Source organism: Callospermophilus lateralis, chromosome 1 (assembly GCF_048772815.1).
Source record: "Callospermophilus lateralis isolate mCalLat2 chromosome 1, mCalLat2.hap1, whole genome shotgun sequence".
Classification (NCBI taxonomy): Eukaryota; Metazoa; Chordata; class Mammalia; order Rodentia; family Sciuridae; genus Callospermophilus; species Callospermophilus lateralis.
The window spans coordinates 222,500,986-222,637,559 of NC_135305.1; the positions used below are offsets into that span (position 1 = coordinate 222,500,986).

Genomic DNA, 136,574 nt, shown 5'->3' on the forward strand with positions numbered 1-136,574 from the left:
CCGGGGCCTGTGACAGTCCGCCCCCTGGCTGCCTGCGGTGGCCTCGACCTGGCCCCAGGTCTCCGTCTCTCCCCTCCGCGTCGGTCTGCCCTGGGGAGCTCCCGTGGCCATGTTCGCCCAGCGCTTGGGTGAGGGCACCTGCAGTGGGGGAGAAGCAGGTGACATGTGGCTTCTGGACTCCGCCACCTCTGTCACCCGTTCGTGACTCCAGGGGACACCGTGCCCTTGGGTGAGTCGCTTCCTCCTCCCTCCGGTGGGAACCCACGGGAGGAAGGCCAGGCCTTGGCCACCCGGCCTTAATGGGGACAGACGGCACCTCTCCCTCCACGAGGACAACCGCGGTTCCCGTTTTTAAAAACAGCTGTTGACTCTCTGCTGGCCTCAGGGAAGGGACTCACCAGCACCCGAGCTGGCTGCAGTGGCCACGCGGTCATTCCAGAGCCTCTGGAGGCTGAGGTGGGAGGATGGGCAATTCAGCCTCAGCGACTCAGTGAGACCCTGTCTTAAGATACCCAGGGCTGGGAAGTGGCTCAGGGTGCCGCAGCCCCGTCCAGCAGCCCCACGGGGACAGAGCGCAGCACAAGGAGGCTCCCGGAGCGCGCGGTCAGTGGGCCTCGGGCAGCAGGGGCTGGGAGGAAGTGTGCGTCCCCTGCACCCAAAAGACACCCTCCATGCTTTGAAGCGAGGCCAGTGGACAGAAGGTCCCCAACCAGAAGCTCCCTGGAGAGCTCGCTGGCCGGCAGGACACAGGGGCCAGTGTCCAGGAGCCAACTGGCCGGCAGGCTGTGCAGCGGGCTGTGTGGGGCAGGTGGCTGAGGGGTGGGCGCAGGCCTGTCACCCGCAGGCCCAGGCCCAGGCCCTCCCCCATGTCTTTGGGGGAGATTGGGTCTTTGTCTCTCAGCTTCTGTTTCCGGCGGGCTTCCCTCCTGCCCTGGCCGCCTGGGCCCTGCCGTCCTCCGGCCCCTGCCTCCCGGGGCCACAGGTGCCACTGCAGACCTCTGCTGCAGGGGACTTCGCCTTCATCTTGCCGTCGAACCAACCAAAATGCTCCACGAGCGACAGCCGAGGTGCGGTCAGTGCGCAGGAGGCGGCCTCAGCCAGAAAAATGAGGGACAGCCTGTCAGTCGAGCACCACAGGGGACCTGGAGGTGACATAATCCAGGGACAGAAAGACCAACAGGACACAGGACACGTTCCTGCTCTTTTGTGTCGCTGAAAAGTGGTGACCAAGAAAAGAGAAGAGCAGGTGTCACCAGAGGGGAGGACAGGGGTGGCGGGGAGCGCACGCCTCAGCAGGACTCTGTCTCAGAAAAGAGAAAGGACGAGGCGTAGCTCAGCGCTGGACCCGGGTTCAATGCCCAGCCCCAGAGAACGACTGCGCCCGCACGGCCACCGGCGCTGGGAGTGTCTTTATTCGGTGGCAGGCAGCCCCCCCAAGGGACCGCTGCAGTGTCTGCCCTGCTCCAGGCACAGGGACCTGGGTGAGGGGCACGGATACTCGTTGAAATGTCATTCAGCTCCAGGTCTGTGCTTTTCCACGCCTCAGCCCCCGGGCGGACCCTGCCCTCATTTGCATTTATAAATAAAGCTTTATTGGCACCCGGCCCTGCCCTCGCTGTGCAGGTAGCTTTCTGTAGCTGCTTTCCAGCTGCATCTGCCCGAGTGGAGGAATCTTGGCAGAAGCCACATGGTTTGCAAAACCAAAGAATTAACTATGGGCTGGGGCGGGGCTCCGTGGTGGCGCTTGCAGAGCAGGCTCCGGGCCCTGGTCCAGCCCTGAGCTGCAAAAACCAGAAGAGCAACACATGGGGTTCTCAGCCTTCCTGGGCAGGTCTTGCTGGCAAAGGCCTTAGTACAGTGGACCCACACTTTCTGTTTTTTTTTCTTTGGGGGGTACCAGGGATTGGACTCAGGGGCACTTGGCCACTGAGCCCCATCCCCAGCTCTATTCTATATTTATTTAGAGACAGGGTCTCACTGAGTTGTTTAGGGCCTCAATTTTGCTGAGGCTGGCTTTAAACTCATGAGCCTCCTGCCTCAGCCTTCCAGGCCCCTGGGATAACTGGCTTGTACCACGTGCCCAGCCCTTTTATATATTTTATTAGAGACAGGGTCTCGGTGAATTCCTTAGGGCCTCACTAAGTTGCTGAGGCTGGGTTTGAACTCGTGATCCTCCTGCCTCAGCCTCCTGAGTGGCTGGGATCACTTGCCCCTGCGCCTTGCTTGGAGCCACCCTTTCAGAACAGGATCACAGGCCACGGGTGATTCTTGAATAGCTGGAGGAGGGACATGGAACTGTGGACTGGATTTTCAATGTTATTTCATTTTGATTAATTCAAACTAAAAGTTGAGCCAGGTGCAGTGGCCACACCTCCGTCCCAGCGGCTGCAGAGGCTGAGGCAGGAGGATCCGGAGTTCAAAGCCAGCCTCACCAATTTGGCGAGGCCTTGAGCTCACGGCTGCCACTATTGTGACTGTGTCTGCGGGACGGTCTCGTGACGCCCGGTCAATGCCACCTGTCATTTTTCCGTTTCCTCAGCCCTTTGGCCCTGGTGCAAATCTGGTCATGCAATGAGGGTGCACCCGTGCGCATGGGGACAGAGGGGCAGGGAGGGGTGTGACTCTCGGTGGCCACTGCCTGCCTCAAGCCAGGAGGGGAGGCCACACCCAGGGGCCCCCTCCAGATGACCCATGCCCCTCCTCTCTCCTGTGTGTTCTCACCCCAAGGGGCTCACACGCAGCAAGGCTCCTGCCTTCTCCCTCCTCCTCCTCCTCTCCCTCCTCCTCTCAGGGACCCTCCTGGAGCGCTGCCAGGCGATGAGCAACTCCCGCGTGACGTGGGTGTGGCGGGGCGGGCAGGGAGGCCACAGGGACTCTGATCCCCTCTCTTGGGCAATGCTGAGCCTCTTCCCTGAGGCCGCCCGCTCCTCCTACACCAGGGCTGTTCCAGGAGGTCTGGCCTCTGTTCTGGGGGTGGCCTCCAGATGACAGGAGGGAGGATGAGGGAGGACCCGCCCTGCCCTCCCACAGCCACTGGATTTATTGAGCACCTGCTGCATGCCAGGTGCTGGGGACACAACAGACATCACAAGTGGCAAAGCACTCCCCGCCCCACCCCCTGGAACCCATGCTCCAGCCGGGAAGGTGCTGACGGTGGCATTCACACAGGAGGGGGCAGGTCCACCCCGGGGCCATGCGAGGGACAGCCCAGCAGCTGGGCGCACTGGAACCCTGTCATCCCAGCAGCTTGGGTGGCCGAGGCAAGAGGACCGCAAGTTGGAGGCCAGCATGCTTCCTGGGAGTCAGCCACTGCTGTCAGCCCGCCCCACTTCCCGGGCCTGTCCCCCGCTCCGTGTCCAGCCACCGCCTCATCCAGGAGATGGCTTCATGGCTGGTGGGTCCAAGGGGCACAGCGAGCCCCCTCACCAGGGAAAGGAGGCCGGAGGCCCTGCTGGCTGCAGGGGTGGTCCCCCTGGGCGTGGGGCAGCTGCATCCCCAGGTCCCTAGGCAGGAGGTGCCCGGCTCCAGGGCAGGAGCCCCACCGCGGGAGCCGCCCCAGCAGCGGAAAAGCATCTCCCAGGGTTCAGCGGGCGGAAGTTCAAGTCCAGGTGTCCAGGGGATTGAGGCCTCTGGCCTTGGCTTGTCCGGAGCTTTCCTGCCTCTCCTCCTCTCCTTCCGGCCGGCATCTCCTTCTCCTGTAAGGACACCGTCTGATGCACAGGGCCCGCGGAAGGGGCCTCACTTGAACTTGGTCAGCTCGGGAAAGACCCTGCTTCTGAAAAGGGTCACCTTCCGAGGTCCTGGATGAGCCTCAGGGGAATGCAGTCAGCCCACCCGCTTCCCAGGATGCAGGCCCCGCAGGGCGCGGCTCTGGCCCAGAAAGGGGGGGGGAGGGAGGGAGGAGCGCCAGGCCGGGGTCCGGGGTCTCCAGCGCCACCCCCGGGCAGCTTGCCTGTCCACCCCAGCAGGTGGCCCGAGAGGGCTGCAAGGTGGGTGGGCAGTGGAGGGACCCTGAGCAAATCCCAGGAGGCGGAGGGAAGAGGGAGAGTCACACAGTCACCTGGAAGCCATCGCCCCTGGCCTCAGGGGTCCGTCAAGAGGGTGCTTCTGTCCCCGGTGGTGGCAGGGCCGGTGTCCCTGCAGAAGTGGGTCCGTCCCGGGCTGCAGTGACCTCTGTGCAAAGTTCTGGTTCTTGTGGGGACTTTGGTGACAGTTCTCCCCAAGCGCTGGTGACTGAAGGCCTCCGGGCTTTCTTTCTTTCTGCTTCGCGCCTGGCCTGGTGGAGGCCGGCACTGTCTTCCCACGCCTGTCACAGTCTGTGCTGAGCCTTTGCCCCGAGAAGCCGGGTTCTGTGCCCGCAGCCCCAGGGACGTCCCACACCGTCCCCTGGCTTCGTACTTGTCTGTTTCTTCCATCGTTTTGCAGCTGGGCTGGACCCAGCCCTCACCGTGCTAGGCGAGGCTCACCTCGGAGCCAGTCCCAGCACACACACCCTTGTTTTGTTGTTTGTGTTTTGAGCCAGGGTCTCCTGAGCTGCCCGACAGGCCTGCTGCTTGGGATTCTCCCGCTTCTGCCTCCCTGGTAGCTGGGGTGACAGGCGCGGCCGCTGGGTCCCACCGCTTCGATGCGTTTGGGGAGGACGAAGGGCACCGCTCAAAGGGCCCACGACGGCGGCCACTCCAAGCCAGGGTGGGGACCTGCCCAGGCAGCGCCGCTCTCCCAGGTCCTGGCCCAGCTCTCCCTGCGGGCCTCTGAGGCCGCTTCTCTCCTGGGGCAGTTCCTCGTCTGTACCCTGAGGACGGATGCCGGGGCTATGTCAGGCTCCTGCCAGCTCCAAGGTCGGGGTCGATGTGCAATCCCACGGAAATCTGCCAGAGAATGGGGAGCCTTGGGAGCCCCGGGGAGACGTGAGCGTGCAGGAGAAGCCCAGGTGTGAGGGCAGGTCCACGGGTGCAGGCTCACACGGGGGAGGGCGGCCGTGCACTGGCCTCACCTGCCATCCCAGTCACTGGGGAGGCTGAGGCAGGAGGATCTCCTGTTTGAGGCCAGCCTCAGCAACTTAGCAAGACCTTGTCCCAAAACAATAAGAAAAAAAGGGACTGGGGGTGGCTCCGTGGCAGAGCACTTGCCCAGCCCGTGTGAGCCTCTGGGTTCCATCCCCAGCACCAAGGAGAAAAGAAAGGAAAAAAGAGGATCCGGAAGGAAGGAACGCTTTACACCTGATTAGACTTATTTATGGGGCGGGGGGCGGGCTAGGGGTTTAACCCAGGGCATTTACCCTGAGCCACACCCCCAGCCCTCTGCCCTTTTTATTTCATGGCGGGATCTTGCTAAGTTGTGGGCCCTCACTGAGTAGCTGAGGCTGGCCTGCAGCTTTCGGTCCTCCTTTCTCAGCCTCCTGAGTTGCTGGGATTGTGACTGAATTTAACTTTCACAAGAAATTCACGCACGGACACCCGCTGAGAGCTTACTTTGCGCATGGAATCCTTTCAGACGCACAGCCTCTTGATCTTTCCTTCGCTGAGAGAAAGAGCCCCATTGTTCACAGGCAAAGTTCTGAGGCTAAGTGCCCAACCCAATTAAAACCACACTGACCATTTATTGAGCCCCCACTGTATACTAGGCACTGTGCTGAGGACCCATTGGATCCTCCAGAAACGTGGTGGGTGGGGGACTGTTTGCAACCCTATTTAACAGCTGGGGATGCCAGGTCTTGGAGAGGGGCCTCCAGGCCATGGCTGTGATGCTGACCCAGAGCTGCCCCGACAGCCACACTCTAGCTGAAGTCAGGCAAGGTAACATGGGAGGGGCCGTGATGTTCAGCACAGAGTGCCTGCTGTGTGACTTGAGGCAAGATATTTGACCTCTCTGTGCCTCATCTTCCTCCTTCCCCAAATGGGTGTTTTATGTACAAGCCATCCTGAGCCACATCAAGTGACCCAGGGCTCATGCTCTATAAAGTTTATTATTGATCTAAATCAGGGGTCAGCAAACTTTGTAAGAGAGCCAGTTAGTAAACATTTGCAGTTTTTTTTTTTTTTTTGGTTGTTGTTTTATTTTCCAGTGATGAGTTGGAAACAGGACCCTTGTGCGCTAGGAGGGCGCTAACCACGGAGCTCACCGGCCCAACATTTGCCGCTTTGCAGGCCCCAAGGCAAGTGCTCGGCCCAGCGTGCGTGCAGCAGCGGAGGCAGATAACAGAGGAGTGACTGCGCCTTAGTGCCCTGTGCCAATAAAACTTCATGTGTGGGCACTGGGATTTGAATCCTATATACCTTGCGCATGTCATGAACTATCACTCTCCTTTTGACTACCCCCCCACCAGTTAATAACGCCATCCTCAGCTCCCACGCAGTGGCCACGCCTGTCAGCCCTGCGGCTCTGGAGGCCGAGGCAGGAGGATTGCAAGTTCCAGAGCAGCCTGGGAACTTAGAGACCTTGTCTTCTCAGAGTGAGGAACACAAGGGGCCAGGGGCGCAGCTCTGGGGTGCAGCACCCCTGGGTGAAACCCCAGCACCCCACAAAAATCCATCAAGGGAGTGACGACCTTGACTTTAATTGTGCTGACTGACCCTACCTGCTGTCCGTGTGACCCGGTGACTGTCCCCTCATGATCGTGCACTGCTGGCACAGAGGGGACGTGCATGTGCCTGACTAGAGGACATCTCACTCCGTATTCTCTTACCATTCTGTGCCTCTCTCTCCCCCGTTTCATTCTTGCCGTGCTGGGGATGGACGCAGGGCCTTGCCTGAGCCAGGCGAGCGCTGACCTCTGCGCCACCCCAGTCACTGCCAGGCATAACTATTACAGAAACTCCTGGTCACAGAGGGAGGTCACAGCATGTTCCCTGAGCCCCTGCCTCTGAACATTAGTGTCTGGCATCTAGGGACATCAACCCAAGGTCTCCCACCACCCTGTTGAGCTGAGTCTCTTGAGACCCAAGGGTGCCCATTGACACCTGTGCCCTGGGCTGCCCGCTCTTGGACACCCTGCAGGCTAAGAACGGCTTTTCCACTTTGTTTATTTCCTTCCTTGGTGGGCGCTGGGTCTCAGGCGTGCTAGGCGAGCACCAACCGGTCTTGGTTGTGTGTGTGTGTGTGTGTGTGTGAGAGTGGTGCTGGGGATGCAGCCCAGGGCCTTGTGCATGTGAGGCAAGCACTCTGCCAACTGAGCTATGTCCCCAGCCCCGCCGGCTTGGCTTTTAAGAGTCTAAAACTATAGAAAAATTATTTCATAATTTTGTCACGGGAAAAGCCTATAAAATTCACATTTTGTTTATTTGTTACTTTCTATTTTCTGGTGCTGAGGATGGTGCCCAGGGCCTCGCCTCGTGCTGCACCCCTGAGCCACACGCCAGCCCCAGAGGCAGACTTCCGTAGGCGCAGGGTCACCACCACTTTCTCAGGCGCTGTTTGAAGGAGGAGGGCCCAGCCAGGTCGTCTGGACCGGCAGTAGTCACGGCAGGCACCCACCACCCTGAAGAAAGTCCTCCAGGCCGCGCGTGCTGCCCGCCTGTCGTCCCAGCCACCTGGGAGGCTGGAGCAGAAGGATCCCAAGGTGGAGGCCAGCCTGGGCCCCCTAGAGACCCTGTCCCAGAACAGAAAAATAAGCACAATGTGGGCATGTGGCTCAGCGCTGCAGCCCAGGTTCAATCCCCACACCAAAAAGAAAGAGAAAGTGTACCCTGCCCACCTTTGTCCTCCCCCCTCCCAGCCTGCAGGGTCCCCACTTCCCACCCAGGAGGGACCGACGGACGGACGGCGGCGCTGGCGCCCTCTAGAGGACGCCGCGAGCAAGCGCGCCTGCGCCCCGGCCCCGCCCAGCCCTCGCCCCGCCGCCGGCCCGGCCCGGCCCGCACCCCGGGCTCTCCAGCCGCCGACCCGCAACCAGCTAGAGCCAGGGGTCCGCCGCCTTCCCACCGCCGCCCCGCAGACGCCCCCGGCCGCGCTCCGCAGCGGAGCTCCTGCCCAGCTCGCCGCGCCCGGCCGGCGCCACCGCGCAAGACGCGACCCCGACCCCGACGGCCGCGGGCACCTCGGGCCCGCGCCCTTCCCAGGAAGGAGGCCTCGCGCCCGGGGCGGAGGGGCCCAGGCGCCCGCTGCGCCCAGAGTGGGTCTCACCCTCTGTAAATGGTGGGAAAGGGTTCTAAAGGACATGGTGACACGGAGACCCTGGGAACTTCCCCTCTCGGCGCCCACCGTCCGCGGGGCACCGCCGCGAGCCTTGGCTTCTGTCCGAGCCCAAATCCAGGGCTCTGGGCGCCCCTGGGTCGTGCATCCTCGCGTTCAGCCGCCAGGGTCAGAGAGTTTCACCCTGGGTTTCTTGCCATTGCTCCCTAAGAGCAGGAGGCCCGGGACGGCTCGCGACCTTCCCTCGGTCAAGCATCCCAAGTCGTGGAGAGGATGAAGGTCCACGGGAAGAGGCCCAGGGTTCGGTGCCAACACGATGCCATTTCATACTAGGAACATGCGCACCCTCAGGTTTGGGTCTCCAAGGGGGACCAGGGACCCACCCCCAACTGATATGAGGAATTATTATATGTACTATCTGGGCTTTTATGAGAAAAAAATGCCCAACTTTACTCCAGTGTCAAAGGAGGGAATCATGGTGCAGAACAAAAGGGGAAAACAGCCCAAGTGGTGTGGTGACCACATCCGTGACCCCAGCTCCTCAGGAGGTCGAGGCAGGAGGATGACAAGTTCAAGGCCAGCCTCAGTGATTCAGGGAGACCAGTCTGGCAGAGGGCTGGGGTGAGGCTCAGTGGTAGAAGAGGCCCTGGGCTCCATCTCCTGTGTGTGTGTGTGTGTGTGTGTGTGTGTGCGCGCGCGCACGAGCGCGTGCGCATGTGTGGTGGGGACCAAAGCCCAGAGGGCTGAGATGAGTTTTTCAAGACCCCATGTTGCTGGACATGGTGGTGCACACCTGTCATCCCAGCAACCTGTGAGGCTGAGGCAGGAGCATCATAACTTCAAGGCCAGCTTCAGCAACTTAGTGAGATCCTGTCTCAAAATAAAAAATAAAAAGGGGCTGGGCTGGGCACAGGGGTGGGGGTGGGGTGGGGGGCACGCCAGTAATCTCAATGACTCGGGAGGCTGAGGCAGGAGGATCTCAAGTTCAAAGCCAGCCTCAGCATCTTAGTGAGGCCCTAAGCAATTCACCGAGACCCTGTCTCTAATAAAATATTAAAAAGGACTGGTGATGTTGCCCAGTGGTTAGCGCCCCTGGACTGATCATCAGTGTCAAATGACAACAAAACCCGCTTTTAGCAAATGCCCCGCAGGACATATGGCAATCCCGTCTACAAGTGAGAACATCCATAAAGTGAGGGTCATCAGGGGACACCGACCTTCAGAACGAGACCTGCACACACCCAGCTGATCTTGCTGAGGCTGGGAAATTGTTAATTACCCCTCTTAAAAAAAAAAAAAAAAAAAAAAAAGCCATTGCTCTGTCTTGAAACCTTGAGTTTGGAACTTTGATCAGAGTAATTTCAACATCTCATCCAAACCCCTTTTTTTTTTTTTTTTCATCTGATCTGGAGACCTTCTACCAGCCGACTCTGAGGCCAGTGGCAGGAGCCCCCAGGCATCCACCTGCAGGAAGCGGAAAGCAGAGGGCGTGGCGGGCCGCTGGCAGGGAGCCCGGGCTGCCTGCTCCAGAGGGCGCTGCTCTCTGGGTGCTGAATGTTCTGGAATTAGGTGGTGGTGAGAGTCGCCCAACCCAGACACTCAGAGGGTGGATTTGAAGTTAGGTGTGCTCCAGCTCAGGACAAATAAATCAAGGGACAATGCCATCTATTTAAGTCCTTGCTAAATAATAGTCCTTTTAAGTAATTAAAGGAGGGCAAGACAGTGGAGAGAGCACCTGCTTCCGCCCTTCCTCCCTCAGCCCCTTCCATCTTCCCGCCCCTTCTCCCATGAAGCTTTCAGATAGCATCTTCCCCGCCCACCCCCAGGGACACAGAGCCCGTCACACAGTCCTGGAGGACCCTGGGGACCTGGTGCCTCAGCTCAGGCTGTTCCCTGTGTGCCCGCCCCGCCCCAGCACCTGCACCCCGGGACGCACAGAGGCAGACAGGGCGCTTTGGTTGAGTGAAATAAGGGGCAAATGTCCGTACCCCCAGGACGGGGTCGGCCTGGTGCTGAGCCGACCCTCCAAGGGCGTGAAGGCCAGCAGGTGGGGGGGCAGCTCAGTGCCCGGGGAGAGCCAGGTTGGCCCACTGCTGGGGGCGGGGAAGCTGCGCCTTGTGCGCTTGATGCCACTCGGGTGGACATGCAGCACAATGGATGGGACCCTTATCGTAGGTTCCCACAAAACGTCTGGTTTGATGTTTGATGCGAAGCCTTTGTGTCCACAGGCAAATGGGAAGTTCAGACCGAAAGCTGGCGCGTTCTCCTCTGTGTGAATAGTGAGGTGAGAGTCGTTGGCATTTCCCAGGGTCATCAACAGCTGGAGAATCCCACCGTGTGTTGTAACACTGGGACTGTTCCTCTTCCTGTGTGTTCTAACCCCTGTGGACAGGACATCTCTAAAGCTGGATCTGCAGTATCAGCCCTCCTCCATCGCTCTCTGGAGTCTAGACCAGGGACTGGCACGCTATGGCCCACCACCTGTTTATGTAAATAAAGTTTTATTGTCACCGGGCCATGTACATTTGGCTAGTGTTTTCTTTCCCTTTTTTTTTTTTTGGTGGGGGGTTACTGGGTATTGAACTCAGGGGCACTTGAGCACTGAGCCACACCCCCAGCCCTATTTTGTATTTTATTTAGAGACAGAGTCTCACTGAATAGCTTAGCACCTCGCCATAGCTGAGGCTGGCTTTGAACTCGCCATCCTCCTGCCTCAGCCTCCCGAGCCGCTGGGATGACAGGCGTGCGCCCTGGTGAGTGTTTTCTATGGTGGCTTTCCCGGTATGACCATGGAGTTGAGCAGTTGCAAAGCAGACTACAGGGCCAGGGAGTGGACTATTTACAGTCTGAAACTTTTAAGAGAAATCTGCTGACCCTTGATCTAGAAAACACAGGAGACCAACCACACACAAGACCACCACCACCACCACGGGTGCGGCCCTGTTTACGGTACTGCCCACTCCCAGGGCGAGAGGGCTCCTGCCTCGGCCCACTTCACGCTGTGAACTTGGTGTCACTGCACCCAAAGGTGAGAAGATACACAGCAGCTTACCGTCACCCACCCAAGTGTGCCATGAGGGGGCTCCAGGCTCCCTTCCAGGCCCCTGCAGGAAAGAGAACCTTGCAAGAACGAGGCACATGACTACTTAATTTCCTATTGCAAATAAAAGCTATGCTTACACTATTTTTAAAAATTTAGATTATCAATATTTATTTATTTATTTATGGCACTGAGAATCGAACCCAGTGCCTCCCATATGCCAGGCAAGTGTGCTACTGCTGAGCTACAGCCCAGCCCACTAGTTTTGTTAACATTTATTTTTTAGTTGTAGGTGGACACAATACCTTTTATTTTATTCTTATGTGGTGCTGAGGATCCAACCCAGTGCCTCACACATACTAGGCACACGCTCTGCCACTGAGCCCCAGCCCCAGCCCATGCTTACACTACTGTAGCTTGTTACACATACACTGGCATAATTTTTAAAAAATATATGTACTCAGCCCAAGCGTGGAGGTAAAAATCTATCATTCCAGTACCCTGGAGGCTAAGGCAGGAGGATCACAAGTTTGAGGCCAATCTCAGCAACTTAGTGAGGCCCTGTTTCAAAATACATAAAAAGTGTCGGGGTGTGGTCCAGTGGTAGAGCACCCCTGGTTTCACTCCCAGGCGCAACAAAAACTGAGGCGAGACTCACAAAACAAAATTCACCACTTTACAGTGCACCACACGGCCTCCCTTAGTCCATGAACAGCGTTTTTTGTTTTTTTGTTTTTTTTTTAAATATATTTTATTTTTTAGTTCTCGGCGAACACAACATCTTTGTTTGTAGGTGGTGCTGAGGATCAAACCCGGGCCGCACACACACCAGGCGAGTGCGCTACCGCTTGAGCCACATCCCCAGCCCCATGAACAGCGTTTTGACTTCCAGATCCGTTTCAAAATACGGCATCTCCCCCAAAAGAAGACCCGGCACCCAGGAAGGAGTCACCCAGTCCTCCTCCCGGCTCCTGCAGCCGGAATCCAGTCTGTCTCCTGTGACCTGCTCTGTAGGTGCCACAGAACAGTCGTGACCAATGGCCGTCTGGGACAGGCTCCTGGTGCTAACCAGACCTTGGGAGGCCACCTGTGCTGCAGCAAGTGCCAGTGTTTCCCCTCTGTCTCCAGCTGAATAACGTCCACCGTACAGGGGGGCCGCGGTGTTCACCCGCTCCTCCGTCCCTGGAGTCTGGGACGGTGCTGGGGACAGAGCCCTGGGCTTCCTGGGGACCAGGTACCCTACCACTGGGTGGCACCCAGCCTGCTGCTGAGGCCAGCAGCTTCCACAGGGCGGCGGGGAACAGAGCAGCTGCTCTGTTCAGCCAGGTGGGCCTCCCTGTCCCCAGTTCTCTCCCGGCAGCTTGGGGTGGAGCTGCTGGACCGTAGGTAACTTGGCGGCCAGCTTCTGGGGAGCCCCTGAACTGCTCCCCTCAGCAGCTGCACGTCCACCAGCAGGTGTGGGCCTTACCTTTGTTAGGACCTGTTTCCTCTCAGGTCCTCTGAGCTAGAGCGGAAGATCAGCAGCACACGGCAGGCTGCTGAGGCTGCGCTGCAGGCTGTGGGAGAAGCTGGGCAGCTCCGCCTGGGACGGACGGGGTCTTTAATCCGGGCTGGATTTAGGATGAGAACACCGGCACCTACAGGGTGCGGCTCTAAGCCCAGGTGTGTCTGCCCCACGCCTTCACACTGCACAGGGCCCACACAGCCTCCTTTGCTGGCTCAGAGACCTGCTCACAGTGCACATGGCGGTCAGAACCAGAGACGCCAAGATGGGCGAGTGCTGGCCCTGCAAGGGGCCAGGGGCAGCTCCAGGGGCAACAGTCGAGGCAGAACTACGAGGAGCTCAGGCCGAAGAAAACAGGTCACCGAATCTCCACCCCTGACCTTCAAAATGCTTAGTTTTCCTTTTAAAAACTTGTTTGAGCCGGTGGCGCACACCTGTAACCCAGCAGCTCGGGAGGCTGAGGCAGGAGGATCTCAAGTTCAAAGCCAGCCTCAGCAAAAGCCAGGCACTGAACAACTCAGTGAGACCGTCTCTATCTACAATAGAAAATAGGGCTGGGGATGTGGCTCAGTGGTCGAGTGCCACAGTACCTTTATTTTATTTCCTAATTTTTTTAGTGTGGTGCTGAGAATTGAACCCCGTGCATCACATGTGCTAGGCAAGCGCTCCACCACTGACCCCCAGCCCTAGCCCTGGCCCCTAAGCTTCTACACACAGTTTCTTTTTCTTTTTTTTTTTTGCCTGATTGTTTTTGATGTCCATGGAGCTCTATGAGATTTGGTGACATATGTAGATTCGCATGACCACCACAACATGCCCAGCTCCATGGGGCAATCAGCTTACTGCACACCTCACCCAGCCCTACCCTGGACCCCGACAACCGCTTCTCCATCCACGTAATGTTGTTATTAACAGAATGTCCCATAAATGGCCTGTACCACATGTGGCATTTGGAGACTGCCTTCAGCCTATGACAGCCTTCACAAGTCATCAGCGTGTCGTGCCTATCAATCATGTGTCCCTTTTTACCACTAAGTAATATTCCACTTTTTATCCACTAGATTTCTTAAAAACCCACTCAATCCACAACTTCTCCATTCTCTGGCTGAGGTTCATTCAAGGCTGTTCCTGGTTTTGGTCCTAGTACAAATAAAGCTTTCAGGAACGTTGGTGTTTGGGTGTCTGTGTGAGCCTGACTTCGGTGCTCTTGGGTCAACACCAGGAGTGGAGCCGCCGTGCTGTCCGGCAGGTGTGTGTTTCCATGGTGCCCAGCGCTTCATGCTCCCCAGCATTGTGTGAGTCCACGTTGCTCACACTCCCAGTTGGCCTGGCACTGTCTCTATTTTAGCTGTTCTAGCTTTTTATTTTGGGGTGGTTCCCACCCCCGCCCCACCCTTCTGGGTGGTTTTGTTTCCGAGCAGGACCTCCCTGGGTCACGCAGGCCGGCTTCCAATCCCAGCCCTGGGAGATCCCGCCTCAGGCCCGGGCCCTTGGCCACAGGTGCCCCGCGCCTGCCCCGGCCCTGGCGATGGCTCAGGTTTGCATTTCCCTCATAACAAATGAGGCCAGGCCATCTTCATCTAGTAAAGATGGTGTCCCAGCAAGATCTCTGCAACGCAGGCTTTGAAGTCCCTTTTACGTTGTTTTCCTTGTGAGGCTGGGGATGGAGCCCAGCTCCCGGGGCTGCACTGGAACCCAGCGGTTTCCCGGGTTGGCACTGAGGACATTTCCATGGGCGTCTCCTGTTTGCACCCAGCTGGACGTGAACTTCCTGGTCCCACCATATTCAAGCTGAGACCCACTCGTCCTCGGGCAGGGTCCTCTGTTCTTTCAGTTAGATCCATTGCGCAGGTGAGAGATAAAGTGAGGTGTGTCTCCAGATAGGAGCAAGGTACTCTGGTGACATTAATTCTACTTGGTGCCTAAACAAGATACGTGTCACCTTGGATTCAGTCTATCAGGAAAGCTATCAGAAATTTATTTCCTGGGAGGAGCCATTCAGGAGCTGCCCAAGTCCCTGGAACAGGGAAAAGATGTAACTCAGAACAAAGTTATTGGAACGCGTGACACATAGAAAGTCCTGCGGCTCCAGAAGGTCACAGCAAACTGTGCAGAGTGCTGAGTGGTGACGCTGGGCAAGGGTGTGGTGTCCTGTGCCCCAGCATCATTGCTCCTGGCTGATAGTAAGTGCCAGGGATCAGGTGACGAGGACAAAGACACTGTCCACTCCTCCCAGGCACCTGCAGAGCCAGCACCTGCAGGAGCCGTGGAGGAAGAGGAGACGGATGCAAGGCCTTCCTTGTCCTCCAAGGTTCAGTAGCAGTGGACAAGACAGGTGCAGGGCCACGAGTCAGAATTCAACAGTAGCCACATGCCAACCCGAAGCTGGGAGTGTCCAGAGCTCCAGGGGGCAGGGACTGGCAACCCCTGGGGGCCGAGTGACTATGAGCAAAGGCGGCCTGTAGCAGGGCCTCGGTCAGGCACCGGGCAGGCTGTCTTTGTTCTCCTGAAGAACTCACGTGCTGACCTGCAGCAAGGGCGAGTCCCCAAATGCATGCCGCACACTCTCCCGTAGGAGGAGAACAGGTGACGGCTGCCACGGCCCCCAGAGGACCCCAGAACCACCAGGCTGAGCCAAGGAAGCCAAGGCAGCGGCCTGTGATCCCAGCGACTCCCGAGGCCTGGGCAGGAGGGTTGAAAGATGGAGCAACTAGTGAGAACCGTCTCAAAACAAAACACAATGAAACGTGCTGGGCCTGTGGCTAAATCCCAAACCCAGATCAAAAATAATAAAAAGTCTATGAATTGTCGAGACGCCCTCCAACAGGGAAGGACTCACTGTCCACATGGAAGGGACATTCAACAGCCTTGAATGAACCTCAACCAGTGAATGAATAAATTGTGGATTGAATGGATTTTTAAGAAATTGAGTGGATAAAGAGTGGAATATTACTTAGTGGTAAAAAGGGACACATGATTGATAGGCACGACACACTGATGACTTGTGAAGCTGTCACAGGCTGAAGGACACTGGGAAGATTTACACCACAGAAAAGAGCAGATGCTGAAAAGTCAGCCGCCTCCCCTCTGTCTCCCTTATTTTATTTTTGCCTCCATGGGGACAGACCCCAGGGTCTCCTGTGCACTGAGCAAGTGCTCTACCCCTCCCTGGGCCACACACCAGCCCCAGATGGAGGCAGAGGGGAGAACTAGCAGCAAGATGAATGGTTTCGTGGGTGGACACAGCTGTAAAGGCTCGGTGGCGGGGACATTCAGGATGGTGCGCTTACTGGATGTAAGTTACAGCTCAATAAAAAAGATCACACAGAGCCAGAGGTAGAATAAACAAACAGGGCGGACGGGAGGCAGACAGGAAGAGGGTTGGGAAGGCCGGGCTTCAGTGGAGGCTGGAGGAGCTCTCACCTGGCGGGGCAGAGGACCAAGGGTGTTTATTTGTGGGTGTCTGATGTATCTTTTTTTTCTTCTTTGCTTTTTCTTTTTCTGGCCATGCTAGGAATGGAACCCAGGGCCTGGCACATGCTAGGCAAGTAGGCAAGTGCCCCACTCCTGAGCTAATCCTCAACTCATATTAGTTTTTTTGTTGTTGTTGTTGTTTTCTTTTGTACTAGAGATTGAACCAGGGGTGCTTGTACAAAAAGGGCCACTTTCTCTACATTTTTGTCTCTCATTTTGAGACAGTGTCTTACTAAGTTGCTTAGGGCATCACTAGGTTGCTAAGGCTGGCCTCAAACTTGAGATCCTCCTGCCTCAGCCTCCAGAGTCTCCTGCTGTGCACCTTTTTTTTTTTTTTAACACTGTGTCTCTGCTGTCCAGCACAGTACTGGGTCCATAAAGGGCACCACAAACTGATAAAAGAATAACTACAGGGCTGCTGGACTGACAATGGGCAGGGCTGAGTCGGGGACCACAAGAAACTGAGCTGGACCACGGAGGAAGGCATACACCAAATCCTTCTTTCTGCATGTCTTCTCCCGCGATTCCCAGAGTGCGCCTTCTGTGACCTGCGCATGGATGCTCAGAGGTGCAACGAAAGGTATTTTAAGTGACTGGCCTTTATTGTGTGCCATGTGCTCTTTCCTTTTTCTCTTTTGGTGCTCACTTCGTCTTACACAGTTACAAGTTCACGTAAACAGTAAGATGGTCCTTAGAAAAGTCAACAGGGCTGAGGATGGGCTCAGCATGTGCAAGGCTCCGGGTTCCATCCTCAGCCCTGCAAAAAAAAAAAATCATACAGAGCCACCCTCCAATCTGGCGGTCCCATTTCTAAGTCTGTACCCAAAGAAGTGCAGGGGCCCAGGGAGATCTGTGCAAGTTCACAGCAGTTGTGACTTAAACAGCCAAAGACACGGAGACAACTCGAGTGTCCACCCAAGATAAATGTACCATCCACACAAAGGAAGAGTAGCATCCCCCAGAAGGAAGGAAGCCCTGCTACGACGTGGCTGGCCCTTGAGGCCATCATGCTACTAAGCCAGACACCAAAGGACACATGCTGCAGAACCCACTCACAAGTGACCTGAGAGTCCTCAGCTCCAGAGACAGGGCGTATTCGGTGGGTGCCAGAGGATGGGAGGGGAGGGGAGTCGGTGTTTAACGGGGACAGAGCTTCAGTTTGACAAGATGAGAAAGCTCTGGCGACAGATGGGGGGACCACTGCACAAAACTGAAAATGCACCCAAGGCCCCTGAACTGCGTGAACATCCTTTAAGAAGGTTAAAACAGAACTCCATGTTGCACGTATTTTGCAATTTAAATGTCTCAACATGCACACGGTAACTCCCCACGATTTTGTCGGTTAAAAACATGACTTTTTAGGTATTCTAAAGTCACTTCATCTCATGAAAGAATGTCGTGGTGTGTGTACACACTTGGTGACAAGAGTCCACCGAAGCTGGACAGGTCGCCCACTAGACTCAGGATTGCTGTCTCACTCGGGGACCCGGACGTCCTCCAGCCCGGCGCTCAGCAGCGTCCGCTCAGCACACCCGACGCCGCGTCCCTTCCGCCCCACGCCCCACGCCCCACGCCCCAGGAGCACGCGCGCCAGCGCCGTAGGAGTGCGCACGCTCCGGAAAACCGCCTCGAGTCGGTCTCGGGCTCGGGCTGCTGCGCACGCGCCGCGGCCGGGGGCGGGGCCCGCGGCGCTCGCTCTCGCGAGAGGCCGGCGCGCGAGCTCGTGGCCTTCCCCTCTCCTCCCTCGGCCTCCCGGGTCCCGCTGCAGCGTCAGCCTCGCCGGGACCTCGGTGGCGGTGGGCCCCTCGCCTCAGCCCCATCACCCTAGTCGCCCCTTGCCCGGGTCCACCGCGCCCCCTGCCCTACCGCCCGGCGCCGGCCTAGGCCGCGGCCGCAGCCCCCGACTCGCGTCGGCGCCGCCCGCTCGCGGCCCGCCCCCTATGGGCCCCGGCTGAGGCGCCGCCGCCGGCCCGCGGAGCCCCGATGCTGGCCCGGAGGAAGCCGGTGCTGCCGGCCCTCACCATCAACCCTGCCATCGCCGAGGGCCCGTCCCCAACCAGCGAGGGCGCCTCCGAGTGAGTGGCGGGGTTCGGCCGGCGACGCGGGGACAGGCGGGGGTGGGGTCCCCGGGAGGAGAGCGCGGGGCGGGGGTCCCCGGGAGCAGAGGTCAGGGAGAGGGAGTCCCCTGCTGCAGAGGTCAGGGAGGGGGTCCCCGGGAGGAAGGGTGGTGGTAGGGTTTGCAGGGAGGGGGTCCCCTGCTGGACAGGCCAGAGAGGGGGTCTGCTGGAGGAGAGGCCAGGGTGGGGGTCTCAGGGAGAGGAGATGGGGGGGTCCTCTGCTGGAGAGGCCAGGGAGGGGGTCCCATAGGAGAGTGCTGTGTGGGATTCCTGTGAAGAGAGCAGGAGGTGGGGGTTCCTGGGAGGAGGGGATGGGGTGGGGGTCCCTGATGAATTACTGAGCTTATGGCAAGGGGTGGCCCTTATGGGAAGAGACATGGTGAGAGACCCTTATTACTAAAAAATAGGAGCACCTAATATCTAGGTGGTCCCTAGATAATAAAATGAGGATGAAAGCATTCCTGAGAACAGAAGCGGGTAGCAGTGAACTGGGCTGAGGTTTCTCAAGACAATCAGGGTGATGGAGTTGCCCCAGTGACAGGACCAGGTTAGGGGTCCTGAGGTCCCTGTGGGGAAAGGTAGTGGGACGACCCAAGGGGTGAAGTCATAGTAAAAGATGGTCCCTCAGAAGTCTGGATGAGGGGGGTCTCAGGAATTGGGGAAGGGCTCCTGAGACCAAGAACATAATGAAAAAGTCCTGCTCGTTGGGGTGGGGGAGGCCCCTGAAGCTGGGGAGAGTGCTTAGGATGCCCTCAGGAAGGAAAGAGGCTGGGGAGCCAAGAATGGGGGGCATTCAGAGGCAGGGATGAGACCCCAGAAAGCAGGTTCTGGAGCAAACAGATTAGGACAGCCTCTGGAGGCCGGGTGGGGAGGTAAGAAGGCCTTAGGCCCTGGAGGGTGACAGGTTTTCAGGGCTGCAGAGAAGCCAGGGGAAGGGGATGGCAGGGATGCCTTCAGGGGTGATGGGGGTACTTCATCTACTCTACAGCAAAATAGTGTCCTGTGAGGAGGAGATGGGCTTGGTGTGTGGGGGCACACACTTGGAAGGTCGTGCCACAGTGACCTCTTCATTCCTGTTCTCTACGATGGGCAGGGTGTCCCCATGAGGACGGAGGGGACGAGTGTATGTTGTGTTTCCTGGTCTTGCCACTCAGCCTGGACAAGGGTGGGGATTCCATGCACATGTGTGTTAGCTAACACCGTCACAGCCAGGCATGAGGACATTTAAAAATCCACCCCTTATCCTTCTCTTCCTGCGTATTCTCTTTCACGTTTTCTGGAGTTCATCCTTTGAAGGATTGATTCCCCAGTGGAGGACGCCGGCCTCGGGTTCTAGACACATCTTGCACTTACATATACACATACCCCAACTGAGTTCCCATTACATTTAAGGAGACTACTGAGTGGCTTCAGGGTGCATTATAGATGTCCCAGGCCTTCAGAAGTCTGGCCCAGAGCTGCTTCTTCAGCCACAGCGAGAAAGCATGCTCATTGGTTGGTGTTCTCTCCTTGCTCTCTCTCTGCAATGAGTCAGTATCTTGCCGTTTCGTCTTTGGGTCATTGTTCAACAGGTGCCCAATAAGTTTGTGCTTAGGCTCCTGGTTCGGGCTTTGGGGCTCCTTGCATGATGTGACCTTATGTATTTACCCACTGGAGCCTGTTCCTCCGGCCTGGCACTCCATGAGCCCTTCCTCCTGATTCTTCTTTTTTTTTTTAGGGCGGGGGGGGGGGGTCAGCTACTGCAGATTGGACTCGGGGGCACTCAACCATTAAGCCACATCCCTAGTCCTATTTTGTATTTTATTTCGAGACAGGATCACACTGAGTTGCTTTGCACCTTGCCTTGCTGAGGCTGACTTTGAACTAACAGTCCTCCTGCCTCAGCCTCTTGAGCTGCTGGGGTTACAGGCGTGCTCCACTGCATCTGGCTCCTGATTCTTTTGTTTTTAGTGGTACTGGGGATGGAACCAACCAAATGGTGGTTTATCTATATCCCTAGCCTTTTTACTTTTTAATTTTGAGACAGGGTCTCGCTAAGTTGCCTAGGCTGGCCTCAAGATTGTCATCCTCCTGCCTCAGCCTCCCAAGTCATTGGAATTATTGGTGTGTGCCTCCGCACCTAGCCCACCTACCTGGTTTTGATGAGAATAAAGTGAAGTATCTATGGCCCTAGGAAGAGTGCCTGCCCTGCCTTCCTGTAGGCCTTTGCAGTACCAGCTCAGGCATCATCACCAAGCCAGCAGGTCACCTGTATTCTGATCTGTGTGTCCTTGGCTCATGCTTCTTAGAGACAGAAACTGGGCACGGTGGCACATGCCTATAATTCTAGTGCCTTAGGAGGCTGAGGCAGGAGGATTGTAAGTTTGAGGCCATCCACAGCAATTTATCAAGATCTTATATGAAATAAAATCAAAAAATGGCTGAGTAGAGCACTCTTGGTGCAATATCTAGTACTACAAAAGTATTTTTTAAAAAGTTATAGGTAGGGGCTGGGGCTACAGCTCAGTGGCAGAGCACTTGCCTAGCATGTGTGAGGCACTGGGTTCGATCCTCAGTGCCACATAAAAATAAATAAAATAAAGGCATATTTTCCATCTATAACTACAAAAAAAATTAAAAAATAAATAAATAAAAAGTTATAGGTAAATAATTATGGGACTTCAGGATAGAAGGTTCCTGGTAGAGCATCCAGTCTCCCCTTGTCTGCTGCTGGAACCCCCTCAAGGGCTGTGGACCTTGACTTAACACATTCTTGAGTGGGTGGCTGTGCACTGCTGAATATGGCCAGTCTCCATAAGACCTTCACTTAGAGCTGCCCCGTCTGATCCAGTTCCCCCTGGCTGCAGCCAGCCCTGGCAGTGACACATCCAAGTTGTCCAGGAGAGCTGTAAGTGTGATGTGCACCTTCTAGATTTCAAACTTAATGCAAAAGAAGTAAATACTCAGTAATGTTCATATGTTGATTACACATTGAAAATGATGCTTTTGGTGGGTTAAATATCGTACTAAAAGCAGTTTCACCTGTTCCCATTTAAAACACATATCCTAAACATTTTTATTTTCGTTTTTTGCTGTGCTGGGGATGGAACCCAGAGCTGTGCACATACTAGGCCAGCACTTTACCACTGAGCTATACTCTCTGCCCTAGGAAATGTTTAAATTGCGAACGCGACTTCCTCCTGCTCTGTTGGACAGTGTTGGGGTCTTATTATCATTGAACTAAAGTAACTACCTGTTACAGGAAGATGTGTTTTACTCCAGGATCAGGTTGAAAGTCAAGGTGTTCCTAAAAATAGCTCGTCAAAATTTCCTTTGAAAATTGCTTGTGCCCAGTAAAGTACAGTAGACAGTTGGTGTAGGAGTGCTGAGTTTAGGGCCACAAGTGTCCATGCGACACAGGAGGTCTGCAGTAACGGAGGGGGTGCTGGTTGCACAGCATGCCCTGGGGTTGTCTGCACCCCTCCCCCTTCTCCTCAAGTGCTGGTCTTTAATTCTTGAAAATTAAAATAACACAAGGGCTGGGTACAGTGATTCATACCTGTCATCCCATCAGGAGACTGGGGGTGTTCAGCTCAAGGTCAGCCTGGGCACCTTAGTGAGGCTGTCTCAAAGGTGCAGCCTCTGCCTTCCACCCCTTGGTGCTAGTCCTTTGTTCCTGGCAAAGACCAGTGTCCTGACCCCCAGTTCCTTCATTTTCTGTTGTGGTCTAGAGACCTCCTGGGTCCCTTGAGCTGCAGCTTGTCCCCAAGTTTTCCTAAAATTTGCAAGTAGGGGTCTGGCCTTCAGTTCCAATCATGCATTTATGGTGGGGGTGCATACATGTCTCATTGCTGGATGGTGATCCCTGAGGTCTGGCATTAGGCCCTTGTCCCTTTGATTTCCTCTGGTCTGGCACATGGCTGCTTGTGATCTTGGCTAGGTGGAGTCATCTTGCCACCTTTCAACATGCCCCCTGCTGATCTGTGCCCTTGAACTCCACAGGGCAAACCTGGTGGACCTGCAGAAGAAGCTGGAGGAGCTGGAGCTGGATGAGCAGCAAAAGAAGCGGTTAGAGGCCTTCCTGACTCAGAAGGCCAAGGTTGGTGAGCTCAAGGACGACGACTTTGAAAGGATCTCAGAGCTGGGAGCTGGCAATGGCGGGGTGGTCACTAAGGTCCAGCACAGGCCATCGGGCCTCATCATGGCCAGAAAGGTGAGCAGGTAGCAGCAGTGGGAATAGAACCCCAGGAAATGAGAGAGGTTGGAGAGGCAGTGGGACCTTTGCTGTCCAGCTGCCCCCTCCAGGGACCCTGAGTGCAAGGAAGCCCCCTTGTAGTTGGAATTCAGCAATGCTCCTGCTGCCTGGGACCCTCCCAGGTTGGCTGACCTCTGCCTTCAGGGAGGTTTTAAGTTCAGGTTCTGGGGTTAGGGGAGTGGCTCAGTGGTAGAGCATTTGTCTAGCATGTGCCAGAGCCTGGGTTCCAGCCCCAGTGCCAAAAAATAAGAGAAAGAAATCAGTTTCCTGGAAGCTTTCTGGTTTGTGCATAGCTGGGTCCAGAAGTGTGGCAAGCAGAGTTTTCAGGAATATTAGTGTATTGGTCAGAGGTTTCAGAGAAACAGAATTAATAGTGTGTGCATGCACGTGTGTATATGTAGAAATTTACTTTATTTTTGAGATGCAAAGGAGGGGACCCAGGGCCTTGCACATGCTAGATAAGCACTCCACTCCACTGCTGGGCCACACCCTAGCCTGAGAGGGGTTTTGTTTTAAGGACTTGTTTAACATGGTCGTGGGCATTTTAGTCTGAGATGTGCAAAGCAGACCAGCACCCTGGAGGCCAGGGGAGAGTAGAGGTTCCAGCTGGAGTGTGAAGGCTGGCTGAGGCCAACTTCCCTCTTACCAGGGCACCTCAGTGTTCCCCCCTGAGACCTTCAGCTGATTGAATGTGGCCCACCATCTCAGAGGGTCACCTGGTTTACCTAAGAACCTACAAGTTTATCTGCTCCCCACATCTGAAAAAGACCTTCCCAGTCATGTCAAGACTGGTGTTTGACCAAAATGTGGGTTCCCAGGCCAAGGGACACATAAAGTTGAGCATCGCCCCCTCTTGTGGGATTCTGTCCACTCTGGTGTGACAGTACCTGCCCACCTGCTCATCCTGGCTCTGGTGCTGCAACACAGCCTCTCTGGAGTCCCCGGGAGGTGAAAGGAGTTGAGACCAAGGCATGACCACTTGGAGATAGGAGCTCCTAACTAGGGACTCTGTGTGGACAGACTTCTGCTTCTCCAGAGTGTGTGTTCCCATGGAGAGAACCCACTCTTCTGGAAAGCCTGTCATCCTACAGTCACTGCCCCTTCCTGAGTGTGGGCCTCCGCATCCCTGTGCCTTTCCTGGTCTCTGTGGGAATTTAGCTCTGAGGCTCGTTCTTTCTTCACATATATAGGTTTTTTTTTTTTTAATGAGAGAGGGAGAGAGAATTTTAATATTTATTTTTTAGTTTTCGGCGGACACAACATCTTTGTTTGTATGTGGTGCTGAGGATCGAACCCGGGCGGCAAGCATGCCAGGCGAGCGTGCTACCGCTTGAGCCACATCCCCAGCCCCACATATATAGTTTTTAATTGGTTACTTATTAATTGAATTGGGAATTGAACCTAGGGGCACACTTTACCACTGAGCCACATCTCACAGCCCTTTTTACTTTTTATGTTGAGACAGGTCTTACTAAGTTGCTCAGGGCCTCACTAAGTTCCTGGGGCTGACTTTGAACTTACAATTCTTCTGCCTCAGCCTCCTAAGTTGCTGGAATTATAGGTGTGTGCCACCACACCCGGCTCTTTCTTCTTGCTTCTAAAGCACCTCCCTGCACCCCTCAAATCCACAGCTGAGGATTTGCTATTTCTGTTTCCTTTCTGCTGGCAGACTTTTCAATGTCAGAGCAGGGCCTGGGGTTATGGCTCAGCAGTAGAGCGCTCACCTAGTATGTGTGAGGCCCTGGGTTTGATCCTCAGCATCACATAAAAATAAAAGATAAATAAAGATAGATAGATAGAAAGATAGAAAGAATAAAGGTGTTGTGTCCAACTACAACAAAGAAATAAATATTTAAAAAACATCAGAGCAGCCCTGGCAATCTGGGGCCTACCTTCCCCACAGCACTAATGTGAGGACAGTGTGCTTGTCCCAGTACAAGTACAAGGGAGCAAGGGCTCTCGGGCCAGTCAAGGACTCTTCTGTGTGTCCCTCTCGTGCCAGGTAGTAAATGGGAGCCCAGGACCTTCCCATCTACGTGCGGCACTGCAGCTGAAGGGCACAGATTGAACGGGAGCCAGCACCCCACAGGTCTCCCAGTGCAGACCCCCAAAGGTGCAGGGCAGCCTTGGGGCTGGCGAGCCCACTCTGCAGCCAGTGTCCCCTGGTCTGTTTGATTCTCAGCCAATGCAATATGCCAGAAAAGCAGCCAGGCCCAATCTGGAAGGCCCAGTAAAGCCACCCTCTGGGTTTTTACAATCCTGCTTGTTTGTCACCTTCATAAGTGTGAGCAGACACTGGTCATCTGCTCACTGCCACATCCTTCCAGAGAATAACGAGCGTCCTTGAATTCTGGGGTAATCCAGTGGCCTCCTGTGAAGGGCAAGGTGAAAATGCTGCATCCCGGAGACCCAAAGCCAGAGCTGCTCTCTGCAGGCCAGGTCACGCAGAAAAGAAGCAGCAGAGGGGCAGCGTAGGCATTAGCTTTGGGGAAAGACCTGGGTCATAGCTCTGGTCCTCAAGGTCACAGGGAGCATGCCCTATACACTCCCTGGGTTGGGGACACTGTCAGCCTCTCTCTGCCCCTGGACCCAGCACCTTGTGCTTCTTCCTGCCTGGGTGCCCTCCCACAGGCAGCTGTTCCCCAGCTCTTCCTTTTGGTGGCTCCTAAACTCAATTTCCTTTGGGCCTCAGCCCAGTGTCACCTTGCTGCCATTCCCTGAGCGTATTGACCGCGCGCCAGGCCTCCTGACTGCATTTCCAGCCTGGCATCTCGTGCTCCCCCGAGCAGGGGCCTCTTGGTCTTTCTTCTGATTGCTGGCATCCACAGCGACTCCGCAAGTGTGCGCTGAGCTGATAGCTGCTGTTCTCAGATGTGCACACCTGGTCTCGCCTTAGCAGATGAGAGGACTCGTCTCCGACTCGTCTCCCAGGTCTGAGGTTCTGAGTGGCCAGGACACTGACTCTGATTGCAGCTCCTGCCTGGGCTGTGGGTGACAGCTCCCTGGGGGTAGGTAGTTGGGGTGCTCCTGGCATCTTACGTTTTTTTCTGCATCTCTTGGGAAGATCCCAATCTTTCTGCCTTTGGAAATATTGTCGACAGTTTCCGCTTGTTGACAGGAACTTCAGCGAAGGGGATGGTAGACTCCCCAGGCCTCGGTGTCGTGTCCCAGCCTGAAAGAAGAAGGGACTCAAAATGTGCCCACCCCTGTCTGAGGGGACAGGTGCAGTGACCACCCCCTCTTGGACTTGTTGCTGGGTCGGAGTCCCAGGGGCCCAGGGTGGTTGAGGGGAGCTTCTTTTAACAGCTCCTACTTTCCCCAAGTGGAAAGTGTTTGCTCTGTCAAGTCCTTTTTTTTAACAGCTTGATGGAGGGGTAATTCACAGACTGTATAGAGGCACCTTTTTAAAAAGATATATATCATTTAATGACTTCTTTTTTAATACATTCAGCATTGCACATTTATGACTACAATTTGAGAATGTCTTTATTGCTTTAAAAAGGTACCTGTTCCCATGAGCAAGCATGCCTCCCCTCCCAGCCCCATACCCATGTAAACCCTCCTCCCCAGGATTAACCGTCTCTCCAGGAAATCCATAGTTGTTTTTCTGCATGTTCATTGTAAAAACAGCTTGGTTGTGAAGTAATTCAGGCACCATACAACTCACCCATTTAAAGTATACAGTTGGCTGGAACACAGCATACTCACAGAGTTGTTTAGCTCTCACTGCATTTAATTCAAGAACATTCTCACAACCCCACAAAGAAATCCTGTACGGTTAAGCCAACATGTCCCGGCCCTGCCCCCATGAGTTCACATCCTGTTTCTAGACTTGCCTATCCTAGACCTGTCCTGTCACTGGGTCACCCACTCTGGCCCTGTGTGTCTGGTTCTTCGTGAGCATGAGTCCTTGAGGTCCGTCTGTACTGCAGCTGTGTCATCTCACTCCTGCTCATGGCCAAGTGACACTCCAGAACATGGAGGAAGCGTGCTTTGTTTCAGTGAACACGGGGGCAGTTCCCCCTCTGGCTGCCGTGAAGACTGCGGTGCACATCCTGGTCCCAGCTGTGTGTGGGCAATCGCTTCTCCTCTTGGGAAGACTCCTCAGAGTGGGGTTGCAGGATCCTCAGTTGATTCTGAATGCTGTGGTGCACTCCAGGGCCAAGGGACCAGTCATCCCCCCCACCCCCACCCCCGCATTTCTGGACACCCCTAGGTAATCCGCTGTCAACTCTTTGCAGCTGATCCACCTGGAGATCAAGCCAGCCATCCGGAACCAGATCATCCGCGAGCTTCAGGTCCTGCACGAGTGCAACTCCCCGTACATTGTGGGCTTCTACGGCGCCTTCTACAGCGACGGGGAGATCAGCATCTGCATGGAGCACATGGTGAGCACCCGGCCAGGAACCACAGGGGGAGGGTGTCTCCCTGCCGGGGCCTCAGAGCCCCTGTCCTCAGAGACAGCAGCTCAGCAGCTTCAGAGGGTTCCTTGGGTGTCACCAGGGCCTACTTGTGTGTGTCCTGTTTCTCAGTGGCACCCTCTTCTCAGGTCTGTTTCCATGGAGGGTGGGGAAGTCGTCCCTGGTCAGCCTAGAGAGAATCCCCTGTCTCTGCCTGGGGCACCGTGTTTCCAGTGTGCTGGACCTGTGTGGTCGTTGTCTGGTCCTGTGGGGGACACACAAGTTGCTCCTGTGAGCTGCCCCATCTAGAGTACAGCTGTGTGCGGTGTGCCAGTGAGCACCACGGGGTGAGATCCACAGTGCAGTTGCTGGGCTCAGGGGAGCGTGGAGAACCGAGCTGCTGCTGGAAAGGGCGCTCCTGCCCACAACCCAGCCAGAGCCGGGGTCCCAGTCCTGCTGGGGCCTAGGCACCTGAACCACCACGGTTGGGCTCAGTGTGGCCCCTTGTTCGAATACTGTGGTTTGGAAACTTAGAAATGGGTGGGATCAAGGGTGACAAAAGCAGAAGTGATGAGAACTGCAGAGCCTGGGGAGTGGCCCCCATCCTGGCTACAGGTGCCAGACTGCCTGCTGCAGGGCTCCCCGTGCAGAACTAGGGTGCACTGGTTGTCTGATGTCCCCTTGGCTGAGCCTTGCAAGCACACCATCCCCTGCGACAATTTTGTAACTAAGGCAGGAAATGAATTTGAGCAAGAGTCCCACTAAGTCGTGGGGTCCAAGCAAATCCACTCATGTGGGAGCCCCTTCCCCACCTGGGAGGAGCGAGTCTGTCTTGCAAAGCCCAGGTGCAGGAAGGCCAGAGGGCAGAGGGAGGAGAAAGCGCCCGGGACCTGCCTCCTCCCCTTCTTCCCTAGTTGGGGTGTGGTTCCAGAGGCTCCTGCTTACCCTCTGGGAAGGAAGGTGCTTCATCTCCTATCCCCCACTCTGATGGGTGCTTAGCACGTGGTCCCAGTGCGGCCAGCACTGTAGCCAGGCACCAGGTAGCCCCTGCTCAGGAGGGAGCCACGAGCCCTCTTCTGCTTTGAGGACCTGCCCTTTGCTTCCATGGCAGGCCGACTCGCTGGAGTAGGAGATGGAGTGTTCAGCACATGCGCGGCAGCCTGGGGTGGCCGACACACCCACACCTCAGATGAAAGGCAGGGCACAGTGCACACGCCTATAATCCAGAGACTTGGAGGCTGAGGATTTCAAGTTCAAGGCCACTCTCAGCAATTTTACAAGACCCTTAGCAACTTCTGGAGACCCCTACCTTAAAAAGAAAATTTAAAGGGCTGGGACTGTATCTCAGTGATAGAGCACCCCTGGGTTCAATCCCTGGCACCAGAAAGAGGCAGGGCAAAGGATGTGGAATTTTTTTTCTTTTCTTTTCTTTTTTTTTTTTTTTTTTTTTTGGTACCAGGGATTGAATCCAGGGACCCTTAACCACTGAGACACATCCCTGACCCTTTTTTGTATTTTATTTAAAGTCAGGGTCTCAGTTCCTTAGGGCCTCGCTTAGTTGATGAGGCTGGCTTTGAACTCATGATCCTCTTGCCTCAGCTTCCTAAGTCACTAGAGTATAGATCTTCTTTTATTCTTTTATTTTATTCATTTTTATATGGTGCCGAGGATGGAACCCAGTGCCTTGTACATACTAGGCGAGCGCTCTACCACTGAGCCACGACCACAACCTAGAGTGTAGATCTGAAGTGGGAGTGAGCCTATGTGGGGGTCCTGGGGCTGCCGTGGCTGAGCACATTGGTCTGGGACATTCACTCTACTCTCACGCAAAACTTTGGACAAGACTGGCAGCTCTGCATGGGCACTCAGGGGAGGGAGGGGTCCCTGCTGGGTGAGCATTAACAAGCTCGTCCTGGACAGCACCCTCCTTGCCCTGCAGCATGGTCCTGTTCTTCATCCTCTTCATTTCTCAGTGTATACAGTTGCATGACAGTCTACCTGGTTACTACCTGGCTTAGTGTGTTTTCAGTTGCTATAACAAAATGCCATGGCGGGTAGTTTATACAGGAAAGAGGTTTATTGGGTCATAGTTCTAAAGGTGGGGAAGTCTGAGAGCACAGCCAGCGTCTGCACATGCACAGTCATAACTGGGGGAGGTGAAGCTGAGCAGGTGTGCTAGGAGGCACAGAGGGCTGCTTGCTTTCTGATAACCGCTGTCCTAGAAGCTACCCACCCCCAGGGGAGTCTACCCCCGCCACATACCCAGAGAAGCATCCATCTCTCCTCATGAAGGTGGAGCCTGTGACCCTGAAAGTGCTCAGACAGTGCTGGTATGGGGGTGCTGAGTTTCCACACAGGGCTTGGAGGGCCACACCACACCCAGGCCACAGTAGCGTCCCTGGGTTGTTGGAGTGTCCCTGATCTAAAGGGAGGTCTCAGCCTCTCTCCCAACAAACTTATGTGCAGACGGCTTGTTTGCAGTCTGGTAGAGTCTGGCTTTCAAGAAAAGACTCCTAGTTATATGGGTCATGTCATTGTGACCATGATGTATTTTATCTAACTAATGATAACGTGCTGATATGCACATTAGTAACTGTAAGGATGACCACTGTCGCCATGTGAGCTTTCTGTTGTGGAACTCAGGCTGGAGAGAAGAGGCTTATTCTGGCTCACTATTGCTTTGGGCCTGTGGTGATAGCAGGCCATGGTGGGAGTGCCTGGCAGGGAAGACCACTGGCCGAGAAGCAAGAGACGGAAAGAGGAGGGACTGAGTCCCAGTGGCCTAACCTCCCAGCAGATCCACCTTGTAAAAGCTCCAGCACCTCCCAACAGTGCCAAGCTGGGGATGGAGCCTTAACCCTGGGCCTTCAGGAGACACCTCAGCTCCACACCATGGCGAGCTGTGAGCCGCACAGCTCTGGTGCACATGGCCCAGCTCACCCGTCGCTCCTGTTGGTCCTGGGACTTGGGATCAGCGGGGCTGGCTGCTTCTCTGCAGCCTGAACCGATTGAAAAGCTCAGGACAGAACCCAGCGAGCAGTGGGGCCAGGGGCCAGAGAGGGCGGCCGTAGTGTGCTGACCACACAGAGGTACCCCAGCATTCTTGGGGTCTGGTCAACTCTGTGACCAGGCGTCCCAGGCGCAGCAGTGAGGAGCCTACAGCCCTGGATCCAGAGGCACCACGCAGCTCCGTGGTGGGGAATGAAGCCGCACGAGCACAGTCCACGTGTGTGGGGCTGTAAGGACACGCCAGAGGGAGCCTGTTTGTTTCAACTCTATTTCCCATTACGTGTTGGTGTGTGCGTGAATGCATGGAAAGATCCAGAAGAGGGCTGGGGCTGGGCTCAGCGTAGAGCGCTTGCCTAGTACGTTCAAGGTCCTGGGTTTGATTCTCCGCACCACATAAAAATAAATAAAATAAAACTATTATGTCCAACTAAAAAATAAATTAAAAAAGAAAAAGAAAAGAAAGATCCAGAAGAGTATGTCACACTTTGGGGCCAGAAGGTGGAACTGCTGGGGCTCAGAGGGTGATCACTGTCTGCCTTTTTTTTTTTTTTTTTTTTTTTTTTTGTACTTGGGACTAACCAGAGGTGCTCCACCACTAAGCTTCATTCCAGCCCTTTTTAAAAAAGTCTTATTTTGAGATAGAGTCTCACTAAGTTGCCAAGGCTGGCCTTGAGCCTGTGATCCTGTTACCTTGGCCTCTCAAATCCGAGATTATAGACATGCAGCACCACACCTAGCATTACATCTGAATTTTCTAATAAGAAAATGTATTCATGTATTACTTGCTCAATAGCAACACATTTTCAGGAACATTTAAAACACACATGCAAAAAAAGTGTCTAGTCATGCTGAGTGAGATCAGTGTCACAGAGACCTAGGCGCCGTGTTTTCCCCACCACATCCTGTCCCATGCCTCAGGCAGACCACTTATGCTGGCAGGCTGTGCACTCCCCAGCTGCAGGCTGGGGGCTCCCTGGCACTGATTCTGCCTTTTCCCCTGCCCCACCCCCGCCCCCGGCTGTGGACCATGTCTGGGGACCTTTTGGTTGTGACCGGGGTTCTCCTGGCATGGAGTGGGTGAGGCCAGGATGCTGCTTAGCACCTGCAGTGCCCAGGACACCCACTACAATTTGATTGGCCCCAATGTCCTCAGTGGGAAATATGCAGGCAGCCACCACCCCTCTCTGCCCTGCAGGTGGAGGGGTTTTGTGTGCACTGGGGAGATTCCTGGCCTGGTGTTGGACCCCACTAGCCCCCCCCCCCCCCGGCTCCTCCCAGCAGACGCTCTCCATTTCTTCGTCCTGCATTTATTGCAGCTCTGAGGAGTTTGAATGAAAAGAGGTGGCACTGGCCACACCTGTCATCCCAGCTGCTCAGGAGCTGAGGCAGGAGAATGACAGTTCACAGGCAGCCTCAGCACCTTGTGAGACCCTGTCTCAAAATTTTAAAAATGAAAAGAGCTGTTACTAGGGATTTTTTTTTTTAAGTTGTAGATGGATGCAATACCTTTATTTTATTTTTTCATTTTCATGTGGTGCTGGGGATCCAGCCCAGTGCATCATGCGTGCTAGGGAAGTACTCTGCCACCGAGCCACAGCCCTGGCTTTATTATCTGTTTTTGCTTTTCTAGTTTTTTTAAAGTCAGTTGATACAAACAAGAGCAAGGCACAGTGGTCATGCCCATGGCCCCAGCTGCTCCCAGAGGCTGAGGCAAGAGAGTCACAAGTTTGAGGCCAGCTTTAGCAAGTTAAATGAGACCTTGTCTCAAAATAAGATTTTTAAAAAGGGCTGGGGATGCAGCTCAGTGGTGGCTCTAAATCCTCAGGACCAAAGAGGGGAGGCGGGAATAGGGCAAGAAGAACATGTGTACTCCTTCCTGCGCCACTTGACTGGTCGTCCTGCTCACTGGCGCACCTGGTCCTAGCTCTCAAGGCGGGGGCCACACCTGTACTTCTACCCACATGACCGGCACCTTTGCCCAGAGCTCCTCAATTGTCACCTGTGGGTCCTGGAAGCTTCAGAGCACATAGGGTTTTGTAGTGTTCTACAGCACAGTGGGGCAGACGGGGGCCCCAGCACCCCTGAGGCTGCTGCTTCTCCTCTTGCCCTCAAATGAAGGGAAGCATGTCCTGGCGACCAAGCCATCTTTGGGGTCCTGCAAAACAGGTTGGCAAGAACTCTGCCCCTAGACTTCCTGTTTCAGTTTCCTCTGTGTCCAACCCAGAGTAGACTCCTGGCAGGGTTCTGGCCCGCAGTAAGCATTGGCAGTGTCACTACCTGGTGCCCAGGGCTGGCCTGGTAGCGTGGCCCAGACTCCTCTCCCTCCCCAGGCACCTGGGGCAGACCCTGGGTCTCCGGTTTTGTTCCTGGGCACCTTGTGAAGGACACATAATCTTTGTTTCCTCGTCTGTCCATTGGACTTGGGGCCAGACCCAGACATGGTGGGAGACTAACCAGTATTGGTTATCTGCAGGTCTTTTGCAGGGTGCCTGGCACAATGACGAATGGGTGACGGGAGAATAGAGGAGGAGTTCAGATGTCCCTGTCCCCTAGCTGGCCTTCCGAGCACCTCTCCTGCCGGCCAGGGCCCATAGGCATTAGCTGCCCTTCCTCACCTTCCCTAGAGGGAGCAGGGAGCAGCCTGCACAGGTGCTGGCAATGGAAGCACTTGGGTTTCTATGGGAATGCCAGGGTGGGGCTGTGGACCCCCAGCCAGCCTGCCCTTCCTCCTTTTTCCTGCCTGTGACACCACACCTGGCGTGCTGGCTAGGACAGGGGCCCAAGAAGCTGGTTTGTGGCTTGTGTGTGCCAATGTGGTAGCTGCTCAAGTTCCACTCCCAATGACTGCCCAGGCTGCACAGACAGCCTTGTGAGCTCCTAGGGACTGTCTCTGTCCCCAGTCAGGGTTTTGGTGGAAACTAGAGTAGAGCGCCTACCATGGTGACCTCAGGAAAGTGGCATCTCAGCAGCAGGCCCTGTGGGCCACTGGAAAGCTGCGTGGGGCATACACCAGTGCCCTGGGATGTTCCTCCTCACTTCCTGATGTAGATGTGGCCCTGCAGCCTCTAAGGCCACAGCTGAAGGAGTCCCTGCCCTTTGCTGGACGCCGTGCTTGGCCCTGGCCTGGTGCCTTCCTGCAGTAGAAGGAGCCCTCACTACCCGGCTGGCTCTTGAGAGCTGTTTCTCACGCAGGACGGGGGCTCCCTGGACCAGGTGTTGAAGGAGGCCAAGAGGATCCCCGAGGAGATCTTGGGGAAGGTCAGCATTGCGGTGAGTCTCACCACGGACCCCAGCGCGTCCCTCCCAGCTGAGGCACTCTTTCCTATGCCAGCCCCTTCCTCATGTCCAGGGTCCAGGAGCTGCTCAAAGCCGTGGGGGTGCTTGTGGGGCCCTGCAGAGAGTTGCTAATTCTGTCTCCACTGGCTGTGGGACTTCTGAGCAAGTTTCTGAGGGTCCTTGGATCCCCATCCGCTGGGTGAAGGTAGCAGGTCCCTTCTAGCTTTTAAGATTTTCTGTCATTGTCCTTGTCCCTACCCCTACATCTCAGGCCTAGCCGAGGTCTCAGTTGAACAACTATGAGCAGAATGGCCACCATCCTCCCTCCATCTTATGGCAGGCAGATGCCACTGGCTGGGGTCTCAGGTTGCGTTGGTCAGGGTGGTTGAAGGGGGAGCCTGGGGCTGATATAAACCTCTGACCCCATTCTCCCCTCACTGTTCAAAAATGCTCTGGGCAGCTGAGGGACAGGGCAGGTGTCCCGGCCCCAGCCCCAGCCCCACAGTTGGCAGAACCTGGGGATTTAGATCCTGCCGCTCTGTGACTCCACAGAACGTGGCTCCCAGAGCCTGCGTCTGAGCCCACGAAATGACCGGACGTGCACTGCCCACTCGGGTGGAGGGCTGATGGGATGCTGGGGCCTGGGCTCAGCGTTCCAGAAACAGCTGTTGTCGGCACCATCGTCGACCACTTGCCCCTGAGGAATTTGCCATCCAGGCGCCCCTTGGCAAAACAGCCCAGTGCACCCCTAATCTGTTCAGTTCTGCTGGAACCTTAACCTGTTCCTTAGCATACCCCCGAGCCTGAGCACCCGGGAGATGCTGTGGGGCTGGTGGGGCTGAGCTTGGTGCTAGGACCCAGGCTGCCTCTGCCTCTGTGCGCCAGCCCCTCCTCTTTCAAGTGGAGGGGGGACCAATGCGCCCCTCACAGGCTGTGTGGGAACCAGACAGTTTGCACAGGCCCCCTACCACTGGAGGCCAGCCTCCCTGTTGGCCTCTGTTGTCTCTAAACCTGAGAAGGTCAACACCACCTAGACAGGGTCGCCATGGCCTATTCCAGACACTGGCTACTTAGATGTGGCTGGGGCCAGGGCAGCGGGGCTGCCCCTGTCCTGCTCACCCAGTCCATGGCCCTTGCAGGTTCTCCGGGGCCTGGCATACCTTCGAGAAAAGCATCAGATCATGCACCGAGGTAAGGAGGCTCGTGCCGTCCCCAGAGCCTGGTGGGCCACCGCAGTGCCCAATGGCCCCTCACTCCTGGCTGGCCCTGTCCTCAGATGTGAAACCCTCCAACATCCTGGTCAACTCCAGAGGGGAGATCAAGCTGTGCGACTTCGGGGTGAGCGGGCAGCTCATCGATTCCATGGCCAACTCCTTCGTGGGAACGCGGTCCTACATGTCTGTAAGTCCCTCCAGGCCTCCCCTGTCCCACCCAGACCCACAGGGAGCCCACGGGTCCCCCTAATCTGTTTTCCACGTCTGGCTTTCCTCTGCGGCCGAGTCCTGTCACCCTCCCTTTCCCAAGCAGCTCTTCCTCCTGGAGACCTGCCTGTGTCCTGCCTGTGTTGCCACCATCCAGCCCAGGGCACTTCCTCCTTTCTGAACTGAGATCAGACTTTCTTGGTGCCTTCAGAGATACCTGGGTACCCCGGAACCTGCAGGGGGCCTGGGATCTGAGAAGCCAGTCTCACCCTGCACAGAGGGGAGGGATCAGCCTCTGCCAGAAGCTCCCAGTGCTGTGGTCTTCTGGGGGCCTCAGTCCCCAGACCTCGAGCACACCACTGTAGGCATGTAGGGATGTGGCTCTGCCATCTTCCCACTGCTCTGGTCCCTAGCTGGGGAAGCGGGCTGGGTCCGCAGCGGTCCCTGGACTGCAGGTGCTGGCCCTCCGCACACTCCTCCCTCCCGTCTCTCTGGCAGCCAGAGCGATTGCAAGGCACACACTATTCGGTGCAGTCGGACATCTGGAGCATGGGCCTGTCCTTGGTGGAGCTGTCCATCGGGAGGTACCCCATTCCCCCACCCGATGCCAAGGAGCTGGAGGCCATCTTCGGCAGGCCCGTGGGCAACGGTGCAGAAGGAGAGCCCCACAGCACCTCACCCCGGCCGAGACCCCCTGGGCGCCCCATCAGCGGTATGGCCTGAGTCTGAGACTCCTGGCGGGTAGTGTGACCCATGCAGGCAATGCTGTGCCCGGGATGGCAGCTGCCGCTCTCTGGCTCCCTCAGCACCACCTGTCCCCCTGGATCGTCCAGCTAGTCAGCAGTCCTCTCATGGTCCTGGGGTTTCTGGGGACGAGCTGGAAACAGCAAGCGCCCCAGACCTGGTGTGCCCGGGGTGTCGCAGCTGTTGCTAGCAGCTGGCCAGGTCGCTGGATGGGTTCTCCAGCATTTTATCAGGGAAACGTAAACTGTGCGCTTGAGTGGCAGGAATTGCCCCTGGGCACCTACTACTTAGGGCCATCCCGGAGCTCTAAACCTAAGACCTTGACTCAGAACATCCTTAGGACTATTGGATTGACCACCAGGGCCCTGGAGGATGCGGGGAACCCTTCCTGAGGACGCTTCGCTCACTCTGGGGGAGAGTGTAGGGGAGGGTCCCGGACAGGAAGCAGAGCCCCAGAGCAGTTTCTGAACCCCTGGGGTTTTGTCTTTCCCAAGTAAGGGTGAGCCCTGAGGGCCTGCGGTAGCACAGCCGCTCTGCTGAAGCAGGACCTCCACACCCTGCCACACCACAGGCAGGTGCCCAGCTCAGGGCTTTAGCACCTCAGTGTCCTGCTGCCCTTAGTTCCAGGGCATTCCATCACCTGAACAGGAATCCCTGTCCCCAGGAGCAACCCCCATCCCATCCCCAGCCCCTGCACCCATAGATCCATGTCCTGTCACTGGGTCACACACTGTGTCTTCTGTGTCTGGTTCTCAATGAGCACGAGGTCCTCAGGTACCTCCATACTCATTTTGAGGGCTCAGTAATATTCCATTCTGAGGGTGGGCTGCTCTGGGTTTAGCCACCCCATGGCTGGACATGTGGGGAGGTGACAGCATCACCCACAAGCCCCGTTCCTACTCCGTGTGCTGCTGCAGACAGACCACATGGGTGTCTTGGTCTCATTCCAGGGGAGAGTTCCCAGGTCTTTGTCCTCAGGCCTGGCCCTGCCCCTCTCAGCCCCACTAGATGGCAGCCACCTGCCTGCCAGCACCTCCCCCAGCCCGTGCCTGGCCTCCGTGCCCATTTCAGAACAGGCAGGAGGCGAAAGTCCAGCTGCTGAGCCCAGACCTGGCCAGCTGGGTCTCGGACAGGGGTCAGCCACCCCCTGCCAGCTTCCTGTTCCAAGTGGCATCTGGGGCCTGCCTCTGTCACCACCAGGGCTCCGTGCAAGGTCATGCTGCTGTCCTTACTGTGGGCCCCCTCCCCCGCCGCCCAGCCTGCAGCTCAGGAGCAGGGCTAGGGCTGTGGCTGTGGCACCTCCCAAGGCACTGCCAAACGTGGCTCTTCCAAAGCACTCGTGTTTGTTGTGGCTTTTTTGTTTGAGTTCATGGGGGACTCAGGAGAGCAGTCTCTTCCCAAGGAGCAAGCTCAGGAGCCAGAGGCCAGGCCCTGGCCACTGCCACCTTCCCAGAGTTTTGTTGCTACCATAAGCTAGTGGCTGTGATGGCGCCCAGTGTGCTCAGCGCCCCCAGACCTTCACTTGCACAGGGGCAGAGTCATCTGCCAGTCTCACTCACTTCTGTCCCCCACTGTGTAGGTCACGGGATGGACAGCCGGCCAGCCATGGCCATCTTCGAGCTGCTGGACTACATTGTGAATGAGGTGCGTGAGGAGGTCTCTGGTGCTGGTTCCTCCTAGGGACTCTGCCCATGTGCTGCCCAAGCAAGGGGGCCGCCCTGGGACACTCCTTTTAGTGGATGGTTGTCTGGTCTGCAAGCCACTGCCACCTCTCCTCTCGGACCGCACAGGTTCTCCCCTTCCCTACGGGGTCTTGTTTCCTTAAGGAAGACGAACCCAGAATCCCCGTTGCAACCCCCTCCATGTATCCAGAGATGCCCCAGTCTGCCCGTGCTGGGCCCAGAGCCAGGCTGCGCCTCAGGCCCTGCCCCCCAGCATGTCCTAGTCCTAGTTTGAGCATTGTGGAGTCAAGTACTTTAATCCCCTTCCCTGCCACCCTGGTCTGGGGAGGATGCTCGGCTCTAGAGGGATGGGCTGACTCTGCAACAGGGCTCTGGGGAATGGGCCATTTTTTTCCCTTCCAGCTCTTTCTGGGTCTTTGGTGGCTCCTCCCAGATGCCCCAAAAGCAGATAGTGTGGCTATGTCCTGCGCAGATGAGCCGGTGACCTCAGGGCTGGTAATCAGGAGGGACACAGCCTGGACCCTGGAACTACCCTGTTGACCAGGTCCTCGGGTCCACTAGAGCCAGGGAAACGACAGAGTGGCCAGTCTCCTGCAGGATTAGGCTTGTCCCTTGGTTAGGTGGTGAAATGACAGGATGGGGTGACCCTGGTGACGTGGCTTTCCCTGCCATTGGCAGGGGTCCCCAGGTGCTGTGAGCACGTCAAACACCCTGAGCATCAAGGTGCCCCCCTATCTGGGGTCATTCTCAGGGCCAGACCTTCAGACTCCCCACAGTGCTTGCACACAAACCTGGGCAGCAGCTGGCCCGTGCAGTGCTGACCAGGGAGGCAGCAGCCCAGGCTTGGATCCTGGAGGAATGGCGTGGTCCCTGGGATGATAAGCCTGCCCTGCTCTGCCCCGTCGTGCCCAGTCAGTGCGTTGTGCAGTGGGAAGAGGGGAGGGTGTTTTCTGCTTGCAGCAAGGGCCAGGAGAGGTCAGGTGGGGGGCCCAAGGCCACATGTGCTGACCTGACCTCTATCTCCCCACAGCCACCTCCCAAGCTACCCAGTGGCGTGTTCAGCCCACACTTCCAGGAGTTCGTGCATAAATGGTGAGGACTGGCATGGCCGTGCGCAGCGGGGCAGGAGGGGCCCTGACCCACATCGGCTCACTCGAGCTCTTCCTGCTCTCGTCCCACTGATGCCCAGCCTGTCCCTCGAGAATCCTGAGCAGTCAGTGGCAGGATTTGGCAGGCATTTGAAACCCCCAGGAGAGCCAGAGGCCCTTTCCGGGATGTGGCTCCCACCTGCCCTCCCCGCTTGCCCCCCAAATTGTGTATGAACCTGGACTGGGCCCTTGGTCTATCCGCAGCTGCCACCTGCTGTCCACTGGCAGGAGGGAGGAGTGCCTGCCCAGCAGATCTCTCCTGGGGTCTCCTACTTGGATTCTCCTGCCCATCAAGGAACCAGCAGTGTTCGTGCTGGGGCCTCATGCAGCACCCTGGTGCCCTGGAGGCAACCTCCTGTGGATGTCACCCATCAGATGTGCCCTGGTGGCCCTTTGTGTCTGAGAACCAACCTGCAGCCCTGAGCTGCTTTGAGCTGCTGTCCTCAGGCTGTTCTGTTTTTTTTAAAGGAAAAACTTCCATTTTGACCCTGGGCCTCCGAGCTTGGCGTTTTTATTAGAGATCTACCTGTAGGGGATGAGGAGGTTGAGGGAAGAGGGTGGCCAGTTCAAGGCCAAGCTCGGTAACTTAGCAAACCCCGTCTCCAATAATAACCAGAGCTGGGGATGTGGTAGAAAGATACACATCTATGGCTGCTGCCAGGCTGTGCCCAGGCAGGAGGGGCTCCCGCCCCTTTCCCCTTGCCTCCCCTTCAGGCCCTTGTCCTACTCTCTCCTGGGGGTGTCTTGCTCTGGAGACCGGAGGCAGTGATGGAGCCCTGTGTCTGTCTGGGCAGGAGCCAGGTGGCTGGGCAGCACTGAACCAGAATCCCAGGCTCCTGCATGGGTCTCCTCATGGGCTGGGGTGACACAGGCAGCCTCACCACAGTCCAAAACACTGGGCCCCCAAGCCACCAACTGACTGCCCTATCTTGTGCCTGTCCCCAGCCTCATTAAGAACCCAGCAGAACGAGCAGATCTGAAGATGCTCATGGTGAGTGGTGCCCTGGGACCCTGGGCTGGGTGTGGAGAGGGTGCACGTGGGGCCCTGCTGTGAGAGAGCAGGAGGAGTCCAAGCTGGCTGGGCTGCAGGGCTGGGAGAGCAGAGGGTGTTTCTCCAGAAGGATGGCGCCAAGGTTCCTGGGCAGTGCCCGCTTCAGGCACTGGGTGGCTATGGGCCGGCCCCTTAGTCCTGAGCAGCTCCCAGCTCCTGTGGCCTGGCGAGGTGACTGCCTTTGTCATACACCCTGAGTGAGTCCCACTCAGCGCCTGGGTGCTCTGTCGCTCTGGGTGGTGTCCCCTTGAGGCTCGGGATGTGCTCTTGGTGTGCTCAGATGCTCCGCCCTGGCCAGACTCCCCCAAGCAGGCCAGGGTTTCTGCACCCTGGAGGTGACTGCAGGTGTCCTTGAAGCTCACACTTCTTGCTACACCCGGCTATTGGCCAGAGCTCGCCTCCCCAGCAGGTGGGAAGAGGGAGACAGCCACCTGGGGCCCAGCCAGCATGTTCTCCTGGGCAGGCAGGCCCAACACGAGCCCTCCCAGCCGCATCCGCCGCCCAGGGTCAGGATGTCCCCAGCACAAGTCAGCAGGCCTCATCAGGTCTGAGCTGCTGTCCATCCTAGATAGCCGCTGCTTCATGTGCCCCAAGAAAGAGCTTTGCGTTAGAGACACAGACTTTGATTCTCAATCTCCCAAGTCCACGGTGGAGATGTCAGTACAGGGCATTTTGAAAACGCAAGCCGTGCCCTTTGCCTGTGGCGCCAGTAGGCCCCATGGGTCAGGCTGCACAGCCTGCCATTTCCTCGCTGTGCCCTCCTTGGCCCTGCAGTGCTTCACCTCAGGACTCTTGGATGCCCTTGTGCCAACTGGCTGCCCCCTGCCCAGGAGGCCCACTTCAGTGCCTCCTCCAGGATGGCCCCCATTGGTTGTGGGGATAGCTGAGTTTTGAGACCCTTGGCTGTGGTAGGAGCACAAGGCCTGGGTGGGAAGGGGTCGTCTCCGGCTGCTTCTCTAGAGGGCCCTGCACCCACGCAGATCTTAAGTGCATGACAGAAGCGACACCTGTGCAGGGTGGTGGAGCAGGGCACCAGGTGTCTGAACACCTTCTTGAAAGTCACCCAGGGCTCTGGGGCAAGGCTTGGTGGTCAGCACTTGCTGCACACGGGAGGCCCTGGCTCAGCCCGGGCACGGGTAGGAGCCTGCTCACCGCTTCTGTGCCAGCCAATTGGACGTGCCAGTCCAGTTGTGCTCTTGACTCAATCAGGGGCATGTATCCCAAATGACACCCTCTGGTGACCCTGAAGCCCCTCCTGCCACAGCTCCTCAGCAGTGCACCTCGTCCCTGAGCCACATTTCGGGGCTCCAGAGCTTTGTGGCCAGTGACTGTCTTATTGGACATTCTTTGAGTTGGGAACCGTGCAGAGAGCTCCCTTAGCAGATGGGGCTATTCCTGGTCAGATGTCCTTGGCTGGGGTGGTCCTGTCTTGGGGGTTGCCCAGTAGAGGCCAGGGACACCTACCCCCCCCACCCCCCGTGCCCAGCTGAAGGGAGCGCAGGCTGTGGGGCTGGTGTTCCCGCCCTGCCCCAGCTGCAGCGTCACTTCTGTGTCATTTCCGCATTACTTCCGCTCTCTGCACTTGGGTCCCCTCTGAAGCCGAGTATGTGGTCCTGGGTGGCCATTGGCACTCCCTGGGTCGGCGGCCACCGTGCCCAGCCCTCAGCTCCTCTCCCTTGCAGGGCCATGCCTTCATCAAGCGCTCAGAGGCGGAAGAGGTGGACTTCGCCGGCTGGCTGTGCAGGACCCTGCGGCTGAACCAGCCCAGCACGCCCACGCGCACCGCTGTGTGACGGCCACCCGGGCTCCCGCGTCTGGCCGCCTGCCTGCCCCATTTGTGCCCGCCCTCTGGCCCCTCCTGCCCCGGGAACATTTGTGTCCTCATGTCCCCTGGGTTGCTGCCTGGCCTGGGAGGGACACTGCTCCTGTCACCGTCTAGGAACCTGCTTACTTAGTTTAAAAACAAAACAGGGAGAGGAAAAGCAAACGCTGCCCACTGCACCTCCTTGCTGCGCGGGTCTTCTCCATGTTGGTCTCTCCCGTGGAGGCCGGCGAGGATCAGGGCCGCTGACCTCCAGGGCTGAAGCCCCAGTGCCCAGGCCCCGCCTCAGCATCTCACCTGGAAAGCCGGGGACCAGGGGTCGGGGGCTGAGGGCCTGCAGCGGGACCACTTCCTTGCCTCCCCCTCTGGCTGCTCTGCCCCTCGTCATGCAGCCTGGACAGGAGGCAGCCCTGCCTCCTGCCCAGCGCACCATGGAGGCCTGCCTCTCCAGGCTCCAGGGAGCACACTCCCTCCCCGGGGCTGAGCTGAAACAGCTCTGCAGAGAGGAAGTGCTGGTCTCCACGCTCTGTGTGGTTGAAACCCCAGCAGATGCAGCAGATAAAGCCTGTGTCCCTGCACTTGCAACAGGCCCCACAGATGTGGTGGCTGTCACCGGTGCCCGCCCCGCGAATCACAAGCCAGTGCCCAGGCATGTCACTCTCCCGAGGGCCGCCAGCTGCTCAGCCCCAGTTGGTGACCAGCAAAGCGGATGAGGTCCTGTCCCAGTTCCCGTGTCGTCCTTCATTCCTGTTGGGCCCTCCTCTGTGGTCCCTGCATGGCCTGAGCCTCAGCTGTCCTACCTTCAAGGCTGCGTAACCTCAGCCCACTCACCCAGGGAAGCCGCATCTGGGCTGCTTGCAAGGCCTCCCTCTGGCCTCTGAAGCAGCTGTGGCCCAGAGCAGCCCCTCCATGCTCCTGAGCACAGCGCACAGGCCGCACTTCTCTGGGGGCACTCGAGGAGATGGGCCGCGGGCCCTGTGCTACTGCAGAGGGCAGGAGCTCGTGGTCCTCAGGGAGCCATCCAGAGCACCATCCTTTTCTTGGGAGACTTTTTAGTCCTGTATTGGGTTTTTTTTTTCTGCAGACACCAAAGAGGACATGAGCTGGTGCCTCATTCAAACAGCGTTGCCGGTTTCTGCCCAAACCCTCTTAGGATTTAGGTTCTTGGGAGGCAGAAGCAGAAGGACTACAAATCCAAGGCCATCTTTGACAACTTAAGGAGACCCTGTCAAGAAAAAAGGGGGGGGGGGCTGGGGATGTGGCTCAGTGGAGAGCAGCCCTGGGTTTGCTCCGGGTACTGCCAAGAACACAAACCCTGGCCTCCCTGTTTCCCCACACTGCCTGCAGACATCCCCACCCTTGGCCACCCTCTAATCCAGGCCGGCCCTTCTCTACAGCTAGAGGCCCAGACGCCTGGCCCTTGCTCCCATTGCTGGCCACGTTTCTCTGGGCAGCAGGTGGGCTCTGTGAATCATGCTGTGTGGTTGGTTTGGGGCGTGAGTTGCAAGGTGGCACTGCAGCAGGCTGCGGGCGCTCCCAGCTTGTTCCCCGAGTTCCCTGTGGTTGGGAGACTTCATAAAGTGTTGGGTTCCTCGTTTTGACCAAGGAAAAAGGCCTGTTGGGGTGTGGCCCAGTGGATAGTTCCTTTGAGGCCCTGGGTTCCATGTCCAGCATCAAAAAACAAGTAGATAGAAAAGACAGTGTGCTGGCACCACTGCCCCATGTGCGGGTGGCAGAAACGCCCAGATCAGGGAGAGCAGGGTTGACCTGTGGTTGGAAGATGGCTTGGATCATTTGCCAGGTTCTCCCTAGCTCTGCCTGGCAGCAGCACCCCAGAGGGCAGTGTGCCTACCTGGCAGCCTGCCAGACCCCGTTCCCATGCCTGCGCGCTCCTTCACTGTGACGCTCCCCAGCCGCACGCGGCGCCAGCCAGGTCACTACTGGCTTCCCCCCACCAGGCCGTTGGCCACACTCAGTGAGGCGCAATGCTGTTTTCTAATGCGGTACTGGGAATGGGACATGGAACCTGGCACATGCTAGGCAGGCGCTCTGCCACCCCACTGCACCCCAGCCCTAAGGGTTTTAGTTATTAATTCGGGGTCCTGGGCAACCGCCTGCCAGCTCATCCTGTGGAATTCTCCCCATGGGACCAGCCCTGGCCGAGGGACGGCTGCATTTCCTTCTCTGACCCTAATAGCGCTGAGTGCTGGGGGCTCCGGGGCGGGGCAGGTAACAACAAAACAGGTTTGTAGAGCTGGCCGCGCCTTAGGCTCCAGGCTGCACCCTGCCGGGAACCAGAGGGAGATGGGTGGCATTCACCTGGAGTGTTTCTGTGACCGGGTGGAGCAGAGTGTCAGCACTTAACCTGTGGTTGAAGGGAAGTTGCTAGTGCGCTTTTCACTATTTTGCTGCGGAGATGGAACGTGTTTTGCTCTCAGTGCCCATGGGTGCTCCATGGGGCCACTGCTCCGAGACACTCCAGCTGTTATTTGCCCAGGGGTAGGTCTTGGGCTAATTCTGACCACCACCACCCCTGCCCCAACATTTGGCCACATCCGGGAACATTGCTGGCTCTCGGGACTGGGAGAGCTTCTAACCTGGTGTGGGTGGAGGCCACAGTCCAGCACCCTGCAGTGCCCAAGACACCTCCCCAGAGGACAGCCTGTCCCTGAGTCCACAGTTCCAAAGGGGCTAGGCCATGATCAGAGACAGCCCTTACCAGGGCCAGCAAGCTTCTGAGTCCAGAGCCTGGGCCTCAGTGTGAAGGGGATGCTGGCAGGGGCACCCCAGAACCTTCTGGAAGGTGGACGGGTGGGCCCCTGGGGCCGAGTCTCCTGGGGCGGAGGTGTGTCTCCGGCAGGAAGCCTGGTGCCGGAACTCACTGAGGACTCCGGCCCGGTTAAGAGGGTTCAGAGGAAGCCGCTACAGGGTTTCCCAGAAAGCCAGCCGCAGCGCAGGGTGAGGAAGGAGGAGGCCTAGCTCAAAACGAAACTGGACGGCCTCCCTGCCCCCACGCGCCACCAGGTGTGCCTGCTCGCACACCTGGAGCAACAGGCCCAGTGGGTCCCTGTGCCGGTGCTACCTGTTCTGTGGTCCCTGTGGCAACGTGGCCTGGCTTGGGCTGTGGGGAGGCAGTGGAGAGGCCGGGCATGCAGCCGCGGGGGCCTGAGGGCTCAGGGTTCTGCCCAGCTTCCCAGGGGACAGAGGCTGAAGCCCACAGAGCCGCACCTGGGGACAGGCCTTTCAGCTGAGGGCGGGCTGGCCAGGGGAGGACCCACCCACAGCCACCACCTGGGCCTCAGGCTCCAGGCACTCACCCTCCAGGCAGGGGCCCTCCCTGTAGTCCCGGCCTGTGACCTAAGGGAAGGTCCTGCCCCTCGGCCAGCCTTGGTCACCCTGTGTGCAGAGGCTGAAGGAGACAGTTCCTAGGAAGGAGCCCATCCTTGGCCCCGAGGCCTGTGATATCAAAGCCACCCTTTCCCGTGTGCCCTCATGAAGTGGGCCAAATGGTCTCCTGTCCCCATGTCATCTCTGTGGTCCTGAGCCCCAGCGAGGTGAGGTGACTTGTGGTTCCATGATCCTGCTGTCCACCTAACTCCAGTACACAAACATGGGGCTCCCCCACAGCGCCTGTGGGGGCCCCAGAAGACCAGAGACGAGCCCTCTGCTAAAGCCCAGTTGGGCTGTGGTGCCAAGGTCCAGAAGTAAGGAGAGAGCCCACTGCAGCCCTCAGGGACGAGGCAGAGCCCAGACAGCCAGGCCCCAGGGGTGGGGGCAGTGTCCCAGGCCAAGCAGCTGCTGAGCAAGGCTGGCAGTGGGTCCCCGGGAGCCTTGAGTGGCCAGTCCCTAGGCCTGGGGCAGAGGCCTCTGCCAGAGGGCCGGGAAGCCCCCCGCCCAGCCCAGCATCCACCCTGTAATTTCCAGGGGTGGGGTAGAGAAGGGTGGGCAGGGGCACTCCTTGGCAGTTGCCAGCGGGAACCTGTCGACCGGTCAACCCTCTGTGGCCTTTGGGGGAGCAATAGGTAGTGGCCCAGGGGAAGCCTGACCACTCAGATACCTCGTGAAGAACTTTGAATGTTGGCCCTGCTTGGTGGCCTCGCCTGTCATCCCAGTGACTCAGGAGTCTGAGGCAGGAGAATCGCAAGTTCAAGGCCAGCCTCAGCAACTTCGTGAGACTGGCTCAAAATAAAATCTGAACAAGGGGCTGAGGACATGACTCAGTGGCAGAGCGTGTCTGAGGCCCTGGGTTCCATCCAGCTCCACAAAAAGTAAAGAGGACACTGTGGACAGCGTTGAACTGTCCCTCCTGTGGAGAGCCTCAGAGGGACAGAGGGTTTCCCCAGCCTCCCTCTAGGTGGGAAGAGGGGGGCAAGTGTGGACACCCCTCCTGGCTGTGGGGTCGCTGGACAGTGGCCAGGAAGGCTGGAGGTGTCTGGGACGGTAACTGTCACCCCATGGGTATTCTCCCCACACTGGCCTGTCCCTGCTCCTGCTAGTAGAGATAAAGAGCCCCTGAGCCCCCCCTTCCTCTCACACTGAGCCCTCAGCCTTCCTCAGGCCTCATTGGACCCCTGCTGACTGGCTTCAGCCACCCTGACCCCCCATCTGTGCCCCCACCCCCAGGACGCAGGAAGCCCACGTCCATTCCCGGTGCTGGCCTCTGAGCCTCTTCACCTGGGTCCCTCAGGACCTAGCCACCGCCTCCTCCCTGCACTCCCCACAACCTCCCTGGGTGCCTGACTTCAGGGGGTCTCTGCCTCTGACGCCCAACACCCCCAGACTGCAGCGAGGGGAAGGTGACCTTGACTCAGGGCCAGGTCCTGTGGCTGCAGAGCCAGACTGGGTGAGGAGGGAGACCTCCCTCTCATGGGCTTGGAGGAAATGGTGACCCCAGTGAAGGTGCTGCTGTTGGGGAGGGAGCCCCAGAGCAGCGCAGTGCACCCACCTCCCCTCGCTGCTCCTCCTCCTGGCCCCCTTCTTCCCCTGTCCCTGCTCCTCTGTGGCTCTCAGCAGCCCTGCCCCCCACAAGCTCTGAGGTCAGCCCCCAGGTCCCAGGAGCCTGGCTGGGGACTGCACAGGGCCTAGGGGTGGTTGGGGGCAAGTGGAGCCACCCCGGGCCGAGCCCACCGCATCACCTCCAGGAGCCCTGTCTCCTGTCTCCACATCGTAGAACAAATAAATAACATGGCTTTCTGTTTTTTATTGGGGGACAGGGTCCCTCTAAGTTACTCAGAGCCTTGAACTTGCGACCTTCTTGCCTCAGCTCTCAATCCTTGGGATTACAGGCCTGTGCCATTACATCCCAGTTTTGTTGTTGTTGTTGTTTTGGTACCAGGGATTGAACTCGGGGTTCTCGACCACCGAGCCACACCCCAGCCCTATTTTGTATTTTACTTAGAGGCAGGGTCCCACTGAGCTGCTCAGCGCCTTGCTGTTGGCGAGGCTGGCTTTGAAGTCCCCATCCTCTTGCCTCAGCCTCCCAAGTCTCTGAGATTATAGGCATGTACCACTGCGCCCAGCTGCACCCCGTTTTTTAATTGGAAAAAAATTAACTTTATTTATTTATTTTTGCAGTGCTGGGGTGGAGCCCAGAGCCACCTCGTGCTAAGCAGCGCCAGCGCCCTGCCGTCCGGCTGCAGCCTGCCATTTTTATTTTTATGTGCCTATTTTCATAGTGGGCTTTTCACCCTCAGAAGAGGCCAGGCCCTGGTGTGGCTGGCTGGGGGGGGGGGCGGGGGGCGGGACGACAGTTGTGCTGGGCAGTGCCATCTGCCTTCTACGCTGGTTCACAGCAGCTGGACTCAGGACGCCACAGAGGGGTCACCCCATATCCTGATGAGTGAGGGGATGCACAGCCTGGCCCCTTCACACCTGGAGCGTCCCAGGCCACAAGGAGGAGCGAGGTGACAGCTGCAGTATAGATGGGCCTGGGGACCTCATGCTCAGTGAGAGCCAGACACACAAGGCCACAGTGTGTGACCCAGTGATAGGAGATGTCCAGAGACACGTGGATCCAGGGGTGCAGGGCTGGGGGGCTGCTCATGCGCATGGGGCTTCTTTAGGGTGACAGAGTGTTCTAGAATTAGTGGTAAGAGGGGCACAACTTGGTGAACACGTGGTGTAACCAGGGAACTCCTGGGTGGCGGTACCACAGGTGACTTATCTCAACAGAGCCATTTTTAAAGGCCCGCCTTCCCACGGTTTGACACACACCAGCGGGCCTGGCCATCTAACCTCCCAACGGTGACTCGGCCACAGTCCCCAGCACCTGGCCAGCCTCGCCCGGGGCGGGGCGGGTGCTGGGCACAGGAGGTGAGGGGTCGGGCCCTGCCCAGGGACGCCCTGCAGAGGGACAGGGCAGGCCCGCCGCCACCTGCAGGGAGCCCCGGATGGGGCGGGGAGCCTCCGGGTCGCGGCGGAAGCGCGGGCCTGGGAACGGGCAGGTGCGCTGGGCTGCCCCGGGCGGCGGCCTCCGCGGCCGGGCAGTGCTCACCCGCCCGCTCCGCAGCAGGAGCAGGAGCCTCCTTCCCGGGGTTTCTGGGCCAAGGGTCCCCCGCTGGCCGCGAGGGTCGGCCCCTGCCCTTGCCCCGCCCCCGCCCGCGGGGACGCGGCAGGGCTGTCCCCGCCGCGCACAGGGCCCAGGTCGCCCCACCACCCCGCGCAGCGTGATTCTGAGCCCCGCTTTGGGGAGGAAGAGGAAAGGATGCCACCGTGAGGAGGGGTTGGCTTCCCCTGCTCAAGGTCACACAAGGCAGGCTTGACCTTGACCCCTTGGCAACAGGGAAGTCAGGAAAGGGAGCCGGCAGCAGCGGCACCTGCAGGGGACCGGGACGGGGCGCTGGGCCCCCGCGACCACTCGGCCCTGCACCTGCCGCAGCGAGTGCGGTGCGCGCGTCCGCAGCCCGACCCCCCACACCAAAGGGAAACCGAAGCCCGCGCCCCAGGGGGAGCGGGCGGACGGGCGCCCACGTGGCAGGCGGCGGGAGGGAGGGAGGAGGCACTCTCTAAATTGCGGTGATTTAAAAAAAAAAGACAGCACCCGGGACTGGCCACACCAGGAGGCTGCCACGTTCTCCCCTTCCGCACCCGCCCATGCCTGAAGCCCAGGGGCCACTTGTGACCCTGCGCAGCTGCGGGAGAGGGCTGACCTCGCTCATCCCTCTCCAGGCTCCACTGATCCCAGACAGGTAAAGCTCAAGCCCGCCCACCCCCCAGAGTGCCCCGGCTGCAGAACAGTTCCCCTCGGCCCCTGTCTTGTCCGCCTAGCCCAGAGGGGGAAGAAGCAAGCAGAAATGAAGGACTGAAGTTAGACTTCAGTTAGGACTTCTCTCCTGGGCCCCACAGACATGAGGCCATGTCATTCTCTGGGTGGGCACCCTGGGCATTACAGGGTTCTCAGCAGCACCCCTGGCCTCTATCCACTCTGTGCCAGGAGCATGTGATAACTATAAACGTCCCCAGACACTGCCTCGTGTCCCCTGGAAGTCAGGATTGATCCCCAGGTGAGATCCATTGCCCTAAATGGACCAGACTATGGACAGCTGTAGGCAAGTGGAGCTCTGAGCCCGGCCTTCACCCTCCGTTGGAGCACATGCCAAGGTTCTGACAGGACCTAGGAAGTAGCCCAGGAGGCCAGCGCCCCTGTGCAGAGGGGCTCGAGCTAGGTTTTGGCAGGGCCCTTCAGCCTGAAGGGCCCTTTGCACAGATGGGAAGACTGAGCTGTGGGTGGACCTAGCACCAGCCCAGAGCAGCTCTCAGTGCTACCTTCTGGGTGAATACACAGTAAGCTCCCAGCCCTCAGGTGCAAATGCCCCTCCAGGTGTCTGCCCAGGTGTCAACTCAGAGGCTGCCACTTTGCTGCTCAGAACATATTCCTTCTATGATGCGCAGGGCTGTCTCAGGGTCAGCAGGACTCGGGGCACTTGGGGTACCCCATGCAGCAGCACTTTGCCAGCCAGTGCTGAAATATTCCCACACCTGCACACCCAGTTTAGCCACCCTGGTGGCTGCTCCAGTGTTAGCGGTCCGCAGAGCCAGGCGTGGCGGCACACACCTGTGATACCAGTGACTCAAGAGGCTGAGGCAGGAGGATGGCAAGTTCAAGGCCAGCCTTAGCAACCTAGTGAGACTTTGTCTCAAAATAAAAAATAAAAAGGGCTGGGGATGTGGCTCGGTGGTTAGGTGCGCCTGGGTTCAATCCCCAGTACAAAAAAAAAAAAAAAAAAAGTCAGCTGTAACTAACAGCTCCTTTGAGAGGGAGCCCAGGGGACTTTGCGGTGAGCCTTAGGGACCCTCTGGAGGGGGCTGCACCCAGGCGGCCCTGCAGGCCAGCTCACCCGGCTACTCTCTACCCATTGTGAATCCCAGGGTTACTGGAGCTTTGGCTTGCAATGTTCCTGACACAAAGTAAGGGTGCACTCGCAGACACCACCGTGGGACGTGGTCGGCACCAGGGTCCACTCCTCTCGGTTCTTTTCTCTTTTTCAGAGATGCCAGGTCCCCAGGCTGCTCTGGAACTCCCGGGCTCAAGTGATCCTCCTGCCTCCGTCTCCCAAGTGCTGGAACAGGCATGTGCCACCCAGCCCAGCCATTGTAGTCCATTCCAAGTGCACAGCTCAGTGGTATTAAGTGCATTCCTGATGTTATGCACCCGTCCCCACTGTACATCTCCAGAACTTCCCATCACCCCACACTGCCCCATTCAACACTAGCCCCCACCTCCTATTTCCTGCCTCTGTGTCTCTGGGGGCTCCAGGAGCTTCGTGCAGGAGGATCCTGCAGCTTGTGGTGTGTACTCTGGCTCATTTCACTAGGTCCATCCACACTCCTGTAGGTGTCAGGATCCCTTCCTTTTTAAGGCTGCGTAATATTCCAGTGTGTGGACAGACCACATTGGGTGTGTCTGCTCGTCTGTGCACAGATGTTTGACTTGTTCCCCCTGTTTATTTATGTATTTACTTCTTTATTTTTGGTACTGATTGAAGCCAGAGATACTTAAGCACTGAGCCAAATCCACAGCTCTCTCTTATTATTTGAGGCAGGGTCTCACTAAGTTGTTCAGGGCCTCACAAAGTTGCTGCAGCTGGCTTTGAACTTTTGCTCTGCAGCCTCCCAAGGCTCTGGGATTACAGGTGTGTGCCACTGAGCCGGGCTCCACTGTGCCCACACCAGCTGCTGTTGGCACTTTGGAACCAGACTCCATCAGACTCCACCCGGAGTCTTCCAGAAGGTTCTCCTGAGGTTGTGCTGATCTGCCTCTCTGGGAGTTTAGTGCAGGGCATGCTCTTTTCTCTCTCCAGTGCTGGGACAGAAACCCAGCCTCAAGCTCCCTAAACAGGTGCCCTGCCACTGAGCCACACCCTGGGCCCCAGTTTCTTTCTTTCTTTCTTTTTCTTTTTCTTTTTGGTGATACTGGGGATGGATTCCAGGGGTGCTCTGCCACTGAGCTGCACCCCAGCCCAACCCTCCCGAACTCGACAGACCTGGCATTCATTTCCAAGATGGTTTCTGCAGCTGAACAGCCTCCCTCCTTCCACCAGCTCACACAAGAAGCAGACTCTCTCGTGGCTGCGGGACAGCGTCCACTCCAACCCTTCGGTGCCCTTGTTTATCAGGTGGTTAAATATTTTGAATATCAATCTTGGATATTTATTCACCCAAACTCCTATTACATGACATTTGGATCATCGCCTCTGTTTTGATTTCATAAATCATGCCACCTTGAACATCTTTGCATCTAAATTTTGTTGTTGTTTTTTTTTTTCGGCACCAGGGATTAAACCCAGGGACTCTTAACCTCTGAGCTACATCCACAGCTCTTTTATTTTTTATTTTGAGGCAGGGTCTTGTTAAGTTGCTGAGGTTAGACTCGAACTTGCCATCCTCCTGCCTCAGCCTCCCAGGTCACTGGGATCACAGACATGGCCACCACACATGGCATGCATTTTTTTTTAAATATTTATTTATTTTTAGTTTTCAGCAGACACAACATCTTTGTTTGTATGTGGTGCTGAGGATCGAACCCGGGCCGCACGCATGCCAGGCGAGTGCGCTACTGCTTGAGCCACATCCCCAGCCCCAATGGCATGCATTTGAATCTTGAAGTGCATCCTTAGTTATCTTCTCTGGATAAATTTCTAGATCAGAATCTCTGGGTCAAAGGTGATGCATATATTTAGGCATTTGGTAACTATTTGGTGAAGTGGCTCTTTTTTTTAGGGGGCAGGTGTGGGTGTGTGTTTAATAGGGGCATAAAGTCAATGATAAAATGCACTGCTAGTGCACAGCAGTTGTCAGACAAAGGCATACAGCCACACCACCTCGATCTTTGGTTCCTTTCTTTTGTTTATCTGTTTGTTAAAGAAAAAAAAAAAAATTGTGGTACTGAAAATTGTACCCAGGCCACTTTACCACTGAGCTACACCTAAGAATCTTCCAGGCTGGGCCTAGTGACACACACCTAGGATCAGTGACTCAGGAGGCAGAGGCTGGAGGGCCACAGGTTCGAGGCCAGTCTGGGCAATTTAGCAGAATTTTTAAATCTCAAAATTTTAAAGCAAAGACATAAGTAGATACATAAACAAACCCTCTGGGTTCAGTCCCTAGTACTGCCAAAAAAAAAAAAAAGTACGATTCAGTAGTATTTCTTATATTCAGAATTGAGCCAGCATCACCTCTATCTAGAACATTCTATCACCCTAAAAGAAACTCTTCCCCATGAGTAGTCACCCCATCCGACCCCCGGCCCCCTGCATCCGAGAGTTCACTTCCAGGCTGTGGACTCTCCTTCGCTGGGTGTTTCCTGTCAACGGAGTCACACACCACGTGCCCTTTTGTGTCTAAACGGTCCTCGAGTTCCATCCACGTGGTGTCAGAGAGGTGCTCCTTTCCACAGTGAAACCACGACACTTTAAATGTGGAGAAGTCCAGGGCTGGGGGTGTGGCTCGGTGGAAGCGCTCTAGCCTGATGTGCCCGAGGCACTGCAAAGTGAGTAAATAAGTAAAGTCCAAAACACTCACCATGGAGACCCTGAGGCTGGCTGCAGCCCCCTGGCTTCTGGGCTGCTCCTAGAGTAAGAAGCTCAGGCCCACCTCAGGGCCTTTGCCTGCGCTGTGTCTCATTTCTAAGTGGTCACCTGGCTGTCTTCTCCTTTAGATCTCTGCTCAGATGTCATCTCCTTGGAAGCAGTCTCTCCGATGACCATTTAAAAAAGTGCTCCAAGGCAAGAAACTGGATGTTGGCCTATCCTGACGGACGTCTATCCTGTTGCTTTTTTTTTTTTTTTTTTGTACTAGGGATTGAACCCAGGGGCTCTTAACCACTGAGCCACATCCCCAGCCCTCTTTTATATTTATTGAGAGACAGAGTCTCCCACTGTGTTGTGCTGAGGCTGGCTTTGAACTTGAAATCATCCTGCCTCAGCCTCCTAAACTGCTGGGATCATAGGTGTGTGCTACTGCGCTTGGCTGCCTTTTGCTATCTTTGAACTACTTCTGGACTCCCCAAGTCGTAGAAAACTGATAGTAATGGCCATCAGTTCTTGTTCATGAAAAGCCACGTTCATTCAGAACAGCACATTTTACTTCTATTTGTAAATACCTTCTTGCATTTCTTGTTTGTCTATGGATAGTTATTCAAATTCTCCTTAATTTGGTTTAACATCTTACTGGTTTCCTCATCATATTATGATTCGTTACACAAAATTTTTCAAACATATTCAATTATTTTAAAAGTTAAATGTTCCTAAGCCCTAATTACCATCTTTCCAATCTTCTGCTTTACTTCCTTCGTTGCAATTATTTTCTGGAATTCTATTTGATCATTTTTATCATTTTTGGTTTCTGTTTTTAAATAAATATGCAAACAATTTGCTAATCTTCCGTGTTATTTGTTGGTTTATTCTTTGCGGTGCTGGGGAGGACACCCTGGGCCTCTAGCACGCTAGGCAAAGCTGGGCCACTGGGCCACATCCAGACCCGCCTGCCTGCCTTCCTTTACAGGTAGGTTGGAGTGGGGGAACTTGAACCATTCCTGCACATCTTCCCTCTGAAGGGAGCCAAGATGACCGACAGGACAGAGTAGACTGTATGGGCTTCCAGGCAGATTAACTGCTAAGCAGAATGTTCTAGAATTGTCAAAGGGACCCATCAAGTTCAGAAACCCTGGGTGCTAGAATTTTCCTGGACCTCTCTCTCTCTCTCAACCCCTGCCCCCCACCTCTGTCTCTCAGACTTTCCTCTGGGGGTGTCACCTCTGATTCCCCAAACCAGGTGCGGATTCTTCTAAAATCTTGAGGCCTAAGTCCCCCAGCTCTGCAGCGTCAGATCCACACACAGCAGCCAGGGAAATTCCTTTATCGCCTCTTCTCTTGGGTCCGAGAGGAAAGAACACTGAAAACCAGAGCAGAAACGTGAAGACGTCTGACCCAGTGTCTGAGGACAGTTGACCCCCTGTTCACCTGCCATCTCCCCAGGATGTGAGGGAGATCTGACACTCACGTTGGTACACGGGGGCCGAGAAAAGAAAAGCAGCTTGGGTGTGTGGGCACGTGTGTGTGCTCAGCAGGAAGAGCAAGAGGCTCAGAGCTGGGCCCGGGCTCACGCCCTTCCCACCTTCAGCCTCAGCACCTGGGTGGCTTCTGTTGTCCCTGAGAGACATTCTCTGAGTTTGGGGGAGGGCTGTTAGGGATCGAAGCAGGGACCGTGCCAGTGCTCCACACCCCAGCCCTGTCTGTGGCTGGCACAGGGCCTCCCTAAGTTGCCCAGGCTGGCCTGGGACTTGCCATCTCCCTGCCCAGCTTCCTGAGGAGCTGGGGTCACAGGTGGGTGCCACCCTGCCAGGTGGCAGACATTCTTTTAAACTACCCTGGGCCTGGGGCTGGAGTTAGGGCTCAGTGGTAGAGGCACTTCCCTGGCATGTGGGAGGCCCTGGGTTCGATTCTCAGCACCACATATAAACAAATAAAGGCCCATTGACAGCTAAAAAATATGTTTAAAATACCCTGGGCATTTTGAAGATTAAAAAGACCATAAAGCCAAAAGCGTTGGTGCCTGTAATCCCAGTGGCTCAGGAGGCTGACAGAGGAGAATGGCAAGTTCAAAGGCAGCCTCAGCAACAGCAAGGTGCTGAGCAACTCAGTGAGGCCCTGTCTCTAAATAAAATGCAGAATAGGGCTGGGATGGGGCTCCGTGGCCAAGTGCCCCTGAGTTCCATCCCTGGAATCCTCCCCAAAGAAAATAAATAAAAAGACCATGAAGACATGAACTTGGTAAACTAAAAAATGCTTCCTCTCCATCAACTATCTGAGATATAATTGGTGTGCCATGGAATTCACTCGTCTATTTCTTATTTATTTATTTATTTATTTATTTATTTTTGGAACTGGGGATGGATCCCAGGGGTACTTTACCTGAGTTACAGGGTCTTGCTAAGTTGCTGAGGCTGGACTTGAACTGTGGTCCTCCTGCCTCAGTCTCCGGAGGCTGGGATGACAGGCTTGGCTCATTAAAAAAAAAAAAAAAATTAAACAAATACAACTTTTTTTATTTATTCATTTTTTTTTTTTTTTTTTTTTTAATGTGGTGCCAAGGATTGAACCCAGTGCCTCGCACATGCTGGGCAAGTGCTCCACCCCTGAGCCCCAGCCCCAGCCCCTGGCTCGCCCTTTAAAGGGTGCAGCTTAGCGTCCCTACTATATTCCAGGACATTCTCAGGACCCAAAAGGAAGCCCTGACCCCTCCCACACCAATCCTCTTCCTGTCTTTAGACTCCCCTGTCCTGGATGTCCCCTGCAACTGGGTCACCCTCTGTGGCCTTGCGTGTCTGGGCCTCACTGAGCACTAGGTCCTCAGGTCCCTCCACACTGCTGCGGAGTCCCCTTGCTCCTGCTCGAGGCCCAGGACTCTCCGGGTGGCAAGGGCCACCCTGTGCACCCGTGCGTTAGTTGTCCCTTTGTGATCATGGCGAAAGGTCCTGCTGTGGCCCCGTGTGTGTGGACAGCTGGCCTGCTCCTGGCGGTGCTTCCTTAGGTGTGGCAGGCAGGGTCCCAGGGCGCCTGCTCCCTCCACCTTCCCGGGGGGCGCTTCCCAGGCGCAGGCTCCCCGTGGTCCCTGTGGAGGAGCTGGGTGAGTGGGACCAGGGTTGCCAGCCGCGTGGTCCCTGGTGGTCGGCGCAGCTGAGCATTTTGGCGTACGACTGCATATTCCTGGCTCAGAAATGTCTACTGGAGTCCTTGACCCACTTGTAATCACCATCGTTTTGTTGTAGAGCTTTAAACCCTCCTGGGTAGCAGGGCGCAGATCCCTCAGATGTAGGATTGTGACGGGTCCCTGGAGGCGGAAGAGTTAAGTCAGGGTGCTCTAAAGGTTTTTCAATTTTATTATGATGAGTATGCACAGGTCACAAAATCCAAAAGATCCAAAGAGGACAGCAGGGGCTGGACCTCACCCTGCCCCCCGCCAGGCTCCAGCGGCCCCCTGGAAGCACACTGGTGGCTGTAAGAATTGTTCAAAACATTCTGTAGGAGGTGGGGACACAGCTCAGCGGGTAGAGGGCCTGCCTCCCAGGCACAAGGCCCTGGGTTCAATCCCCAGCACCACAAACCAAACATTCTGTAAGTTTTCCACATAGTCTAGCTGATGGAAGTCCGGTTCCTTTCCTCAAGGACTCCCTGTGTGTCCGCAAGTTCCTTCCCTTCCCTGAGTCTGTGTACAGTGTTCACGGCACACCCAAAAGGACAGACCTCCACTGAGTAGCCTGCATGGCCATCCAAGGGCAGGACCCAAATAATAATTTCAGAATGACATCTGTCACCTACGTCACCATCGTCGTCACCATCGTTTCTACTCTTGTTACAACACTAGGAAGTCTCTTCAACTTACTCTCTCCAAAGGATTCAAAGGATCAGAAAGGCTAAGTAACCTGTCCAAGGCCGCACAGTAATTAAATCATTTACTTATTTATTTTTCTGGTACTGGGATTGGACTGGCAGGGGTGACAGGGTGTGTCTGTATCACTGAGCTACACGCCAACCTTCTTTTTTGTTTTCCCTCTTTAATTCTTTTGAGACAGGGTCTCACTAAATTTTCCAGGCTGGCCTTGAACTTGCCATCTCCTGCCTGTAACTCCCAAAGAGCTGAGATGACAGACAGGCACCGCTGGGCCCTGCTCCTAACTCAATCTCTTATACTTTTTTAAAAATAGTATCAAACTAGATTTTTTCTTTCTCGCCTGAGAAGGGGTCCCTGTGTGGCCCAGGCTGGCCTTGAACTCCTGGGTTCAAGTAATTCTCCTGCCTTCGACTCAGAGTAGCTAAGAGGACACCAGCAGGCCACTGTGCCTTTTTCCTGCGGGATGGCAGGTGGGGGGAGAGGAAGAAGCCACCTGACAATAGGCGTGAGGGTAGGCACGGTGTCGGGAGCGACTTCTCTGCTCTGGGGACCAGAGCTAAAGGAGGCTGCAGTTGACCTTCGTGCTCATTGTCCCTCTCTGGGTCTCTGTTTCCTCCAATGTAAGATGGAAATCCTCCTCCTTGCTCTTTCTCAGGGCGGTAATAAGGATGAGATTAAATGCCAATCTTCCCTGCGAACTCCCTGGCCCTTCTGAGTGAGGTTGTTGGCCGTGAATTGCTCCAGGCTTTTCTATCCCCTTTCCGGAAGGGTATCTGTGGATGGCGGTACATCGGGGAAACCGAGTCACCGCTGCTCCGGAGCAGGGGCGGGGCTTAGGCCCTGGAGGGGCAGCCCACCGCCGCGCGGGTCCCGCGAGTGGGGCTTCCACTGGCCTCCTGCTCGGGGCGGAGATACGACCTGGCGGTTTAAGGAAGAGGGTTTCTTTCCCAGGTCCGCAGAGCAAAGTTCCTGGGTTCCACCCTCACCCTGGACCCACGTGGCCCCTCCCTAGGTCCCTTCCCACCTACTTGGCTGGTTTCAGGCTGCAAGTCCTGGGGCTGTTACTTCCCCTCTGGGGGCCTCCTGGGTTTCCCCTTGAAGCCAAATTATTATTACAAAAGCCAATTCAACCCGTTTGGGTGTTGAAAGGCGCTTTTAATATGTTGTGCGAAAAAGCAATAAAGTGTGTGTTGGGGGAGGCGAGGCTTTGAAGTCAGAACAGACCGGGTAAATTCAGGCAGGCCAGCGGTAGTTTCCTGCCTGTAAGGTAGTGGTGGTTATAATAACAATAATAACAAGAAATAAGGCTAATGACAACGGGATTACACGTTAGCAGAGAGGCCAACGGACCCTCGCGCAGATCCAGTCACTGGACAAGCGCTCACTGAATGCGGGTGTCCACATTTTCCCTCCCAGGGGATGCGGAAGGGGAAACTGAGGTTTGGAGTCACCTCCGTCCCGCCGCTGATCCGCAACCGGTAGCTGATCGCACCCAGCCAGCCCTTCCCGGGCGCCTACTGTATGCAGCTGGAGGCCGGCTGGGCCGGGTCACGCTGTTCTCACCGCTCGTCCCCTCCTCGCCCTCCCCCTCCTCCGCCGGACCTCTCCCACGACCGGGAGGAAGTGGGAGAAATGGACAGGGAAAAAAAGTTGGGCTGAGCCAACGCCTCCCCACTCCCCACCTCCGTCCCCCGCAAGCCACGCAGATCTTTGCGGGAGCTGCCCGCACGACCCAGGCGTCCCGGGCCTGGCTCCCCGTCCCGCCCAGGGGCCCGCAGTTGGGTGGGGGAACTCGGGAAGCCGGGAAAACACCCGCCCTCCCCGCCCCTCGCCAACCCCTTCCCCCGCTACGCCCCTGGCGCAGCGGGTGGAGGCGACTCCTTTATATAATCGCAGGAGGGCAGGTTGGCTGTTTCATTGAGGGACCCGGGAGCCCAGCGCACCCGCGCTGTCATTGGAAAGCCCGCCCCCGAATCTTTTGCGCCGGCTGGGCAAATTGAGGCCTCGGGAGGGCAGGCGCCCGGTCCCGAGGGTCCCCACCCGCTCCCGCGCCGCCCACCCCCAGCTGCCGGGGCAGCGCGACCCACGCCCGCGTAGGTCCTCGCAGTGCGCACAGCGCTCCCCGCCCCCGCTGCCATCCTGCCACGCCCCAGGCGTCGGGGGCAAAGCCCGAGCCCCCCCGCACCCCGCCCTGCGCAGAGGCTGGGGGCCTGTTTATCTGGAGGCCCCCACCCCCTGCACCCGGGGGGCCGCTCCCCCCGCGCCCCGGGGAGCTCTGGAGCCAGATAAGCTGGCAAGCTGGCACTGCGCCGCGCAGCGGGGCGGAGAGGTCAAAGGAGGGGGGGGCGCGCCTGGGCGGGCCGGACCCCCCCAACTTGCCAAAACCTAATAACAGCCCGGTCTCCCCGGCGCAGCGGGCGAAGCCCCACGGGAGGGCAGGGACGTGGCAAGAGCCGACCTGCCGAGCCTGTTCTGGCCTCCGAGGCCGGGCTGGGGGGGCAGGCTGGGCGTGGGGGGGCCGGCGGCTGCGGCACCTTTAAGACAAGGGAGGACCCCTCTTGCCCTCGGAGAAACCAGGAAGGGAGTCGCGAGCATCATACGGGGCTTTGGCTGTACTGTACAGTTACTGTAGGGGCAGTGACGCCGCCGCCGCCGCCGCCGGAGCGAGGAGCGACGCGGGCAGCGCGAGCGAGGGCAGCGCGAGTGCCGCGGACCCGGGAGGCCAGCGGCCGAGGGCGCCCAGTCCCGACTCCGGGCCCCGGCCCCGCGCGCCCCGGCCCGGCCCCGGCCCGGCCCCGCGAGGTAAGTCAGCGCCCGGCGAGGCCCGGGACACGGGGTGCAGGGCGGGGACGGGCCGGGGGCGCTGCGCCCACTCTGCGCTCTGGGCCACGGGAGATCCGGGGACGTCCCCTAAGTTTCAGAGGAGGGGGAGCTTGGCAGCAGCCAGGAGGCTGGAGGCGCCCATGATCCCAAGAGCGGGGAGGGGGCGCCGCCCGGTAGAGGGGATTGGGGGCGAAGTGCATGGGCTTGTGCGCCAGACCCCCCCCCCCAACCGTGCATGGCTTCTCGGGGCTCCCGGGCGCGCGGGGAGCGGGGGAGGGGAAGCGGGGCTGCACTGAGGGTGGGGGGAGACGGCGTGGGGTGATAGGGGGGCGCGTCGCGTGCTAACTTTGCAGCCGTGTACTGGGGGCGCTCTCGCCCCCCGGGGGGCCTATTCGGTGCTGCGTGCATACGTTGGAGTTGGCCAGGATGGAGCTCCATGGGGGATGGGGGGGAGGGGGCTGAAAAAACAGGGAGGGGGGCTTTGCAAAGGAGAGGGAAGGGGTGGGGTGGGCGGGCGCGGCCGCTGGGCCCTCTGGGCGTCGTAGTTCCCCAGTCCCTCACTGTCCGCAGGTGGCAAGCGGCGCGCACTGCAAGTCCCAGGGTTCTGCGCGCCAGCGGCCCGCGGCGGCACACGGGGAGGGGCGGTGCGGAGGAGGGGCGGTGAACGGCGGGCCGGAGAACCAATGGGCGCTCACGGTGGCGCGACGCGGGGCGGGGTCCGGACGGGGCGGGGCGTGCGGGCTGCCTCGCCAGGGGCCGGTGGCGGTCCCAGCTTCCGGCTGCGCGGCCGCGGCCGCCCCCTCCTCGCCCGCCAGCCCCTCCCGCCTGTTGTGTAACTAGTGCCCAGCCCCCTCCCTGCGGCCCCCCGCCGGGCACCGGCCCCTCCCGGAGGGCGCTCCCCGGGGAGGGCGGCGGCCGGCGGCCGTGAGGCGCAGGCGAGCCCGGGGATGCGCGGCCTGGCGCTGGCCGGCCGGGCGCGGGGGAGGCGGGCGGGCGGGCCCAGATCCGGGGTAATTTGCATCGCCCTCCCCCCAGCCCGGGTGGGGATTGGCCGCCGGCGGCGGGGGGTGGCGCGGGGCCAGGCGCACTGCCGCCTCCCGGGCCTCGGGGAGTCAGCCCAGCCGCAGCCGCCGCCGCCGCCGGGGCCGGGCCCCTCGCGCTGCCCGGGAAGGAGGTAGGAGCGCGCGCGGGCCCGGGCCTGGGGGCCGCGGCGGGGTGGAGGCCCTTCGAGCGCCCCGCCTGGTCCTCGCGCCGCGCGCCCCGGCCCGCGGAGGACAGCCCCGGCCCCCGGAGCGCGTGACCCCGTCTCCTCCGGCCGGACCCCCCCTCCCCTTGACGCCAGCACCACGTGCGAGCTCGGCGCCGGGGCAGGAGGGGCGAGCGAGTGCGATCGGCCCCCTCCCTCTCCCGGCCCCTTCGCGGCCCCTTCCCGGCCTGGGGTTGCGAGCCTGGCAGGGGGCTCAGCCGAGCTCCGCAGCCGGTGCGGTCCCCGGGGCCGGGCCTCTGCGGGGCCTGCGAGGCACGGCCTGCCCGCGCTGGCCAACAGGGCCGCAGCAGGACGCTGCTATCCAAGCAGGCCCAGGCACCCAGTCGGCTCCTATTAATTGCTGGCGGAATGCAGCCACGAGTTGGCGGGGAGGCAAGCAGCTCCCCTCTCCCCCTCGCCAGTCGGCGGAAGTCAGAGGTGTGGATACCCCTTCCCGCAGAGGGGCCCACCAGGGTCACCCATGGGTGGCGGGTGGCTTGCCCGCCACCCCCTCCTCCTCCCTGCCAGCTGCCTCCCGGAGCCGGCTGGAGAGGGCGTCCGGGATTCCATGTCAGCCCCCCCACCCCCGACAGGGCCAGGGCGTAACCCTGAGTGTGCCGCTCCCACACTGGGGGGGCCTCCCCGCCACCAGCCGGTCACTTCCTATTGGCAGGCCTGGCCTGGGAGAGGTCCCTGGAGCCCAGGCTGGGGCAGGGGCCCAGGTCCGGCCTCCGCCACTGCTGCCTGCCGGTGTAGGGCTCCAGGCAGGGACCATTTCCCCTGAGGGCCACCCCCGAGGGGCCCTGCAGTGCTGGGCCTGGCTGGGCCTGGCACCCAAGGCTGGGCTCGGGGCTCTGTTTACCGCCAGCCATCGCTGTGGAGACGAGCCTGGGGGAGGGGGTAGAGCCGCAGCGGGGAAAGCCAAGCCTCACCAAGGAAAGAGGAGCCAACGGGGACACTGAAATTTTAATTCGTGGGTCACTTGGGGGGTATTTATTATTCAGTTCTGATTGGCTGTGTGGTGGCCAGTCAGCACCCTGGCCGGGGCTGGGAACCGCGCAACTCTTGGCAGAGGGAGGAAGAGCCGATGTTGGGGTGCTGATGGCCCTTGCTCCTTGGGGAGACTTGAGGCTGGTGGAGGCAGGTGGCCCAGGCCCAGCAGGGAGGGGTCCTTAGGCTTTGGCCCGTCCTGGTTGGTTTTGGTCTGTTCTGTTCTTTGAGGCCATCTGATGTGTGGCTGGATTGACCTGGTCGCCGTCCCTGCTGCTATAGGAGGAAACTGAGGTCCAGAGGGGAGGCAGCACCTGAACTGGGGCAGAGGATGTGGAGGCGCAGGGAGACCTAGAGCAGCCCAAGGTCACCCAGCCAGTGCTGGGTCTGACCCTTTTGGTTCTGTTTCCCAGCATGGGGCCTTTCCCAAGTGTCTCTAGCCCCTGTGTCACAACCGGCACCTGCTCACCTGTGTCTCCCAGTGTGAGAGAGGTTGAAGGTAGAGCCCTGACTACTGTCACCACAGCTTCGCCCAAGGATGACATTGAGGCTCAGAGAGGACCATTGAGGTTCCAGTCCTCCTGCCTGCCAGTCTCCTATGGTAGACACTTTTAAGTGTGACATGTGCACAGGGGACCCCTCCCTACCCCTGCTTAGCTGTAGCACTCCAATCGCACACTTTGACCTGTGAGGCGGACAGGGCTCTGGATTTTGAGGTTTGTACCAGAGGCAACCCAAGTCGCTGCTCTAGAGCAGAACTCCTGGCCAGGCCTGTAAGGCAGACTGGCTGTGCAGGGGGTGGTCTGGGAATGGAATGCTGGCCCACTTGTTCTGTGACCTTGGACAGGCCCCCAGGCCCCTGGTTGTCCTGTGACAGTAGCATTGTCTTAGGGTTCCAAGTGGTGTCTGCAGGTCCCTCTGACCTCCCCTTACCCCTTGTGGAGGAAGCAGCTGGGTCTGCTTAGGGCACCTAGGGATCTGCTGGGTATTGGGAGTGGGCTTTGGCCACCAGAGACACCCTCAGTACCCTCTAAGAGTTACCTTGGGCCACGCGCACCTGATAGACCAGAACTGCCTTCCGGTGGCCCTGGAGAGCAGGCTGTGCAGGATGGTCCTGACCCCACCCAGGCTGGTCCCTTGCTCTCTGCCTGCCTTAGCGACCCGTCAGTGGGACAGGGAGAGCATCCTCACCCCGGGTGTCGTCCTATGCAGGAGCAAATGCTGAGCAACTGCTGCCCTGTGTCAGGGCCTTGGGGAGCCCCCCTCCCCCGGTGCTGGACTGGAGGGGTTAGACTTGGCACCCTGAGTTGGCGGGTGTCAGCTGTCCTCCAGCCCTGTCCCCAGGCCCTGGGTGACCTCTCTCTTCTCTGTGCTATTGCAGGATCTCTGAGGGGCCTGAGAAGAGGCCAGACTGAGTCTTTGGCCTCAGGGTGTGTGGGGGGCTTATGCCATGGTGGTATCTGAGGCTGTGTTGGAGGAAGGGAAATAAGGAGACCTGAGAGGACTAGTTAGGCAGGACTAGTCAGTTAGATGGCCTGTGTTCAAATTCCAGCTTTGCTGTGTGACCCTGGGCAAGTCCCTTTCTCTCTCTGTGCCTGTTTTCTACTTGCAAAATGGGGCAGTAATTGCAGACCCTCCCTCCTGGGGTGGTGAGGGTCGACCTGTACAGGACTCTGTTGAGAGGCCCACAAGACCCGAATTCAGGGCCCCGTGGCACAGGAGGTGCCCTGCAGAGAATCTGGCACTCATGAGGCCTGTGGACAAAGGCCCAGCCCCTCCATCTGTCCCCCCAGCGGGCTGTGGACAGCCATGGCCACTCGTTGGAAGCGTCCCACCCACGCCTTTCTGGTTTGACTGGAAAACAAGGGCCAGTACCACCTCATATCAGGATGTCTGGCAGGAGGGCTCTGTCCGGATCCTGCAGGCAGGCCACTGGGCGCCAGGGTCCCTTCACCCCGGGCTTCCAGGCTGGGTGGGGTGCTGCAGATGGCCCAGGTGTCAGGCGGGTGTGCCTCCAGGAGAGGTGGAGCAGTGGAGAAGAGCAGGTCCTTCCAGGTCACTCTGGCCACTCTTGGGCATCTTGGGTAGCAGGTGCAGGCAGCCTCGGGCAGGACGAGGTGGACAGAGCTGGGATTCTAGGAGTCAGGTCCTGCTTACCCCTGGTGACAGGAAGCTCATTCCCTCCCCACCTCCATTGTGGACGGCCAGTTTCCTGACGCTGTCTCAGAACCAGCCTCTGGACTCGGCTTCTGGCCTGTGACTACACTGAGTGTGGAACAGGGTGGGCTGCAGCCCCACCCAGGACTGAGGGGTCACCTGGGGTCCCCAGGGCCTCCTTGTCTCCATCCCTACCCACACCCACACACTTCCCACCAGGCAGCTGCTTTCCTTCCTCTGTCCCTTTAAGGCCTGGGCAGGAAGCCCCTCCCCATTTAGGGCAATAAATGGACATGTAAAATGGCCGAGGGCCTGCCTGCTCCCTGCCTGGCCTGGGGGAGGCCTGCCTGCCTGTGAGGGCAGGAGGACAGGTGGGCAGGGGGCCGGCTGGCGGTGGTCTGGCTGTTGGTGCCCCTTGATCAGGACCCTGCATTCCTGTCCCATGAAGCCGGGGCCAGGTCTGGGCGGGGTAACCCTCTGGACCAACCTTGCCACACAGGCTTCCTGACTGGGAGGGCAGGGGCTGCTGGGCTGCTGGGCGGGGACTGGCAGCCACACCTGCCTGCCGACTTGCTGTGTGACCTTGGGCTGCTGCCCACCCTCTCTGGGTCTGGTTGTGCCCTCTGGTTTCCCACTCAGGCTCTCCCACCCTCTTCCTCGGCCAGCAGCAGGGTGACGTTGTGGGTTGACGGCCTGGTGGCCGGCCTTCTGGGCCCCGTGTGGTGTGCACCGGGTCCTCAGGCAGACTTGCCCACGGACGTGTGTGGGGCCCTGTCCTGTGCTCCCTGGCTGTAAAGGGGCCCTTAATACTGCCGTCGCCCCCTCCCCGGAGACTGAGGCTCTGAGAGTGGTGCCTCTTGTTCAAGGTCAGGTGGTTGCAGGGGGTCGACCTGAACCTGCTGACCCTCCCCTTGACTGGCCTCCTTTTCCCTCCCTGAGCTCCACTACCCCGGAAGTGCCCTTCAGGAAGGCAGCTGATGGCGATCACCTGCTCAGCCCCCCGCCCCCCCCCCCCCCCCCCGGCCCCTTCCTGAGCAGCGTGGGGGGGGGTGCCCCCACCCCAGCCTGCCGTGTGACCTTGGGGGGCAAGCCCCTTCCTGCCGCCCTGCCCCGTTTTGCTCAGCCTGTTCCCTGGTGATCTGGGGTCCTTCCTAGGTGACCCCACTGCCCCTGTCCTCAGCAGGGTCCGTCACCCCAGCTTCTTGGGGTTGGGGACGGAGCGGAGGCGCTGCGTAGTTCCTCCAGGTAGAGGGCGCAGGGAGGGCTCCCAGGCAGCCTGGATCCCTGCCTCCGCACCAGAAGCCGGGTGACCCAGGTTGGAGGGGTGGGCGGGGCCGGGTGCTGTGGCCCTACTGTGTGCCCCTTGAGGAGGCCAGGCTGGGGAGCCAGGTGTGGCTCCAGTCCTGGAGGGGCCTGCTGGGGCACCCCAGAAACCCCACAGGGACCTGGGGGAGGAGCTGCTATGACTGGTGGCCCCGAGGGTGGGTCTGGGCCAGTGTGGGGTGGGCTTCCTGGGGAGAAGGCATGGCACCTACTCTGTCGGGTGACAGCTGGGTCACCTACATGGAGGGGAACCCTAGACCCCCAGGGAGGAGTGGCAGGTGCAGAGGGTCGGGGGCGCGCAGGTGCTTGGTTCCTGGGAACCCAGGGCTTGGGCTGGGCCCTCAATTTCCTCCCGCTTCAAAGCAGGGTCTTGGGCCTCGTTCTCAGGGAGAGGCCCCCAGAGGCCCAGGGGGGGGGGTGGCCCGGGGTGTGGCGGCAGGTGGTTGGTGTTCCTGGAGTGGGCGTGGGTCAGGTGTCTGCTCAGCCAGTGTGGACTCCAGGGCCGGGGCGCCTGGGGTTCTGGGCTGGGGCCAGCCCCTGTGGCCAGCCTTGCCGGGCGCCCTTGGCTAGGACTCTGGTCTTCTCTGAGTCTTGGTTTCCTCCTCTGTTGAGTGAGGGCCTGGGCACCCGGGGTGAGATGGTCTCTGGTGACATCTGGGAGGGAGAGGGCAGAGGCACGGACCCTCTGGCCCAGCTAGGCCCCATGGTGGCCTGGAGTCCGGGCATCTTAGCACTTAAAATAGGGCTGTGGCAGCCCCTGGCCCTCAGAGCCCGGCGCCTGGTGGGACGCCAGGGTGGTTTTGCCGGAGGGGGTGGGGCAGCCACCGCGAGGGCTGAGTCACTTGGACCATTTCGGGTCCCAGCCTTGAGGCCCCTGGAGACACCTCTAAGCCATTCCCGAGGGGACCCCAGGTCACCTGAGGGGAGAGCGGACCAGAGTGGCCATCTTGGGGCGTTGGTGGCCTGGGTCAGAGGTCCCGTCCCTCCCATGTTGGGCGGGGAGGGCTAGGGCTGTCTGATCCAGAGCCCCATCTGCCCACACGCTGCCCGAGGCCCGGGGCCAGACGGCAGATGGTGGCAGGGGGTGGAAGCCACCGGAGGGGGCTCCTGGGAGGCTTCCCGCCACGCAGCGTGTAGGGTCGCCCCAGCCCCCCGCTCCCAGCAGCCATCGAGCCTCCCCCCAGGCCAGGGACGGGGAGTGAGCAGCTGGTGCAGAGGGAAAGGGTGGGCGGGTGGCCGAGGGGCCGCGAGTCCCAGGAAGCGTGCAGCCGCACAAAGGCCTCTTGTGGCCCTGGCTGGACCCTGCGCCAAGGGCCACCCTTGGGGGGAGAGGGGCTGTGGCTTTGGGTTTTGCTGGGCCAGCTCTGGGCCTCACTTGCTGGCCTCACCAGGTTCACAGGGGTAAGGGCTGGGCCGGGCCGCAGGGCTGGGAGATAGGGTGGGGGTCTTGGTCCTCAGGAGCCTGGGGAAGAGCCTCTTGGCCCTGTCCTCGGGGTGACATCCAGGGGTCCTGGCCTGGGAGCTGCTGGGCCCAGAGGACCTGGAGGAATGTGGGCTGTGCTGGGTGGCGTGGGGCAGCCAGGCTCCCTGGAGAGGGTGGAGGGTGGGGACAGGAGCCAGAGGGTTGCACAAGTGCCCGAGTGGGCGGGTGAGTCACGGCCCAGGGGAAGGCGGAAGGAGGAGGGGTGGGGAACAGGGGGCGGGACGGATGGTCTCCCCAGGGCCGGCCCCTCCAGAGACCTCTGCCCATTTGACAGATGGGGACAGTGAGGCCCAGGGTATGCCAGGGTCCTCCCCTGGGCTGGACAGCACAGCTGGACAAAAGACCTGCCAGAGCCAGCTGTGGGACTGGTGGTGGACAGAGCCCCCGGCCCCCTGCCACTCCTTAGGGGACGGCCTGGGCGGTGCCTGGTTTTCCCTATTACTCACTGCCAAGGCTGAGCCCGTCCTGGGGGCTCACGAGGCAGGAAGACGGTCCAGCAGTCCCTGGCCCTGCTGCAACAGGGCCCGTCCACGGTGCCCTTGACCCTGTCCGGGGCACAGCCTGGGTGCCAAGTTTTGGCCTCACTCTTGCAGGTCTTGGGGCAGCAGAGAGGCCGTGTTCCTGGGTCTGAGTCCAGACGCGGCCTGCCCTCCCTGGGGTTCCCCGGCTACCTTCTCACTCCCCTGGGGCAGGGTGCGCAGTGGGCTCCGACTCGTGGGAACCCAGCTCGTGCGTGTGTGCCGAGACCTCCGAGCCCCTCGGGCAGGCCTCCTGTCCTCCAGGCTGGGCACAGGTCTGGCCAGCACAGTGTCACGTCGGTGAGACAGCTCAGGAGCCCCGAGAGCCTTTACGCATGGCCAGGGAGACCAGGTGGGGTGAGACCAGGTGCTACCGCTGCGGTCCCAGGACCCCGCTCATGAGCCCCTTCTTCCCTCTGCAGGTCTCACGCGGAAGATGGCCGGCGGCGTGGACGGCCCCATCGGGATCCCGTTCCCCGACCACAGCAGTGACATCCTGAGCGGGCTGAATGAGCAGCGCACGCAGGGCCTGCTGTGCGACGTGGTCATCCTGGTGGAGGGCCGCGAGTTCCCCACGCACCGCTCCGTGCTGGCCGCCTGCAGCCAGTACTTCAAGAAGCTGTTCACGTCGGGCGCCGTGGTGGACCAGCAGAACGTGTACGAGATCGACTTTGTCAGCGCCGAGGCGCTCACCGCGCTCATGGACTTCGCCTACACGGCCACACTCACGGTCAGCACGGCCAACGTGGGCGACATCCTCAGCGCCGCCCGCCTGCTGGAGATCCCGGCCGTGAGCCACGTGTGTGCCGACCTCCTGGACCGGCAGATCCTGGCGGCCGATGCGGGCGCCGACGCGGGGCAGCTGGAGCTGGTGGACCAGGTGGGCCAGCGCAACCTGCTGCGGGCCAAGGAGTACCTGGAGTTCTTCCAGAGCAACCCCATGAACAGCCTGCCCCCCGCCGCCGCCGCCTTCCCCTGGCCGGCCTTCGGAGCCTCCGAGGATGACCTGGATGCCACCAAGGAGGCCGTGGCCGCCGCCGTGGCCGCCGTGGCCGCCGGTGACTGTAACGGCCTGGACTTCTACGGACCAGGTCCCCCGGCCGAGCGGCCCCCGGCAGGAGACGGGGACGAGGGCGACAGCAACCCGGGCCTGTGGCCAGAGCGAGATGAGGACGCCCCCACTGGGGGTCTCTTTCCTCCACCAGCGGCGCCCCCGGCCACCACGCAGAACGGCCACTACAGCCGGGGTGGGGAGGAGGAGGCGGCCTCGCTGTCGGAGGCCGCCCCTGAGCCGGGCGACTCTCCGGGCTTCCTGTCGGGTGCAGCCGAGGGCGAGGACGGGGACGCACCTGATGTGGATGGGCTGGCGGCCAGCACGCTGCTGCAGCAGATGATGTCCTCGGTGGGCCGGACCGGGGACAGCGACGAGGAGTCGCGGGCGGATGACAAGGGTGTCATGGACTACTACCTGAAGTACTTCAGCAGCGCCCACGAGGGGGACGTCTACCCCGCGTGGTCACAGAAGGGGGAGAAGAAGATCCGCGCCAAGGCCTTCCAGAAGTGCCCCATCTGCGAGAAGGTCATCCAGGGCGCCGGCAAGCTGCCACGGCACATCCGCACCCACACGGGCGAGAAGCCCTACGAGTGCAGCATCTGCAAGGTCCGCTTCACCAGGTGAGCCGCCCTGCCCCGCCCCCGCTTTGCACATCCCCCACCTCAGTTGCTCCAGCTTCATCTGGGGGCAGCCCAGGCACCAGACAGATGACCTGGTCAGACAGATAGCATGAGCCAAGCATGGTGGCTACTCCTGTCTGCCCAGCGGCCTAGGGAGGCTGAGGCAGGAGGATCCCCAGTCTGAGGCCGGTTTGAGCGACTTAGCAAGGCTCTGCCTCAAAGCCAAGTGAGAGGGCCTGGGTGCGGCCTGCAGCAGCACACCCCAGGCGCGGACCTGACCGGCTCTCTCTTCTGTTTGGGGTGGCCCTTCTCTGTGGAAGGAGGGCTCCCTGACTCTGCCTTGGGAGGATGGGCTGCTCTTGGGGAGTGAGCTGTCTGTAGAGCGGGTAACCATCTTCATTTGGCCCACTTTTGTCAGGCACTTTCTGTATGCAGCCCTGATCAGGCCCAAGGGTGCACAGTGTGGAGCAGGCACAGTCCCTGTGGGGCAGCCAGGGCAGCGGGCGGACTGAGGCATGAACACCAAGACTCACGGGGCACAGGGAGGAGCCCTGGAAATGGGGGTCAGGCAGAGACAGCCAGTGCAAAGGGCCTGCGGCTGACTTGGTATGGACAGCCAGGGGCTCAGTCCTCAGGGGTGGAGCTCAAGGCCAGGCTGGGGGCAGGTTGCTGGGGGCAGTCTTGGAGTTCAGAGGTGGCCGGCCAGGCTGTGTGGAACCAAGGCAGACCAGACCAGTGGGGGTGGTAGGGCTGGCAGGCAGGGGCCCGGCCAGGCAGGGTGACTCAGCGTCACCCCCTGCCCCCCACCCGCCGTGGGGTTCCCCCTGCCACGCCTACCAAGGCAAAGAAAGAGGCCATTGTCCCAGCTTCCCAGCCCCACCCCATTGGGACAGGAACCCAGGCTGACCCCTCCCCAGCACCCTTGGCCCCCTCCCCAGCAGGCCAGGAGAGGCGGGTGGGGCCCAGTCTGCAGTGCCAGGTGGGGGCAGAGGGCACCGCTGAGGCAGCCCAGCTCCCGCTCTGTGAGCCCGTCCTCCTCAGGCAGGGGTCCTGAGGTGGCTGTGAGCTCTGTCCAGGGGTTTCTGAGCTCCACAGAGGCCAAGGGCCTGCCTCCCACTCAGGTGGTCATCATACCGGGCTGGTGTCCGACCCACCCCCGGGCCCAGGGCTCTCAAGGCCAGGCTGTCTCAGTCTGTCCTGCCTCCACTGGGGCCGATCCCAGCTGAGTGTAGGGAAACTGAGGCACCAGCAGGTCCCCGTGAGGCCCCTCCCCCTCGCTCAGCTGGCTTCCGCTTTATCCCCCTCCCCAGGGCCCCGGGTCCTCCCACCCAGGCCTGGGAGCCCAGGGGCCCCTCTGAGTCAGAGCAGAGCGTTGAGTAAGCAGGGCCTGTGGCAGCCGGGCTATAATTACCCAGGCCGGGGCTCGGGGTGATGAAACTGGGCTGCCTCCACCCCCACCCTGCCTCTGCTCGGCCCCTGGCCCGCTGTGCAATCCTGGGCACGTCACTTCCCCTCTCTGAGCCTCCCAGCTTAAGTCGGGCTCTGTGTAGTGCTGTGCCCTCTGGGCCTCAAGCCTGCGCCAGGGCTGGGCAGGGCACCTGGGAGACTGCACCTGGGTGGGGGGGGGGTTGTGGACAGATGGGAGCGGCCTGATGCCTGAGGACTGGCAACACAGGTGGGCTGAGTCCTGCTGGCTCCAGGGGCTGCAGAAATGGCAAGGGAAAGGAGTGTGGCGTAGGGACCGGTCCTGACCTCTGGGGCAGCCGAGAGCCACAGGTGGTTGGAGCAAGCAGCGGCCCAGGTCTGCAGGCAGTGCCAGGGGAAGGTCTTGGGCCTGGAGGAGCGGGACCTTGGGGGCTGGGAGAGGCAGAGGGGCAGGCAGGGGACATCCACAGGAGGCCTTGAGGGATGAGTAGGAGTCCGGACTGCGCAGCCCCGTGTGCCGGCCCTCTAGGGTGGAGCAGGGGGGAGGTCTCTGGGCCATTGTCACCTCAGGTCTATGTGGGGACCAGCTTTGGGCTGAGATGGGTCCTCGTTGCTCACTGGGGCGTGTGGCACTGGGAGAGGCCCTGGGGTCACACTTGGTCCCCGCTGTCCCTGCTCCCAGCCCCACATGGAGTGCGGGATGGTGATGGCGAGGGAGCCTGGCTGGCGAGGTGCCCCTGGCAGTGAGGACTGGGCATGCAGAGGCCCCGGGAGGGCCGGGGAGTGACAGCCAGGGTGCCCAGGTGCCAGAGAGTTGGGAGAGTGGCAGGGCCTGGCTGTCTAGGTGGGGCCTTAGTTATGCAGGGACCAGCCGCCCCTGTGTGTCCAGGACTGAGGGATTTCTTGGGATGCAGGACTTTTGAGTACTTTGGGTCCCCTGTCTGTCACCAGTGCCCAGGGGGTGGCAACGGGAGGGCAGGGCCACCCTGCTCACTGTGCTGTTTTCGGCTCCTGTGGGGTGAATGCAGCCGCCACTCGCGCCCCCCCCCCACTAGGGCCTCCTTGCCCCCCCCAGCAGCAGGGAGGAGGTCCCGCTCCAGCCCCCGGCGCCGCTGGCCTCACAGACAGCCCTGCAGATCCGCTTCTCCTGCTTCGCTGGGGCCTGTCCTCACTTGGGTGTGGGCATCTCAGGGAGCTGGTCATTCAGGGGGTGTGGCCGGCCTTCCCAGCGGGGGGCCGTGGTGCGGGTTCGGGTGGGTGGGTGGGTGGAGCGGCCGCTGACCTGCCTCGCGCCCGCCCGCCCGCCCGCAGGCAGGACAAGCTCAAGGTGCACATGCGGAAGCACACGGGGGAGAAGCCGTACCTGTGCCAGCAGTGCGGCGCCGCCTTCGCGCACAACTACGACCTCAAGAACCACATGCGCGTGCACACGGGGCTGCGGCCCTACCAGTGCGACAGCTGCTGCAAGACCTTCGTGCGCTCCGACCACCTGCACAGGCACCTCAAGAAGGACGGCTGCAACGGCGTCCCCTCGCGCCGAGGCCGCAAGCCCCGCGTGCGGGGCGGCCCCGAGCCCCCGGCCCCCGGGCCCGCCGCGCCCCCCGGCGCCCCCGCTGCGCCCGGCTCCCCTGACGCCCGGCGCAACGGCCAGGAGAAGCACTTTAAGGACCAGGACGAGGACGAGGACGAGGCCAGCCCCGACAGCTCGGGCCGGTTGAATGTAGCGGGCGCTGGCGGTGGAGACGACAGCGGAGGCGGCCCCGGGGCCACCACCGACGGTAACTTCACAGCTGGACTCGCCTAAAACCAAAAAAGAGAACGAACCGCGGACCCCGACCCCCACGCAGAACCCCTCCAGACACGCGGGCCGCCCGCCGGCCAGCTTCGCCTCCCTCCGACCCCACCCGCCGGCCGCGGGGCACCCACCTGGCCCTTGGCGGGGGGGGGCCGCTGGCTCTGGCCAGGCGGGCGGCGAGCTGGGGCCGGGCCAGCTGTCCTCTGCCCCCCGCGCGGGGCTCTAGCGTCTTTCAGACGAGACCTTAAATGATTTCTGTCTGCTCTGAGCGGACATTAAATGGCCCGTCCCTCCCCACCCTCCTTCCTCAGGGCACTTACCAAGGGGGGACTCCCCCTCGCTGTCCCCAGCGCCCCTGCCTCCCACCCCGCCTGTGGCCTCGCAGCTCCGCACGTCCTGGCCTCGAGACTCGGATCTATTTATTTCCAGGCCTGGGGCGGGGTGCCTGGAGCTCCCGGCCTCTGCCACCTTCCTTTAGGCTCAGAGCCGGTGGCCCTTGGGACCACCCCTCGGGGACCGCCCCAGGCCCCCAGAACCCCATGTTTGGAGATTCAAAACTTGTCTCGACCCTGTGCCCCCCCCTTCTCCCAAGTTTTTAAAGCACTTTTTAGATTTTTCTTTTCCTCCTTAAAAACAAAATTTATATATAGATATATATAGACATATATATATATATAATATACTTTCCTCAGAGGAGCGGGCAGCGGCACGGGCGCTGAGAGCCGAGGGAGCCAGGGCCTCCTAAGGCGGGCACCGGGAGCAAGGGCAGGGAAGGGGTTCCAGTGTCACAAAAGCAATAAAAACCCAAGATTTTACAAAACGGAGAGGAAGAAAGAAAGAAAAAGGCCACCAACCACATTTAGAAGTCTTGGCACTTTGTAACAGAACGGGTACTTTATCTTAACTCTTAATTTAAAAACATGTTTACAAGTTGCAACCAACTTCTATGAAAAGTTGAAAAGAAAAAGAGAGAGAGAGAGAGAGAGAGAGAGAGAGAAATTCCTAAAACTCAATTTATTTTTGTACAAAATAATAAAATAAAAAACCCACCGCAAACGTAGAATCCACGTCTGTTCCCCAAGGCTGAGGGGGGTGGTCAGGAAGCCATCGGAAGGGACCAGAGACCCCCCCAGGTGTCTGCCCGCTAAAGGGGGTCCACGCTGAGGGCAGGCTGTGGGCCTGGGTCCTGCGGCTCTGCCTGCCTCCTGCTCTGCCCACTTCCGGTCTTGGTTGGGAGATGTCTCTGCAGCCATATGGTGGCCATCTCTGTCCTGGGCACCCACTTCACTTACTCCCTAGCTCAGGGACGGCCCGAGAGAGGGCTGGCCTTCCAACCAGCCAGACTAACCGGTCCCCCAGCCCCATGTCCCTCCCACCCCCCAGGACCTGCCCTCCAACAGGGCTGCCCTGCTGCGGGGGTCCCTGCTCCAGGGCCTTAGCTTCCCCCCACACCCCCTTTTTACTCAAAGGCACTGACTGTAACCCGAGGGATGGCACTTGCCTCTCCCCAACCTCGGGCTCCCAAAGGCCCGGTGCAGACCGAGCCGCAGGCCACGGACAGGGCCGGGGTTGGGGAGGGGACGTTGCCAGGTGCCCTCCAACTCCCTCCAGCCCACACAGTCTAGCGGGGCCTGTGCATAGACGCTCCGCAGACCCGAGGCTCCTCCTGTCGATGCCTGATTGGGGCGGAGGGGCGTCCCTGCATCCCCACCCCTCTTGGTGGCCTGGCACCCTGTCTGTGACAACTGTCTCATCCTTTTGTCTTTAAAGGGAAGCTTGTAAGAAGGTGGAATGTTTCATATTGTTTCTACCAGATACTTTTTGTTCCTCCTCACCCTCCAGCCCATCAGCCCCCCAAATGTCTCAGGATCCCCCCTCTGGGCCAGCAGAAGGGGCAGGCCCGGGGCGGGTGGTGCTGGCCTGTTTGCACCCCGATGTCACAGGGCGAGCTGCTCCAGAGAGGACTGTCAAGTCAGGCAGGGCACTTGCACCGGCGTCCCCAGAGAGGCCCCGGGGTGAGTGCCCTTCCACCCCCAGGCCCCTCGCAATAAGACCCACTCAAATCACTGATGTCATCCTGGCCAGCAGAGGCCACCAGATTTGGGGGACAGAGCCCTCGGGACTCTGGCAGGACCAGGCTGCCCGCCAGCCACTCACCCGGAGCCCCTTGGGCATTGCACTGAGCCCCGCCCAGCCCCCCGCTTCGCTGCCCCGCGCCCTCTGCCTTAACGCCACCCGGCCCGGCCGCGGCGTCTGCATGGGCCCAGAGCCGGACCCCCGCCCCCGACTGCGCAATCACATACTGTATATAGACGTGGATCGATTTTATTTTTATTCTTTAAATTAAGGTTGTGATAAAGTGTTGCCAAAGATACTGCTGAATTTTCGCGTTTCAGGAAACGGCGAGGCTGAGGAGGGCGCTGTCTGGGACTCCAGAGGCTTTCCTTCGGTGGTTGGGGTTTTGTTTTTGGTTTTGGTTTTTTTTTTTTTTTTTTTTTTTTGGTTTTTTTTTTAACTGCCTGGTACAAAAAAAAAAGAAAAAGAAAAAGAAAAAAAGAAAAAGTGAAATGTTCTTTCCATCCTCCTGGCGAGGCCGTGTGGGTGCCCGTGTGTGTGAGTGGGGGCCAGCCCCAGCCCAGTCGCTGCTCCTTGCCGCCCTCCCACCCTGCCTTCCCAGATTAGGGGAAAACAGGCAAAAAAAATAAAATAAAAAACCCCATACCCATTGAATGTAGGACGCGGGAGGGTCAGCCTGCGTGTCACCCTGGTGTCCAGAGCTGTCCGCCTGCTTCCCCTCACCATGGGACAGGAGGGTCCCCGGCCTCTTCCCCTTCGGTGGCCAGGGACACGGGGCACTGCTTGTACCCCTGAGTAGTGGTGGGCGCAGCAGCCTGTGGCCGTGCTGCGGCCCAGGTCCAAGTCAGGCCCAGGATGGGGGCAGCGTGGGCCACCGGGACTATAGGAGGTGGGACAGACCGAAAGGAAAAACAGAAAAAAAAAAAAAAAAAAGAAAAATGTAAAAACCAAAAAAAAAAAAAAAAAGAAAGCAAAAATCCTATTTTTTGAGAAAGAAAGATATTTATATTTGCAGTTTTATTTTAAAAAGTTATTTAAGCTGAGGAAGCAGCTCCCCAGAGGTGGGGGTGGCTGGCACAGGACGGGTCAGGTGGGGCCCGGCCCCGGGGCCGGATCTCAGTTGAGCTCACACTAACCCTAGATCTATGCGGGGCAGCAGGTGGGCGGGCAGGCAGGACTGCCCAGGCCCCTGGCCCAGACACGAGGTGCCTTGGACACGGGGGCCAGGCCTGTGAGTGGGGCAGGGCGGTGCCCGCTGGCTACAGAGCACAGCAGACATTCCATAGACTGTATTTGAGAGTCTTTATAAGTGTGGGAGATTTAAAAAAAAATTGATAAAAATGCACTTTTGGGGGGTGGGGGGAAAGCTTTAAAGTAAGAAAAAAAAAAACAAAAAGGCAAAAGATGATGAAAAACCAGAAAAAAAATCATTTTTCTTGTACATAAAACAACCACTAAACGCAGCCTGTTATGACCGCTCGGCGTCTTGCCTGATCTTGGTGTCCTCTGTGTTTTGTGGGGGAGTTAACGGAGGGGGGGGGGCGGGGCGGGGGGGCCTGGGACGCCGACTCTGGCTCCAGCCAGACTCTTCTTGCCCAGCTTGGGCAGTTGGTCCCTCAGGGGCAGGATGGGTGGTGGGTACCCAGGCAGTACCTGGGCCAGGGCAGGTGATACCAGGGCCCGAGGGACAGCAGCAAGTGTGTGGGCAGGTGAGGAGAACTGGCTGGGGGTCAGGGTGGAATCTGCACAGCCCTGACCTTGGCCATCTGCAGCGCCCGGGCTTTGGGAGGGCCTGGCTTGGGTAGTCTCGGTACCCACTCGAGGCCCTGGAAGTGCCACCCCATGCCAGGCCACGCACTGGGGAGGAAGTCCCGGGCTGCTGTCTGCACCCTCTGGGCTGGACCCCAGGGAGAACCCCTCCTCGTGCCTCCTGCCCTCCCATCATCAGGATGGGGCAGGATGGGTGGTGGGATCTGCCCAGGCCAACCAAACTGGTCAGACCCTTGGCTCCCTGTCAGTGGGGCTTTTCCTATTAGTAGCCACTGGGAGTCGGCAAGGCCCAGCTCTGGCCTGGACACGCCACCAGGGAGTTCATGTTGACCCTGTGGCCGCTCTCCTGGCACTCGCCTATCTGCAGTCGGCTGCTGAGCCAGGCTGGTCCATGCTGAATCGGCTGCACAAAGGCCCAGGCCACACCACGGGGACACGGGACAAGAAGGGGCGCTGGGCTTTGGCCTGTGACTTTCAAGAAGGCATGCTCCACGTGGCAGCGTGCAGCTCACCCCGAGGCCTGTGGTCTCTGGTACAAATTGTGTGGCCATGGCTATCTGGTTCAGAATATCCCACCACCCTAAGAGGAAGCCGGGCCCCATGAGCACCCCCCATCCCTCCCCAGTCCAGCACCCGTGGGTCCATGTCCATCTTGGACTCTGTCCTGTCATTGGGTCACGCATGGTGGCCTGTGCATCCGGCTCCAACCGAGCAGAGTCCTCAGGTCTGTCCACACTGCAGCTGTCAGCTTGCTCCCGCTCTGGCCGAGGATACTCCTGTGTGTACACATGGACTGCCTGGGCGTCCACCTGTGGAACTCACTTCCACGTTTGCTGGCTGTGAACATGCGTGTGCACGTCCGTGGGACATGCTCAGACCTTTGGCCTGTCCTCTTCAGGGGCCACTGCCCCCCTCCCATGGTGGCTGCTGTGGGTACGGTCCTCACCCTCGCGAGCCCTTCCCAGCTCTGCCCTGGTGACCACAGCGCCTGGCGGGCGCGATGCCTTCTCCACCCTGGGAAGCCTGGGCAGGTACCCCTCATCCAGCCTCCTGGCCCAGGGGACAGGCACCTGGGGAGGGGAGAGGCCCCTGGGTGTCCCCAGGCCCCCAACACACAGAAAGGGCACAGACCTGGTGGCTTCACCTTGACCGTTTTATTTGCATTTTTAAAAAACAATTAAATTAGAATACAAATATTAGAAAACAGCGGCCTCGGCTGTGGGCAGCGTGGGCGGCCGCCGGCGGGAGTTCATACAGCAGTCCTGACGCCCGCCGCGGCCCCACCCTGCCTCCTGACCAGGGCAGCGGGAAGGGCCCGCAGCGCAGGGGGGCCCTCTGCCGCGTGGGGGCGCCGGCTCCAGGGTGGGCGTGGGAGCCCCGGGCCGGTGGGAGCCCAGGAGCCTGGCGGGAGGGGAACCAACCCAAATCAAGAGACCTGCCGCCCTCGGACGCCACGCCCTCCCTGCCCGGGCGCGGCGGGGCTGGCGGTGGACATCTGTGCTGTTCCGTAGGGAAGTTAACCTGAATTGGAGTTACCGAGGTAGCTGGCTAGAAACTGACCCCCCCACGCCACACGGTGCCGCACCGGGGCCGCCTCCCGGGGGGCGCTGGCCACCGCCACCGCCGGGTCTTCAAGATACCAAGTTATTGCACTTTCAAAAACAACCCACCTGCGGCGACCGCCCGCCCCGCCCATGGCTTCGGAGCCCAGCGCTGTGGGCGCGGCGAGGGTCTCCAGGGAGGACGCATCGCGGAGAGCAAAGCAAGGGGACAGACGCATGTCGCTCAGTTGTGGTGGTCGCCGGGCCGCCACCCCCACGGCCAGGCCCCAACTGGAATGGTCGCTGCCAGGCTCCTGGGTCCCTCCCACGCAGCCCCTGCCCTCCTGGGGCCTGGCCTGTGCGGGGCGGCCTTGTGGAATAGTCCGTCTTTTTGTCGGTTTCGTTTTTCTTTTTCTCGTTTTTTGATTTTTTTTTTTTTTTTTTTTTTTTGTCATTTTACTTTTTTTTAATCCCCGAGAGGAGAGTCCAGAGGTGCAGGTGCCAGGAGCCAGGGAGGGCGGAGAGGACAAACGGACAATGAAAAGAGAAGGAATCGCTGCTCCTCTGCGCCCGGCCGCCCGCCCTCCGCATGGTCAGCACCAGGGAAATTTCAGGTCATGTGGCCGGCGGTCAGCAGGCCGGAACCAGGCCCTTCTGGAAGGGGCAGCGGCGCTTGGGCCGGGGTCCCTCCTCGTCCTCGTCCTCATCCTCCTCTTCGTCCTCCTCCTCCGAGGACGACGAGCTGTCCAGTGTGAGGTCCACCACGTCGGTCCCGGGCTTGCCATTCTCCACGCTGCCCACTGAGGCTGCCCCGCTGCTCGCGCTGCCCAGGGTGCCACCTGTGCCGCCGTTGACACTGGGGGTGGGCAGGAGCCCGCTGGCATCTGAGGTTCCTGTGGGCAACGGGGACGTGGGCACTCAGGAGGCTGCGACAGGCACAGCAGGGGACCCACGGCCATCACGCACAGGGCCAGCCACACCCATAGCCACGCAGGACGGGCGCAGGGCGCGGGACTCACCGAGCACCAGGATGGGGCCCTGGGGGCTGCAGCTCCGCTCCTTCTCGGTGCGGATCGGGCACCAGGAGCCGTCCACCAGGTACTCGATCTCATCGGCGTCCTCACACTCGCTCAGGATCTTGGAGAGGAGCCTGGGCGAGGGGGTGGGCTGATGCCGGGCTAGGCCTCACCCCCGGCCCCCTGCCCTCTACGGGGCTTACCAACTCCCCACCCATCTCTGCAGAGCTGGTTTCGAGACTGTACCAACCGAACCCAAGGGCTCCAGGGTGGAGGACTGGAGGGCCTTCTGCACACCTGGATGTGTGGCCCCAGGAGGCCGGCAGGCAGCTGGCCTGGCAGCCACGAGTGCACACAGGAGGTCCGTCCCCAGTCACCCTGAAGGGTGGCCAGGGGGCCTGCGGCCTCATATCAGAGCACTATTCTGGGGCTGGGCACCACCAGGCAGTCGCCGCTGGCCCTTCAACCCCCACCTCTACTGCATGACACCCCACTTCACAGACGGGGAAACGGCCGAGAGGTGACCACACGAGGACGAGCAGAGCGGAGGCCAGCGTAGGAACCCGCTCTCCAGGCAGACAGGACACTGAGGCTCGGGAGGGTGCACATGGCTCCAGGCCCTTAGAAGCTCTGGGGACAACGGGGCCACCTCACTCCCACACTGCAGTTCCCATAGAGCATGTACTGCACACGGGGTCCCTCTGCATGGGGAACGTCCCGCCGTCCACAGAAGGGAAACAGAGGCCGTGGCAAGGACAAGAGCCTGAGGTCACAAGACTGGGCAGCTGGCTCTGGTTCCAGTTCTGCCCCCAGCACCTACTGGCCACGAGGCATGTCAGAGGGGGCACCGTGTCACGGGTAAGTCCGCACAGGGCACGCTGGCCACCGTGCCCCCAACCACAAGGGAGAAGCCTTGTCCCACTCAGGGCCACCCTTGCAAAGGCCAGTGGGCCACTTCCATCCTGGCTGGCCCCCACTGCCACCCTCACCCAGGTCCCCAAGGCCTCTCCTGCTCTCCCGCAGCAGCAGCTGTCAGCAGAGGGCTTCTGAGGGCAGGTCCAGGGCAGATGGGCAAAGCCACAGGAGACACTATGTGAACCCCTCCAGGAACCTCCCGGCTGCCCTGCGACACCAGGGCTGAGGTGGCCGGGACCAGGCCCTCGGGGAAGCATAGCACCTGCCCAGCCCGCTGGCCTCTGCAGCCGGGGGCCACTGCTGCTCTGAGCTGAACCACCAGCTCTGGGCCTGGGGGAGGCGGGTGCCGGGTTGCACAGCTGCCAGGCTGGGAACAGAGCGGCCATTCAGGTCCAGCCCACGTGCCTGGTCCCAGGGGCCTCCTCACTCCACTTGGAGGCCAGTAGCAGCTTGGCCCTTCCAAGAAGGGCTTAGGCTCAGAACTAGTGAGACCTGGATTCAAGTCACTCCAGGCCAACCTCCTACAAGTTAGTGGTAGGGTCTCGGTGGGGGCAGTCCCCCCTGAGGCTCAGTGTCCTCATCCGTTCAGTGGAGGGGCATCCTGGGTGGGGCTCAGGGGTGGACGCCTGCCAAGCATGTGAGGCCCTGGGCTCCCCCAGCACCGCAGAGCAATAGCAGCCCGAGAGTCAGAGGCAGGGCAGGTGCTTCAAAAGGGAGTCCACCCCATGACCGCTGCAGGCCACACTGTCTCTGGCGACCGAGGTGGGGTGGGGGGAGGTGAGGGGGTGCAGCCAGCGCCTGGCAGGAGCCACCTCAGGTGCCAGGGACAACTGAGCTCAGTGTGTGGAACCTTGAGACCTGGGCAAGCTTCCCACCCAGCAGAAAGGCCTGTCCCTGGCGAGTCCCCAGCAGCTGTGGGCCTGCCTTCACCTCCCCACAGGGAGCAGGGGCAGGGTGCTGTCTGCAAAGGGCCTCCAACTCCCGCAGGCTCAGTGCTGGCCCAGCAGGTGCCCACCTCACGGGGAAGAGCCAGAGCCACTCCTGAGGCCCAGGCCACGCCACAGCCTCCAGCACCTGCTCGCATGGGGCCAAGCCATCCTCCGCTGCCCATGGCACTGGCTTCACGCTTCCCACAGCAGGGCCCAAGGAGACGAGGGGCTGCCCAGCATGGCACCTGGCTGCCCCTGGGCTCCAGGACTTACCCGTCGATGATGAGCTGGTCGTAGGGAGCTGGCTTGTCACACACTGGACACAGCCAGGTGGGCTTCTTCTCATTCATCTGCAGGTAGAAGACGGCGTCGAAGCACTGCAGGTGTGCGCAGGTCTCCGCCCGGCAGGGCACCGAGAGCCGCATCTTCACCAGCTGCGGGAGGGGCGGGTGAGCAGGCCGGCGGGACACCAAGGGGACCCCAGCCAGGCCCTGCCCGCCTTCGCTCCCACACCAGCTGCACCAGCGCCACTTGGAGGGATGGAGGATGCCTGGGCCTGCGGCTCTGGGAGGGAGCAGTGCGGGGACCTGCCAGCCACTTACCGGGCAGATGAGGGAGACCCGCACACCGGTGGTGGCGATCTCGCTGTCGGGATCCAGGCGCAGCTTCTCCTTGACTACGTGGAGGGGACAGAGGACAGTGTCAGAGGGGAGGGACGGGCAGCCTGGGTCACAGCCCACAGGACGCGCTCACTCCTAGAAAACGCTTCCCTGGTGGGGACCCAGGCTGGCCTGGGAAGAGTGTCTGAAGGACCCCAAGGCCCAGTCTGTGCCCAGCCAGCGGGTCCCACAAAGGTCCCCTCACCTGTGGAGATCCTGCTGACCTCTTCTGGAGAAATTCTGGCAGCACCCACAGAGCACCCACTGTGACGGCTATTCTGTCACCAAAGCACCTCCCAAGGACATGGCAGGGCCTGGACAGGGGTTCCCTACCACCCTAAGGCCAAGTGGCATCTGTGCCCAACACACAGCAGCCTCAGGGTGAAGCCCAACTTCTGTGGCAGAAAGAGGTCTCAGGGTGCCACACAGTCTGTGGGACGGTCACGGGACATGCAGAAAGAGGCCTCAGGGTGCCACACAGTCTGTGGGACGGTCACGGGACATGCAGGCCCTAGGAGAAGATGGCCTTCTCATGGCCATGGTGGCCCATGGCCTCCTCCAGGAAGCCGTCTTCTCTCCCCTCCTCCTGTCTCAGGCCTGGGAAGTGCCTCTCTGTGCCCCTCCTGACCCCCAGATCTCCGTAGAGCCCTGGGCACTCAAGGGCCAGGTGGGCAGGCCTTGGCCAATGGCGCGGCACCATCCTCCCACCCTGGCCAGGTCCTCGCTGCCTGGCCTCCTGCACCCCCTGCTCACAGGGCCTCCTCAGTGCGAATTCCCTCCTGCTGAGTGCTGGGGCGGCCTCCAGACAGCTAGAGGGCGCGGGGCCTGTCCTACAGGAGACCTCCCTGCTCCTACAGGAAGGCGGTGTGTGTAGCCAGAGGGTAAAGCGAGCAGACCGACAGGACTTCCTGGAGACAGAGAGGCCACCGTGGAGACGCACGCCCGTGGCTGCCTGGGCAGATACCTGCCACCTCAGCCCCCAGCCAGTGGGGCCCAGTAGGGCCCAGTGCTCCAGGGCTTGTGGCCAGGCCCGACCGTCAGCAGCACTACCTCCTCCTGGTCAAGGCCCACTGTTCCCCCAGGACCCTGAGAGGGGAGCAGAGGTGGCAGAGCAGTGCACAGGCCTTGGGGCCATGGGGCCACAACGATGACTCTGTCTGTCTCCTTCTGGTCACGGGGACAGGGCTGGGTCGCACACAGGGCTTCCTCTGTGACACGCAGGGGCAGTGGGCTGACTCCCACCTGGGGGCGGGGGCAGGAGGCTTCCACATAGTGAGGCTCAGAGGCCCTTCCGAGGCTGGAGGCCACGGGATGTGGAGAGCTGGGGTGGAGCCCAGGGTCCACCTGGGCTGGGCAAGGCCCTCCCCTCCCACCTGCAAGAGACTGGGTTAGTGGAAGGGGCTGAACAAGCCCAGGGACCTGTGGTGCCTCTCCAGCGGGCACCAGAATCCAGAGGCCAGGTGGTTGGGCCCCACCCAACTGCCCCTCCAAGGACAGGACCGCACAGCCCAGCCCCGCCCCACCAGGCAGGCCCACGGAGAGGCCTCCCCAGGATGGCTTGGGCCTGTTCTTGTGAAGAATGGCCACCAGAGACGACCAGCAGCTTCTCCAGGCCACACAGCCTGAGTGCCTGTGCTTGGCACCCCTGGTGGGCACCCAGGAAGCACACTGCTCCTGCCCGCCGGGTCACCCAGCGCCTCTCAGGTGCTCTAGGTTTCATTACGTAACAACAGCACGTGTCGTGAGCTCAGGAAGGAGGAAACAGCAGCCCTGTCCCCTGCACGACACCCTCAGCCAGCTATGACCCCACCTTGCCTGAATGCCAGGCCAGAGCCACCCATGGCAGCCTGAGGGCTCGCTGAGGGCACAGGCCCTGGGAACAGGGCCCCAAGTCCTCGGCCCCTATGGGCCGCAGCCTGCTCCCCACCCTGCAGCATCGTGCAGAGGCCTCCTGGCCTCCCTGGTGCCACAGCCCCCAAGCTGACTTGCTAAGCCTGGGCTCACCGACTGTCAAGCCCACCCCTCACGCCCAGGAAGGAGGGTCCCTGGTACCAGGGTGGCCACCGGCCCCCCGCCACCACTCACCCAGCGCCTTGCATAGCTCCGGGTGCTTGACCCCGATGGTCCTCAACCTCTGCAGCAGCTCCGCCGAGGTCAGCTGCCGCACCAGGTACAGGGCCACCGAGTAGCTCTGGGGAGAGGGCAGGGGTCAGCCCAGCAGGGCCAGGCCAGGGGGAGGCCAGGTTGGGTAGGGGAGGCCCACTCACCTTGCCGTAGTTCCCCCAGGTGACGGTGATGCGGTTGGTGGCTGAGGACAGGTACATGAGGTGGGTGAGGTTGATGGGGCGGCAGGGCCTCTTGGGCTCCACTCCGGGCTTGTTGGAAGGGTAGTAGCCCTGCAAGAGGATGGCTGCTCAGGGCACTTGGGCAGTGCCCAAGTGTCCCCCCACCCCCACCCGCGCTGACCAGGGCCGCGGCTCACCGGGACTGAGCAGTAGCTGTGGTTGACCTTCACGGCGATGTTGGGCGGGTACTGGTCCTCCTGCGGGCAGCTGGCATCTGAGTAGCAGATCCTGCAGCAAAAACAGGGACAGCTGTTCTGGGGACTGGGAGCAACTGCTGGTCCCTACACAATGACGGGGGTCAGAGAGTGGGACAAGGGGCCAGCGGTGCAGGGCCTGGGGTGCAGTGCGTGACGAGGACATGGCAGCGGGTGAGGGTGGGAGGGCCGTGGCCAGGGCGGGTGGCCGTAGCCAGGCTGCAGACGTACCTCAGGACCACCTGCACGGCCTTGACTCCAGGCTGCAGCTCCCTGCACCGAGCGGACCAAGGAGAGAGGAGGTCAGTGAGGGAGGGGCCAGCACGCCCGCCGCCCGCCAGCTGCAGGAGCCCGCCAGCTGCACCGCGGTCTTGCCGGGGAGCCAGCGGCACCCTCGCCAACATCATCAGCTGAGGGGCTCCCCGGAGGACACCAGCCACCGTGGCCCACGCTGGAAAGATGACTCGTCCCAGGCGAGGGGCGCATGCCCGGGGCAGGCTCTGTGTGGCGCTGCGTGCAGCAGGGGCCTGAGCGGGAGGGGCTGTGGCAGTGAGGCTCACACCCCAGGAAGACGAGGCTCAGAGGGTCCCCAACCTCTGCCAGGCCACCCAGCCTTTGTGGCCACTGCACTAGACAAAAGCCATGACCAATTTCAAGAGCGAGGATGAGGGGCTGGAGGACCTTGGACCCATAAGGAGGCAGGGACTCAGACGTGGGTTCCACGGACTCAGACGTGGGTTGTGACCCTAGCTCTGCACAGGCCCCCAGAGGAGCTGGCCAAGTGACCTCTCCTGTCTTTGCTTGTGGTGCTAGGAATGGAACCCAGTGCCTCATATGGAACACACACATGCTCTGCCTGAGCTGCACCCTCAGTGTGACCTCCCGTCCTGAGTGTCTGCTGGTCTCTGGAAGACAGATGGGGTGCTCATGGGAACCCCTCTGGGTGAAGGGCGAGGAGCACCCGGCACACACGGCATCTGACAAGGGCTCCCCAGCAGGGCTTGTGTCTCAGCTGGACATGCGAAGGCCTCAGAGAGCTCTCAGTGGCCCCTGCACTCCACCTGTTATAGCTCAGGTGCCTCATCTGGGCTGACCCTGCCTCCAGGGAATAGGAGGTGACATTCGGGGACACATGTGGTGTCACAACTGGGGAGCTCCTGGCCGAGTGATGGAAGCCAGGGGTGCAGTTTAGCACCTTGCAGCCCAGGACAACACCCACAGAACCACCCAGCCCCGCCCTTGTGAAGGGGGACAAGGAGTCCATGTTGGAGCTGAAGGGTACGTGCCAACACTGAGCACGTGGCCCTGGACGTGAGGGATGTGGCTCTCGGGCACCACGGCGGCCCTGCAGGCAGATGGGCGGGCACCTGGAGTTCCGGATCAGCTCCACCTGCCGGGGCGTCAGGGCGAAGATGCACGGGCTCTCCTGCAGCTTCTCGCTGTTCTGTGGGACTGAAGACAAGTGGGGTCAGGGCCACGTCTGCCCGAACCCTGATGCAGGCCCCCCATGCAGCCCCGTCTCTGAGCCCCTCTCCAGACCAGGAAACAGGAAACGGGAAGCCAGAGTCAGTGGGGTCCTGTGAATGTAGCAAGACTGCCCAAGGCCCCTGGTGCGGGAAACTTGATCTTGTCCCCTTGCAGGAGGAGGGGAGGACAACCCAGCTGGGCCCTTGGCCTGGCTCCCTGCATGCTTTCAGAAACTGGCCCCAACTCAGGGACCACAGGCCTGTAAAGACCACAGTGGCTGGTCAGAGTGGGACCACATGTGGGGCCTCGCTAGAGATCACTAGAACCTCCTAGGGCCAAGGTCAGGAAGGTCCTGAGAGGTGGCGCCATGCCGGGGGCACAGCTGTCCTTCACGCTCCACTGTAGCTAAGGCCGCGGGGCAGAGAGAACCTTTCAACCAAGTGCGAAACACAACAGAGCAACACTTGCAGGCGCAGCCAAAGCAGTTCCGGGAGAGGAAGAGGATTTCAGTTTTTATTTTGTGGGGCTGGGGACGGAACTAGGGCTCCGCCACTGAGTCACACCCCCAGTCCTCTTTATGTTTTGAGACAAAGTCTCACTAAGATTCCCAGGCTGGCCTTGAACTTGCGATCCTCCAGCCCCAGCCTCCCAAAGAGCTGGATGGCAGGCATAGGCCACAGGTCCTGGCCCAGAGAAGATGAAAGATGCAGGCTTCCTCCAGGAGCAGCTGGAAGAAGAAGGGCAAGTCAAAGCCAAAGTCACTGGAAGGAAGAAAATACTCGGGAAAAAATGAAAACCAAACAGGAAAGATGATCAAAGCCAAAAGCTCGACTTTCGCCAGATTGAGCAATGAAAACAATGGCGTCGACCAAGGCTCTCACCATCAGCAACAGACCAGCAGCCTCCCGCTCGGCAGGCACCGCGCCACCTCAGATGCGCCACCTCAGACGCACAGTGGGGAAGCTCCTGGCCCGGGGCAGAAACCAAACACGGCTCCAGGGAGACCTTTCTGCAGGAGGCAGAGCTGCAGGCCCAGCCCGAGGGTCCCAGGCACAGTGAGCTGGGCACCTGGGCGCTCAGGCTGCTCTGGACTGGCTCTGGCCTGCCAACCCTGCCCAGAACTTTCTGAAACCCAGATCGTGAGGCTCGATGGCACGGGACAGGACACCCGTTCCACCTAAGAGCAACTCGGGCCCAGAGCCAGGAGGCCTGCGCCTCCTCACAGGTCAGCTTCTTGGGTGCCCACCACTACTGGGTCTGTGTTTAGGGCCCAAAGGTGACTGTGGTGACAGCCATGATGCTGCAAGCCAATCCCGATTGCTCGCTGAGGGCCTAGCAGGTCTCTGGATGAGTGCCACCTAACTGTGAAGGGGCTGCACACAGGCCACCTGCAGACAAGTCTGGATCTGCCCAGGGGCCTGGGGGGCAATTATTCTGGAGGCAGGAGGGGAGGCCTCACAAGGTGACACCTGAGCTAGGCCCTGAAGACCAGGCAGGAGATCAAAATGCCACCCCCACCTGATCCACCCTGCAGCTGCTCCCGGAAAGCAGGAGTGGAGAGCAGGTCCCCAGCAGGTGGCTTAAAGTAGTGAGAAAGGCCTGTGAGCCCAGTCACCAAAGACACAGCATCCGCCCCTTCCCTGAGGGGTGTCCACTTCTAGGTGAGGCCAGGCAGGCAGTGTGCCTGGCTCAGGGCCTGGGGTCGGCCCTGCACACCTCTTCTGCTGTACCGCTGGCCCACGTCCTGATGCTGCTCCGAGTAGCCAGCAGAGGTGAGTTGTCACCTGGGCTGTGACATAGCCCTGTCCAGAAAGGCTGGTGTCTCCTCTAAAACTGTGTGCCTCTGCCACACTGGTCAGAAGCACGGACACACTGCCTGGCGTCCAGGGCCAAGCCCCCTCCTCCCCATCCTGCTACATACCCACTCCCTTGGCCAGTCCCGGAGGCTGTTCCCAAACACTGCAGGCACCCAGAGGCCGGGCCCTCGGGCTGCCTTCCCTGGCTCTGATCAGACCCCTGAACTCTGAAGAGCTGCAGATGGGGAGCTCCCAGCACTCAACTCCCCCACCCTGCCCTGTTCCCACTGCCACTCCCCATCATTCCTCAGGCCCAAACCACTCCAGGAGGCCCCCGTCCACATGGACCACGGGCCCAGCCACCCAGACTCCTCCTCAGGACCCCATCAGCTAAAGACATCCTGCCTCAGGGCCTTTGCGCTTACCGGTCTCTCTTCTGGAACATTCCTCCCACAACTACCTCCATGGCCCTCTGTCTTCCCTTGCACAATCACCACAGAATAAAATGCTTCCCTGAGCCCCTCATTGAAAACCTGCAACCGCCATGCCTGGCTTTTCTTCACAACCTTGACCTCCTGGGAACTGATCCACCTCCCCACAGACCTCCTGCTCTCCCTTGTAGGCCCACATCGGCATGAGGTCCACAGGTGACGCTGGTGTGTGTGGGCACATGGCGGGTGGGGGGGGCACCACACACGTGCACCTAATCAAGGCAGGGCTCTGAGGAACCAGAAAGTACTGGTTCCCCAGACTCCAAGGAGCCAGAGGGCACGAACAGGGCTGCGACCAGCAGGTGCTCAACCCGAGGGTCACACAGAGCCCGCCCCTCATGGTCCAGGAGTGGAGGGAGGTGCAGGGACCCTGGACCAGCTGGACCCAGGGACCCAGGATCCCACAGCCATCAGGGGCGGGCGGGCGCCTGGTGGCAGGCGCAGGGCCTGGAGCCTGCTCTGATGAATGTTTAATGCCCGGCAGATGCTAAGGAGAGCTGGGCAGCAGCAGCCCACACCAGGGCCCTCTTGGGCGGCTGGATTACAGCAGGGCCGATCCCTTGCGGGGCCTGGACTCTGCCCAGCAGGATGCTCCCCTCGCCAGAGACCCAGGGTGCCAAGCAGGTCCTAGACAGCACCCCAGGCAAAACCAGGACAGGGTCTGTCGGTGGGCAGCACCAGAGGCTCTAGCCCAGCACTATGACCAGGCTGGACAGCGGCAGGGCGGGGGCTGCATCTAACCCCTACTAGGGCCTGTGGGTTCTAACCCTGAAGGTGTGAGGAACCTGCCAGCCCTGAACCCTGGCTTCCACACCCAGCCTGGTGCTGGCGCTGCTAGGTAACCGGCAGCCGGCTCCACCACGTGGCCCTGGATGCTGCTCAGCTCTGCATCTTTGCCTGTGCAGTGCCCTGCCTGTGGCCTCAGCCTGTGCCCCCAGCCTGCTCTAGCCCTCCTCCCAGCCCTGGGTTCCATTCTTGGCACCACATAAAAACAAATATTTAAATCCGTAAACGTATTGTGTTCATCTACAACTTAAAAAAAAAAAAAAAGACATTAAGCAGAGCATGGTGGCACTGGCCTATAATCCGGGCAACTCAGGAGGCTGAGGCTAGAGGATCACAAGTTCAAGATCAGCCTCAGCAATTTAGTAAGACCCTGACTCAAAACAAAAAATAAAAAGGGCTCGGAATGTGGCTCAGTGGTTATGTGCCCTGGGTTAAGTTCAGTACCATTAAAAAAAGAAGAAAAAATGTTGCAAAATGAGCTGGGGATGTGGCTCAAGCGGTAGCGCGCTCGCCTGGCATGCGTGCGGCCCGGGTTCGATTCTCAGCACCACACACAAACAAAGATGTTGTGTCTGCCGGAAACTAAAAAATAAATATTAAAATTCTCTCTCTCAAGAAAAAAAAAAAAAAAAAAAAAAAATGAGACCATGGGCGGGGACTGTGGCTCAGTAGTAGAGCACTTGCCTAGCATGTGTGAGGCACTGGGTAGAATTCCCAGCACCATATAAAAGTAAATAAATACAATAAAGGTATTGCATCCACCTACAACTAAAAAAATTACATGAGACCAGCCGGGTGTGGTGACCCTTGCCTGTAATCCCCGCAGTTTGGGAGGCTAAGGCAGGAGGATCCAGAGTTCAAGGGCAGCCTCAGCAACGGCAAGGCACTAACAAGCAATGTGGTGAGACCCTGTCTCCAAATAAAATACAAAACGGGATGTGGCTCAGTGGTTGAGTGCCTCTAAGTTCAAGCCTTCGTTACCCCTCCTCAAAAAAGAGAGAGAGACCAGCCGGGCATGGTGGCACCCACTACAAGGCCAGCGACTCAGGAGGGGGGCAGGACGATGCGGGCTTGAGGACAGCCTGGCAGGGTAGCAAGGCTTTAGCAACTCACCAAGGCCCTGTCCTGTCTCAAAACCAAAAATAAAAACGTGAAGAATGGGGAAGTAGCTCAGGGGAAAGTGCCCTTGTATTCAACCTCCAGAACAGCAGCAAAAGGTAAAAACAAAAATAAACAAAAGCCCAGACAGGAGACTCAGAAGAGTGCACCGGGCCCCACAAGGTCTCCAGCCCCCAGACCCGCCAGCCTCCACTCCTCCCCAGCCCACCATCCCTGGGGGTTCAGGAAACTGTCCCTCCTCCTGGGGCACCTCACCCTCGGGCCACAGTGGCCTCCACTCAGTCCTGTGAGGGAGCCCTCTAGAGGCCAGGCCCCTGCTCTCCTTGTTCCTCTGCCTGGAGTCGGCTCCTGCCCCTCCTCTACGGCTGGCCAATTCCTCGGCCTGAGGTCTAGGCTGGAATACTGCCTCTTCCAGGAAGTCTTCCTGCCAGCTCCTCCACAACAGCCCCCAGCCCACTCCCCACGAGGACAGCCATACCCCAGTCCCCTCTAGTGCCTGCTGGGCGGCACCGGGGCAAGGAGATACCAACACCGTGTCTGGCATCAGGGCAGTGCTGGCCACAGGGCTTAAGAGCCCAGAAAAGGGGCACATGTGTGACCTGCACACAACACAGCAGTACCAGACCAGAGCCCCAGCCATCACTGATGCTGCCCCCTGGGGACAACCCAGGGGCCACTCACCCGCCTGCGGTGGGCTGCAGTGCTGCCTCAGGACACCAGGAGCAGGACGCCAGGAGCCAGCAGCTCGGGTGGCAGTGAATTTCCCTCCTCTGCCCTGGTCTCATGAGGGCGCCTCTTGGGCACGCTCTGGGAGGAGGGTCTGGGCCCCTGGTACTGCCTGGCCCTTCTCTGCTGAGGTCATCAATGGCCTTCTGCCTAGGCTCACCTGCCCAGACTCCCCTTGCTGAGGGCAGGGTTCCAAACCTGACCTCCCAGGAGGCAGTGCAAAGTCCAATCTGCTGGGAATGAGGTCAGGACCGGGAGGATGGAGCGGGGCTGTGTGACCTTGGGCAAGTCTCCTGACCTTTGGAGGCACCAGTCCCACACCCCATGGAGCCGCCCATCTGCCTCCCAGCCCTTCCAGCTCCTGGTCTGCGCCAGCGCCCACCCCTCCCCCACCCAGCATTCCACTCGAGGTGATTTATGGCTCCCATCGCCTGGTGCAGCCTGCAGCCCACAGTCAGCCGCAGCTCTACTGGGGGAGTCCACTTGGGCGTGTGGGTCTTGTTTTGGTTAGTGGGTCGTGGCCGGGGCAAGGAGGAAAGAGAAGCTGGCAGAGCTGGGCCTCTAGAAGAGGGCAAATCATGGAAGGTTGGGGGCCGGGACACAGAACCCTGGGTTCTGGAACTGAGGGAGCACTGCCTTGGATCCAGACTCTGCCATGGCACCTAAGTGCACAGGGCATGGGGTCCCCGGGAGGCAGCGCACTCTGCTGGGAGAGGCTCCCCCAGACTGGAGCACACAGGGGACTCTGGGGAGGAAGGCAGGGCGGGGTCGGCCTCTTTGTTCTGAGCAAGAGCAGAATGCTCCTGGTGGAGACAGGGGAGTGGGCTCTCCCAGAGATCAGGTGACCAGATCTGGGGGGACAGGGGCACAGCAATGCGTTGTGGGGCGGCAGCCTGCAGGAAGCAAGCCCACATGCAGGCAGGAGGTGAGCCTGGATACCTCAGGTTCAAAGTCACCTCCAGCCCGTCCCCTCAGCACCCAGGCTGGGGGACCCAGCCTCCCTGTTGCTCAAGTCATTCTGGAGACCTCTGGAGTTCAAGACGCCACTTTGACCTTCAGAACCATCCAGCTCTCCCAGAACCCCAGGGAGATGGCTGCCAGCACCCAGAGTGGGCTTGGCCAGGGGCCAGCAGCACAAACTTGGAGGACACTGGTCCCCAATGCACCCTTGACTCTGGACAGGTGCTCCTGGGCCAACCTACTTCCCGAGAAACCCTGCCGGAGCATGCGGCCTCAGTGGACTGCTGAGGTCAAGGCTGCCCTTCCTCCCTTCACTTCCTGAAAACTCATCAGGGACAAGAGTCCCTCCCACCCAGTCCCACGAGGACAGGAGGTCCAAGGGTGGTCAGTGGGAGGGAGATACGGCCTGACCCCCTCCTGGCTCCAAGCTCCAGAGCAGGAGAGGGGTCTGGCTAGAGCTGAAATGTGCATGCCCTATAGGCGCCCCTGGTCCTCACTGGTGGCCAGGCAGGATGCTGGGTCAGCAGGGTGGATGAACAGGGGTTCTGAGCTGCAGCCAGGAAGCCAGGAGGCGTGGCCTCTGCTGCCCACCTGCAACAGGCAGGTACAGACTCTGTGAGGACATAAGGGGCTGACTGGAAAGGGCGGAGGCAGCAGTAGGGCCCTTAGAGCAGGCCACAGGATAGGGACCCTGAAACCCTAAGTGGGGTGCTAGAGAGAATGCCTGCATTCTTGCCAGCTGCATGCCCTTGCTGCATGCCCTATGTCTGGCACTGCACTGGGACCCCTCCCGTCAGGTTCTCCATTACTTATAGGAACTAACAAACTGGACGGGAGATGGAGATGCTCAGGAGCCTGGTAAAGTCTGAGAGCCTGGGCAGAGGTCCAGCAAAGGCCCCTTATACTCCCCTTCCCATTGGGGGGCCTGGGAGGCTGGATGCTCTGCCCACCCATGAGCCTGGGGCTGTCCAGGTCTCCTCAGTCCTGAGTCCAGGCCAGCGACTGGCTGAGCCCAGGGTCAACACCCATGTATGGCCTGTGTGTATGAGGCTCCCAGGATGGTGTAGGGCGTGCCTACACCATCGTGACCAGCCCTGGCCAAGCCTTCAAATGAGGCAGCAAGGTCACGGGCCTGTCTATAGCCAGGTACAGTGAGATCCTGATGTCAATGATGGGGACAGTGAATAAACAAGAGGACCTTGGAGCCCTGCTGGTCTCCTCCACCTGACTGTCCAGCCTCAGAGAAGTATGTGGAAGCCTGGCCTCACCTTGGCCCAAGGGGCTGTCAAAGGCTAGTCCTGAGGCTGGTGCCTGAGACAAGAGCCTTTGGAGGAAGGGAGCAGGTCAGACACAGCTCTTCAGCCCCTTTTCCACAAGGACTCGGCACATGAAGCCAGCCACGGCCTGGCGTGGCACCCTGCCACACTGTACCAGAAGCATCCATGTGAGCAACACGGCCGGAGTGAAGGTGTGGCCGGTCGAGATCAGTTATCAAGCAGAGTAGGCAGTCAGGCGTGCAGACGCGCGCCTGCAGGCCCAGCTACCTGGGAAGCTGAGGCAGCAGGATCACTTGAGCTCACAAGTTCAAGGCCAGTCTGGGCAACAGCACAAGACCCAGTATCTGTCTGTCTGTCTGACACACACACGCGCACACACACACACACAGAGACGCGCAGCCGTGGTTTCTAGCTCAGCCTGGCCTTTACACGTGAGTGTCCTGGATCTCCCTCCATTTCTCCTCTCTCCCTGAGAACACAAGCTCTAGGACAAGCAAGCCACTGTGCTCGGAGGACACCCAGGCAGCCCACTCAGGGGCCACAGGGCACCATGGCAAGGGACCCAGGCCTATGGGAGGCCACTTGAGGAAGCGGCTCCCTCAGGCCTGGCCAAGCCTTCAGATGAGGCAGCCCTGGCACCGGGAGCTCCTGACAGCAGGCTCAGGTTATGCTTCCAGGGACTGACAGCTGATTGACATCTGTCATGTAAGTGCTAGGCTTGAGGGCAATCCGTTACATGACAACAGCAGTCAGAGGCAGTCCCCTCGCTGCCTGGGAAGGAAAGACCCAGGTCCCTCCCCACTTGCCACGCCACGGTCACCACGTGTGAGACGGGCTGTGTGGCTGGAGGGTGCTGAGTCGGGGGGCGCCACTCACCTAGCTCGGTGGGCTTCAGCAGCTCGTCCAGCATGTTAAAGAAGGGCAGCTTCACCAGGCGGACTTCTGGTTTGAGGGTCTTGGTGGGCAAACGTCCGAGTCCATTTAAGTACTTCCCATAGAGAACAGGGTAGTCAATGTTGGGGCCCGACAGGGGAGTCCTGGGCACTGTGCTGGCCCGGTCGTAGGCCGAGTGCATGGTCAGCGGGTCCAGAGGCCGGTGGGGCTGCGGGCCCGGCTCTGCGCTCTTCTTGGCGTAGCGAGTCTCGTACAGCTCTTTGATCTTCTTGAACAGCTCGGGGCTGCAGTCGAACTGCACCAGCTGCAGGGCCCTGGTGACGAGCTCGTGCTTCAGCCCGCTCTTGCTGCGGCCCACGAATCCCAGCAGCATCTGGAGGTCGGAGACTCGGAAACTCATCACCATGTTCTGAAGAAGAGCAACCACACACATGCTCTCAGAGGCCAGAACTGGCGACATCAGGGGCGTCATGCGGCGGGGGCTGGAAACCAGGACTGCTGCAAAGTCACACCCCCCCAGGACTGGCAGCTTCTGTGGGCTGCCAGCTCACCCTGCCCCCACCGCCCCCCCAAACTCCTAGGCGGACCACTGTGGCAGAGCGCCGGCTCCCCACCCCCACAATCTAGTTCAGGCTCCCTCTTCAAGTCTGAAAGCACCCCAGACGGGGACTGGGACCCAGCGCCTGCCAGTTCCTGGCCAGCAACACTGCCAAGCTCTCCTCTGAGTCTCCACGCTCTTCTTCACGGGCGAAGACGACAATCTGCGAGGCAACCCACATAAAGCACCCGGCGGGGCGAGTGCTCACCCCGTCTCAGCCACAAACACGCTGCCCTGGTGTGGAAGACGCAGCCACAGTACTTACTGCTGTCACCTAGGACAGCCGCACACCCCTCACGCTTCACTCCGAGCCTTAGAACAGCTCTGCCAGGTGAGCAGGAGTGCCCTCAGGGGTGGCATGGGGATCAAGGCCTCACTGAGGCTGGGCATGGCTCCTCTCTGATGCCTCCTCCCCACTGGGCACTGACACAGCTGGGTACTGATGAGGCAGGGACTCCTCTGGGTGTTGTGGGCACTAGGCCAAGTTGTCCCATGGTGGGGCACTCTGGGCCCAGCAGGGTGCTAAGCAGCATCCTGGTCTCCACCTCTCCAGGTCAGGAGTTCCCAGTCATGACAGCCATACATGTCCACAGTCATGGGCCCTAGCTGAAGGCTGCTGAGGGGCCCAGTAGCCACACAGTCTCATGCCCGGTGCCACGGTCAGGAAGGGGGATTGGCAGGATCTGGCACTGACTTCCTGTCCAGTCTCTCTGGCTAAATCAAACAGAGCTCTACAGGTCCCAGAGTTTGACCTGCTGGCTCTTGGGGTACTCTTTCTCAAGACCCAGCCACCAAAGGTGGTGAGGACTCCCTGAGAGGGATGCAAGCCAAGTGTCCTGAAGGGATGGGCCAGGGATCACCTGCTGAGTCCTTAAACCAGCCTGGGATAGATAAAATGTAGTGGAATGAAAACCTCCAGGGGAAGGGAAACAGCATGAGCAACAAGACTGGTTGGGAGGCTGCCACACAGGGCCTCCTGCCCACAGGAGCCCACAGCCACAGACACCTGCCTGAACAGCAGAAGGAGGAACTTCTAGAGCCCCACCAGGTGTTCACAGAGTGGCCTGGGTGTCACAGGCCTCTGTGGCCAGTCTTTGGCACTGAAGAGTGAGGCAGGAGGGTTAGGGTTAGGGTTAGGGTGCAGTAAGAAAAAGACTCGCAGACAAAATGTTTCTCCTGGAAGAGACCCAAGCCCTTAGAAAGGAGGGGTGGTGCTGACAGGTGAGTGCTGACCCTGGTGATCAGCCAAAAGCCCACAGCCCTGCTGACATTATCCACTGGAGCCCCTGTCCACCAAGGTCCAGCTTCTCCAATCAAGCTGGACATCCCAAGCCCAGTGAGCATCCAGCACACCCCTCTCCTGCCATATGCTCTCGACTCGAATTTCTCCGCAGCTGCTGCCACCAAGAAACCTGCCCTTGACACTGAGGAGGGGGCTGCAGAGGGAGCCAGGGAAGACAAATATTCAGGAAGAAGCCCGAGCACTCCAAGATCACTTCCTGCCCAGCTTCATCCGGATCCGCCTGCCTGTCAGAACTGTGTTTATAAACAGTGCCAGCCCCGAGAGCCGGCACAGTTCCAACTCTGGACTTGTTTAGGAACCCCATGGGGACACATCAGCCAAGACAAAGCAGCGGCACCTGGCCTCTGCAGCATGGGCTCCTCTGAGCCTTGGGTGGGTGGGGGGTAAGGCCCCCTCCATGAAAACGCACACGTGTACCAACACTGCAGACATCACCCTCAAGCCTTCTTTTGGGCCTCCAGTGAAGGCTCAGACTTATTTACCAATAAGTCCCCACATCCTCCCCTTGGAGCAGCCCTTATGCGCACCGAACACCAAAGTCTCCAGCCATTCACACGAGGAGCTAGAGAAAGCTCCTGAAAAAAGGATGCTTTTCAATGACATTTAAGGTATTTGAGATAGTAGCAAGAGACCCCAAGAGACAGAGGTGCCTCGGGCCTGGGAAGTTATGCAGCAGCCCCAAGCTCCCCTGAACAGAGGCTCAGGGCTTAGAGAACTTAAAAGAAGGGTCACCTTGGCTTAATTGGAATGGGGGGGGCCCAGCCACCAGAGGATCAAGCAGAGTTCATCATATTGTATTTCAAAGCGCTGGAGGATGTAAGAATGCAGCCCCAGCCCCTCCGCCAAAGTGCAGTGGGGTCCAGAGTTCAGATCTCCTCATCTTCAGGGCAGATCTCTTCCCAAAACCCCAGAGAGGAAGTGTATATGGTGTGGGTCTGGGGGGGTGTGTACCCTATTATCACAGAGCCTGAGGGTTGCCTTTTGGCTCCCAGTGGGCAGAGAAGGATGGAAGCAAGGAAAGGGAGGAGTGAGGAGGAAAATGCACTGACAGGTGCACTGACCAGAGGGAGGAAAGACCAAAGACTGGTATCCCCAGCTCCCAAGGAGCAGTGGTGGTGGGACAATTCTGAAGCAAGAAGGATCAGACACAAGGATGCTGGCCCCCCACCTGGGTCCCAGGGATGCAGATGCTCTAAGCTCAGTCTCAAGAGAGTTAAATGAGGTCCCAGGCTCGGAGAAAGAAAAAGCAGTTACAGAACACTGAACCTAGACCAGAGAATGGGGCACAGAGTGAGAGCCTAAAGAGATCTATCCTGGAACCAGTTGGAGACCCTCCAAAGATCAATATAAGAGAACAAGCAAAAAACGGAAGTCAGAGCAAGGACTTACGGGCTCTGGGCCTGTGCAAGAAAGAGGGAGTCTGATCTAACAAGCGGACTTACTGGAGAGGGGAGTCTGAAGATTACCTCTAGGACAGGACCTGGTTCTGGAGTGCGGAAATGTGCGCTCCCCGAAGGAGAGGTGCGCTCCCAAGAGTCAGTCAGAAGGCAGAGCTCAGGATCCAAGGCTGAAGAGGACTTCGGAAGACCTCTGAGCAAGAACGGGGTCAGCGCTCCACTTGATGGGGAGGGCAAAGGGTGGGCCCAGTGTCCCCCAGGTGTCAGGAGGGGGCGGGGCTCTGGGGCTCACACCGAGGCTGAGGTTCCAAACCGAACTCGCGGCGCAGACGCCGCGAGGACATATACGGTGTGGGCTGGTTTAGGACCCTGGCTCAGCCACCCAGGTGCTGACAGGGGTGACAGAACACCACTTCGGAGGTCCGGGGACACTATGAGCAGGGAGTCACCGACCCCAGGCTGGTCTGCAAGCCGGGGAGATGAGACCCGTTTACAAGCTCTCGGTGCGAGCAGACAGAAACTACCCACAGCCGAAGAGCCCGGAGCCCTGCTCGGGGCGCGGGGTGTCCACCCGCCCCGCTGTCCGCGGGGACTGAGTCTGCAGCCGGGAGGCGCGGCCTTCCCGGTGCGCAGGGACGCCGGGACCCTCGCCACTGGGGTCGGCCGACCCGACCCTGCCTCAAGCGGCGGACCGACCGGCGGGAACACCGCGGCCAGGGCAGGGGGCCCCGCCCCCGGCCTCCCCGCCCCCCGCCCGCACTCTGCGCCCTGGGCCGACAGGGCCCGGAAGGGCAGCCTTGGGCGGGCCGCGCCGCGCGGCCCCGAGCGGAAGGCGCGGACCTCGGCCCGCCGCCCAGCCCCCGCCCCGCCGCCCGCACAGCCCGGCCAGCGCCTCCGCCACTCACTCACTTTGGCCTCCACCAGCTCTGCCGCCATCTTGGCCACCAGCGTCCCCCGCGCCGGGAGCCCCCAGCCGTCGCGTCACGTGACCGCCCGCCACTCGCGGGCGGGGCCGCCTCCCTGGCCAATTAGCACCGGCGCGCGCTCCTCCCCAGGACGCGCGCCGCAATGTAGTGCGCACGCGCGCGCGGCCACCGCCCGAGCCTGGAGCCAATCAGACCCGCCCAACGTCGAACCTCCCCCCCCTCCCCTCGCTTCGCTCGCGGCGACCACGCCCACTCCTGGCGGTGTCTGGCTTCTTAAAGGAGCACGAGCCCCACGCAGGTGGGGGCGGGGTCGCGTCAAAGAAGGGAAAGAGCGAGTGGGCGGTGGTGGCGACAACAATACCGCCAGGTATCAGGATTCCCTGCGCGCGGCGGCCGCCAGGTGCACGCCAGGTCTGCGGGCGGCGCCGTTGGAGGAGGGGACGGTTGCTCAACCGCAGGGTCGCGGTGCGTGCAGTGGGGAGTCGCGCAGCGCGGTGCGAGCCCCGCGGGTCGCACGCGGCACACATCCGGGTCCTGAGTGCACGTGGGGCGCGGTTCCGCACCCCGGCTGGCCCCGGGCTTGGAAAGGCGGGACCTCCCCCGACTCCCGGGCTCGTCGCCACTCCGGTGCGGCGACTGTCCCTCCGCCCACACCCGCCTTCAGCCTGGGGGTCGCGCTAACCCGGACCTTCCCCGCCCCGAACTCTCCGTGCTCCCCGGAGCCCACAGAGGCGCAGCACCAACTTTGTTGTGTCAAAAGCAGGAAGTTGGCGCTTGCCTGTCACCCGGTCCTTGGGAGGGTGAGGCGGGAGAACCCTAGACTCCAGGCCACCTGGCAGCTTAACCCGACCCCGCCTCAAAATGAAAAGGGCTGGGGTGTGGCTCAGGGTAAAGTGGGTTCAAGCCCTTGGAACCCCCCAAAGGGAAGCGAACTAGCAGTTGGCTCTGTCTAGCCACGTGACGCAGCAAGGAGCCCCCCATCGGGTGCCCCGCGGTTCCGATGCCGGCGGGTTCTGGAGTTGACTGCGTGAGGGTGAAACACTTCTAAGATTCGCCAGAAGTTGCACAACTTGTCCCGGTCACAGCCTCCGGAAGTAGATGTCAGTGTACTGTGGTCGGCCCAAGGTGTTCCTGTGTAATCTCAAGGGGGAAAGTGCTTTTTTAAAATTTTTTAGTTTCTGGTATTGAACTCAAGGGCACTTTACCACTGAGCTACATCCCCACCCTATTTTTATTACTGTTTTTTTTACATAGGGTCTCATCTGAGTTGCTGAGGCTGGCCTCAAACTTGCCGTCCTCCTGCCTCCGCCTCCGAGAGGCTGGGATGGCAGGCCTGGGCCAGCATGTCTGGCTCAAGCGGGAAAGTTCTAAGGAATTTTGTCACATAGGGTATCTTATTTATTTATTTGCTTATTTTGTGGTTCTGAGGACGGAGCCCAGGGCTTCCTGGATGCTAGGTGAGTTCTTTACCACTGAGTTTCGCCTCCAGCACTCCTGGCTACTTAGGATTGTCTGGAGGTGGCTTATAATGCCTGGCACATGTTCTGTTGGTAGGTTTGGGGATTGAACCTAGGGGTGCTTCACCACTGACCCACATCCTCAGCCCCTTTTTACTTTTTTATTTAGAAACGTGGTCCCCCTAGGGTGCTCAGGGCCTGCTGGGTCGCTGAGGCTGGCTTTGACGTGAGAGCCGCCTCCGGAGCCAATGTCATTATAGGTCTGTGCCACCACCCGCCCTAATGCAGTGTGCCCGTAATGCTAGGTAAGTAGTTCTTCTGCCGTATTGTGTAGGGAATAAGGACAAGAAAAAAGTCTGAATGTGTTTATCACAGATTCAGATTACTTATTTATTTACTTATTTTTTTGTAGCACTGGAAGTTGAACCCAGATTCTTGTTCAGGAGTTGGTCTAACACTGAACTGCACAATCCCAGTCCCAGATGGAAAAAAAAAAAATTTTTTTTTTTTTTTTTTGATTTGTGGTGGTTGGAACCCACAGATACGGAAAACCAACTCTATTTTTCTTACAGGTAAAATTAAGGAAATGATGTGCCTACAGGGTAGAACATTTAGACTCAATGAAATTATGATTTTAAGTGAAAAAATAGTGTTCAAAGAATGATTAAATGACTGCAACTGCTCAGACACATCACATGGATGAAAACCCACACATCTGTAGTGATGACTATAAAGGCAGGAGGAGAAAAGGGTAAAAATCAAGGCCTCTGGACTCCTGGCAGGTGCCTAGGGTACCCACGGTGGCCTCTGGAAGCAGGCTTTCCAAGGGAAGGGACTGAGCCCTTGGTTAGCATTTGCCCTCCACACAGCATTTCAGTAGACTGCAGCAGCCGGGATGGATAAAGGAGTTGTCATGCAGAAGAATCCCAGCCAGAAAATGAGGCGACTAGCCGTCTGGGGCTGGGGTGCAGCTCAGTGCTAGAGCAAGAGGTCAGCATGCAAGAGGCCCTGGGTTCCATCCCCAGGACCCCAACCAGTAAGGAGCGGGGAGGGAGTAGGAATCAGCCATTTTACAGGACAGAGTAGACCAGCCCTAGAAAATGACACACTGTTTAAAAGAAAAAAACAGGGGCTGGGGATGTGGCTCAAGCGGTAGCGTGCTTGCCTGGCATGCGTGCGGCCCAGGTTCGATCCTCAGCACCACATACAAAAAACAAAGATGTTGTGTCCGCCAAAAACTGAAGAATAAATATTAAAAATTCTCTCTCTCTCTTTCTTTTTTTAAAAAAAGAAAAAAAAAAAACATTTTTCCTTTTTTCAGTACTTGAAATGGAACCCAGGGCTTCACACATGTCGACAAATGCTCCACCACTGAGCCACATCCTCAGCCCTTTTTATTTGGTTTTTAGACAGGGTCTCGCTAAGTTGCCCAAGCTGGCCTGGAACTTGCCATCCTCCTGCCTCTGCCTCTGCCTCCTCAGTCACTGGGATCCCAGGCGTGCCGTCGCCCTGGGCTCCAATGTTCTCTGGAACCCAAGAGGTTCCTAACTGAGACCCCACCCCGTTTCATCCCCAGCTCCCCTGCGGCTGGGCCTCACCAATCCTGGCTGCTCCCTTCAGTTCCCTCCATCCTGGGCTGCCTGTTTTATCTGTTTTGTTTTTAACTTTTGCAGTGCTGGGGATGGGACCCACCCAGGTGAGGCAGGCCCGCTACCTCTGAGCTGCGTCCCCCCATCATCGTGATCTACTTGGTTTCTCCAGTGGATTCAAACCCTGCTGACTTAGGACCTTTGCTCAGGCTGTACCCTCTATGTGTGTGTGTGTGTCTGTCTGTCTGTCTGTCTGTGTCTCCCTCTTTCCCTCCCTCCCTCCTCCCCACCCTTTCTCCAGGACTGGGGATTGAATCCAGGGCCCTTTTTATTTTTAATTTTAATAAGCTGGTGGGCTTATATTTTTAATTTTGAGACGGAGTTTAACTAAATTGCCCAGGGCCTTGCTAAGTTTCTAAGGCTGGCCTCAAACTTGCAGTCCTCCTGCCTCAGCCTCCAGAGACCCTGGGATTACAGGTGTGTGCCACAGCACTCTCATGGTAGGCGGAAAGATGGCCCTGGTGAGGCCACATGCTGACCCACTGAGCCTGTGGGGACCCTCCTTACCATAAAAGCCCAAGGGGCTTTGCTGGTGGGCTTATATTCAGGACCTAGAGATGAGAGACCAACCTACGTCATCCACATGGGCCCAGTGCCCTTAGGAAGGTCCTTAAAAGGTGGAAGAGGGGGCTGGGGCGCTGGCTCAGAGGCAGAGCGCTCGTCCAGCACGCGTGGGCCCTGGGTTCGATCCTCAGCACCACACAAGGTTAATAAATAAAGGGGTTGTGTCCACCTACAACTAAAAAAACACCTATTTAAGAAAAAAAAGGGGGGGCTGGGGCTGTAGCTCGCTGGTAGAGCGCTTGCCTCGCGTGCACGGCCCTGGGTTCAGCCCCCGCAAAAAAAGAAAGAAAACAAAAAGATGGAAGAGGGAGGCAGAAGGACCAGAGAGGAGTGTGGTCATGGAAGCTGGGGTCGCTGGCAGGGAACACAGGACAAGGGACCTGGGGGCTCTGGGACCTGAGGACAGCCCAAAGTCCCCGGAGGGAGGCAGCCCTGCGGGCACCTCCAGCCCAGTGGGACCGTCAGCCTTCCAGTCCTGGGGTCATATGTCTCCCCAGCCTCACAGTCGGGGACTTTGTCCTGGCAGCTGCGGTGCCTCCCAGTGCACTTGGCCTCTCCTTATCTGAGTCTGCTTATCTGGAAAATGGGGACAGTGACGTGCCAGGGTCTGGGATTTCACCTTGGCGTGCTGAGGAGTGAGCCCGAGGTACCACGGCCAGCACAAGGGACAAGCATTGGCATCTGTTTCCCAGGCCCCCAGAGTCCCCCGTCCCCGAGGCAATGTAGAGACCAGGTGGGTGGTGCTCACACTCTGGTTCCTGTTGCTCTGAGGGGCTCCTGAGCTGGGGGATGGGCCACCTGTTACTGCCTGTACCCCCCTGTCCTCTTGCAGCAGCCACCAGAGGGCACCTGTGAGCACCAGAATCCGGTCCCTTCCTCCTCTGCCCACAGCCCTCGGTGGTTCCACCTCCCTCAGTGTCCCCTCTGCAGCTTACTAGCCTTGGGAGAACTGCCCCCTCTCCTTGCTGCCTCCTGTCCTCCCTCTCTCCCCTGCTTCCTTCTGCTCCAACTATACTATACAGGCTCCCTGCTCCCTGCTTTGTTCTGCCCCAGGGCCTTTGCATGGGCTGCACCCTCTGCCTGGAGTGCTGTTCCCACAGACAACCACGTGCCTCCCTGTATCACTTCTCTAGGTCCCTGTTCAGATATCTTTACATGTGTAAATGTCTACTGCCATTGGTCCCACGTGTGCTCATCCCCTGACACCCAGGGCAAGACTTCTTTGGCCAAAGCGTGACCCAGACTCCTATGGGTCCTGTGTCTGACTTGCCAGCCTCAGGAGTCCCTTCCTTCCTTGTAGAGTTTGGTTTATACAAGAATCTTGCCAAGTCATCTGGGCGCAGTGGCGCACACCTGTCTGTTGAGAGCCACAGCCGAGTTGGGATGGCGCCTGGCCTTTTGCCCGCATGTTAATGCCTAAAGCAAGAAAGGCATTAAAACTCATTGAAACACATATGGAAAATATGCATTTGGATAGAATTGATATAAGTTTGCCTTTATTATTTATTGTACTACCAACAAAAAATATTCCTACAGGAGTATTTTGGCAAGAAGGTCCATTATTGTGGATACATTTATCTTATTCTCCTAACACTATTCTTACTAGGTATCCTGAGGCTGTGGGACAATTGATACTCAAAAGAATAAAAGCAGGTCTGGGGATGTGGCTCAAGCTGTAGCGCGCTCACCTGGCGTGCGTGCGGCCCTGGTTCGATCCTCAGCACCACATACAAACAAGATGTTGTGTCTGCCGAGAACTAAAAAAAAAATAAATATTGAAATTCTCTCTCTCTCTCTCTCTCTCTCTCTCTCTCTCTCTCTCTCTTTCTCTCTCCTCCAAAAAAAAAGAATAAAAGCAGCAAAGGGAGTGTTTGGAATTTCTCCCAATAAAATTATTACTCCATATACTACGGATCAAATTGATGAGTTAGCTAATGAGTTAAATATTGGGCAATAATCATGTGTAAATCTAATGTTTCATTTGATAATCACTTACCATCTAATCCTTTGTTGTCTTTTTGGTCTTTGCATCCTGTAGTTTTTCCAAAAATGACAAGAAAAACACCTATCATGAATGCTCCAAATATATTCACTGATGGGTCAAATAATGGTACAGCAGCAGTACTTACCCCTGATCAAACCTTTACATTTTTAGTACCCAAACAATCAGCTCAAAAGGTAGAGCTTAATGCAGTATTACAAGCTTTTGTGATGTTTAAAGATTCTGTATTTAATTTATTTTCCAATAGTCAGTATATAGTTAATGCTATAGTATCCCTTGAAGATGCTGGTAGGATTTCCCCTTCCTCTACTGTTTTCTCTTTGCTTTCCACTATACAAAGTCTAATCTGGGACAGAAAAGATCCATTCTTTATAGGACATATCGGGGCACATACAGGATTGCCTGGAGCCCTTAGTTTGGGCAATGATTTAGCAGATAAAACTACACATGACATACATATTTTTTCTACACTAGAAGAAGCTACAAATTTTCATAAATCCTTCCATGTCAATGCAAATACTTTAAAAAAGTGTTTTAAAATAACTAAGGAAGAAGCTAGACAAATAATAAAACAATGTCAAAATTGTGTGACCTTGGGGCTGGGGATGTGGCTCAAGCGGTAGTGTGCTTGCCTGGCATGCGTGTGGCCTGGGTTCGATCCTCAGTTTGTACAAACAAACAAAGATGTTGTGTCCGCCGAAAACTAAAAAATAAATATTTAAAAAAAGAAATTGTGTGACCTTTTTACCACAAGTTAATGTTGGAGTCAATCCTAGAGAACTGATAGCTAACCATTTTTGGCAGATGGACGTCGCACACTTGCCAGAATTTGGAAAATTAAAATATTTGCATCTTACAGTTGATAATTCTTCCGGATTTTTGATGGGCTCCCTTCATGCCAGAAAAAAAAAAAACTAAATATATTATAGCTCATTGCTTACAAAATTTTGCCACTGTGGGCGTTCCAAAACAGTTAAAAACAGATAATGGCCCTGGCTATACTCCTACCTCTTTTAAGTAATTTTGCTCATCATTTGGCATTACTCATATAACAGGAATCCCATACAATCCACAGGGACAAGGCATAGTTGAAAGAGCTCATCAAACTATTAAAATGTACTTATTAAAACAAAAAGAGGGAATTGGGAAGGGGTATATATCCCCCCAAAGATAAACTTAAAATAACCCTTTTTACTCTAAACTTTTAAAATTTGGATTCATCAGGGCTTAGTGCTGTGGAAAGGCATATGTGTCCAAAAAATGTACTTAAGCCCAAGGTACTTTGGAAGGATGTTCTAACAGGACAATGGAAAGGTCCTGACCCAGTGATTGTCTGGAGTCGGGGGTCTGTTTATGTGTTTCCATAGGGAGAACAGCAGCCAATTTGGATTCCAGAGAGATTAACCAAAGCGATTTCTACAGACCAAAAAGAAGATGAATTGGCTCAAATCCATAACAGCTGATATCCTTATATCTGCAACAGTGGTTCTCCCACACCTGGAGGCTAATGAATAATGAACACTATTAAGGCCTATTTCAAATGTAAAAAACCTTGGGGCTTGCTTGTGGGAATACCTTCAGACCCATATGCAAGTTTTAGGAAGAAGGATGGGATATCCAAAAAAGAGTCAAACCCAGGTGGTAACCAGGATGCTTTGTTTAGTATCTGTTTTATTATTGCCCTCTCCCACATCATGAAGTTCTATTTTGTTTTTTGAGCTCATACAAACCTAAGTTAATGTTTTTCTGATCAGTTCTATTTTTTGACTGTGGAGTTTTTAAACATTGCAATGGGGATTTCACCTGTGAAAAGCTACAAGGCCTTTACTATTATGTTATGTGTTGTATGTATTATATTATGTGTGCACACTTGTGTTTTGTGTTGTATGTCTGTATGTGCATATGTCCGTATATCATATATGAGGAGCGCTCATGAAAAAATGGATCCAAATATTTTTTTATTATTCACGTGATTTAAATGGTTTAATTTAAATTGGGTAAACAGCTGTTGAGGATTGTTTTAAAATGTGAACAAAAAAGGTGATTAACAAATCTGTTCCTTTACTTTCACCTTTCCTGTTCATTATATCTAATTCTATTCAGGTTACTAAGTTGTTTAGAAAATTGCTTTTTCTTAGTGCCTGCTGGAATGTTACATAATTTTTTTTTAGCCATCATTGCCAGAATTCCTATCTTCATCCCAGTGTCAGTGAAGACAAAGATAAAACCAAACTACAGGTTCTTCGATAGCTATCACAGTAAACTATAAACTGATGCATCAATGAATAATGTAAATCAACAAGTGGTGCTCAATCAAGAAGTCGATTTGCTTTGGGAGGAAATGGACATATTGATGGATTCCTCTGCTTTGAACAGCTTGCAGAACTTGCCTGTACTATGTATCACCTGTATGCATTGAGAACTCACATCTGTTGGTGCAGCAAATTGTGGTAGTGCTGGGGTATTTTTGCTGATGGTATCATCGGTGGTACAATTTTTCCAAAAGGAGCCATCAATTGACTTGGTGTCGTGGCATTTTGTATTCTCCTCCCTTCTGCTTGTGATTGTCGTCATTCAGCTAAAATTTGGGGGCCAACAGAGGTGAGGCAAAGAACCTCACCCCCGCACTGGTACAAAGGCCTATCCACAGGTGTGGCTGTATGCTGGACTGGTAGTCAGATCCAATTGCAATGGTACCAACCTAGGACCGGAGGCTGACGCCTTGAGGTCAGCTCATCTGATGACGGGTAAGGACCATAAGTAGTATTGGACAACCTAAGACAGGCACGGTCCCTAAGCCACATGCGTGTTTTTTAATTAAACAGAGAGGGGGAGATGTTGACAGCCACAGCCAAGTCGGGATGGCTCCTGGCATTTTGCCAGAAGGAGTGGTTGAGAGGTGATGCCAGGGAGCCATTAAGATGATGATAATTAAGTTAAGCTGTGTATAGTTTCTGTGACTGGATGATGCTGGATTGAAACAGGCTGTGTATTCAGTTGTATATAGACCCTTGCTGTCGGGCAATAGGCCGGCTGCTGGGAGCCATCAGCCAAGTAGGTATGACAAATTCCTTGCCAGCTTACTCCCATGCTGTCTAGTGGAAGGACTTCTGAAAGGTGACCTTGCTCAAGGACCAGGGCAGGATCCGTGTTTAGGGTGTTCCCCCTTTAGAATAGGGCAGTTTAGCATAATAGGAGATTAGGGTGTTCCCCCTTTAGAATAGGGCAGTTTAGCATAATAGGAGAGTAGGGTGTTTCCCCTTTAGAATAGGGCGGTTTAGTAATAGGAGATTAGGGTGTTCCTCTTTTGGAATAGGGCGTATCCTGCTGCTGAGTTCCTCTTGAGTGCTTAGGGTCAGACAGTATTTTTTGAGAAGCAGAAGCCCATGCGGTGTGGATTTAGGCAGGAGAGGATTTGGGCAGAGAACGGAGTGGATTTGGGCAGAGAACGTGGATTCCCCCAGAACGTGTTTGTAGACGGCCGGTGTGAGTTCGGGAATAAAGAATTGCTGTTTGAATCTACAAGCTGTGTGGAGACTCGTGATTTGTGCCCAGCAAAAGACTGCAGCAGCCGGCTCCTGCTGCCTCGGGCACCTGCTACTGTTGAGTTCTCGAGGAGCCCCGTGGAGAGCGGAGGGCTCCCAGGAGTGCGCGTGGAGTGCCTGTGGAGTTCCTGTTTGAACCTACAAGTGCCTCGTGGCTCGGTTATTTTGTGCCCAGCCAGACTGCGGCACCTGTCATCCCAGCGACTCAGGAGGCAAAAGGCAGGAGGATCCAGAGATCAAGGCCGACTCAGTAACTAAGCCCGACCCTGTCTCCACGTAAGAAATAGAAAGGACTGGGGGTGCAGCTCAATGGCAGGGTGCTCCACTAGCTTGTGGGAGGTCCTGGGCTCGTCCCCAGCACCGCTCCCCACAAAGGACAAAGAGGAAGATGGCCGCTGCTGCTCTGGGGCATCCGCTGTGTCGCCCAGCACTGTCCTTCTGTGTCCACGCCCTGTGTGGGAGGCAGCAGTTTTGCAGGGCTTTGGGAGGGTTCATCATGCCTCCTCTGGGGCCTGTGCTCTCCTGCCCTGTCCCTGGATTGCCCTCTCCACAGCAGCTCAGTTAACTCTTCTTTTATTTTGTTTTTTTTTTTAATCTTTTTCTATGGGCTGGGGTTGGCTCAAGAGGTAGAGCGCTCACCTAGCATGCGTGAAGCACTGGGTTTGATCCTCAGCACCATATAAAAATAAGTAAAATACAGCTATAAAAAAATAAATTTTTTTTGTAGTGTAGATGGACAGTATGTCTTTATTTCATTTGTTTATTTTTATGTGGTGCTAAGGATTGAACCCAGTGCCTCACACATGCTGGGCAAGTGCTCTGCCCCTGAGCCCCAGCCTAGCCCAGTTAACTCATCTTTTAAACAGCAGCAATCACTTCCAGGAAGCCCTCCTGGATTTCCCCAGTCTGGATCCCAGCCCTCCCGAAATTCCTTCTCCTTCATTTTCTATATTTTTAAAATTTTACCTACCTATCTACTTATGTATTTATTTTTGGGAGTTAGGATTGAACTCGGGGGCACTCGACCACTGAGCCACACCCCCAGCCCTATTTTATATTTTATTCAGAGACAGGGTCTCACTGAGTTGCTTAGAGCCTCACTGTTGCTGAGGCTGGCTTTGAACTCGTGATCCTCCTGCCTCAGCCTCCGGATCTGTGGGGGTGACAGGAGTGCGCCACACCCCACCTCCTAGGTTCTTTCTTTTTCTGTCGCAGTCCTGGGGATGGAGGCCAGGGCTTTGTCCAAGCCAGGCAAATGCTCTGCCCCAGACCTTCCCTCGGCCTCCCCTCCCTCCCAGCAAAGCTGCAGAGATTTGATTGGCGGAGATATTCCCCGCAGCCGGCTCCCGAGGGCGGGGATTTGGGTTTTTTCCCTTCACCGCTGTGGCCCCAGGGACGTTTGCTGGGTCGGAAGGCGAGGAATTGGGAGCAGTAAACTTCTGGTGGAGGAGGCCTGGGGCTCAGGGAGGTGCTTGCCGGTGGGGAGGAGCCTGCCTGGCAGGAAGTCCCTCAGCCAGCAGGGCCCAGGGCGGCTTCAACACAAAGAAATGCAAAAGACCTTGCTGCAGGTGCTGACCCGGGGCCCTAAGGTCACGGCCAGTCCAGAGCTGGGAGCGGAAGGCCCAGCCTGAGCAGCTGAGACTCCCCAAGGGGTCTGTAAACTAGGCTGCGGGTCACCCCGGCCAGACCCCTTTGATGGCAGCAGGCAGGTGGGTCCCCCCTGGAGCCCCCGCAGAGCGCTGGGCGGCAGCCCAGCTTGAGCCCGCAGCCTCTGCTTGGCATCTCGGTGCCCTTCTGCGTTTCTCCCCAGACTGGATCTTGCTCCGTGGCACAGGCCGGCCACTGGACTGACACGATGCCTTTATATTATTTTATTTATTTATTTTTACTTGGTGCTGAGGAGCCAACCCTGGCGAGCACTCTGCCGCTGAGCCACAACCCCAGCCCTGGCCCTGGACTTCAGATCCTCCTGCCTGACTCGGCCTGTGCAGTGGCTGGGATGAACCCTGTGCCACCAAGGCAGGCCAGAGCCCCGTGCTTACCAGCTGCTGTGCAGACCTCAGACCCTTTTGTTTAGTCACCCAAGAGGGGACACAGACACCGCCACTCCCTAGGCTTGAGCTTTCTTCTATCTACCTACCCCTCCTTCTCCCCCTCCCCCTCCCCCTCCCCTCCCCCTCCCCTCCCTCTCCCCCTCCCCCTCCCCTCCCCCTCCCCTCCCTCTCCCCTCCCCCTCCCCCTCCCCCTCCCCCTCCCCCTCCCCCTCCCCGTCTCTGTCTCTGTCTCTGTCCTCCTTTTGCTGGGAGCAGACCCCAGGGCCTTGCTTATACTAGGCAGGAACTCTACCCAGAGCCATACCTCAGACCCCTTTCAAGTTTAGTTTAAAACAAGGTCTCAAACTGACCTCCAACTTTTCTTTTCTTTTTTTTTCTGATACCAGGGATTGAGCTGAGGGGCACTCGACCACAGAGCCACCTCCCCAGCCCTACTGTGTATTTAGAGACCGGGTCTCACTGAGTTGAGGCTCACAATCCTTTTGCCTCAGCCTCCAGATCTGCTGGGATTACAGGCATGCACCATTGCACCCAGCTTGGTCTTGAACTTTTTTTTTTTTTTAAAGAGAGAGAGAATTTTAATATTTATTTTTAGTTTTCAGCGGACACAACATCTTTGTTTGTATGTGGTGCTGAGGATCGGACCTGGGCCGCACACATGCCAGGCGAGCGTGCCACCGCCTGAGCCACATCCCCAGCCCCATGGTCTTGAATTTTTAATCCTTCTGCCTCAGTCCCCCAAGTCGCTGGGATCACAGGCATATCATGGAATTTTTTTCCCATTTTCTTTTGTTTGTTTTTGGTGCTGGGGACAGAACCTAGGGCCTCAGTCATGCTAACTGTGTATTCTAGCACGTGCTGAACTGCTGAGCTACACCCCCATCCTCTTGATAATAATACATATACATGTTTTGGATACTGGGAATTGAACCCAGCATGCTCAACACTGAGCCACATCCCCAGCCCTTTTTATTTATTTATTTATTTATTTTTTAAAGAGAGAGTGAGAGAGGAGAGAGAGAGAGAATTTTTTTTTTAATATTTATTTTTTAGTCATCGGCGGACACAACATCTTTGTTTGTACGTGGTGCTGAGAATCGAACCCGGGCCGCACGCATGCCAGGCGAGCGCGCTACCACTTGAGCCACATCCCCAGCCCCAGCCCTTTTTATTTTTGAGACAGGGTCTTGCTAAATTCCTTCGGCCCTCACTAGGTTGCTGCCTCAGCCTGCCGAGCTGCTGGGATTACACGTGTGTGCCATCATGCCTGGCTCTAATAATAACATTTTAATAATTTTTTAAAAACAAAATGTAAGGCTGGGCTATAGCTCAGTGGAAGAGCGCTTGTCTAGCATGTGTGAGGCAATGGTTCAATCCTCAGCACCACATAAAAATAAGTTAATAAAGATATTGTGTGTCCATCAACAACTAAGAGATATGTTTTTTAAAAAAGGTGAAATGTAGGGGCTGGGATCCCGGCTCAGCCAGTGGTAGAGCACATGTTCAGCACTCCCCAGGCTCTGGGTTCCACTCCAGAGTGTGAGGGCATGCCTCCAGCCCACTGTCATGATGAGGGAGCTTTTTGGTGTTTCCTTTAAAATGTTTAAAACACCTTTATTTATTTTATGTGGTGCTGGGGATAGAACCCAGTGCCTCACGCATCTAGGGAGGCGCTCTATCACTGAGCCCCCACCCCCGCCCCTGCTCCCTTAAATTGTGTGTCCATAGTAAATTCATCCCTGGCTGTCCCCAAGTCCCAGCCCTGGCTATCACACAGTAGGTCCTAACAAATGCTTGCATGACTCCTGATTGCAAAATGTATAATCCAGCCCCAGAACAGGAGCTCCCGAGGAGCCTGCGGGAGCGGGAGCGGGCACAGCATTGTCTGCTCTCAAGGTTCTGAGGCTTGAGGTACAGGGTCAAGGCCACAGGGTTGGTTTCTTCCTCTGGGTTGCAGAACGTCCGACCTCGTCTTTCCCTGAGGCCAATCCCATGAAGAGGACTTGGTTTTCTCCTTTGGTAGCAAAGGAAACACTAGAGGCTCCAGTCCCAAAGGCTGTGATTCTGCCCACGCCCAGGAACAGGGGGCTTTTACAGAGGTGATCAGAGAAAATGGGATCAGGGAGGAGGGCTCAGAAAGGAGGAGATCAGGGAGGAGAAGTTTAGGGAAAAGAAGACTGGGGAACAGAAAAAAACAGAAGTTTGAAAGCCCCAAGGAGTATAGCGCACCCAGAGTCTCACATTATCAGGCAAATGCTGCAGTGAGCCCCTCCCCAGCTGAATCACCTGTGCAAAAATTCTGCCTGTTGGGGCAGGTCTTGTGGTGGCTCAGAGGTAGAGCACTTACCTCACACCTGTGAGGCCCTGGGTTTGATCCTCAGCACCGCATAAAAATAAAGGCATCGTGTCCAATCTCAACTAAAAAAAAAAAAAAAAGTCTGCCTTTTGTGGGAGATCTCCTTGGCTCAGTGGCAGGGCGCTGCTTAGAGGCTTGGGCGCCAAAAAGAGAAAAAAACCCTGAGCTTCAGAAGGTGAGGATTTCAGCATGCGAATTTTAAGGGGACCTGATTAGGTCCCCCCATATGGAGCAAACGTTGTGATCACTGGATACCTGGGCAGTGCAAGGGGCTTTGATTGGTTTGATTGCAGGTGGACCATAGGACCTTGGGCATGCCAGGCCAGTGCTCCATTCTGAGCCACACCCCCAGGCCAAATCTTTTTTTTGGGGGGGTGAGTGGGGAGGAAGAGTACCCGGGATTGAAATCAGAGGCACTCAACCACTGAGTCACCTCCCCAGCCCTATTTTGTATTTTATTGAGAGACAGGATCTCACTGAGTTCCTTAGTGCCTCACTATGTCGCTGAGGCTGGCTTTCAATTCCTCATCCTCCTGCCTCAGCCTCCGGAACTGCTGATATTTTAGGCATGAGCCACGGAGCCCAGCTCCCAGCCCAATCTTAAGTTTCAGAGGAGCCCAGAAATAGGTTCTGTGGTTATTCGCAGTTTTAATGGCAGCATGTAAGGCTCAGAGAGGTTAAGTAACTTGCCCGTGGCCACACAGGCAGTGAGAACACAACCATAATTTAAACTTGGCTTTGAGTAAGCAAATGAAAAACATCCAGGGAATGGTTCTGGAACTAGAGTAAACTGCCTTTTTTAAGTGGAAGGTGAGTCCCCTCTTTTTAGCTGGGCAACCTTGAGCAAATGACTTAACTTCTTTGAACCTCAGCTGCCTCACGCGTAAAACTAGCCAACCCCAAACGCTGAGGAGGGAGAGGACTAAGTGAATTAATTCATTTAAAACGGATGTGCACAGGCAAATTCGGGCGGCGTGCAGTGGCGACCGCTGGTCGGCAGGGGCCGCTGCCGAGGCTTTCGAGCCCGGAGGGCGCCGCAGTGAGCGCATGCGCAGTGGCACCTCCCTGCAGAGGTGAGTCCCCGCCCTTTAATCCAACTTGAATTTATCACTGCAGACCCTGAACCTTGGAGTGACACGTTTTGCTCCTGGCTTCTGCTAATTCCTTGTATGGGAATGAAGTTTGGGAGAGTGCCTTTCCTGGCAACATCTGACCCTATCCTTCCAGCAATGGGGTTGAACACCTTCTCAGGAAAAAGTTAACGATGGAACTTAAAATTTCCCCATTGCCCTTAAGCTCTCCCCAGTCTTCAGCTTCCATTAGGGTTTCTCAATAAGCAACGGCATGGTGGTGCACGCCTGTCGTGAGGCTAAGGCAGGGGATGGCAAGTTCAAGACCAGCCTGGGCAATTTAGAGAAACCTGTTTCAAAATAAAAAGGGCTGGGAGTGTAGTTGAGTGGTAGAACGCCTCTGGGTTAAATCCTTGGTTCCCCCCCCCCATCTTTTTTTTCCAACAAACAAGCAGTGCATTCACTCGAGAGTAAAACTCAGCTCCCTCTTCTAACGAAAACATTCGCATTACCTCTCTGAAATGAGCTCGTCTTGTAAGGAAGTACTGTGAAGTGCCTAGTTCACAACCGAGCCCACAGTTTAGTGCTTTTAAAGATTAAAAAAAATTATACTAAACGCGAAACCGAATATCCGTTTGCAGAAAACACAAATGGCACATGCGCTTGCCGTGTAAAATTAACAGATCTTGTCACGTACTCAGGTGTAGGTATTTGTGGCAACCCGGGGAGCTGACTTATGCTCCTGCCCACCTCCCTTCTGCGGTTTTGAGGATAGATACTTCTTGAGCATCTCCATCTGCCTCCATATTCCCCTGGATTTAATGGTAATAGCAAGAGGAATCACTGACCACACGAATGCTGGGCTGTGGCAACGCCTTACCAAGAGGACAGAGCAAAGGCGGGGGAGGGGTGCGCAGATCGATTTTAGAGTCCAGTATGGAAACAGCATCGCTTTCTGCCGACGCGACAGCTCCAGGTCTCCCGGCCAGGCAAAACACCGCAGTCCCTCTCCTTTTGTCGAGTGTGCTCAGAAAAGAATTTACCCAAGGGGGGGGGTTATTTGTAGGAATGAGAACATCATTCATTGTTGCAAGAAAAAACGAGAGCCTACTATGTGCATCGAACTAAGGACCTTATAAAGATACACAATCGATTGTCAGTTCATTCCCTGGAGCCAAAAACCCGAAATACAACCGTTTCCTAGGGTCAGATTAGGACACTAATGCTGAATAATCTTCTTGCGCCTCCCCCTGGACAGGAAATGAAATAGAAAATGAGATTGCTCATGGAAAGCGTTTAGCCCCAGCTTGAGACGCAGCAAACCATTCTCTGAAATAAGTAACCATTTTTATTAGTAGCAATGACAGATAATTAAAATAGCTAATGTGTATGGAGCGCTGGACGTGTATTTAATTCATTTTATCTCCCCCAAAACTCGGGTAGCACTGATTACCCCCCCCCACACACACACACACTTTAAGCCGCAAGGAGGCGGAGACACGGAGAAATCCAAGGGACTACAAGTTTTACCTGTAGTATGGTGAAGCCGTAAGGCGTTTTGTTCTCTGCTGTATCAGGGAACAGAATTCTTTCACAAGGCCCGGTAAATAGTAGATGCTCGATACGCATTTGTGTGATAAATGTTCCCCCAGCTTCTCCCAGTGGAATCATCTTATGTAACAACACAGATGAATAAGTTCATATTGGTACAATGCACACACCCTAGTCACCTTGTAAGGTGCCATTAATAGAAATGCTTGGAATTTTGCAAACTGACATGAATTGCAACAATATGATTACTAATCTCGCTCTTCGCTTTGCGCACCTGACCACCGAACGCTGGAGCCGGACCACCGCCCCCGAAACGCCCCCTTCCCCCGCCACTCTCCCCTGCCACTGAGCACCTGCCACAGAGCAGAGGCGCCGGCGCCTAATGGGTTAATGACAAAGTGCGTCCTTGCGCGCTTGCGCGCTGCGTCGCTTATCTCCGCCCCCACAGCGAGGTCATATGACCCGCCCAACCGGCGTCGACCTATAAAAGGTTGGGTGTTGACGTCAGCGTTCTCTTCCGCCGTCGTCGCCGCCATCCTCGGCGCGACTCGTCTCGCTCGGATCTGCTTGGGAGAATCCACCGCCATCCGCCACCATGGTAAGCAACTTTGTGAGGCTGGTGCCTCAGGAGTGCGGTGGGCTCTCTGCGGGTTCGAGGCTGCCCACCCTGAGGTCCCGGTGCCGCCTGGAGAGGGAATAGACATGGCGGCGGCGGCGGGGCTGGCGGGCTCAGAGCTGGGGAAGCGGCCGCCGCCATGTCTGTGGGCCCCGCTGTTCACTCGGCCCTTTCCTCGCTTCCGGAACCACGGTCGCCTCACGGGACCCGGGGTCCAGCTAGAGCTGGGGGGGAGGAGCGGAGGAGGGCGTATGATGATGTGGCAGCCGCTGTAATGGCGAGCAAGGCGGTGGGAGCAGGGTGTAGACAGGGAGGCGCCTTATGTAACTCGTGGGCTGTGAGCTTGAAATCGCTTTTTGTTGGGGGCTGGGGGCGGTAGGAAAATGGCTGGGGGGAAAAAGCAAGGTCTGAAGAGGTTCTCCCCAAACGGCTCCTTCTGCTGTGACACCTCGGCCTAAGTCCTTGTTCCTGCTGTTGCCTGAATTGTGAAAATGTGCTTTGAGGCTGGAGGTGCTGGCTTGTGTCCGGGCTGCCCCGGCTCTGCGTTTGTCCAAAATGGCCTACTTAGAACCTTTGGGTGGGTGCTTGTCTCCTCTTCCAGGCAGGAGTGACCTTGGGTTTTAATAACGCTTTTAGTGGGGCAGTCAGCACCGTGGTAAGGCAAGGTGCTGGGGAGGCGCCATCCTTCCAGTAGCAGAGTCCTACTGCCTCTAGGGAAACCCGTTTTCAATCGCGGAGTCCTCTTCTCTAGCTTCCTTCTTGCTTGTCAATTCTGAGTGACAGCTACAAGGAGACTCTTCAGAGAGTGGCAGTGGTTTTTAAAGGGTGTGTGCAGACACTGGCAGTGTGGGGGTATTGAAGCACCCTCCCCAGACTAGCCCCCTCCTGGCCACAGGCCTGGCAGTCTATCGACTTAGTGTGACCTGGTGTTCCCTGCCAAACCCGGTTCCTGGAATCCCTGTCCAGTCTGAACCCCATCCCCCTTCACCCAGGTGAACTTCACGGTAGACCAGATCCGGGCCATCATGGACAAAAAGGCCAACATTCGCAACATGTCTGTCATCGCCCACGTGGACCATGGAAAGTCCACCTTGACCGACTCCCTGGTGTGCAAGGCTGGCATCATTGCCTCTGCCCGGGCCGGGGAGACCCGCTTCACCGACACTCGGAAGGATGAGCAGGAGCGTTGCATTACCATCAAATCAACGTGAGCGCTCCTGGTGCTCTCTGGGCTTGGGCAGGGGTGGGAGCCCAGCTGCAGGCCCCAGGCAAGACACAGTGAGCATCAGGGTCTCTACCCAGCCTTTCCCCCTCTCTAATTGGGTTTTCTCCAAGGTACAGTTGGGGTTGTCTGGAGACTATTTGGTTGTCACACTTGGGAGGAGAGGATGTCATTGGCATCTAGGGGTGCTCTTATTAGAGTTGTGTCTGCTGTGGGATGGGAACTTGGCCCCCAATGCCAACTGCATAAACACAAAGCAGAGTGACGTGGCTATTGTTTCTTAAGTGGGTGACTGGTGAGCTCTGTAAATAGAGGTGTTTAGATCTCTTTAGGCTTGGGGTGGGGAGCAGGATGTGAACAGAGGATGGTGACAGCAGTCTTGGCTTGACTCTGGCCAGGTCCTGCAGTTGCTCCTTGTTAGTTCAGCCTCATAGTGTGGAGGGACCAGTCAGGTTCTGGGGAGCCAGTATCAGGAGGTCCCCATCCTTAGGGACATGCATCCTGGCAGAGGCACAGCAGAGATGGGCTGGTTCCCTAGGCAGGCAGTTTGCAGCCTGTCTCAAGGAATGAGTAATACAAAGAGGGGAGGGGACAAGGTGGAGTGCTCTTAATGATGGCGCCCGCTCTTCACTGCTTCACCTTTGGCTTATGGTTCCTCCAGCCAGCCAGGGCTTTAGTCATGAGCAGGAGACCTGTGTGGCTTTTATGTGACTGACCCCTCCTTTGATTGGCAGTGCCATCTCCCTCTTCTATGAGCTTTCGGAGAACGACTTGAACTTCATCAAGCAGAGCAAGGATGGCTCTGGCTTCCTTATCAACCTTATTGACTCCCCTGGGCACGTAGACTTCTCCTCAGAGGTCACAGCTGCTCTCCGTGTCACCGATGGTGCTTTAGTAGTAGTGGACTGTGTGTCTGGTAAGCTGTGGGCTCCCGTGTGAAGGCTCCCCCAACCTGCAATCATTGCTGCCTATGCGTGACAGATCCCCATGTGTCCCCAGGTGTATGTGTACAGACGGAGACAGTGCTGCGGCAGGCCATTGCCGAGCGCATCAAGCCTGTGCTGATGATGAACAAGATGGATCGGGCCCTGCTGGAGCTGCAGCTGGAGCCCGAGGAACTCTACCAGACCTTCCAGCGCATCGTGGAGAACGTCAATGTCATCATCTCCACCTACGGCGAGGGCGAGAGCGGCCCCATGGGCAACATCATGGTGCGCCCCTTGCTTTCAGGGAGTCCTCTTGTGGGATTTGGCTAGAGGCGTTGTGATTGGAGGCATGCTTTTTGCTAGGTGTGATGGGGTGATGGGGGTGGGATGTTTTAGAACTAACTGGACCCAGCTCCTGGGCTTTCAGGAACTCTGCCTAGTGACCCCATTTTCAGTGCCTGTTTCCCTTTTGTTCTAGAGACAGGGGTCCTGGCAGGATGGGCTGGGCACCCTATACATGATGACTGAAATTTCTTCACTTTGACCTGATGTCTATTGAAGAAACTTGGCATCTGAGCCTGGGTGCCTAGGGACTTAGCTGTGGGTTCTACCCAGAGCCCACCCCCTGCTCATGCCTCTTTATTCCTCACTCTCCCAGATTGACCCAGTGCTCGGCACCGTGGGCTTTGGGTCTGGCCTCCATGGCTGGGCCTTCACCCTGAAACAGTTTGCAGAGATGTATGTGGCCAAGTTTGCTGCCAAGGGTGAGGGCCAGCTGGGGCCTGCTGAGCGGGCCAAGAAAGTGGAGGACATGATGAAGAAGCTTTGGGGAGACCGGTGAGCCTTGCACGTAGCACTGGTGGTGGGGTCTGGGTCTCTCTGGTGGGCAGGCAGGTGGAGATGGGGGATCGCTGTTTTTGACTGAGCGCGTTATGGAATCTTCCCCAAGCGCATTCCCCGTGTTGCCCGTCTTGGTCATTGCAAAATCCCTAATCTGATGGGGCTGAACCTTTTGTTTCCCCAGGTACTTCGACCCAGCCAATGGCAAATTCAGTAAGTCTGCCACTAGCCCTGATGGGAAGAAGCTACCCAGGACTTTTTGCCAGCTCATCCTGGACCCTATCTTCAAGGTGAGAGTGACTCTGGAGCCATCCAGGCTGATGAATAGATGTGTGTTCTTTGCACTGTCAGATGGTTCAAGATCACCCCTGAAAAGGCCAGTCTGCTGACCTGTTGCTTCCTTGAGTGGGCAGGAGCAGCAGTCAGGGTAGCTGGTACCTGATCTGTTTCGACTGGTAGCTTAGGCTTGCCTCCAGCTGCCTGAGAGGTGGAGGTAATGTAAGGTCCAGCAGGCAGGGGTCTGGTGAGGCTTGGCTTCCAACTTAAGGAGAAAGCACGGGCAGGCCTGCCCGGCCTAGTAGGCCTGCAGACTTTATAGGTCAAAATCTGTAAGTTGGAGCAGGCTCTTTGCTCCCAAATGCCCTGCTCTGAGGTGTGCTGGTGTGTGTGGTGGGTCAGGCTCTTTGCATCATTACCAGCAAGTAGCTATGGGGTTTGTAGGTTTTCCAAATGGGCTTGCTTGTTTGCCTGGTGCTGTAGGTGTTTGATGCGATCATGAATTTCAAGAAAGAGGAGACTGCGAAGCTGATTGAGAAACTGGACATTAAGTTGGACAGTGAAGATAAAGACAAAGAGGGCAAGCCACTGCTGAAGGTGAGATGGTTGGAGACCGATCCGTCTCCTCCGGCTTGGTCAGAGCTTAACTTGTCATTTCTTTTTTTTTTTTAATGTTTAATTTTAGTTAGGGTAGCGTTATCTTGTTGATTGGTGCTGAGGACCAAACCCAAGACCTCGAACGTGCTAGGCGAGTGCTCTACCGCTGAGCCACACCCCAGCCTTAACTTGTCATTTCTGTGGGTGGTCAGCAGCCTGCTGGCCAAGACATGAGGGCCCGAATGTGCCCTGCTAGCATGCCTTCCTAGAAGTGGCCATGTTTCGGAGAACCTGGTCCTTGATTGTTTCCTTGGGTCCCCAGTGAAAGGAAAAGTGACGTGATGGTCCTGGGGGTTCCTAGGCCACTTGTGAGCCTCCTTCCCTGCTGTCCAACAGGCTGTGATGCGCCGCTGGCTGCCAGCTGGGGATGCCCTGCTACAGATGATCACCATCCACCTGCCCTCCCCGGTGACAGCCCAGAAATACCGCTGCGAGCTGCTCTATGAGGGTCCCCCTGATGACGAGGCTGCCATGGGTAAGCAAGCAAAGCCAGGCCGGGGTGGGACTCCTGATTGTTGGCTGCCCTGCCTCAGGCCCAGGGTTTTTGGAGAGCTGAGCTGCAAGAGAATAGCTTCCTGTGGTGGTTTCTCTATTCAGGCATTAAAAGCTGTGACCCCAAAGGCCCTCTTATGATGTACATTTCCAAAATGGTGCCAACCTCCGACAAAGGTCGGTTCTACGCCTTTGGACGCGTCTTTTCAGGGCTGGTGTCCACCGGCCTGAAAGTCAGGATCATGGGGCCCAACTATACTCCTGGGAAGAAAGAGGACCTCTACTTGAAGCCCATCCAGAGGTGAGTGGTGGGGTGGGCCTCAGTGCCCCAGGTGCAGCTCTGGAGCTGTGGCTTGTCCCTGCCCTGCCTGCAGCTGGTGGCTTAGGCTTGCTTGCATCTGCACAAGGAGTGAAAGCCACCAGCAAGGTGTACTTCCTCTGTTCACCTGAACCCTAATTCAAAAATAGGACAAGATGTTCTGAGGAATCAGGCGGGTGACCAGTTTTGTCATCCCCTGAGAGCAGGTAGAGAGGTCCAAGACGGCACCACCAGTAGCGGACACTGCTCACTGGGCCCTACCAGCAACTGAGAGTTAGGGGAGAGACAACCAAACCTCATTTCCATTATCTGCTCAGGCCTGGCCAATATTCCCAATGCCTTTGTTCTTGCTTCCCTGTGCTCACATTCGATGTGGCATGGGTGTGGCACTCACGGGGAATTTGGAATTGCTGGTGATTCCTCCAAATTATGTAGGAAATGCAGCCAGGGCTTGAGGGAGGCCCAGGCAGGAGAGCTTTGCACTCTGGAGAGGACTGGGATCTGGCAGAACCAGATCTGGTGGCCGCGCCTGACGTTTTCTGCTTCTCCCCAGAACAATCCTGATGATGGGCCGCTATGTGGAGCCCATTGAGGACGTGCCTTGCGGGAACATCGTGGGTCTGGTGGGCGTGGACCAGTTCCTGGTGAAGACTGGCACCATCACCACTTTTGAGCACGCCCACAACATGCGTGTGATGAAGTTCAGCGTCAGTCCTGTCGTGAGGGTGGCTGTGGAGGCCAAGAACCCAGCTGACTTGCCCAAGCTGGTGGAGGGGCTGAAGCGGCTGGCCAAGTCTGACCCCATGGTGCAGGTGGGCAGAGTCCCTTTCCAGGCACCTGGGAGCAGGTACCCCCACTGGGGTAGGGGTTGTTGGGTGACTTCTTAAAAGGAGAGACTGACGCCACCCCATGTCTTCCTGGTTGGTGGCTGCCCTCTAGGTTGCCAAAAAGGTCTCATAGCCACGCACAGGTTTTTCAATTTTGCGGGTTGTTGCCTCCATCTGGCAACTCAGACTGCTCACGGCCTTGGTGGTCTTGCTCGCCCATGGGTGATGGTCACTAGGGGGTTGACCCTGTGCTTCCCACAGTGCATCATCGAGGAGTCTGGGGAGCACATCATTGCTGGGGCTGGGGAGCTGCACTTGGAGATCTGCCTTAAGGACCTGGAGGAGGACCACGCCTGCATACCCATCAAGGTGAGCTGAGGCAGCCCTGTCCCGCTGTGCGGTGGGGCAGGGGCAGCCTGTGGAGCAGGCTTCTGCCACAGCAGGCCTCTGCCCTTGGTGCTGAGCACTAGCTCTGCACTGGAACTGGTTGGCCACAATGGCTCTGCTTGTCTTCTGCTGTTTCTGGTTGGGCTCCTTAGACCTCTGCGCCTTTCTTCCTTGGCTGCCTTGAACAGGGGCAGTTTGCTCTGCCTGAGGCTCCCTCAGCCTCCCTGGGAAGAGCTGTTAGGGACACCTCTCCCTGGAAGGCCACCTCCAGGCAGCAGTTCAACTTCCAGACTCTTCTTGCAGAAATCTGATCCAGTGGTTTCGTACCGGGAGACAGTCAGTGAGGAGTCGAACGTGCTCTGCCTCTCCAAGTCCCCCAACAAGCACAATCGGCTGTACATGAAGGCGCGGCCCTTCCCTGATGGTCTGGCCGAGGACATCGACAAGGGTGAGGTGTCAGCCCGCCAGGAGCTCAAGCAGCGAGCCCGTTACCTGGCTGAGAAGTACGAGTGGGATGTGGCTGAGGCCCGCAAGATCTGGTGCTTTGGGCCTGATGGCACTGGCCCCAACATCCTCACGGACATCACCAAGGGTGTGCAGTACCTCAATGAGATCAAGGACAGTGTGGTGGCTGGCTTCCAGTGGGCCACCAAAGAGGTGAGCTGGATCCAGATGGCCTGGGAGGGGTCTCACTGTGTCTCCTGGGTCTGGAGTTGGGCTGGGGATCTCTGGGATGCGGATTGTGGGGGTGAGGGGCCTTTGCATGCTAGGTCAGCACAGGCAGAGCCTGCAGCTGTGTGGGTGAGGGTGTGCACCTGCTGGGAGCTGGTGTGTGCCTGGTCTCTGAGGCCTCCTTCCCCATTCCCCAGGGTGCACTGTGCGAGGAGAACATGCGGGGCGTGCGCTTTGATGTGCACGATGTGACACTGCATGCGGATGCCATCCATCGTGGGGGCGGCCAGATCATCCCCACTGCCCGCCGCTGCCTCTATGCCAGTGTGCTGACTGCCCAGCCCCGCCTCATGGAGCCCATCTACCTTGTGGAGATCCAGGTGAGTGCACTGGCCTGCACTGGCCTCCTGCTGCCTTTCTGCCCCACGGAGCTGAATGCCTGTCTTTTCTTGGCAGTGTCCAGAGCAGGTGGTTGGTGGCATCTATGGTGTCCTGAACAGGAAGCGGGGTCATGTGTTTGAGGAATCCCAGGTGGCTGGTACCCCCATGTTCGTCGTCAAGGCCTACCTGCCTGTCAATGAATCCTTCGGTAAGTGCCCCTCGGGCCTATCTAGGCAGATGAAAGCCTGGCTTTCTGTGTGAGTGTGGGGAGGGGCCCTGGTGGGAACTTTTTTGATCTGCTTTCTGCAAGTAGGTGGTCTGCCTGCACCCTGTGTGGCCCCCATTCACTAGTTGGGAGTTTGTTTGATGAGGGCAGGAAGGCTATGATAGGTCAGTAGGATCTTGGAGATGGGCCAGGCGGGCTGCAAGCACTGTGGCTCAGGCTGGTTCTCTGCACCCGGAAGAGCTGTCCCTTCTATATACTAGTGGCCTTTGAATCATTTCCATCATGGGTGGGGCTTAGTATCTGACTTGCCCAGGATTCTCGGAGACTTATCTACAGTCCCAGGTGGTCATCACCCTAGGGAGAGCCTGGGTTCCCAGTGTTTCCCTGCTGTGGTGCTAGGGATAGAACCCAGGGACCTAGTACATGCAAGGTACCTGCTGCCTCTTGAGCTCTCTCTGTCTCTCGCCCCACAGGCTTCACTGCTGACCTGAGGTCCAACACAGGTGGTCAGGCCTTCCCTCAGTGCGTGTTCGACCACTGGCAGATCCTGCCTGGAGACCCCTTTGACAACACCAGCCGTCCCAGCCAAGTGGTAGCGGAGACCCGCAAGCGCAAAGGCCTGAAGGAGGGCATCCCGGCCCTGGACAACTTCCTGGACAAATTGTAGGCGGCTCTTTCCAGCAGTGGTTTGCCACCCCTGGCGGGACTTGGCACAACACCCACACCCAGTTTGACCACAGCAACACGTCCTTGCATTCTCAAATGACACCTTGAGACTGTCCCCACACAGTGATGCCCTGCCTGAGGGGTTTCGGGGCCCACTCCGTGCCATCGCTCAACAATAACACTTGATGCCGTTTCTCTCTATTTATTTCAGGAGTCCAGAGGCAGGGGAAATGCCCTTTCTGAAGGGACTACTTGGCTGGTGGGGTGGGGAGGTAGGGTGAGACACCCAATGCTTTTATTTCAGATCATCAGAGGGAAACTGAATCAGATGTCCAAAAGTTCAAAATAAATGCATTAAGAAGTTTATTTGGGTATATGGCCCGAAGTGGATTTTCCTCAGAAAGGGGGAAAGGAATGGTGGGTAGATTAATTCCTAGAAGGCAGGAAGTCCTGTGCCGTGTCACCATGAGCACCTTCAGCTGTATTAGTGCCATTGGAATAATAAATTTGATAATGGTGGTGAAGTGTGCCATCCCTGTGACTTGGGTCTGCATCCTTCCTGGGGCATCTGCACAGGAGAAGGGTTAGGGTCGGTTGGTTCCAGTACAGCTTGTATAGCCTCCAGTGCGGCTTAGGTACCTGCTTGGGCTCCTACAGAGCTGTCTGGTGCAGCTTGTGCAGTGGTAAGAATTGCCTGCATCTGTCCACAGTGGCAGCCCTGGCTCCACGTCTGCTGTACTGATGGTTAAGTCCTGAGGGTGCAATGCGGAAGGCCTTCTGGGAGAAGGTGCCACTATGGCTGTGAGCTCAAGTAGGCCTGGGGGTTAGTGCAGGAGGCCATCTTGGGCCAGAAAGTACTACTTGTACTTCCTGGGGGATAGGATAAGTTGAGATCAGAAGTAAGGCAAAAGCAGGACTGGAGTTGTGGCTCAGGTAGATGGCTCGTGTGGCATGTGTGGGGCACTGGGTTTGATCCTCAGCACCACATAAAAAGATTGTGTCCACCTATAACTAGAAAATAAATATTAAAGTAAGGCAAAGGGGTTTGGAGAGCAGGGAGTGAGCACATGAGCTTGGGGTTGTCAACAGAAGTCAGAAGACTGGGTCTTGACACCTGGGGTGGTTTGTCATTGGCTTTGATTTCAGACCTATGGAGGGGAGAATCTGCCCTGACCTTGGTAGGACAAACACTAGGTGTCATTTATATAATGGGGGTAATTGTCTCCCAAGGTTGTCATTTGGTCACATTAAATTGGATCCTGTGAATGGCAATACTTGACAGTCCCTATTTGCATTTTTTTTGCATTTAAAATGTCAACATTTGGGGCTGGTACTAACAGTGGCAGAGCACTTGCCTAGCATGCGTGGTGCACTGGGTTCGAGCTTCAGCATCACATAAAAATAAGCAAAATAAGGGCATTCTGTCCATTTACAACTAAGAAAAATAAAACATTTTACAGCGAAGACTGTCACACAGGCTAAGTACCCCACTGTCCACCCCAGGAACTGCAAAGTGCAGCCATCCAGAGGATTCTATTGGCCCCCGCCCCGTACTGGGGAGTGAACAGGCAGGGGCGCCCTACTTCTGAGTTTACACCTCGGCCCCTTTTTTTGACAGGCCCTCTGAGTTACTGACACTGGTCTCGAGTTTGCTAATCTGCCTTAACCTGGGAGTAGACAGGATTACAGGCGTGAATTACTGCGCCTGGCTCCCAGTTGACGCTGCCTTCGGTGCTCCCGAACCGCGGGAGGCGGGACTTATCTGTCTTGCAGCCTCAGCTCAGCTCAGAGTAGAGGCGGGAGGGGCGACCCAGGAGCCGGAAGTTAGCGGACTACTCCAGCCAATCAGATTAGGAATGGTGAGTCAGTCAGCCAACGGGGAGGCCGTATCCAGGTGTGGAGCCCGGAGAGAAGGCGGAGGGCGGGGCGTCGAGGTGCGGCTTGAGCGGCTGGCTCACTGACCTATGAGAGGTAGGCCCGCCTCCGGGTGGGTACTTGAGGACGTGGTGACGTCGCGCAGGCGCGACGCGGCGTCCGAGGTGGCGGGGCTGGGACAGAGGTCTGCGGCTGAAGCTAGCGCGGCGGCGGGGCTGGCCCTGGACTCGCGGCCGCCGAGGGTGCGGATACTGCTGGGCCGAGGCCGGAAGGCTGGGGGAGCCGGGGCGGCGCTTCGGGGTCCCTGGAGGCCGCGGGGAGGGGGCGAAGCTGGGAGACTCCGGGGGACCCTGGGCCGGCCGGGCCTGCGAGGGGCGTGGCGGCCTCGGGCTGCTGGAGCAGGAACCGTGGGGGTCGCGGGCTCGCGGGCGGGTCGAGGAGGGAGTCGCTGCGGCCTCCTTGGCCCCTGTGGAGGGTGGGGCGAGACGGCGGAGGAGGCTCGCCGGGCGGGGCGGCCTCCGGTGGTGCCCGGGCGGTGGAGGTCGGCGTCCGGCCAGAGCCCCGCAGGAGCTCGGAGCCGTCGCCTGGCGCCCGCGGGAGGCGGGACTGCGCGGGAGGCGGTGTGGGCTGCTGTTAGCGGGCGTGGGAGACCGCCCAGGGGAGGGGTGGGACCGGAGCTGGGCCGGGGGTGGGCCTGGCGGGGAAGGGCCCGGGCGTCGCGTGGCTGACCGGGGCGCAGAGCGGCATCCGTCGGGGGCAGAGGTAGCCCAGTGCGGCCGATCCCCGCGCCTCGTACAGGGGTTACATGAGGGGCCGCTGGGAAGACCCAGCCGCTAAGCGCAGGGCACCCCCCAGGGGCTTGGACCTTAGGGTGGACTGATGCGAGCGAGCGGGTGTCCGTTCACCAGGGAGGGATGATTGCCACCTCATCCCCTGCTTTCCCTCTTTGCCTGTCTCCTCCAGGGTCCCAGGGGACTCCCGAGGCCCTGTCCCTGGGCCTCAGTGCTTTCAATTGGAGCAGAAGCAACTGGAAGGCAGACCAGCCACCATGTCGTCGTTCCGACAGGAAGACGTGGAGGACCACTATGAGATGGGCGAGGAGCTGGGCAGGTGAGCAGCCCTCTTTGATGGATCGTTGGCCTTTCTAAACAGGAACTCTCCCTTCTTGTCTTTTGTCCCACAAAGGAATGAGTCAGTGTCATTTGCTGGTAGAAAGAGTTCGAACTCTGGAGCCAGGTAGCCCTGCCCTTGAACTTTTTCTCTGAGGTACCGCGTGTTTGTTGTGGGGAGAAACGTCTAGTGCCAGACACAGAGCCTGGCACAGGCGTGAGAGCAGAAGACACAGCTGTGTGTGTTCTTGAGGGTCTTTCTCTTTAACCTCTTTTTGGGGCACTGGGGTTTACTGTCCTGCTCAGGCTGGTGTTTAGCTCTGTGGGGAGATTGCTGAGGTTTTCCCTTCCAGGGAGCAGCTGATGTCTTGCCTGTCTGGGCCTTGGAGGGCAGCCCCTGGCCCCACCTCTAGACCAGCCAGGCCCCACTGAGCCCACCCTTTTTTTTTTTTGGTGGAGCCTCAAACCTTATTTGGTGAGTTTGCTGCTGGGCAGCCTCCTGGGATCCACTCAGACCCGCCCCATGATGTCACCAGAAGGGAATGTAAATAACTGAGCTGTGTGTCAGGCTGGGTGTTATTTGGGATCCTGAAATCCTTCCTTCAGGAATTTCCTCCATAACTGTGGTGGATAATGCAGCCCCTTCCCTCTGAGAAATTTCATACTTTACTGTAGGAAATGCACTAATTAGCACCTCGGATTCAATTTGGCAAAAGTCAGTGAAATTTAATCCATATTTGGCCATTCCTCCATGTTGATGTTGATGTTGTTGGGGATGGGTTCCAGACTCCTGAGAATCCCTGGATGTTTAACGTAAAATGATATCGTACTTGTGTGTCACCTGTGCGTGTCCTTCCATATACATTATCTTTTTTTTTTTTTTTTTTTTTTTTTTTAAAGGAGAAAGGGAAGGAGAGAGAGAGAATATTTTTTGGTAGATGGACACAAGACAATGCCTTTATTTTTACGTGGTGCTGAGAATCGAACCAGGGTCCTACCTGTGCTAGGCAAGCACTCTACCGCTGAGCCACAGTCCCAGCCTATACATTATCTTTTTTAAAATATTTCTGTCATTGTTGTAGATGGACCCACGCATGCGAGGCAAGTGCTCTGCCACTGAGCCCCAGCCCTACATTATCTTGTTTATGTTTGATTTTTTTAGCTCTATGAGTCTGTTGACTATGGTCTTACTGTCTACTGCCAGTGGGCCAAATACGGTACAGTTATATGCTTTTTTTCTTCTTCCTGTCAGTTATCTTTGTGCAGACTACAAACTCAGACTGCTGTATGTGTTTTTTAAAAACTTTTTGTAGTTATAGATGGATAGAATGCCTTTATTTGGTTATTTTTAGGCGGTGCTAAGGATTGAACCCAGTGCCTCACTTGTGCTAGGCAAGTGCTGTGCCACTGAGCTAAGCCCCAGCCCCCCTGTGTACAGTTTTAAATAGCTGAGGGGAAGAAAGTTGGACTTCATGACCTGTAACAATGACAGGAAATTCTCCTTTCGGTGTTCACAATAACACTTGGTGGGAGGCTGGCCTAGCAGGCATCAGGCCCTGGCTTCCCTCCCCAGCACTGCTGCAGTAAATAAATGGAGTGAATAAAGAAGAGGCTGTGGTCACAGCCATGCTCCTGTGATGTTTTTTTTTTTTTTTTAAATATGTATTTTTATTTCTTTATATGAAGGAACTTTTTAATATTTTATAGTTTTATTTGTGTGTGTGTGTGTGTGCTTTTGCTCATTCCTTTCTTGTTGGCGAGAGAAACGTGTCTTTTGTATCATGTTCTACCAATTCCATCTACTCCTTGAATTTAGCATGTTTTTCTTTTTGAATTGTCTTTACCTCTTTCTTGTTTTTTTTTTTTTTTTTTTTTTTAATATTTATTTTTCAATTTCCGGCAGACACGACATCTTTGTTTGTATGTGGTGCTGAGGATCGAACCCCGGCCGCACGCATGCCAGGCGAGCGCGCTACCGCTTGAGCCACATCCCCAGCCCCTCCTGTGATGTTTTTGTGGCTTTTGTGCCACCAAGTTACATGGTGGCTCTGTGTGGAGACTGACTTGTCTGAAAAGCTGAAGTGTTCATGACCTGGCCCTTTAAAGAAAGTGGGCCTTTGGGGCTGAGGTTGTGGCTCAGCGGTAGAGCGCTCACCTAGCACATGGGAGGCCCTGGGTTCGATCCTCAGCATCACATAAAAAAATAAATAAAAACAAAGATATTGTGTCCAACTACAAATAAAAAGAATAAATATTAAAAAAAAAGAAAGCATGCCTGGCCCATAATTCTGGAAGTCCCCTTGCTGGGACACTCTGGCTCTCCACTCTGTGGCCTCACTATGCCTCAGCCTCTCTGCTGATGCAGCTCCAACTACCTTTGTAGATCCAGCCCAAACTCACCCCAGGGCGGGGGATCCCTGAGTCCTAACAGCCTCACGTGGCCCAGTCTTGTCTGGTAGACCCCCCCTCTGCGGATACCCTCCTTCAGTCTGGTGCTTTTCATGCTTGTGGTTGGAGAACATGCTGATGGGGTGGTTCCCTTGCAGGGACTCACCTCACCTGCCCCTTCACTGTGACTTTCCCCTGTTGGCTTCTGTCCTGGTACACGGAGGAGCACTCCGTTTTCCCCAGTGGCTGCATGTTTCAGATACGAGCCTCCTGCTGGTTTGTGTCGGGTCCTTACATAGCTGGATGGAGGCCTGAAGCCCTGATCTCGGGCCTCCTGTGGGAGCTACAGAGAAGGAGGAGCATGTGGGCCGGGCTCTCAAGGAGGGTCTCTTCCACGGGGCAGTCAGATGTGGGGAGATCACATGGCCTTTCAACCTTGCGAGAGGGGAGGTGGACCTGGATGTCAGCGACTCACAGGATGGAGGTTCAGTGGGTCGGGGGATGTCAGTGTCAGGACTCTTCAGTGACAAACCGAAATCCCATGGGCATAAGGGAGGTCGGGATTAGTTTATGGTAATAGGAGTCCACAGATGGCCAGGGTGCTCCTGGGGGCCCTGTGTTCCAGGGTGTAGACTGGCTCAGGGGAGCTGGAGGAAGCACGGTGCTGGGTGGAAGGGTTTGGGCTCAGTAGCACCTGCCCAGGGTCCCCTCTGGCCTCCTTAGTTCAGATTTTGGCTTGCCTCAGGTGGGCTTGCACCTGGTGGTCTCTACCCATCATCCCAAACCTAAGTTCTGCAGAGAGAGAGATGGACATGCTCTCACAGCAGGAGTCCAGAGCTAATGAATGTGGACTGATTGGCTGCTTTGGGCTACAAGTTTTGATTTTTTGCCTGTCCAGGTCATGGTTGTGTCCTCTGCCACCCTTTTCCTGGGGCAGGTTTGGCATTTGGCCAGAGTCTAGGGGCTGAGAGGAAACAAGATACAGCCATTGAAGGACAAGTGGGTCCATGAGCTGGAGGTGGTGAGCGGTGCTGAGCAGGCGTCCATTCTGGACTGAGTCTCAGGCTTTGAAGTCAGTGGTACTTGTTAGACTGAAGGTTTTTTCTTTTTCTTTTTTTTTTTTTTTTTTTGGTACTAGGGTTTGAACCTAGGGGCAGCTTATCCCCGAGTTGCTGAGATTACAGGCATATAATCTGGCACCCCTTTTCATTTTTTTTTTTTTAATATTTATTTTTTAGTTGTAGTTAGACACATCTCAGCCCCAGCCCCAGCCCCCGCCTTTTCTTTCTTTTTTTTTGGGGTACCAGGATTGAACTCAGGGGCACTCGACCCCAGCCCTGTTTTGTATTTTATTTAGAGACAAGTCTCACTGAGTTGCTGAGGCTGGCTTTGAACTTGCGATCCTCCTGTTTGAGACTCCCAAGCTGCTGGGATTTAGGCAGGCATGGGCCACTGTGCCTGGCTTCCCTTTTCATTTTTGATACAAGTTCTCTTAAGTTGCTGAGGCTGACCTTGAACTTGAGATCCTCTTGCCTCAGCCTCCTGAGTTGCTGGGGTGACAGTGGTGTGCCACCTAGCCTAGCTGAATAGGAGCACTTTAAAAAAGTTTTTGGTGTTTTTTTTTGGTAGTTGTAAATGGACAGCATGCCTTTGTTTGTTTATTTTTATGTGATGCTAGGGATTGAACCCAGTACCTCACAAGTGCTAGGCAAGTGCTCAAGTGGACAGTGAATCTTCGCCCTCTCGTCCACCCTCCTGCCATGCCTTGCATCTGAGCCCTTCTGTGTACACCTGGAAACACGTGTACACAGGGCTGCAGCATAGACCTGTTTTAAACAAAAAGAATTTTTGTGTATTAGTTATATGTGTGTTAGTTTTACGATCCTACCATGAAATACCTGAGGTAATTAACTTTTAGAGAAAAAGTTTATTTAGCTAGTTTTGTAGGTTCAAGTTCACAAGATCATGTAGCCCATGGCTTTGGGCCTCTGACAAGGCTGGGGCAGCACACACATGTTGGAAGGACTGCTTGCATCTGGAGCTAGGAGGCAGGGGAGCCTGAGACTGGGGTCCCCAGGCTCTTGGAGGGCTTGGCTCCAGGCAGAGACTCCTGCCAGGCCCACCTGCTAAAGTTCCCCTTGCCCGCCAGTATCACCATTTGGCAGCAGCCTTCCACACTGGGGACACTCAGACGGTGGAGTGCTCTCTGCAGCTTGCTCCTGGCCTGTGGCAGATCCTCTCGAGGGTCACCCCCATGGCCTGTCCTGGTGCCTCCCATGCACACTTAGCCTCCTCTCTCCTCTTGCTGTTGCAGAAGTGCCTGGCAGCACTGGCTCAAGCGTTCTGCACCCATGTGCCCAGTCCCCGCGTACTGTCCTGGAGGGTTGGCTCCTTGTATTGAGAGGGCTATGGAGTTGCTGCCCATCCTTGCACTGGGCTCTTATCTCAAGTCCCCATATTCCTTGAGGTCCCAGGTGCAGGGCTGCACCCTGGGGCGCAAGAGGGGCTACTATGCAGTTGCCCAGCTCACCTCCCCTCCCCACGCTCCCTCAGTGGCCAGTTCGCAATCGTGCGGAAGTGCCGGCAGAAGGGCACTGGAAAGGAGTATGCGGCCAAGTTCATCAAGAAGCGCCGCCTGGCGTCCAGCCGGCGTGGTGTCAGCCGGGAGGAGATCGAGCGGGAGGTGAGCATCCTGCGGGAGATCCGGCACCCCAACATCATCACTCTGCATGACGTCTTTGAGAATAAGACGGACGTGGTGCTCATCCTGGAGCTGGTCTCTGGTGGGGAGCTCTTCGACTTCCTGGCAGAGAAGGAGTCGTTGACCGAGGACGAGGCCACCCAGTTCCTCAAGCAGATCCTGGATGGCGTTCACTACCTTCACTCCAAGCGCATCGCTCATTTCGACCTTAAGGTGAGCCCTATGGTCCCTGGGGATGAGCCAGCCATGCATCCAGGATGGGAGCTGGGGAGGCCCCGATCCTGCAGCAGAGCACAAGTCCTCCAGCCCAATGCTATCAAGGGTTGAGGGGACAGGACAGCCTGGGCCAGGGACCCTAGGGTGTGTCAGTCTGGCCATGCCACAGAATGAGGGTGCTCTGACCAGACATGTGGGTGGACACAGGAGTAGCAGAAGTCTTCCACTCCAGCCAGAAAATATCATGCTTCTGGACAAGAATGTGCCTGACCCCCGGATCAAGCTCATCGACTTTGGCATTGCCCACAAGATTGAAGCAGGGAATGAGTTCAAGAACATCTTTGGCACCCCGGAGTTTGTGGGTGAGTCCATGTGGTGTCTGCCCAGGGCTTGGCAAGGCGAGCATTTGCAGATTCCCACTGTGTGTGGTCTCCGGCCACCCCTCTCGTGCCCAGCATCATGGGGACTCAGGTTTGTTTGGGCTGTCACTGTCCAGCTCCTCTTCCCAGGGTCTGGGCTGAGTCAGCCCTGCCTGTGTCCATTCACTGACAAGTACAGTGGGATTTGCGAGCACCTCCACCAAGGTCTGTGCCCTAGCCGGAGGCCATTCGCCTGTCGTCCTAGCTACTGGGGTGCCTGAGGCATATACTTAGCGAGACCCTGTCTTAAAATAAATAAGCGCTGGGGGTGAATCCGTCTCTGGTAGAGCTCCAGGGTGTAGTCTTTGGTAACATCAAAAAAAAATAAAGGGGCTGGGGATGTGGCTCAAGCGGTAGCGCGCTCGCCTGCCATGCGTGCGGCCCAGGTTCGATCCTCAGCACCACATACAAAGATGTTGTGTCCGCCGAATACTAGAAGATATATATTGAAATCTTCTCTCTCTCTCTTTCTCACTCTCTCTCACTCTAAAAAAAAAAAAAAAAAAAAAATTCTTCTAATTTTTAAAAAATTTTCACTCCCTCAACCACACACACACACACACACACACACACACACACAAAAAAAAAAATACATGTATACGGGGGTGGGGGATTGGGGGGGTGGAGTGTGTGTGTGCACACACATTCCCAACTGCGGGGGAGGGATGTGGCAGGGTGCTGTTGCTGTTGGCTCTTGTGTCCCCAGCGCCTGGCCCTATGCTCTCTTTTCTGTTCGTACAGCTCCTGAGATTGTCAACTATGAGCCCCTGGGCCTGGAGGCAGACATGTGGTGAGTGTCCCGGGAGCTGGCCAGGCTGGGGCCTTGCCTGTGTGCTTCCTCCTGGTGGTATCTGGGTGCCACGGGGGGATGGACAGACTGCTGACTTAGGATAGAGGTTGGCAGACGGCAGCCCGAGGGCCAGACCAGGCCCCTCTGCTCAGGGGTCTCCATGTTGTTTCCTACGGGTGTTAGAAACAAAGCTGACAGCCAGGCGCGGTGGCACAGGCCTGTCATCCCAGAGGCTTGGGAGGCTGAGGCAGGTGGATCGCCAGTTCCAAGCCAGCCTCAGCAAAAGTGAGGCCCTGAGCAGCTCAGTGAGACCCTCTTTCTAAATAAAATACAAAGTAGGGCAGGGGACAGGGCTCAGTGGTTGAAAGCCCCTGAGCTCAATCCCTGGTACCTTCCCCCGCCCCCGCCAAAAAAAAAGAGAAAGAAACAAAGCTGATGGACATTGAAATGTTGGACGGACACAGTCTGAGGTTCAGTGTCTGACCCTGTGTAAAAGTTTACCCCCAGGCCCCATGAGGGTCCCACTGTCAGTGTGGGGGTTGGTGTGGGGCCACTGTGCTCTGACCCATCCCCACCCTGGCCAGTTTGAGCTTTGACATTAGTAGGCAAGGATGGCCAGAGGTGCCCAGGTGGGAAACTCCAGGTGATCTCAGAGTGATAGAGACAGGGAGCAGGGACTGGCTGGAGGCTATGTGGAGCCCAGAGCAGAGGACAGTGTCAGCCCCTAAAGTTTGGGGCCAGGGCTGGGGGGATGTTGCCCCTGGCTCAGGGCTTCTGCTTTCCCTAGTGGTTCATTTGACCTGGCTGTGGACCTCTGTCCTGGGGGCCCCGCTGACCCATGTCCCTCCTTTCTGTCTTTCAGGAGCATTGGCGTCATCACCTACATCCTGTGAGTACTGGCCAGGGTGCTGACCTTTTGCTGGCCTGGTCGTGCCGCACAGCAGTTGCCTGTCTGGCCTGGAGTCAGGGCTGTTCCTGGGGACGTGGGGGTCCTGCCAGCTCTGCACAGTGGTGCTCAGTGACCCTGGGTGAGGGAAGGGGCGAGTGGAGCAGTGGAGGGTTCTCTGTGGGTGCCATTATGGGCTTCTGGAAAGTTCTGAGGCCAGGCCCTGTTTTCTGAGTGGCCGTGCCAGGAGGGGGTATATCTCCTCCCCTCCACTGTGGACAGTCCACTGGCAGCCAGAGACAGAAGGGCCGAGTCCTGGCCTTTCCCTGCTGCTGCCTGGGACAGCTCGGCCAGGCCAGGCCTGTGCCGCGTTGGCCCCTGGCCTGGAGGGTGGGCATATCAGGCAGACTTGGCCGTGGCTCCTTGGAGGGAGGTAGTTGCCCTGTGTGCCTCATGTCCAGGTGACCTGGGGGTTATGGAAGACTGGCATAAATAGCAGATTTCCTTCTGCAGACATGAGGACACTGCTTTTGACCTTGGTGCCCAAGGTCAGTGGTGGCTCTGGCCAGGCGCTCCGATTCCCCACTAGCATCACTTTCTGGCTGGAACCCAGGAACCCCTGACCCTGGGGACATCTCCTCGCCTCCCCCAGTCAGACCGTTGGTCTCTCGCCTGGGCACTGTCGGGCACTTTGTAGAGGGCGCCCACTTGGGGCTTTATGTGCTCTGTGAACAGCTGGGGTTCCGCACCCCTGCCCAGAACCTCAGAGGTGTTGAACCAGGAGCACAGGCCTCTAGAGACTCACCTGAAAGTGGCCACTGCGGCCTTTAGTTGTCGAATGCTTTAGGAGAAGCTCTGAGCTGTGTCCACCCAGACACCAAGTTTCCAGAGACACGTCCCCTCCGTGACTGGGAGGGGGAGCAGCTTGGTGGGTGACAAGGTGACTGTGTAGAGGAATGTGTCCCCAGTGGTCAGGTGACCCTGTCGGCCCATCCTGTTTGGCTCCCTATGGGCCCACTGGAGTCGGGTGGTGAACCAGAAGGTGGCAAGGTCACAGTGGGTGTGCAGGGACTGGGACACCCCATCGAGCCTGTGCCTGCCTCGGTCTTCCAGCCTTAGTGGCGCGTCCCCATTCCTGGGTGAGACCAAGCAGGAGACCTTGACCAACATCTCGGCCGTGAACTACGACTTCGACGAGGAGTACTTCAGCAGCACCAGCGAGCTGGCCAAGGACTTCATCCGCCGGCTACTGGTCAAAGATCCCAAGTAGGAGCACGCACTGGGCCCCTGGAGAAAGCCTTGCCCACTCTGCCCATGCCCCAGCCTCCAGCCACCCCCCCACACCCCTGCCCACTGCACCTCGCACTCCAGTGCAGTCCACTCAGGGCTCCCATGGCCTTGAGGGCTGGCTGGCTCCTCAGCCAGGCAGAGGGGATTGAGGACTGGTCTGGCCACACCATATTTGTTTTGTTCGGGTTTTTATTTTTTGTTTTTGGTATTGGGGACTGAACCTGGGGTGCTTGACCCTTGAGCCACATTCTAAGCTCTTTTTTAATATTTCGTTTATGTCCTCTGTAAACAGCTGGGATTCTGCACAGAGTCTCGCTAAGTTACTTAGGGCCTTGCTAGATGTTGAGGCTGGCCCTGAACTTTCGATTCTCCTACTTCAGCCTCCTGAGCTGCTGGGATTACAGATGTGCACCATCACACCTGGCCATGCCATGTTTTTAAAAACCTTAAATTCCTTACTAGCATTGGAGATAGGTTTGTGTAAAATTCCAGATCCAGCAAAACGTAGAACCCTGGCACCCAGTCTGCCACGGTGCTCTCCTGTGACCTGGCCCTCCTGTGGGTGCCTGAGTTTATGACTACAGTGGGAGGTTGTGGTTCCATTGAAAACATACCCCAGGCTTCCTGTCCCAGGTCCCTGCCCCTGGCCTCCCAGTTGGCCAAGCAGAGGCTGGGAAGGACTCCAGGGGGCTGGGGGGTACATACGGGGAGCGGCTGGAAGTAGGGTGCTAAGGGCCAGTGCTGTGGGGGGACAGCTTGGCCCCTCTGCTGTGGGTAGATGGTGTGGAGGACACAGGTGTGACTTGGGGTGGTCTTCCAGGAGGAGAATGACCATCGCCCAGAGCCTGGAGCATTCCTGGATCAAGGTGAGGACTGAGGTGTCTCTCCCACTGAAGGACAAGCCCTGGGCAGGGCAAGCCCTCCGCGTCTGGGGAGGTCCTTGTCCTGCAAGGGGGCGGTGGAGCGCAGGTCAGCAAGGCCCCGGCAGAGCCTGGCCCTGCTGTGGCAGTGGGAAGGCTGTCTGCACACCTGCTCCACGGGTGGACACGGGAGTTGGTAGACTCCAGTCCCAAAGGCCACGGCTTGCCCTCGGCTCCAGGCACCTTCTTCCCTGTCCCCTGCAGGCCATCCGGCGGCGCAATGTCCGCAGTGAGGACAGCAGCAAGAAGCCCGAGCGGCGGCGCCTGAAGACCACGCGACTCAAGGAGTACACCATCAAGTCGCACTCGAGCATGCCGCCCAACAACACCTACGCCAACTTCGAGCGCTTCTCCAAGGTGCTGGAGGAGGTGGCGGCTGCCGAGGAGGGGCTGCGCGAGCTGGAGCGCGGCCGCCGGCTATGCCGGGAGGACGTGGAGGCACTGACGGCCATCTACGAGGAGAAGGAGGCCTGGTACAAGGAGGAGAGCGACAGCCTGGGCCAGGACCTGAGGCGGCTGCGGCAGGAGCTGCACAGGACGGAGGCGCTGCAGCGGCAGGCGCAGGAGGAGGCCAGGGGCGCCCTGCTGGGGGCCAGCGGGCTCAAGCGCCGCTTTAGCCGCCTCGAGAACCGCTACGAGGCGCTGGCCAAGCAGGTGGCCTCCGAGATGCGCTTTGTGCAGGACCTGGTGCGCGCCCTGGAGCAGGAGAAGCTGCAGGGTGGGGAGTGCAGCCTGCGCTAGTGGCCTGGTCACTCCTCTGCAGCCCCAGGGTCACGCCGGCCTGGCCACCACCCAGGCCACCCTCTCCTCAGCGGAACCACCTCCCCTGTGGCCAGGGCCTTAGCTTCTGCAGCAGGCTTGGAAAGGGGCCACCGCCCAGATGGCAGTGGCGATGGTGGGTGTCATGGCCTCGAGCACTGCCTGGTGGTGGGGGTGGCGGCCAGGCCCCAGGACCACCTTGGTCCCCTGAGCAGGCAGGCAGAAGCTGACAGCCTGGAGTGGTGTTTGTCCGTGGGTTCATGCTGGGCAGCGGGCCCCATCCTGTCCAGCAGGTGGCTCTTGAGCCCCAATCAGCCCTGTCCACAAATGCTTGCCCCACTGTGTGACATGCCTGGCCTTGTGCTGCGTCCTGATGATCAAACTATGCTGGTGACTGATGCCTTTCCCGCTGGTCTGGCCTGGCGCAGCCGCACAGTTCTATAACCCCAGTGGCTCTGGAGGCTGAGGCAGGAGGATGCAAGTTCAAAGCCAGCCTCATCAGCTTGGTGAGACCCTGTCTCTTAAATAAAAAGGGCTGGGGATGTGGCTCAGTGGTCAAGGGCCCCTGGGTTCAATCCCCAGTACCGGGAAAAACAAAAAAACGCTGGTGTTCTGGGGAACTTGCAGTTAATGGAGTGCTGGTTGATGCTGGTCTTGGGGCCCAGGGAGACTCCCAGTGCTGGGTGAAGGGGCACTGGGGTCTGAGCAGGGGCTGTCAAGCAGCCACCACCCTCTTGGTCCCCCAGAAGCATCTGAGGGGCCCTGTGCTGTGTGCCATCCTCCTGTTCCTAGTGGTGCCAGGATGCACCTGCTCTGAACAGCACAGCCCCAGCCTGTCCCTTGGCTGCAGTGGCCCTCAGGGTATTCTCGCTCCTGTCTCAGTTGGTACCTTGTGATCCTTGGAGCTGTGTGGATGAGGTCCCCCGGGACTGCCTGCAACAGGCTGGCACGTCGCTTTGGTCAGGGGAAGTGCGGCTCTGCCTCACCCTTTTGGTGTCCCCGGACCGCCTGCCAGGAGCCGCTAGATGGCAGTTTGGACTGAGACACTGGGTGGCCAGTACCATGGGGTGCCACTAGGTGTCGCCTCAGCCCACAGGGAAGCCTTGGATGGGGGGTGCAGTGTGCAGGCTGAGGCCATGCCCAGGTCCTCCATGGTCAAGAGCCCCCCTCGGTGGGTGTGTGGCTCCTTTGAGTGCTGATGCCTTTGCAAAGGGCTGGCCTGGACAGGAGCCGGGGCCCCCGGGAGCAGCAGCCCCACCTCAGTCCTGGTCTGCCGGCGCTGGCCCCGCAGCTCAGCGCCAGGTGCAGGAGACTTGTGCAGTGCAGCCTCTGCCTGCTCCAGGTCTCCCGTCCGGGAAGATCAGGTGCAGTGGCTGTGACTGGCCCGTGCTCTGCCCCATCTGGACCCCTCCCGTAGAGGCGCTATGGGGCCCAGGGGGGCCTCAGGGAGGGGCCCCAGCACCACCCTCCACCAAGCCCTGCGAGTTCTTTAACAACGTTTTGTTGTTGGGAGATGGAGGTCAGTCTGCAGTGCTGTCCAGCGGTGGCACATCACAGGTGGGAGGACACTGCCCGCAGACTTGCGCAGGGATGTTCACGGAGGCACAGTGGCAATGGCTTGAAGGAAGCGCTGCCGTTGACAGACACGGTGCACTCCCCCTCCCGGGGCGTCCCTCAGCCACCTGCACAGGCCAGGTGACGGCTGCCACGCTGATGGAACCGAGGACCTCTTGCTCAGAGCCAGACACACAAGGCCACAGTGTGTGCCCCAGTGACAGGAGACATCCAGGACAGGAGTCAGATGGGACATGGATTGGTGGGTGCAGGGCTGAGGCTTGCCTTGGCATGACAGTGACAGTGTGAATGTGCTCGATTGTCACCGATGGTGGAATTTGTTACGTGTTTT

The 136,574-nt window shown here is 57.7% G+C and overlaps 5 protein-coding genes and 1 non-coding gene across 9 annotated transcripts; 5 read left to right on the forward strand and 1 right to left on the reverse strand.

Moving 5' to 3' along the window:
- The first annotated feature begins 17,828 nt into the window (after positions 1-17,828).
- Map2k2 (mitogen-activated protein kinase kinase 2) lies at positions 17,829-41,217 on the forward strand. Of its 2 annotated transcripts, none has more exons than XM_077105982.1 (11): positions 17,829-18,223; positions 22,247-22,457; positions 26,741-26,887; positions 33,101-33,178; positions 34,324-34,375; positions 34,461-34,585; positions 35,104-35,317; positions 36,929-36,993; positions 38,062-38,123; positions 39,125-39,170; positions 40,913-41,217. In XM_077105982.1, exons 1-11 carry the CDS (start codon positions 18,132-18,134, stop codon positions 41,021-41,023), a joined length of 1,203 nt encoding a protein of 400 aa, XP_076962097.1. In that variant the 5' UTR covers positions 17,829-18,131; the 3' UTR covers positions 41,024-41,217. The 2 variants fall into 2 exon arrangements, with proteins under 2 accessions (XP_076962097.1, XP_076962098.1); XM_077105983.1 differs by having other exon boundaries at positions 22,247-22,343.
- A 16,958-nt stretch (positions 41,218-58,175) lies between these two features.
- Positions 58,176-74,580, forward strand: Zbtb7a (zinc finger and BTB domain containing 7A). Of its 3 annotated transcripts, XR_013155520.1 has the most exons (4): positions 59,811-59,938; positions 66,904-68,155; positions 70,892-71,804; positions 71,901-74,580. XR_013155520.1 is itself a non-coding variant. In XM_077109653.1 (3 exons), exons 2-3 carry the CDS (start codon positions 66,918-66,920, stop codon positions 71,382-71,384), a joined length of 1,731 nt encoding a protein of 576 aa, XP_076965768.1. In that variant the 5' UTR covers positions 58,176-58,743; positions 66,904-66,917; the 3' UTR covers positions 71,385-74,580. The 3 variants fall into 3 exon arrangements, 2 of the variants coding, with proteins under 2 accessions (XP_076965768.1, XP_076965767.1); XM_077109653.1 differs by lacking the exon at positions 59,811-59,938 and adding an exon at positions 58,176-58,743 and having other exon boundaries at positions 70,892-74,580; XM_077109652.1 differs by having other exon boundaries at positions 70,892-74,580.
- A 1,775-nt stretch (positions 74,581-76,355) lies between these two features.
- Positions 76,356-96,653, reverse strand: Pias4 (protein inhibitor of activated STAT 4). Its single transcript, XM_077109654.1, has 11 exons — positions 96,544-96,653; positions 92,319-92,745; positions 84,188-84,272; positions 83,052-83,093; positions 82,764-82,854; positions 82,549-82,677; positions 82,367-82,472; positions 80,225-80,298; positions 79,896-80,056; positions 77,782-77,912; positions 76,356-77,655 (listed from the first exon to the last, which is right to left on the reverse strand). The coding sequence occupies exons 1-11, from the start codon at positions 96,568-96,570 to the stop codon at positions 77,393-77,395; spliced, it is 1,536 nt and encodes a 511-aa protein (XP_076965769.1). The 5' UTR covers positions 96,571-96,653; the 3' UTR covers positions 76,356-77,392.
- A 16,653-nt stretch (positions 96,654-113,306) lies between these two features.
- On the forward strand, positions 113,307-121,856 carry Eef2 (eukaryotic translation elongation factor 2). Its single transcript, XM_077109655.1, has 15 exons — positions 113,307-113,406; positions 114,417-114,631; positions 115,381-115,562; positions 115,646-115,857; positions 116,231-116,409; positions 116,597-116,702; positions 117,172-117,285; positions 117,682-117,820; positions 117,943-118,138; positions 118,710-118,968; positions 119,245-119,352; positions 119,674-120,027; positions 120,240-120,422; positions 120,499-120,631; positions 121,123-121,856. The coding sequence occupies exons 1-15, from the start codon at positions 113,404-113,406 to the stop codon at positions 121,314-121,316; spliced, it is 2,577 nt and encodes an 858-aa protein (XP_076965770.1). The 5' UTR covers positions 113,307-113,403; the 3' UTR covers positions 121,317-121,856.
- LOC143638587 (small nucleolar RNA SNORD37) lies at positions 116,086-116,150 on the forward strand. The gene has a single exon (XR_013154624.1). It is a non-coding gene; the product is annotated as a small nucleolar RNA SNORD37 (small nucleolar RNA).
- Positions 121,857-123,342: 1,486 nt separating the features above from the next.
- On the forward strand, positions 123,343-135,204 carry Dapk3 (death associated protein kinase 3). Its single transcript, XM_077109656.1, has 9 exons — positions 123,343-123,432; positions 124,154-124,300; positions 129,241-129,601; positions 129,837-129,966; positions 130,765-130,813; positions 131,676-131,702; positions 132,813-132,965; positions 133,810-133,855; positions 134,114-135,204. Exons 2-9 carry the CDS (start codon positions 124,239-124,241, stop codon positions 134,648-134,650), a joined length of 1,365 nt encoding a protein of 454 aa, XP_076965771.1. The 5' UTR covers positions 123,343-123,432; positions 124,154-124,238; the 3' UTR covers positions 134,651-135,204.
- Positions 135,205-136,574: the final 1,370 nt, after the last annotated feature.

Excerpts from the sequence above, each read along its gene's own strand:
- Eef2 (XM_077109655.1), top strand. Across the intron at positions 115,563-115,645 it reads AGTAGTGGACTGTGTGTCTG|GTGTATGTGTACAGACGGAG; the intron begins GTAAGCTGTGGG and ends ATGTGTCCCCAG. Across the intron at positions 115,858-116,230 it reads GCCCCATGGGCAACATCATG|ATTGACCCAGTGCTCGGCAC; the intron begins GTGCGCCCCTTG and ends TCACTCTCCCAG.
- Pias4 (XM_077109654.1), bottom strand. The coding sequence starts at position 96,570 with ATGGCGGCAGAGCTGGTGGAGGCCAAA. Across the intron at positions 92,746-96,543 it reads CAGAGCTGGTGGAGGCCAAA|AACATGGTGATGAGTTTCCG; the intron begins GTGAGTGAGTGG and ends GCTCTTCTTCAG. Across the intron at positions 80,057-80,224 it reads GGGTCTCCCTCATCTGCCCG|CTGGTGAAGATGCGGCTCTC; the intron begins GTAAGTGGCTGG and ends CCCCTCCCGCAG.
- Zbtb7a (XM_077109653.1), top strand. The coding sequence starts at position 66,918 with ATGGCCGGCGGCGTGGACGGCCCCATCGGGATCCCGTTCCCCGACCAC. Across the intron at positions 68,156-70,891 it reads TGCAAGGTCCGCTTCACCAG|GCAGGACAAGCTCAAGGTGC; the intron begins GTGAGCCGCCCT and ends GCCCGCCCGCAG.
- Map2k2 (XM_077105982.1), top strand. The coding sequence starts at position 18,132 with ATGCTGGCCCGGAGGAAGCCGGTGCTGCCGGCCCTCACCATCAACCCT. Across the intron at positions 18,224-22,246 it reads ACCAGCGAGGGCGCCTCCGA|GGCAAACCTGGTGGACCTGC; the intron begins GTGAGTGGCGGG and ends TGAACTCCACAG. Across the intron at positions 34,376-34,460 it reads GCATCAGATCATGCACCGAG|ATGTGAAACCCTCCAACATC; the intron begins GTAAGGAGGCTC and ends CCCTGTCCTCAG.
- Dapk3 (XM_077109656.1), top strand. The coding sequence starts at position 124,239 with ATGTCGTCGTTCCGACAGGAAGACGTGGAGGACCACTATGAGATGGGC. Across the intron at positions 124,301-129,240 it reads ATGGGCGAGGAGCTGGGCAG|TGGCCAGTTCGCAATCGTGC; the intron begins GTGAGCAGCCCT and ends ACGCTCCCTCAG. Across the intron at positions 130,814-131,675 it reads GGCCTGGAGGCAGACATGTG|GAGCATTGGCGTCATCACCT; the intron begins GTGAGTGTCCCG and ends TCTGTCTTTCAG.